The sequence below is a fragment of the Ovis aries genome, chromosome 1 (genome assembly GCF_016772045.2).
Source record: "Ovis aries strain OAR_USU_Benz2616 breed Rambouillet chromosome 1, ARS-UI_Ramb_v3.0, whole genome shotgun sequence".
In the NCBI taxonomy this organism is placed as follows: domain Eukaryota; kingdom Metazoa; phylum Chordata; class Mammalia; order Artiodactyla; family Bovidae; genus Ovis; species Ovis aries.
This window is the reverse complement of record NC_056054.1, coordinates 140221278-140365456: the sequence shown is the minus strand read 5'-3', so window position 1 is coordinate 140365456 and position 144179 is coordinate 140221278. Positions and strand designations below refer to the sequence as shown.

General features: G+C 41.1%; 3 protein-coding genes across 7 annotated transcripts; 2 read left to right on the top strand and 1 right to left on the bottom strand.

Moving 5' to 3' along the window:
- Nucleotides 1–43329: 43329 nt before the first annotated feature.
- CXADR (CXADR Ig-like cell adhesion molecule) lies at nt 43330–112774 on the top strand. 4 transcript variants are annotated; one of them, XM_042230085.2, is made up of 9 exons: nt 43330–43691; nt 66719–66885; nt 74134–74338; nt 83527–83682; nt 84583–84705; nt 85491–85629; nt 86690–86873; nt 105766–105793; nt 107610–112774. In XM_042230085.2, the coding sequence occupies exons 1-9, from the start codon at nt 43457–43459 to the stop codon at nt 107630–107632; spliced, it is 1260 nt and encodes a 419-aa protein (XP_042086019.1). In that variant the 5' UTR covers nt 43330–43456; the 3' UTR covers nt 107633–112774. The 4 variants fall into 4 exon arrangements, with proteins under 4 accessions (XP_042086019.1, XP_004002868.2, XP_012042521.2 ...); XM_004002819.6 differs by lacking the exon at nt 105766–105793; XM_012187131.5 differs by lacking the exons at nt 86690–86873; nt 105766–105793.
- BTG3 (BTG anti-proliferation factor 3) lies at nt 108127–128078 on the bottom strand. 2 transcript variants are annotated; one of them, XM_027964811.2, is made up of 5 exons: nt 127893–128078; nt 124368–124546; nt 119635–119772; nt 114238–114445; nt 108127–108789 (listed from the first exon to the last, which is right to left on the bottom strand). In XM_027964811.2, exons 2-5 carry the CDS (start codon nt 124538–124540, stop codon nt 108550–108552), a joined length of 759 nt encoding a protein of 252 aa, XP_027820612.1. In that variant the 5' UTR covers nt 124541–124546; nt 127893–128078; the 3' UTR covers nt 108127–108549.
- On the top strand, nt 125392–127971 carry LOC132657589 (basic salivary proline-rich protein 2-like). Its single transcript, XM_060397101.1, has 4 exons — nt 125392–125403; nt 126756–126870; nt 126996–127248; nt 127389–127971. The coding sequence occupies exons 1-4, from the start codon at nt 125392–125394 to the stop codon at nt 127969–127971; spliced, it is 963 nt and encodes a 320-aa protein (XP_060253084.1).
- Nucleotides 128079–144179: the final 16101 nt, after the last annotated feature.

The window sequence follows — 144179 nt, the reverse complement described above, 5'->3', positions numbered from 1 at the left end:
TATGGGGAGGGAGGTGGGAGGGGGGTTCATGTTTGGGAAAGCATGTAAGAATTAAAGATTTTAAAATTAAAAAAAAAGAATTTCAATAAAGTAATTAACCTCCAATTAAAATAAATAAATTTATAGTTTTAAAAAAATCTCTATGCTCTGATACAAAAAGATTTCTAATATCAATAAGTTTAAAAAGTAGGTACAAAAAACATCTGTAGCATGTCTTCATTTACTTTTATGTACAAACATTTTTATATATTTGGGCTTATATATATATAACAATTCTGGAAATACATTATAGAAAATTACCAATAGGAGAGTCAGTGGCAATAGCTATTTCAGATGTTTTGAAATACTTTGCCAACTTTGATTTCCATAAAACAGTGAATGGACAAAATAGACAAAGGACAAATCAGTTATATCTGCAAGCTTTAGGAATCAAAATGATACCCCATACTTCTTCATCCTGATGCTTTACTTATTTTAAACAATATTTAATATGGCAAAATTCCAATGAAAGAACTTGGATAATCTCTAGGAGTTTGTTATAAGAAGGATCAATGATTATACAATTTTAGGGAGAAAAGGTGCTAGACATTATGGTAAATTCTGTTTACTAAGCCTGAACTTAGGTTGTCTTCTCTGGGCTCTTACTAATAGCATGGAACTGATAGGGCCACACAGTTATTTAAGCATTATCCATTTCCTCATGTTCACAAGAGCTGAGAAATAAATTACTTGTTTGCAGTGCTTCAGACCTGAGAAAATTGAATGTTACAATGAGTTGTTTAATAGTATTTCTATATCCCCTCACTTTTGTTTGTCTGACCAAATCATATAGGGAGATATTTAGAACCTCAGAGTATAAATAAGGCTGTATATGGTCACCCTGCTTGTTTACCTTATATGCAGAGTACCTCATGAGAAATGCTGGGCTGGATGAAGCACAAGCTGGAATCAAGATTGCCGGGAGAAATATCAATAACCTCAGATATGCAGGTGACACCACCCTCATGGCAGAAACCAAAGAAGAACTAAAGACCCTCTTGATGAAAGTGAAAGAAGAGAGTGAAAAAGTTGGCTTAAAACTCGACATTCAGAAAACTAAGATCATGGCATCTGGTCCCATCACTTCACAGCAAACAGATGGGAAAACAGTGGAAACAGTGAGAGACTTTATTTTAGGGGGCTCCAAAACCACTGCTGATGGTGACTGCAGCCATGAAATTAGTCCTTGGAAGGAAAGTTATGACCAACCTAGATAGCATATTAAAAAGCAGAAACATTACTTTGCCAACAAAGGTCCTTCTAGTCAAAGCTGCAGTTTTTCCAGTGGTCATGTATGGATGTGAGAGTTGGACTATAAAGAAAACTGAGCACTGAAGAATTGATGCTTTTGAAATGTGGTGTTGGAGAAGACTCTTGAGAGTCCCTTAGATTGCAATGAGATCCAACCAGTCCATCCTAAAGGAGATCAGTCCTGAGTGTTCATTGCAAGGACTGATGCTAAAGCTGAAATTCCAATACGTTGGCCACCTGATGCAAAGAAGTGACTCATTTGAAAAGATCCTGAGGCTAGGAAAGATTGAAGGCAGGAGGAGAAGGGAACAACAGAGGATGAGATGGTTGGATTGCATCACTGACACAATGGACATGAGTTTGAGTAAACTCTGGGGGTTGGTGATGGACAGGGAGGCCTGATGTGCTACAATCCATGAGGTTGCGAAGAGTCGGACATGACTGAGTGACTGAACTGAACTGAACTGAACTGAAAATAAATAAGAAAATGTCTTACAATTAAATTATAAAATAGTTTAATTTAAATATAAAATGAATAAATTAAGAACCTCAGGTAATATAACAGGCCAAATAACAGAATGATATTTTGAAAAGAAAAAAAATATTGCAGTCCTAAAGGAAAAAAATTAGAACCAAAACAATATTAAGTTACAACTAATGAATTGATACTAAATGGCAAGGGGTAGGAAACATGGGTAAAAGTTACATTACTAAAAGAGATCATTACAGTGAAAGCCTAATGAAAAAGCCAAAGATAGAAGCAACCAGAGAGAGGCGAATAGATATGGAAGATAAAGTATAACTGATGTTCTTAAAGAAGAGAATCTACAAATGCAAGGAGCATTTTATTCAAATGTGTAATTCAAGAAATATCCCTGAAGTGAACCAGAAACTGAAACCACAGAGCAAAATATCACCTCCAAAGAAAATCTGACATGGAACATTCAACTCACAGACAAGTGAATTTTTCAGGCATCTAGGTTTTGAAAGTGAACGTGTTAGACTCTCAGTCGTGTTGGACTCTCTGCGACCCCGTGGGTTGTAGCCCACCAGGCTCCTCTGTCCATGGAATTCTCCAGGAAAGAATACTGGAGTGAGTTGCCATGCCCTCCTCCAGGGGATCTTCCCAACCCAGGGATCAAACCCAGGTCTCCAGCACTGCAGGCGGATTCTTTACTGAGTCCCCAACAAGCATTCTAGGTTTCATAGGTAAAGTACTAGCAAGGAAGAGAATTTATACTGTCTTCTGACTTCGCCATGATAACACTCAATGCCAGAAGGAAAATAGCAGTAGTAATGAGTCTCCAAGAAGACCTTTGACAGTCCCCATCTCCTGGTCTTCACACCTCTGTGTGGTCCACTCCCTCAGTTTAACAAAGTTGGTCATTGTGACCAATAGAACCTGGCGGATGTGGTGATGTGTCTCTTCCAAGGTTAGGTGACAAAAGGCACTTCAGCTGCGCCCTAGTTTCACTCACACTCTCTCTCAGATGACTCATTCTGGGGTAAGCCAGCTGGTATGCAAAGGCCAAGGCAATGAGGAACCACCCAGAAAGGAAGTCTCCTGATAACAAACACCTGAGAGCCATCTTGGACAGAGATCCTGTAGGTCCAGCGAACCCTTGAAATGCCTGCTGCTGTGACCCACAGCTTGAATGCATCCTGAGTGATCCTGCACCAGAACCTTACCTCTCAGTCTCCCCCAGGCTCCTGATCCTCAGAAATGATGTCTAATAATAAGACTTGTTATAAATGGCTCACATTTCAAGTAATTTGTTGCACAGCTGCTGCTGCTGCTAAGTCGCTTCAGTCGTGTCCGACTCTGTGTGACCCCATAGACGACAGCCCACCAGGCTCCCCTGTCCCTGGGATTCTCCAGGCAAGAATACTGGAGTAGGTTGCCATTTCCTTCTCCAATGTATGAAAGTGAAAAGTGAAAGGGAAGTCGCTCAGTCGTGCCTGACTCTTCGCGACCACATGGACTGCAGCCTACCAGGCTCCTCCGCCCATGGGATTTTTCCAGGCAAGAGTACTGGAGTGGGGTGTCACTGCCTTCAGCGGATAATTAAAATAATCCTCAAAAATGGAAACAGTATGACCCAAGGATAATACACAGGGTAACCTAAGAACAACCTACTCTGACAAGATGTTATTCAAGAATAAAAGTAACAAGCGGATATTTTCATGAGAGAAAACCACAAGGCAATGCAAGATCTATTAAAAGAACTTGGTTAAAAAAAAAAAAAATTCAGCCGGTTACGGGATTAAAACAAAATATTCAGAAACAAAAATCATGGTGAAAAAAACTGACAGTGGATATTAACTGTGAAAATGGAGGCATGACACTACAGACATTTTGCTACAAACTGGAAAAATAAATGTTAAAAGTCATACAATGTATAAACTATAATAACAACAAAAATAATAACAGTGTAAATAACAAAATTGGGACAAATTGCAGGAGTGGTAAGGTCCTTGATCTTTCTCAGCAGTATGAAAATAAATAAAGGAAACCTCATTTAAAATGAAGTTGAGTGGTTTCCCTGGTAGTCCAGTGGTTAAGAATCTGCCTGCCAATGTTGAGGACACAGGTTCGATTCCTGGTGCGGGAAGATCCCACGTGCTGTGGAGCAACTAAGCCCGTGTGCCACAATGGCTAAGCCTATGCTCTAGCGTCCATGCTCCACAACAAGAGAAGCCACAGCCTTGAGAAGCCCGGAGACCACAACCGGAGAGCAGCCCCCGCTTGCCACAACTAGAGAAAGCCAGTGCACAGCAGTGAATACCCAGCACCGTCATAAATAAATACATATCTTTTTAAAATAAAAAATAAAATGAAGTTGGGAAACCCTGAAGGGGGTGCTGTCATGCATATCAGTCACCCCAGATTAGAGATCCCAACAGGAAAAAAACACTTTCTGACCCAGCAACAGTAAGCTGCTCCTCACCTGCAGCCAGGAAATAACTACCACAGTCTCCCCAGGTTCCTCTGTTCCTCTGTGAAAGCAAGCCCCGCTCCTCTGTTCTCCAGACCTGCCTATGGTTTGCCACAGTTTGCTTGTCCCAGAATGATATTACTCTGTTCTTGAAAAAATTCATTTTTCTGACTCTCTTTTTTTTTTCTTAAGGCCAATAGCAGGATATTAAATACTATCAGCTACGATGCAAAGGCTTTCCTGGTGGATCAGAGGGTAAAGCCTCTGCCTGCAATGTGGGAGATCCAGGTTTGATCCCTGCGTTGGGAAGATCCTCTGGAGAAGGAAATGGCAACCCACTCCAGTATTCTTGCCTGGAGAATCCCATGGACAGAGGAGCCTGGTAAGCTCCAGTCCACGGGGTCTCAAAGAGTCGGACACGACTGAGCAACTTCACTTTCACTTTTCAAGATGCAAAGGGATTTCCTAGGTGTCATTAGTGGTAAAGAACCCACCTGCCAATGGAGGAGACTTAAGAGATGTGGGTTTGATCCCTGGATTGGAAAGATCCCCTGGAGAAGAAAATGGCAACCCACTCCAATATTCTTGCCTGGAAAATCCCATGGAGAGAGGAGCCTGGCAGGCTACCATCCACACAGTCACAAAGAGTTGGGCCCAACTGAAGCCATTGAGCACACGTGCAAAATGTAAAGCTTTTATTACAAAATAAACAAGACTCCAACTTCTTTGGATTTTTCAGTGATTCCTTGTTAACCTAAAGAGAACTTTTTAGAAAACATTCTCTCTTGTAGTGAAGAACTATGTTTTTAAGCAACAACTTAGAGGGTTCATTGAAATAAAAAGATATTTATTGGGGATTTGTTAGGACTGCAGCCCAGGAGAAACAAATTTAAGAAGCACTGTTTTCAGCCTGACTCCAAAATGGAGGAGACTTATAAAGGCAAAAGTCCCAAGGTTATAGCTCATTACATGAGTTGTTTATCAAGAATTATAATTGAAGCTGGCAAAAAGAAAAGATGGTTTTAAGTAAAGATTGGTTGGGGTCTAAACAGTTGCATAGTTACAAGGGGAGACCTTGAAACCATGAAGTTGCAGCTGACAGATGTTCGGAATATGCCTGGCGGTGTCCTTGGGTCTGGTACGGTTCAAAGAAAGTTCAAGTTTTCAGTGGTGCAGAGACATGCCCCAGACCAGGTCCTCAGTGGCGGCCCAACTCCAGTTTTGTATGACTGAACTGTGATTACTGCTTTATAATTTTAACTTGTCAACAACATCCTGATTTTGAATCTCAACAATTCCTTTAGTTTCACTTTTCTTATATTGTATATTTGAATTAAATTGTATTTAGAAATAGGATTATGTAATCTCATTTGGAGAGAAGTTTATATTTTAGTCTTCCTTCTTACTTTAACTGTAAAATTTTAAGTGAGCTTTGTTGTTGTTTAATCACTAAGTTATGTACAACTCTCTACAACCCCATTGTAGCCTGCCAGGTTCCTCTGTCCATGGGATTTCCCAGGCATACTGGAGTGGGTTGCCATTTCCTTCTCCATAAGTGAGATTTACTACTGTGATATTTCTTAATGCCAGAATTTGATGATTTTTTTTCACTTTCATACTTTTCTGCATTACATAAATTCTTTGTAATATGTATATGTTGATTTTATAATAATAATTGAGTAGTTTTTAACAGTAACATAAAATACTAGAAGCATATATAATGTGTTTAGTGATTTATTATAAATGGGAATATTTGTGTTTGTGATTTTCCTCTTTGTGTTTTTCAATATCTCAAAATGTGAATGAATAAAGAGTGATTTTTCAAAAAGCAACAAGTATTCAAAAGATTTTCCATAACATGCATGTAATTACTGAAATTTTTTGTTACATCCATTTTATTGCCATATTGACTATAAAAGCAACACATGGTTTGTCCTTAAAAAATGTATACAGTGTAAAAATGTAAACATATAGAAATGCTTTTAAATGTAAGAAAAAGATGTAAACAATCATGACAGTTTATATTCCAATACATAGTGGTAGGCCCTATAAATAAGCATTTTCTTCTGGTTTCTTGTTGTGTATATAATGAACCACTATGAATGTCTTCCTGGAGATAGAAAGTGACAATCTGCTCACTGCTGTATCTCCTGTGCCCAGAACAGTGCCCACACATACGTGGCACTCAATTAATACTTCCTACTTCAAGTTACCGTGTGAGCTAGCAATCCCCCTCCTGGGCATATATCCAGAGAAAACTGTAATTCAAAATGATACATGTGTCCAGCATTTACGGAAGCATTATTTACAATAGCCAAGAAGTGAAAGAAAGTTAAATGTCCGTCAACAGCTGAATGGATAAAATAAGATGTGGTTTACATACACAATGCAATACTACTCAGCCATGAAAAAGAATGAAATAATGCCATTTGCAGCAACATGGATGGACTTAGAGATTATCATATCAGAGAAAGACAAATACCATATCACTTATACGTGGAATCAAAAATATGATACAAACAAACTTACTTAGAGAATAGAAATAGACTTACCGACAAAGAAACCAAATTATAGTTACCAAGGGGGAGACAGAGAGGGATAAATTAGGAGTTTGGGATTAGTAGATACAAACTACTATATATAAAATAAATAAACAACAAAGGCTTACTGTATCACACAAGGAATTATATTCAATGTTGTAATAAACTATATAGGAAAAGAATATGAAAAAGAATATATATGTACAAATGAATCACTTTGCTGTACATCAGAAACACACATTGCAAATTAACTGTACTTCCATTTAAAAAACAAATAGAACACTTCCTACTTTAATTAACAGATGGTTTTAAAGTGAGATAATGCAGTATCTATGGGTTTGCATTTCCCTTTATTCATCTATTTCATATATCTAATAAACTATACTCCATGTGACTAAACATTTTCCTGAAACATTTTTATGTCTGCTAATTGCCAAGCATACACAATTCATTTATTTCATGATTTCCCTCCTGTTACACAGTTAAACTTTTTCTAAAATCTGATTCTTAACAGACGTTCAAGAAACAGCCTAGGACACAAATTTGTCTGCGTATCTATTGCTGATTATTTCTCAGAAAAGATTCTAAACATCTAGAATTACTAAATCAATGAACATAAGCATTTTTTAGGTACCATGATTTATTAGTTCATGATACAGTTAAAACTAATATTTGAGAGCTTACATTTTACCAGACATTTTACCAAGACCGTCAGTTATATTGTCTCTCTTAGCTATTACAGTGATACTACAATGTTAATACTATTACTATTCCTATTCTGCAGACAAGAAAACTGAAGTTGAGAGAGACTTTCCTATACGTCACACAATTCATAAGTCGTGGACGCAGGACTGGAAACAAAGCAAGGCGACCCCAGGGCCTAACTTTGTCTTCAAAAGTGAAAGTTTGGGAATGTCTGCCTGGGTTTGTCTCTCACATCCACAATTGACTAGCTGTGGGATCTATGCAAGTTACTATCTCTTTGGCTTTGGTTTTCTATGGAATTGGAGTTTGTAATAGTACTGTCCATGGTGAGAATTAAATGAGACGATGTACGTGAAAATCTTACTATTGCTGATACATAAGAGGAGTTCTTTTTTTTCCCAAGAGGGCCAGAACAGAACTATAATCTTTATAAAAAGTTGATTGTTTACATAAATGACATCCAAGAAAAGCATTTTATAACAAGTACATTAGGGGATCTTTTAGCAACAGACTAAAAGTCTGTCTTGCAGCGAACCATGAAAAGCCTGACCAAAACTTGACGTTAGTTAGTTACCCAACTGCTATCTTGTTATCTATAAAGTTTTGAATATACCTTGCACATTTTCTATCAAAGCCTTACACATTACATTTCCACCAGAAATGTTGTCAACAGATTTATGCAGCTGCGGATTATACTGGGTTCCAAGAGTGCCAAGAAAAATAATACACAAAGAGATGACCAATGTATAACAGAACATACTTCCTTTTGCTTGCACAACATAAATGCATCCTAAAGGTGTTATTTGAATTTCCCACACTAAGCTTCCTTTCTATGCCACAGTATTCATTTTGGAAAGAAGAATGTAAATAAGTAAAGAGGAGAACCGACAGAGTAACTGTGGTAAATCAAACACGTAAAATCAACGTGATATGAAACCTCTGGTTAATGAAGGGCAAAACTGAACTTGTGTGAAATTACTGATAATTTCATCCTTATCCTGTTTTTTTCTATGTATACAAGAAGCCAGGGCAAGAGGAGAAATAATGGTATTCCTAAGACTCTGCTCAGTGTCTGAACCACTAAGAAAATAGAGGCATATTTAATTTATACATTACTACTTATGTCATTCAATTTTCTCATTCTTATTGCAGTCAAATCAAATATTTTGATGTTATAATTAAGATATTCTCATAATTTATAGACAACTGGCAATAATGATCTCAAAACTTTTTAAAATGTAACTATATTCAAAGTGTTCAAAATTTGATGATGAAAGTACAAAATGTAGAAGATTGGATAAGTACATCCATCAAAATATGGAAATTAAATTAAAGGTAAAAAAATCAAATGATAAAAATTTCTATATTTTTAAAGTATTCAAATATGAAAAAAATATTCAAAGATGTGTTGAAGTTAAAGGTAAAATACAAACTAGAATTAATATCACAATTTTAAATTAAAATGATTTTTAAATATGGGATTTTTATTTACTGTTTGGCAATTTAATTACATCGTATTCATTGTTTTAAACTAACCATTTTAAACTAATTCACTGTTTTAAACTATGGACCTAACAGAAGCAGAAGATATTTAGAAGAGGTGGCAAGAATACACAGAAGAACTATACAAAAAAGACCTTCATGACCCAAATAATCACAATGGTGTGATCACCCACCTAGAGCCAGACATCCTGGAATGCAAAGCCAAATGAGCCTGAGGAAGCATCACCACAAACAAAGCTAGTGGAGGTGATGGAATTCTAGCTTTTTCAAATCCTAAATGATGATGATGCTTAAAGTGCTGCACTCAATGTGCCAGCAAATTTGGAAAACTCAGCAGTGGCCACAGGACTAGAAAAGGTCAGTTTCCATTCCAATCCCAAAGAAAGGAAATACCAAAGAATGTTCAAACTACCTCACAATTGCACTCATCTAGCCAGCAAAATAATGCTCAAAATTCTCCAGCCAGGCTTCAACAGTACTTGAACCGTGAACTTCCAGATGTTCAAGCTGGATTTAGAAAAGGCAGAGGAACCAGAGATCAAATTGCCAACATCTGCTGGATCATGGAAAAAGCAAGAGAGTTCCTGAAAAACATTTACTTCTGTTTTATTGACTATGCTAAAGCCTTTGACTGCGTGGATCACAACAGACTGTGGAAAATTTTCAAGAGATGGGAATACCAGACCACCCTACCTGCCTCCTGATAAATCTGTATGCAGGTCAAGAAGCAACAGTTAGAGCTGGACATGGAACAACAGACTAGTTTCAAATTGGAAAAGGAGTACGTCAAGGCTGTATATTGTCATCCTGCTTATTCAACTTATATGCAGAGTACATCATGTGAAGTGCTGGGCTGGATGAAGCACAAGCTGGAATCAAGATTGCTGGGAGAAATATCAATTACCTCAAATACACAGATGGCACCACCCTTAGAAGAACTAAAGAGCCTCTTGATGAAAGTGAAAGAGGAGAGTGAAAAAGTTGGCTTAAAACTCAACATTCAGAAAACTAAGATCATGTCATCCTGTCCCATCACTTCACAGCAAATAGATGGGGAAACAATGGACAGAGACAGACTTTATTTTGGGGGCTCCAAAATCATTGCTGATGGTGACTGTAGTCATGAAATTAAAAGACACTCGCTCCTTGGGAGAAAAGTTATGAAGCATATTAAAAAGCAGAGACATTACTTTGCCAACAAAGGTCCATCTAGTCAAAGCTATGGTTTTTCCAGTAGTCATGTATGGATGTGAGAGTTAGACTATAAAGGAAGCTGAGCACTGAAGCATCAATTGCTTTTGAACTATGGTGTTGGAGAAGACTCCCTTGGACTGTAAGGAGATCCAACCAGTAAATCCTAAAGGAAATCACTACTGAATATTCACTGGAAGGACTCATGCTGAGGCTGAAACTCCAATACTTTGGCTACCTGATGCGAAGAACTGACTCATTTGACAAGACCCTGATGCTGGGAGGGATTGAGGGCAGGAGCAGAAGGGGACGACAGAGGATGAGATGGTTGGGTGGCATCACTGACTCAATGGACATGAGTTTGCACAAGCTCCAGGAGTTGTGATGGACAGGGAGGCCTGGCGTGCTGCAGTCCATGGGGTCGCAAAGAGTCGGACACGACTGAGCGACTGAGCTGAGCTGAAACTAAGCCTAATTCTAGCATTCACTGTCTGTCAAGTTACCAACATAAAGAATCGTTATCCCATGTCAGTATGTCCAGACATACGTATGCACTTGTATGAGTAACACAAATTCTTCAGCCTCACTTGTCACTCTTCCAAATACCATGTGAACACCAAATGGGAACATGAACAGAAGAGAGAAAGCAGAAGCTCCCCAGTAACTGGAAAATGACACGTGCATTTAGCAAGGATCTACTGCATTCACACAATCTGAAGGGAAGGACCTGAGAATCTGTCTTGTCTCTTACCGGGTTTTCCTGCTCTGCGACTCCTCCTCACACCATAAGGCAGGGTGTTTTCCCAACACTGACAGCAGCAGTCCTCAAGGCTTCAGTTTGATCACAGGTGGTCTTCAGTTTCAAGAAAAGAAGGCAGGAGAAGCATCTCTCTGGAGCCTGAGTGATGTCAGCCACCGGAGTGACTTTAGGAACCTCATGACTTTCACGGACCTCATGGAACCTCATGCCCATGATACTGATAAAGATGCTGTCTTGGGCAGTTCAGGCTGCTACACCAGCGTACCTCAAATTGGGCAGGCATGAACAACAGACGTGTATTTCTCCCAGTTCTCGAGGCTGAGAAATCTGAGCTGAGGGTGCCAGCACATTTACGTCCTCACCAATTCTTCCATGGTGCATGCACAGACATTAATTTCTCCTCTTGTTTTTATAAGGACATTCATCCCATTGCCATTTCCCCTGCCTTTATTCATCAAGGTCATTTTGAGACTTGCACATCCTCCAAGAGTCAGGTAGGGGAAACAATATGATGCTTGCCTGAGTTATTTTCCAGGCACCTGAAGTTGGCTGTGCCTAGTTGGAACTGAGCTGGTTAAGACTGGATAGGACCACTGACCCTCCAACTGGGCACGTGCAAGTATCTGTTCAGTGACCTCATGACAACAGGGAACCAGAGATGATGATCAGGGGACCACCCACAGATGATGCTGAATGCCTCCGTTTTTTAATGTGCTCAGGCCTGTAGCTTAGTTACATCTGCACAGAATAACAATTGCCACATCTTTTCCAATCACCTTTCTCCATGTCCCCATGCTCCCGAGGCCTCAGATAGCCCTGCTTCACTATTTTTCTAAATCTGATCATTTTATTTTATTTATTTATCTATTTGGCTGTATCGAGTCTTTGTTGCAGCACGTGGGATCAAACTTCAGCCCACTGCATCAAGAATGTGGCGTCTTAGCCACTGGACCACCAGGGAAGGCCCCTGCCTCATTATTTTTTACCCCAAAAATACCTCAAGCTCCTTGCCTTGAAGGAAGTGGATCTGAGACTTGCTCTCCTATCTCCTCATTTGGGTTTGGCTGCCTTGAGTATAAATCCTCTTTTGGTTGCAAATATTGGCATCTCTGGTTGTTCAGACAGTAAAGAATCTGCCTGCAGTCTAGGAGACTGGGGTTTGATCCCTGGATCTGGAAGATCCCCTGGAGAAGGGAATGGCTACCTACTCCAGTCTTCTTGCGGGGAGAATTTCATGGACAGAAGAGCCTGGTGTTCTACAGTCCATGCGATCGCAAAGAGCTGGACACCACTAAGCAACTAACAGTTTCACTTCACTTTTGGCATCTCAGTGTTTTGGCTTGCTGCATGTCAGAAATGAACCTAGTTTCGTAGGTTCAGTAGGCAGTTCACCCTAGTTCAGGAGGCAGTGCCCTCAGGACCTAATTTAACCCCAATGCTTCCCAAAGTGCATGAGTGTGTGCTGAGTCACTTCAGTGGTGTCTGATATTTTGTGGCCCCATGGACTGTAGCCTGCCAGGATCCTCCATCCATGGGGCTCTCCAGGGAAGAATACTGGAGTGGGTTGCCATTTCCTCCTCCAGGGGATCTTCCTGACCCAAGGATCAAACCCAAGGCTCCTACGGCTTCTGCACTAGCAGGTGGCTTCTTTACCACTGAGCCACCTGGGAAGTCTCATAAAGATCTGATGCTCCATACCATCACACTGGGGGCTAGGGTTTCAGCATATGAATTTGGGAGGACACAAGCCGTCCATAGCAGGTACCCATGTGTTCTTTAAAAATAATTTGTGGATATTTTTGTGACATGTGCGGCCCTCTCCAGTGCGGGACTCAGGGCAGCAGTGACTCTTGACCAGTTCTGAGAGTTTATTACTGCAAGGGAGTGAGGATTGCTCCCATCATGAGAGTTTCTGTACGGAATACCCAAGTTGAGATTCCTAGAGTTAGAGCTGCTAGCACAGAGCCCTTTGACATTCTCAGTAGGTTCTCTAGGGCAGGCATTCCTTCAGAGGCCAGAATCTCCAGTGAGAGTTCAAGGGGTCAGCTCTTCCGTTCACAATAACAGCAACTCAAAGAGCAGGAGGCCCAGAAGAGCCAGCTCAGGACAGACAGAAGGGCGAGCCCCTCCGATGCCCTGCTTCTCCTGTTTAGTGTCCGAGTCAGCTCCTTGCTCCCACGTCTTATTTCAGAGGCCCTGCTGCATTATTTGCACCCGGGCCTTGGTTGGGACCACCCTCATCCAAATCTGTGAATCTACCTGAAATCAAACCTCAGGGAGAAAACTCGGGGTGGGGAGGGGGAAGGATTGAAGTATTTCTCTCTCCCTTTAAGATCCTTGGGCTACTGATGGAAATGGTTTCCCTCAGAAGCTGGCATTAAACAAAATCCTTCTTTTTACCTTTCTTCTGGGCATAACTCATGTCCTCCCAGTATTCAGAAGGCACAATGAACTACCACCATCTCTACTGGTACAAGGAGGGAGTGGTAACATTTTTGCATAAGAAAAGGAAGAAAATATTTATATAATATCTTCCAGGGTATAAATTTGGCAGATAATCCTATTTGGCAAGTCAGTAAAAGCTTGATATTTATATTTTTTTAATTGAGGGAAGGACTTCCTAGGCGGCTCTGGGGTAATGAATTTGCCTAGAATGAGGGAGACCTAGGTTCGATCCCTAGGTCAGGAAGAGCCCCTAGAGAAGGAAATGGCTACCCACCGCAGTAGTCTTGCCTGGAGAATTCCCATGGACAAAGGAGCCTGGTGAGGTATGGTCCATGGGGTTGCAAAAGAGTTGGACATACTTAGTGACTAAACAACAGATTTAGGGAAACCCTTCAAACAATTCTGAGATATTATCATGGTAATTGGATATATGTGGTAATTCAATGTTTTATCTAGTTAGTGTTCTTGGAGAGTCTCTTTATGGTTTGTCAAAACTAATACCTTGGTTGTTTATTAGTGGTTATTGTTGATTAATCCCAATGTTGAATGCTTGTCAGGATCCTGGATTTCACCACAGAGAGGCAATCATAACATGTACGTCTTCAAACATGAGTAGGAAATTTCTTAACACTTAGACAAAAATAAAAATGAGTCAGTATTTTTATTTCTTCTTATGTGCACCTCTCACATAAATGGAAATCTTTACTGCCTAGGATATGGATGTTATGCAATCACACTATAAAACACTTTAAAATTATTTTTATTACCTACATTTTTTCTGATTACAAAATTAATGCTCTCTACTGAAAATCTGGAAAATATAGAGAAGCACAGAGAAAAATGAAAGTCATCCACATTTTAAAATTCAGATATAAACCTCTCCACATTTTGATGTAATACCTACTAGTATTTTTTCAGCATATATGTGTGTACATAAAATTTATTTTAAAAACTGAGTTCTGAGTATACATTCAGTTTTACAGTTTGATGTCTTTACTTACTATATTGCAAATTTTTCATGTTATTCAATATCTTTTTGTGATATTTTATAGTTACTTATTTATTTATTGGCCACTCTGTGCAGCTTGTGAGGATATTCATTCCCTGACCAGAGGTAGAACCCAGGCCCTTGGCAGTGAAAGCACAGAGCCCTAACCATTGAACCACCAGGCAATTCCCTGTGGTTTTTTTTTTTTTAATGGTTGAAGAAGATCATATCATATATCTCTGCTGTTTAACCAATCCCTATTTTGAGACATTTTAAATTATTACTTGTTTTACTATTATTAAGTCCAAGCAAATTTCTAGAAGTAGAATTTTTGAGCTTAAGTATCTATACATGTTGGGGTTCCAGATATGTACTGAAAATTACACACAGCTAACCACCAGTACCTTTCACTACACATTTACCTGAAAGTCCTTGTATACTCTTATAAGAAATGCATATTTCCAGCACCTTCCATCATGGAGTGTTATACGTTTTTCAGTACTGCCCATTTCTTTAGTTATTAAAGAGGGGTCTCTCTTTTTTTCTTTTTTATATATTTAATTGCTTTTGTGTATACCATTTTATTTGAGGTATTTAAGTTTCTTAATGATAGTTTTACTATGAAAAAATAAACGTTAATTATCCTTGTCATATATTTGCAAACTTTTTCCCAGTTTACCATTTTCTCTGAAAATTTTGACATTTTTTTGACATACAGATGTTTTAAATTATTTGTGCTGTCAACCTTATCAATATTCCCCTTATGTTTCCTTCCTTTGGTTTTATGTCATTACACAGAACTGCTTACTCAGTGCAAATTTATCCAGCACACTTATGATCTGTGCACTTTTCCATATTGATATTTCAAAAAAAGTTACCACAGATGTAGAGAGCTTCTCTAGTCTATAACATGCATGTGTACACACACCCAATCACACAAATATATATATACATACAATATATATATTACTTTAAAAAATATGTATTTATTTTATTTGGGGCTGTGCTGTGTCACTGCTGCCAGCAGGCTTTTCTTGAGCTGTGGCAAGCAGGGCCTACTCTTTGTTGCCGTGCACCGGCTTCTCTTTGAGGTGGCCACTTTTGTTGCAGAGCATGAGTTCTGGGTGCTCGGACTTCAGTAGTTGCAGCTCGTAGGCTCTGGAGCACGTGCTCAGTAGATGTGGTTCACGGGCTTAGCTCTTCCTCGGCGTGAGGGATCCTCTCGGACCAAGTATTGAACTGGTGTCTCTTGAACTGCAAGGTGGATTCTTAACCACTGGACTGCCAGGGAAAATCGGATTTTTTGTCTACTTCTTTAATCCATTTGAGTATATTACTGTAAAGGGAATTAACTAAATACATTTTTCTAAATTGTGAATTAATTTTAGCAAAATAATTTTCCTTTGAACAGGAATAAGTTAATACCTATTTCTCGCCAAACCTAAGCATCAGTATAAGCAAAATGAGTAAGATGGATGGATCTCTTGGCTTTTCTCTGATATAGTAACATGATGTTGGAGAATAACCTATGGTGATTTAAAATCATAAGTGGAGGAAACACTGAAATTAAATATATTTCATCTAACAAGTCCAGATAGACATGAATAACCAACCTAACAGTGATTATGTTCAATTAGCAAAGTCTATGATATTAAAAAAAAAAAAAAAGATGCAGCTGAAGGTAGAAAAACTGTTTCTTCCAGGCTTGTAAGGGAAGTGGTCCAGGGAAGAAATTACCAGAAGAAGCCAATCTAGCCACATAGCAGCTGAGCAGTCAGTCCTTTATTTGATGGGCCAGCATGACGGCACCTTCTCTTCCTTTTGGTAATGGAATTTTCGTCTGGTCCTGTGGTTCCTGCACATCCATATATGCCCCCATCAGCTTCTGACATTGATTTTGGTAGCACGGCAGATTTTGACCTTTATGTTGTTTGTTGTTGTTTAATCGCTAAGTCATATCTGACTCTTTGCTACCCTGTGGACTGTAGGGTAGGACCCTCTGTCCATGGAATTCTGCAGGCAAGAATCCTGGAATAGGTAGCCATTTCCTTCTCCAGAGCAGTAAGGAGGGACCCTACAAGTTCATGGAAGCAGCTATGCTCCCAGGTAGCTAGAGAATCACCTTCCACCATGGTAACCTGAGGTCCCCTTAACTCTTCGGTCCCTAGAACACGACGCTTCGTGAAATTGGTATACTGCCTGTTTGACCTAACACTCAGTGTTACTTGCTCAGTTCTGTGCAACTCTTTGCAACCTCACTGTAGCCCACTAGGCACCTCTGTCCATGGAATTCTCCAGGCAAGAATACTGGAGTAGGTTGCTATTTCCTTCTCCAGGGGATCTTCCTGACCCAGGGATCAAACCTGGGTCTCCTGCATTGCAGGCAGATTTCTTTATTGTCTCAGCCAGCAGGGAAGCCTCAATACCCAGCTGCTCCAGGAATTCTAGATACCAATGTTTATTAAAGACTCATGCAGCCTTTAATATTATTGACAAAACAACCCATATTCATTGCTCAGGGCAGGGGTCAATAAAGAAATCTACTTTCTGTTTACTACTTGGGTCAGACTGCCATTATCAACTATCAACTAACACTGGTTTTCTGCTAGTTTCTTTAATCTCAGGCATCTTTTATAAAAACTCTAGTATCCCTGGGTGTATACTTCTGCATGGGTCTCATTTTGGGTAAAAGAAGTTAGGAGTAAAGAAATGAAAACTGAAGTGTAAGACATAACCATGCTGTTTTGACTATTTTACACTCAAGGGATCTTATAATGAGTTGCGTTTTCTACCAAATCAAGACCTGGTATCTACTCCAGGAGCACAGAAAACTTGTCTGTCCAGCTCCCTAATTTATTACTAATGTATATAATAATATCCATTACATACTTATTGAGGGGAATAAAGGGTATTTTTAAAGTTTATTTTCTTAATAGATAATGTATACACACAGTTCAAAATTCAAAAGATACTACACAATACACAATGAAAACTTAGTTTTTCTCCCATGGTCTCCCAGCCACCCAACTACCCTCCTCAGAAGCAATACCTATCATCAGTGTTTTTCTATAATTTTTCAGAAATAATGATCATAGGCATATACACACTCATTATACATAATGGTATATGACAGACAGTTTTGTACCTTGCTTTCTTCAGTTAACAAAAAGATCATTGATACATCATTATTGTACAAAGAGAGAAATATTATTGCATAAAAAGCTGCCTCAATGAAAGATATTTCGGTTTTCTCTCTTAGTAAATATATGAAGTTAGTTAAAACTGGTTTTGCCTTTCAGTGAGAACAATTTTGTAAACTAAAAATATGATTTTAAAAAAAGATTTGAATTTCCAAGAAGGCAATAACAGTCCAGAAATTAAATGACTTCCCCGATTGGAGTATATTCTACAATTCAAAATTCTTCCAGAATGTGCTAGGTTTCAGATGGATTCAAGTAGAGTCCTCCCAAAGATCTAACAGGATACCTCTCCCTCTGAACTTATGAGTGCTAAAAACCACAAGCAGAAAGTGCCTACCTAAAATAAAGCCAAACTGAGAAAAAGCAGAGCCAAATGATATAGCTAAGTCAAGATGTGTTCATTTGAACCCCTGGATTCAGCCATGCCTGAATCAGGTAGCAACTAGGGTGAGGCAAGTGAGGCATTCATCTCTGGAGCAAAAGTTGAAGAGGATGTGAACAAAACTTAGTAATCAAAACACCAGAATTTTATGCAAATCAAAACTACAATAAGGTATCACCTCACACTGGTGAGAATGGCCATCATCAAAAAAATCTACAAACAATAAATGCTGAAGAGGGTGTGGAGAAAAGGGAACCCTCTTGTATTCTTGGTGGGAATGTTAATTGCTATAGCCACTACACGGAGGACAATATGGAGATTCCTTAAAATGCTAGGAATAAAACTATCATATAACCCAGTAACCTGACTACTGGGAATATACCCTGAGAAAACCATAACTGAAAAAGACACATGTACCCCAGTGTTCACTGCAGCACTTCTCACAACAGCTAGGACGTGAAAGCAACCTAGATGTCCATCGACAGATGAATGGATAAAGAAGCTATTATACATATATACAATGGGATGGTACTCAACCATAAAGAGAAACACATTTGAGTCAGTTCGAAAATGAGGTGGATGAAACTAGAGCTTATTATACAGAGAGAAGTAAGTCAGAAATAGAAAAATAAATATTATACATTTATGCATACATATGGAATCTAGAAAGATGATACTGACAAACACATTTGCAGGGCATCAGTGGAGATGCAGACATAGCGAAGAGACTTGTGGATACGGTAGGAGAAAGGAGAGGGTAGGACAAATGGAGAGAGCAGCATGGAAACATATACATTACCACATGTAAAACAGACAGCCAGTGGGAATTTGCTGTATGACACAGGGTGCTCAAACCAGTGGTGGTCTGTGACAACCTAGAGGAGGGGGATGGGATGGGCGGTTGGGAGCGAGGTTCAAGAGTGAGGGGACATGTGTTTACCTATGGCTGACTCATTGTGATGTCAAACCAATGTGATAGCAAAACCAACACAATATTGTAGAGCAATTATCCTTCAATTAAAAATGAATGTTAAAAACCAGTATTTTAAATAATATTTTTAAGAATCAAAATTAATATAAAAAATTCCTGATGGAAAAGAATATTGACTTTTCAATAAAAACAGGATCCTACTCTCTTTTTACACCTACTGCACTTTCCTCCCTCTAGTCTCAGATCTGAGACAACCTGCTTAAGTGAGCAGGTAAATTTTTAGAAGTTCTTTTTTTTTTTTTTCACCCAAGTTAATTTTAGTTCCATCATGTCCAACTGGAACAGTCCTGTCTAAACAGCACTTCATGATGTCATGGCAAATATTGCATGATCTGATGCACGCATAGAGCTTAACAAGTATCTGGTGCATATATATACGTGTGTTAGTCACTTGGTTGTGTCCGACTCTGTGCAACCCCATGGACTCTAGCCATCCAGGCTTCGCTATCCATGGGATTTTTCAGGCAAGAATACTGGAGTGGGTTGCCATTTCCTTCTCCAAGGGATCTTTCTGATCCAGAGATCGAACCCAGGTCTCTGGCATTGCAGGCAGATTCTTTACCATCTGAGCCACCAGGGAAGCTGTCAGTATAGCTGTCAGTTGTTTGGGCTGAAGTTATTCCCTGATGAGTCACCTCTTCTCCCCCACCATCCTGAAATACTCCAAACTCTACACAAACTTACTACATATATTTTCAAAATTGTAAAACCAGCCCTGTCTACATGGTATCTAAGGGACATTCCCAGGTTCTGAGAGCTGAATTCAACACCATGTGAGTTCCAAAGTCAGGCTGCCCATGAGCTGCTCCCAGCCAATGGCCCCATGTGGGAGGGAAATAAGGTAGGCTCCTTCCTCACCTGGTGACTTTCTCTTGAGGACTCCCCACTGGCTTGGCCAAAAGTGTTTGAACCCCACTGCAGTCCAAGACTCTTTCCGCCCACCCTTCCTTCTGTTAGGTAGGTAGAATAGGGAAAAGGAATCCAAAATGGCGGTGGCTGAAAGACAAGGAAGGGAAAAGCCCGCAAAGATAGAACAAAAGAAGGTCCAAGGACCAGAGTGAGGACCTCAGGTAAAACAAACAACACTCCTGGCTGGCCCAATTTACATAGGACAGGCCCAGGGAGAAATAAACATATAAATAGAGGAGCCAAAGCTAGCTCTCTCTTTCTCCTGCGTGCTGGGGCGCTCTTCTCCTCGTGTCTTTGGATCGACGTGCCCTCATGCCTCGAAGATGGATTTTCCTGCTATCTTCTAAATAAAATAGAGCTGTAACACTGAGCTATAACACTGATTTGTCTAAGAGCTATAACATGGTCCTTTCGAGACCTGAGAGCCATAATACGGTCTATCCAAGACCTGAGAGCTGTGACATGCCGAGGGGGCTTTAATGTCCTTCACTCCAAATCTTTGTTGTGACGAGACAAAGAACCGAGGAACATACACTCGCGTGACACTTCCTTCCCTCTCTCCTTCACAGGAATCAGATCAGTGTAGTTATCTGAGGCCTCTCTCAGCTTCCTCTGCTCCATTTCTCTTCATTCTCCTTCACAGGTATTTTCTCCAAGAAATTCCATGTGCTTCTAACCCTGATTTGACACCTGATTCTTGAAGGACCTGAATTAACACAGGTCATAATCTGTCTTTTCATTCCTGGGTGCATATTTCTCCCTAAATGATTCAGGCCCACACACACATACACACTCAGAATCAAAGGCCAGGGAATTCCCTGGCAGCCCAGTGGTTAGGACTTGATGTTTTCACTGCTGAGGACACAGGTTCAGGGTTCAATCGCTGGTCAGGGAACTAAGATCATGTAAGCTGTGAAGTGTGGCCAAAACTAGAGGCCAAAACTCCTTGGCCATCAGGTCAGCCTTAGAGACTTGGAGGCGTTATATAGGGGAAATTGGGCTGTGTTTAAATCAGATCCTCAGGAACCATGAGTACAGAAGAATTATTAAGAAACTGAATCATGGGCAATTGTTCCTCCACCTCTGTCTTCTGCTTTTGGCCATAATTTATCTACTTAAATTAGTTAAGAAATAGGAATAACCACAGGGTATTCTAGTTTAATTTTCTAAAACATCTATATTCGTGAAAGTGTTAGTCACTCAGTTGTGTCCAATTCTTTGTGACCCATGGACTGTAACCCACCAGGTTCCTCTGTCCATGGAATTCTCTGGGCAAGAATACTCAAGCAGGTTCCCATTCCTTTCTCCAGGGGATCTTTCTGACCCATGGATCAAACCCAGGTCTCCTGAATTGCAGGCAGATCCCTTACCATTTGAGGCGCCAGGGAAGCACTGCTTATATTCTTGGCAGCCCCAAACTGGAGCTTCTGACCCATAAACCAGAGTTCCCATTCCCCACCACTCATCTCCAGTTACTAAGGCACTGCATGGAAACCACAGGTCAGGGATCCCCAGTCTCGGGGATCTCATACCTGAAGATATAATGTGGAGCTGACACAATAATAATAGAAATAAAATACTCAATTAGTGTAATGTGTTTGAATCATCCCCAAACCATCACCCCTGCCAGTCTATGGAAAAAATGTCTTCTGTGAAACCAATCTTGGTGCCAAAAAGGTTGGGACCACTGATGTAGGTCCAACATGTTTCCACCTTTTACTTTCCTCTGGATCCACAGATCCTCTTGGAAAACAAAGACACAGAATTCTTATACCTTCAAGAGTTGTTTTACGATGTCTACACTGACCAGCATCTGTTTAAGAGGAAGCCTGTGTCTCAGCAGTGAACCAGATTGCTGCTGGTCTAGTCCCACAGGGTGTATCAGAACCACTGAACTGTGTGCTACGTCCTTACCAGGAGCTCTCCACACATTCCTCAAGACATAACCCAGCAACAAGAGATATCCAGTGACCCCTGATCCACCACAGCGAGGGAAAGCATGCATACATGTGCCAGATCTCTGCCATGCCCTAACCCTCACCAGTAAACCCAAAAGCCTTCTTCTTAACCTACAGGGCTATATTTACTGGTTTTGTGGTATGGCCTTTGCTTCAAAGTCTTGATGACACCCTGGCAACTGTGGATATTCTTTCAATAATGGTTCATTTTTCCTAGGTACTGAGAAACTACCAACGCTATCACGCTTGAAACTGATAATGGTTACTACTTCCGGAGAAATTAGAGATGATTAGCAGTCAGGGCATAAGTCATGATTTTTATTTCTGTAACCTCTTATAGTAGACTGGAGCGATTTAGTGTGCATGCATAGTTACTGACAACCCCTGTAGCTCAAACAGGAAAGAATCTGTCTGCAATGCAGGAGACCCGTGTTCAGTCCCTGGGTCGGGAAGATCCTCTGGAGAAGGGAATGGCAACCCACTCCAGTATTCTTGGCTGGAGAATCGCATGGAGAGAGAAGCCTGGAAGGCTACGTGAGGTCGCAAAGAGCTGGACACGACTGAGTGACTAACACACACACACACTCACACACATATACACAGTTACTGAAGTTGGGGCTATATAGTTGCATTATCCACTCAACAAACAAACTGTAAAATAAGTGATTGTGCTGTTCCTATAGGAATTTCAGATGGTCTTACTAAAATCAAACCAAGACTCAAAATTCACCCGCTAGGGAAGAGACTCATCTTGGTCTGTTTGGTCTGCACTCACAGAAAAGGCTTAAACAACAAATATTTATATCTTACAGCTCTGGAGGCTGGGAAGTCCAAGTTCAAGGTACCAGAAAATTCAGTGTCTGGAGAGGACCCGTTTCCTAGTTCAGTGATGCCTTCTAGCTGTGTCCTCACACAGTAGAAGGAGTAACGTAGAGCTCCGTGGTCTTTCATTACAAGGACTTTAATTCCATTCATGAGGGCTTAACCCCCATGACCTAACTGTCTCCCAAAGGCTGCACCTTCAAATACTAACATATTAGGGGTTGGAGTCTCAACAAGTGGCTTTGCGGGCAACACAAACATTCGCTCTATAGCTACGTTACTCTTCAGTCACTAGGTATCTCTCTGGCACCACACTTTTACAGTGTCTTATTTGTGCCTCCTGCTACAAGAACACATGGGTCTTCCCACTCCACATCTCTGAAGCCCTCTAATAATGGCCTCCATTCACCCATCTAGAACATGGAGTCTCAAGAAAACTATGCTTTCTCCCAGAAGACTTCCCAAGATAGATAGTTCCCTAGCTGGCCCCAGGCACTCTGTACTCACCTTTCAGCAGACTGAGACAAGGTGAAATTTTTCTATAGATCAGCACAGATCCCCAAAGACAGAGCTTCTTTGGCACTTGAAGTGGAACTTTATAATCCCAATAAATTGAAAAATGCACTGATTACTTTTTTTCTAGTGCAAGGATCTATGACTTTGAATCAAATTCTCCAAGTGATTGACAATTGTCAAAAAAATCTTAAGAGCCAGGTAACAGATACTGTAGGTGCCTGGTCTATATATATCCTACATTTACTGTCCCCATCTTTCCTAGCTCAGTTGGTAAAGAATCCACCTGCAACGCAGGAGACCTCAGTTCGATTCCTGGGTCAGGAAGATCCTCTGGAGAAGGGACAGGCTACCCACTCCAGTATTCTTGGGCTTCCCTTGTGGCTCAGCTGGTAAAGAATCCACCTGCAATGAGGGAGACCTGGGTTCGAACCCTGGTTTGTGAAGATCCCTGGAGAAGGGAAAGGCTATCCACTCCAGTATTCTGGCCTGGAGAATTCCATGGACTGCATAGTCCATGGGGGTTGCAAAGAGTCAGACATGACTGAGTAACTTTCACTTTCACTTTCTATTTCCTATAGGTAAGAACCAATGGCTGACTGACTGCCTAAGGGCTTCTCCAGGTATGGAGTGTGCTAGGCCCCGAAAGGGCAGATGGGGAATGCTGGGGAGTTACTGTCTCCAGGAACAGCCTTGAGCCATTGACAGACGAGAACTTGTGAATAAGCGCCCTGGCTCCTCACTCATCATATAGGACAACTCTAAGACCTACTTTCTGTATCTTCTAAGATCTTCCATTAAGATTGACTCATTACTCACAGAGCCAATCTTCTCATCAACATACCTTCTATTGGCTTTTTCCCATGGTTGTCTCACTTCTCCATTTCCCCTCTTGTGTGTCCTGTGACCTACTGAATAAAAACCTATACTCAAATCTGTACCTCAGGGTCAATCTAAGTCAAACCACTACCCTTTTGGTTCCCATATAGCTAATCCATTATGGCTGTCATTTGGGTCATCTATACTCCAGCCAATCAATACTAAAATCAGAAGGCCTGTTAATGGGCCCAGTCCTATATCCATCTTAGGAAGCCTACCCGCGTCTCCCTCATCCTTCCTGAAGTGGTTACATTAGACCCTGCTTCCTATTCATCCTCACCACGTTCCACACCACACAAGGTGACTTATGGGAAAATACATTACTCTTCCTCTTATTTTAGGCTTCTGTGCATTGTATCACTACTTTAAAAAATCTCAGCAATCCTTTGGGGCCTGAGGATAAAAATGAAAGGAGTGTAAAGGGAGCTGACCTAGGGTATTAGGAGGCTAAGTGTTTATTCCCTCATTCCTTTGAAGATTACAGCCTACTTTGGTTTATTTGTTTCTTTGACTTGAGACTCCTCCTTCTTGCTGCTGTTACTTGGCTCTCACGCTTCCTAAGAAATTAATAGGAGTCTTAGTAGCATTCTAAGAAGTTGGCCCCTGGAATCTGCAGGCGTGTCTTCTGGCAGATGGTTTTTTGCAGTTCTGCAGACCAAACCTAATTATCCTCTTTGAGTCGTCATCTGAGTTTCCATGTGAGTTGCCAATGTTTGTCCATTTGATTCTTCTCCTGTCCATTAAGCAATTTTAGTGCATGAGAGAGCATCTGAAGAAAAAGAATGTCAGGAAACCAACAGCTATGTATTGAGAGCCACATGGGATACACTGAGACATTCACCAGAAATCCATTTATTTTCTTAATCAAGCAAGTAGGAAACACATAATAATGGAGTAAAGAACTCAACAAAGGTATTACTTAGCACACCTACAGTTCAGTTTGGAAAAATCCTATCATGTTTAACAGAGTCCAATGTATGCGCCAAATGCATTTCTACTTGGTCAAGCAGAGTGTACATAATCTCTATTGAAAATAGCACTGCATTATAAGCTATAAATTGGAGCTACCTAAATACTTTGAAATAAGTGCATATTAAATATCTCTAAATGTCCTTTTCTCAGTTTTATGTTTCAACAAAGGGTCAACTCCCACCCCGCTCCCTACCCAGCATCTCTTGTTTGTCTGACTCACAACAAAAATTAATCTTCTTTCACTGATTCTCTCTATATTCCTTCCTTGCTTTAGCAACAGCAGCAGCAGGAAAATAGAAAACAAACAAGCAAAAAAACACCCTAAAATCAGCCAGTTTATTTTTATATACAATAAGGTTTACCTGGCAGTACAGTGGATAAGAATCTGCCTGTCAACGGACACAGGTTTGACCCCTGGTGTGGGAAGATTCCACATGCCTTGGAGCAATGGAGCCTGTGTGCCACAACTACTGAGCCCATGTGCTGCAACTACAGAAGCCCAAAGACCCGAGAGCCCACTTTTCACAACAAAAGAAGCCTCCACCATAAGAAGCCTGCACACCACCACCAGAGAAAGTGCATGTTCAGCAACGAAGACCCAGAGCAGCCCAAAGAGAAAAGAAGTGAATCACAATTGTCAGAGATGACAAGAATACTTTAAAAAAATAAATAAAAGTGTTAGTCACTTGGTAGTTTCCAAGTCTTTGCAACCCCATGGACTGTAGCCCACCAGGCTCCTCTATCCATCGAATTTCCCAGGCAAGATTACTGGAGTGGGTAGCCATTCCCTTCTCCAGGAGATCTTCCTGACCCAAGGATCAAACCTGGGTCTCCTGCATTATAGGCAGATTCTTTCCCATCTGAGCCATTCGGGAAACCCATGAAATAAATAATAAGGACTTCTTAAATCTTTCAAGTGCTTTTGAATCAAGGATGCCTAGCTAATTTTTAAGCTCATAAAAGTAGGGACAGGTGAGATCACCTTGACAGCAGGCTCATCTTCACAAGAGTAAAGTTCCTCCTAGGACACATTTCCTAGGTCTTCAGAGCTTGAGTTGTAAGTTGAGATAATTTGTTCTCAATACTAGCAATCCCAAACTAGAAATATCCAATATACCTATGAATGGCTGTCCTAGATAGGGAGTCACCTGGTTATCCAAAGAACAGACTTTTCCTGTCCATCCCCACTGTCCCTGGGCCCTCTCCACATCACCTTTCTTCTCTTCTTCACTACTGATTAGCAGAACCGGTGGCTGATAAAGGTTCTGTTCCCCAACTCCAATGTGCTTTTGTGTGTATGGATGCTCAGCCACTCAGCCTTGTCCAACTCTTTGTAACCCCATGGACAGTGCCCAGTCAGGCTCCTCTGTCCATGGGACTATCCAGGCAAGAACACTGGAGTGGGTGGTCATTTCCTTCTCCAGAGGATCTTCCTGACCCAGGGAGTGAACCCAAGTATCTAGTGTCTCTGCTACCAGGCAATTCTCTGATACCATTTGGGTGTCCTACAATTCAACTCAATTCTGACCCTGTTTACCTGGATAGTGCATCAGGTTCCACAGGTTAAGAGCTCAGTCCTTCAAGGAGTGCCCCTCCTTCCTCCAACACACACGCGTGCGTGCGCGTGCACACACACACACACACACACACACACACACACACCCTTCAGAGGCTAGTTGAAAGCTCTTATCACCTGTGCGTCTCATTAACTGGCTATAACCACTTCCATAATAGGTTTAATTAATTTGCTGGAGTCGACTGCAGATGCCAGTCACAAACCCATGCTGTCACCTATACTTCTGACCATCTGACTATAAAGCAGAGGTTCCCATACCACCCTCCTTAGGTTTGCTAGTGTGGCTCCCAGAACTCAGGAAACCCACTAGATTATCAGTTTATTACAAAAGGATATTAAAGGATACAAGTCAACAGACAGATGAAGAGATACAGAGAGTGAAGTCCTAAACAAAGGAGCTTCTGTCCACAGAGTTTCGGGCCTGGCACAATGGCACAGGAAAGAGTTTTGTTTCACCAAGAATTCTTTTGGATTTTTATGGAGACTTTATCACATGAGGAATGATTACATCACTGGCCATTGGTGACTGATTCTACCTACAACTCCTCTCCTCACCCCAGAAATCAGGGGATGGGATTGAAAGTTCCAACCCTCTATTCATGGTTAGTTCACCTGGCAACCAGCCCTCATCTTTAGGGGATTTCCATAAGTCACCTCATTAACATAAACCTAAAGGTGGCACAAAGTTGCTTGCTATGAAAATCAAGACACTCATTCCACATTTATGCCTTTGAAGCATTGTCAGGAACTGAGAACAAGAAATCAAATTTTGTAACAAAAGATTCTCCCATTGCTCTTATTGCTAAGGAAAATTCCAAGAGTGTTGGAAGCTGTTTAAGTCAGGTACTGTGGACAAAGAGCAAATCTATAGGAGTTATATATTCTGATCATCTGAAAGATATATACTAAGTTGATTCAGTCGTGTTTAACTCTTTGCGACCCCATGAACTGTAGCCCTCCAGACTCCTCTGTCCATGGGATTCTCCAGGCAGGAATACCGGACTTGGTTGCCATGCCCTCCTCCAGGGGATCTTCCCTGACCCAGGGACTGAAACCCGGTCTCTTGTGTCTTCTGCATTGGCAGGCGGGCTCTTTACCACTAGCGCCACCTGGGAAACCCCATATACATGTAAATGCATATCACAATATTGCAACTGTTATTGTCTCAAACTCATCAACAAAGTCTCCAAAGCTGCCTGGGACCTGTGGTCCCGGGCTTTCTCTTTCTCCTGATTCACCACTCCTGCTAGACACTTAACTGTAACCAGGGTCCTTCACTCCAACTTTCCACAGCATCCCCACGAGCATCTAGCCATGTTAGATCACTTATCCCCACCTGAATCATCTACCAATTCTCTCCCTCACATCTTTAAATGCAAATATAGTCCTCTCTCCCTAAAACTACAAGCAGTACTAGTCTACATCATAAAAATGTGACTTGCCCTTAAACACTGTATGCTCTATTATCCCTGGGAAAGAGAATAAGGTTTGGTCTAGAAATCTTCTCTTCCCTGATGGCTCAGATGGTAAAGAATCCACCTGCAATGCAGGAGACCCAGGTTCAATCCATGGGTCAGGAAGATCCCCTGGAGAAGTAAACAGCCATCCACTCCAATATTCTTGCTTAAAGAATTCCATGGATAGAGGAGCCTGGTCAGCTATATTCCATTGGCTCACAAAGAGTTGGATTCAGCTGAGCTACTAACAAACAGAATTCTCGCTCCCAATTCTATAATCTGAGCTAGAGATGTTGCTCTACAGGGGTCCTGCGTTGGCCTTATAAATTCAAGTCCCCATAGAAGCATTCTGATGAATGACATTTCATCTGCTCTATCAGGAACAAAAAAGTCTAAATGGGTGTTTGTGGGCTTTCTGGGGAAATGAGCACGGCTGCTACGGGATTTACAAACACTATAAAAAAAGAAACTAATTCCTCAAAGGAGTGTAATCTAGGTTCCAAAATCTGGATCTCCAGCCAGGTCGTCTCTCTTTCTGGCACTTCCATTTAGAAGTCCACGAGGTGCCAAAAAGCTAACATTTACACTGTACCGTACCTGCCTGTCCTCTATTCCCTGCTTAGTTAATAGCACTGTATCCACTGATTGTCCAAACTTAGAAACCTGAGATGGCTGTCTGGTTTCCCGTTCCTCACAGGCTCACATCCTGCTAGGCCTTTCCCTGAAATGTGGCCCAAACCTCGATCACCACCACAGCTTGAGTGCAGACTCCAGCAGCCTTTCTGTGACTATGACAATAATTTCAACAATTTCCTTCCTTTGTCTCTCCCTACTTTCTTCAGATCTACCCTTGGTACAGCCTCTTCCGAAAATACAGGATTATGACACGCCTTGTTGAAAACAAAAGGCAATAGAAACACTAACACCACCACCACCACCACACACACACACACACACACACACACACACACACACACACACCACCTGCTTTCAGAAGATTATTTTTTTTAAGGTATATGACAGTGAAAGTCGTTCAATCGTGTCCGACTCTCTGCGACCCCAGAGACAATATGGTCCATGGAATTCTCCAGGCCAGAATACTGGAGTGGATCGCTGTTCCCTTCACCAGGGGATCTTCCCAACCCAGGAATCGAACCCAGGTCTCCCACATTGCAGGTGGATTCTTTACCAGCTGAGCCACAAGGGAAGCCCAAGAATATTAGAGAGGGTAGCCTATCCCTTCTCCAGCAGATCTTCCTGACCCAGGAATCGAACTGGGGTCTCCTGCAGGCAGATTCTTTACCAACTGAGCTATCAGGGAAGCCCCTTTTAGGTATATAATCAATTTCTTAAATTTATTTTCATTTTATTTTGGGGGCTCACTGGGTCTTCATTGCTGTGTATGTGATTTCTCTAGCTGTGGTGTGAGGGCTCCTCATTGCAGTGGCTTCTCTTGTGGAGCACAGGCTCTCAGATGTGAGAGCTCAGTAGTTACGGCATGTGGGCTTCGTTGCCCCACGGTGTGTGGAATCTTCCCAGAACAAAGGTGGAACCCATGTCCCCTGCAGTAGCACTTCACCACTGGACCACCAGGGAAGTCCTAAAATAATTTTTTTCACTGAAGTATAATTGACCTGTGGGCTTCCCAGGTGGTGCCGTGGTAGAGAATTTGCCTGCCAGTGCAGGAGATGCAAGAGATGTGGGTTCGATCCCTGGGTCAGGAAGATCCTATGGAGAAGGGCATGGCAGCGCAGTCCAGTACATTGCCTGGAAATTTTCATGGATAGAGGAGCCTGGTGGGTTACAGTCCATGGGGTTGCAAAGAGTCAGACGCAACTGAGCGACTGAGCACACACCTATAATTGACCTAAAATACTAAGTAAGTTTCAGGTGCACAGTGTAGTGATTCGCTATTTCCATATGTTACCAAATGGTCACCATGTAGACAGATTACTGCCCACACTGTGTCACTCAGCTGGTTAGTACCTCTGCAGCTTTTGCTGGCAAAAAAACCCCAAGCTCTGACGTGAGTCCTACAATAAGGCCAGGGAACAGATGGCTTGAATGCTTCTAGTCTCTCAGTCTTGCTCTATAGTGAGCCCCTCTTGACAGATCAAATAAAAATGACCAGGTGACTGGAGGCCACAGAGACAAAAGGAAATACAGAGAAGAGACCAGTTCTTGGGTTCAAGTGGGGACTCCTGCTACAGAAACAATCTCCTGGCTTTTTCGTCTAATCACAGATTTCCAAAGACCAGAGAGAAATGTTGTGTTGTTGTGACAGCTCCTCTTAATCAGTTTTTATGCATTCCCCCCTTTCACCACTTTCCTGATTTGTCTCTGGTCGTATTATTAGAATTTAAATGGCTTCAGTTTGAATTAAGTTATTAAAACAGTCTATATTTTCCTATTCAGATAAATTTAGAATAATGACTTAGAATACCACCATTTTCATTCTGCTCAAATTCTGAAAGAATTTTGTTCAAATTCCTAAAATTCAAATTAATTCAATAAACAAACATATGTTTATTGAGCCCATATTTAGCAGCAAGCACTAAAACTGGTTCTGGGGCTACAATAGTAAGGAAACCAGGCATGTTTCCTGCCCTCCTGGAGCCTACAGGAGGGAGAGTTGAATAGGCACTAACCAAACAATCACATAACACGTTCAAGCATAAAACTGCAAGAGCTCTGAAGGGGAGGTGCCTGGTATTTTGAAAAACTATAAAGCTGAAATTTGACTTAATCCACAGGTCTCCTAGGTAGGGACACCTGATCTGAAGCAGGAAGGATGACTAGGAGATATCTACTTGAGAAAGTCAAGTGTTCCAGGCAGAGAGAACAGCTTCTGCCAAGTGGGAGCATGAGATGAGCTTGGAGAGGTAGGTAATAGCTAATCCCATTCATAGGTAAAATGTATCTATCATTATCATCAACACAATGGAAGCCCTTCAAGAGCTAACCTTACTGAGAGGGACTGTGCGCAACCATGTGTGATTATGGTCTAATCAAAGGGAGGGGAAAGTGCAAGTGTTAGTCACTCAGTTGCCTCAGACTCTTTGAGACCCCATGGACTGTAGCCTGCCAAGCTCCTCTGTCCATGGAATTCTCCAGGCAAGAACACTGCAGAGTAGAATACTGGAGTAGCCATTCCCTTCTCCAGGGGATCTTCCCAACCCAAGGGCTGAATCTGGGTCTCCTGAGTTGTAGGCAGATTCTGAGCCACCAGGCAAGAGAGGGGAACTTCTGAATTCTATCTCTGGGATGCCTTGTTTACCCTATAATGCCTCCATGACTCAAGTGTCTTTACCTATAACTAGCTTACGTCAAGGAGTACAGTCTCAAGCGTTGTGAGAGATTTTAAGAAACAATGAGTCATAATTGCTGAGCTCTTTGAACTCCTTGGATGAAAGATGCCATACAGCCTATAAACGTAAAGCATTGTTATTACCTATGAGACAGAAAGCTGTCTCCAGTCAGAAAGAAACCAGCAAAACATAAAGTATTTGAGGCTTCAACTACTGCTATAACACATTCATAATCTGGGTATAAATTAAATGGGTTTAATGCTGGGTAAACTCAGCATCTTTGATCTAAAATGCCCAGAGCACTCTGCAAACATGAGGTCACCTCTTCTCAAAACACCAGCCACTGTAATTCATTCCTAAGAGTTATGACCCAGTTCACAAAGTTTACGTTTCTTTTTAAAGGTCACCACCCAAGGCAGATTAAAATCCCCAGAAGAGGATATAACCTCCTGGTTTATTCTCCCAGTCCTGTTGTTTGTTTGTTTTTCACTCAAGCAAACAAAAATACCTCAAAACGAAAATATAAACTATAGAGCACGGAGATGGGGACTTCCCTGGTTGCCAAAGGTTAAGACTTCACTTTCCAACACAGGGGGTGTGAGTTTTTGATCCCTGGTCGGGAAGCTAAGATCCCACATGCCTCATAGTCAAAAAAAATCAAATATTGTAACAACTTCAGTAAAGACTCCAAGAAAATAGTCCACATTTAAAAAACATTAAAAAAAAAAAGAAGAAGAAGAACATGGAGATGAAGGAAGAGGTTTTTGTTTTTGTTTTTTTTTTAAAAAAAGCAATAAACTTTCCCCCTAGGTAAATGTATTCTCTCAGTGGATTGCCATTTCCTTCTCCAGGGGATCTTCCTGACCCAGGGCTTGAACTCATGTATCCTATGTCTCTTGCACTGGCAGGCCGGTTCTTTACCACTAGTGCCTCCTGGTAAACCCCTATCTCTTTCTTCAGTACAGGGAAAATGAATACCTATGTATTGTTGTGGCATAAGAGAAAAAGTAGAGAAAAGGAACTGTAGATGAAAAAACGATGAGGATAGAGACTTTGGGCAAAAGAAGTAACATAAAGACAGAGATGAGAAGGAAGTCTGCAAGCTGACTCCCCTTCTTTCCTTTCAAAGAAAACCTTTAATATTATTGGTATCTTCAGAACAGCTTATCTTAGGGGTGAAGAAAGGGAGGGAGAGAGAACCAAGGCCCAAAGTAAACTTATCCCGAGCCTGTGAAAATCTTTTCAGTTCTTTTAAAATGATCTAGTCTGGATTAAATTTGTCTCTATATCAACACAGCCATAAAAGCTAATGTAAAAAAAATTTTTTTATTGGTGGGAGGGGTTCATGGAGGCAAAAATACCCAGGGCCTGTGAAAGGTAGCATGAGGCCTTAGAAATGCATTAACTTAGATATTTTAAAGAAAAATTGCTGAGAAAATCATTGACAAGGATTTATTTATTCTACTCAGGCACTAGAAAATCTCATGAAAACAACTGAATATAATGTTTTTCAAGTGATTCAACAAACCGAAAGGAGCCAGCTAAATGAAAACATCTGGAGGGCAATCAACAAAGGAAGACATGGTTTGATTTCTCTATATAGCTAATCTAGAGAGCACAGGATTGTTATTTTATCTAAAAGGGCTATTGAAGCGATGCAAGTGATAAGTCTCATTGAGAATTTATAAGTTCAAGCTCTTCCTCATGCTGGTTTCTGACCCTAATTTACATTAACTGTGCTCTCTGATAAAATCTATTGCAAAAAATTATTTTAAAAATTTTCCTAGATTGGTAGTGCCCCTAAGATCCCAAAAGAAGCTAATACAAATTCTCTCTCAAGGGAGGTATTTAAAAATCCCTCAGATGATTCACACAAAATTCCACAAATAAGAAGCCAACGATAAGAAATAATCATAGAACATGAAAAAAGAAGTCTAAAATAATCAAGAACCTGTATAAAAAACAAGGAAAAAGATGAGACACACAGATTTCAAATAAAGTAATTACTGTGCACCTAATCTATATTCAATATACTTAGAGAAATATGAGGGGTATTTGGAAGTATGAGTAAGGAATAAGAAACCAAACAAATAGGAAAAAAGATTAAATGTCTATAAATGAAAAATGTAGTTGAAATTAAAATCCATTCAGAGAACTGAATAGAAGACTCAACACAATTGAAGAGCAAAGTTGTTAACTCAAAGACAAAATTGAAAAAATTACCTGAGATTTAGCTCAGAATACCAAATACTTGAAAAATAAAAAAGAGTGAGATACGAAAGTTCGAATGAGGAGGTATAATATATATCTAACTGATATCTTAGAGGATGATAAAAGAATATGGGGAAAATAATACTCAACAAAATTGTGAATACTGAGATTTTTCCAGAATTGAAGCATGACAGTAATTCAGGTTCAGGAAATCCTTGGCTGGATAAATAAACAGAAACTCCGAACTCGACACATTGTAATGAAATTAACGAATTAAAGAGATCTTAAAAACAGCCAGATTAACTACAAAGATCATTAGATTAACTTCATTCCAGCAGCAAAGGAAGACAGAATACAGTGGAACAGAGTTTTGAAAGCATTGACGGAACAGACTGACAAGACCCAAACTCTATACCAAGAGCTCTACTTTTTAAGAAGGAAGGCAAAATAAAGATGTATTTTTAGACAAACAGAAATCACTTCTCAGTAAACAAAGTTTCCTCAGTAAAGGAATTTGTAAAGGACATACTTCTGGAAGAAGGAAAAGAAGTGGTTTGACATACAGGAAAAAATAAGGAAGACTGTGAGAATTATTGACTAAAGAAAAACGCAGAACCTGAAAGTTGTGAGTGAGGTTTTATTTGTGGACCATACTGAGGGCTATAGCCTGGGGAGCAGTCTCTCAGATGGTTACAGGTATCGGTTCCGAGGAAGTAAAGGGAAAGCTAGCATATACAATATACATCAATTTTCTGTTGAAAAAGAAAAAAAAAATACATGTGGTCAAACATCAAAATATTACTACTAGTAACAAAAAAACCAGACATCTCAAGTTAGTAATTTTAGTGCTTTGCTATATGTGGGAGAAATATCATTAACCTCAGATATGCAGATGGCACCACCCTTATGGCAGAAAGCAAAGAACTAAAGAGCCTCTTAATGAAAGTAAAAGAGGAGAGTGAAAAAGTTGGCTTAAAACTCAACATTCAGAAAACTAAGATCATGGCATCCAGTCCCATCACTTCATGTCAAATAGATGGGGAAACAGTGGAAACAGTGACAGACTTTATTTTGGGGGGCTCCAAAATCACTGCAGATAGTTACTGCAGCCATGAAATTAAAAGATGCTTGCCCCTTGGAAGAAAAGTTACGACCAATCTAGACAGCATATTAAAAAGCAGAGACACTAGTTTGCCAACAAAGGTCCATCTAGTCAAAGCTATGGTTTTCCCAGTAGTCATGTATGGATGTGAGAGTTGTACTATAAAGAAAGCTGAGCCGCTGAAGAATTGATGCTTTTGAACTGTGGTGTTGGAGAAGACTCTTGAGAGTCCCTTGGACTGCAAGGAGATCCAATCAGTCCATCCTAAAGGAAATCAGTCCTGAATATTCATTGGAAGGACTGATGCTGAAGCTGAAACTCCAATACTTTGGCCACCTGATGTGAAGAACTGACTTATTGGAAAAGACCCTGATGTTGGGAAAGATTGAAGTCAGGAGGAGAAGGGGATGACAGAGGATGAGATGGTTGGATAGAATCACTGACTCAATGGACATGAGTTTGAGTAAACTCCAGGAGTTGATGATGGACAGGGAGGCCTGGTGAACTGAAGTCCGTGGGGTTGCAAAGAGTCAGGCACGACTGAGTGGCTGAACTGAACTGATACATGAGAAGACGCAAGAGTCTGGCCTCACTGAAATTATTAGTTAGATATGCTTCTTTACTATCCAGGGCCTATAGCCAAAGCACAGAATGCTTCCTGTTTTTCTTCATCCTGAACTACCCTCCAGGTGTACATTGGCGGGGGCGGGCTGGGGGGTAGGGGAAGAGGGTAGTTGCAGTTGTTGACGGCTTGATCCTTGTAGAACTGGAATGGCAGGCAAAATTCTTTGTTTACTGGAATGGCAGGCAACATTCCCTTTCCACAAGACAAATCTAATTAAATAGTGCTATGTAACAACAACAAAAAAAAAATGGCAATATATAATTATGAGGTAGACAGAACAAAAACAATGGATTACAATAAATTAGGAGAGGGATTTGGAAGGAGTTAAACCAGTCTAAGATCCTCGTATTATTGGAGAAGAGTAGAGATGTCAATTCTCTTCAGGTCTTAAAATTGTCAATGTGCATGGAGACATTTAGCCCCAACTGAGGGCAGAGTTTTGAATAAAGGAGAATTAAACACATGCATTTGCCTCTACTCCTCCCAAAAGAAAATCTCAATAAATTATAGTAAATGGAACTTTTAAAAAGGCCTCCAGGCATAGGGACAAAGGTAAAAGGACAGAAGTTAACAATACCAACATTTTAGAAACTGAAAGCAGATGATGAAAGTTTACAGACAATGCACTCAACTAAGCCAGCAGTGGTCCAAGTGAAGCTTCAAATAGTTTTGAAACCAAACAGAACCCTGTGGCGTCCTCCTGGGTACAAATACTTTTTGGTCCTCCTGGGTACAAATGTGTCCCCATTCCCTATTTGTTGGAAATAGGCATTATTCGCTTTCCTTGACCTTCCCTGAAGTCCAAAAGGCGGATTCAAACAGTTGCCAATTAGAAAAGTGAGGGAGGGACTTCCCTGGATAGTCCAGGGGCTAAGACTCCAAGCTCCTAACACAGGGGGCATGGGGTCTAATCTCTGGTCTGGGAATTTGGACCCACATGCCATAACCAAGGAGTGTGCATGCTACAAGAGTTTTCCTGTAGACACCAGAAGACCCTATGTGCTGCAACTGAGATCCAGCCAAATAAATAAATAATCTTTGAAAGAAAGAAAAGTGAGTGCATGCAGAGACAAAGGAAGACCAATCAAGAAACAATAGTGTAGGCCTTCCCTGGTGGCTTAGTGGTACAGAATCCGCCTGCCAATGCAGGAGACATGAGTTCAACCCCTGTCTGGGAAGATTCCACATGCCTCCATCACCAACTCCCAGAGCTTACTCAAACTCATGTCCATTGAGTCAGTGAAGCCATCCAACCATCTCATCCTCTGTTGTCCCTTCTCCTCCCACCTTCAATCTTTCCCAGCATCAGGGTCTTTTCCAATGAGTCAGTTCTTCACATCAGGTGGCCAAAGTATTGGAGCTTCAGCTTCAGCTTCAGCATGAGTCCTTCCAATGAATATTCAGGACTGATTTCCTTTAGGATAGACTGGTTGGATCTCCTTGCAGTCCAAGGGATTCTCAAGAGTCTTCTCCAACACCCCAGATCAAAAGCAATTGATGCTTTGGAGCTCAGCTTTCTTCATGGTCCAACTCTCACATTCATACATGACAACTGGAAAAACCACAGCTTTGACTAGACAGACCTTTGTTGGCAAAGTAATGCCTCTGCTTTTTAATATGCTGTCTAGGTTGGTCATAGCATTTCTTCCAAGGAGAAAGCATCTTTTAATTTCATGTCTGCAGTCACTATCTGCAGTGATTTTGGAGCCCCCCAAAAATAAAGTCTGTCACTGTTTCTACTGTTTCATCATCTATTTGCCATGAAGTGATGGGACCAGATGCCATAATCTTAGTTTCTGAATGTTGAGTTTTAAGTCAACTTTTACACTCTCCTCTTTCAGTGTTATCAAGCGGTTCTTTAGTTCTTCTTTGCTTTCTGGCATAAGGGCAGAGATACCATAGGGGCAGAGATGCCAAGAGATACCTGGAGTAACAGGCAAATTTGGCCTTGGAGTACAAAATGAAGCAGGGCAAAGAGTTTTGCCAAGGGAATGCACTGGTCATAGCAAACACCCTCTTCCAACAACACACTAGAAGACTCTACACATGGACATCACCAGATGGTCAATCTCAAAATCAGATTGACTATATTCTTTGCAGCCAAACATGGAGAAGCTCTATATAGTCAGAAAAAAAAAAAAAAAAAGACCAGGAGCTGACTGTGGCTCAGATCATGAACTCCTTATTGCCAAATTCAGACTTAAATTGAAGAAAGTAGGGAAAACCACTAGATCATTCAGGTATGACCTAAATCAAATCCTTTACAATTCTACAGTGGAAGTAACAGATTCAAGAGATTAGATCTGATAAAGAGACTGCCTGAAGAACTATAGACGGAGGTTTGTGACATTGTATAAGAGACAGTGATCAAGACCATCCCCAAGACAAAGAAATGCAAAAAGGCGAAATGGTGTCTGAGGAGGCCTTAGAAATAGCTGAGAAAAGATGAGAAGCTAAAGGCAAAGGAGAAAAGGAAAGACATTCCTATCTGAATGCAGAGTTCCAAAGAAAAGCAAGGACAGATAAGAAAGTCTTCCTCAGAGATCAATGCAAAGAAATACAGGAAAACAATAGAATGGGAAAGACTAGACATCTCTTCAAGAAAATTAGATACCAAGGGAACTTTCCATGCAAAGATGGGCACAATAAAGGACAGAAATGGTATGGACCTAACAGAAGCCCAAGATATTATGAACAGGTGGCAAGAATACACAGAAGAACTATACAAAAAAGATCTTCATAACAACTATGGTGTGATCACCTACCTAGAGCTAGACAGCCTGGAATGTAAAGTCAAGTGGGCCTTAGAAAGCATCACTACGAACAAAGCTAGCGGAGGTGACAGAATTCCAGTTGAAATTCCAGTATTTCAAACCCCAAAAGATGATGCTGTGAAAGTGCTGCACTCAATATGTCAGCAAATCTGGAAAAGTCAGCAGTGGCCAAAGGACTGGAAAAGGTCAGTGCCTTTCTCTGGCATTGCAATTTTCATTGCAATGCCAAAGAATGCTCAAACTACCTCACAATTGCAGTCATCTCACACAGTAGCAAAGCAATGCTCAAAATTCTGTAAGCCAGGCTTCAACAGTACGTCAACTGTGAACTTTCAGATGTTCAAGCTGGATTTAGAAAAGGCAGAGGAACCAGAGATCAAATTGCCAACATCCGCTGGATCATTGAAAAAGCACGAGAGTTCTAGAAAAACATCTATTTCTGTTTTATTGACTATGCCAAAGCCTTTGACTATGTGGATCACAACAAACTGTGGAAAATTCTTAGAGAGATGGGCATACCACACCACCTAACCTGCCTCCTGAGAAATCTATATGCAGGTTAAGAAGCAACAGATAGAACTGACGAACAACAGACTGGTTTCAAATTGGGAAAGGAGTATGTCAAGGCTGTATATATTGTCACTCTGCTAATTTAACTTATATGCGTCATGCAAAATGCCAGGCTGGATGAAGCATATGCTGGAATCAAGATTGCCGGGAGAAATACACATATGAAACAATAGTGCAGCCACAGGGCAGGGTCCTGGGGCCTCCTCAAAGGATATATATAACAATATCTTTGAGTTCTTCTTCAGGATAAGGCGTCCATGCAGGTGGAGGATGGTAACAAGTCTGAGAACAAGATTTCTAGATTATCAACCTGTTACTGTTGTTAAGTCACTAAGCTGTGTCCGACTCTTTTCAACCCCAAGGACTGTAGCCCACCAGGCTCCGCTGTCTATGCAAGTCTCCAAGCTAGAATACTGCAGTGGGTTGCCATTTCCTTCTCCAGGGATCTTCCCGATCCAGGGATCGAATCTGGGTCTCCTGCACTGCAGGCTGATTCTTTACTGTCTGAGCCACCAGGGAAGCCCAATAAAGACTCATCTCCTCCCCAAATGACTAACTACAGTTAGCTTCCTTTTTCTCCCTTTAAAAGTTTCCTTGGTTGAGCAGAATCTTGGGAGTTGGATACAAGTCTGCCTTCTCCCCAGGTTGCTGGTCTCCTGAATAAAGCAACCTTTCCTTTCTAACCAACACTTGTCTGTGAGTGCTGGGTCCCTTACTAAGAAAGGGCAATTCATTTAACAGCTGTGAGTTATCTGTAAGCTTGGTTTGCAGATACCAAACAATCCATAATTTGCACATTCCAGAACTAATGAGATTATCTCACTGCCCATTCTAGGAACATAATTTCCAAGCAGACAGTAACAACAAAGGTTTTTAAGGTGTCAGATTATTTAATAAGTTTCAGATTATTGCATAATTTCAGCTACTGTTTATATGAAATAATGCACTAGTAAACCAAAGTCTAAAGAGGACTTCAAATAATTTTTTTCCCTTTTCCCCCAGTTTTAATGTAATTTCTAAAAGAAAAATACTTCACTAAATAGGATAAACAGCTCATTTTAAAGTTATTTAATTCTTAGATATACTCAAGTGTGTATGCTCAGTTGTGTCTGATTCTTTGTGGCCCCATGGACTATAGCTTGCCAGGCTCCTCTGTCCATGGAATTTTCCGGGCAAGAATACAGGAGTGGGAAGCCATTCCCCAATCCAGGGTATCTTCCTGACCCAGGGATCTAACCCTCATCTCTCTCTTACATCTCCTGCATTAGAAGGTGGGTTCTTCACCATGAATGCCACCTGGGAAGCCCTCTTTACCAGTGCTACCTGGTAAGCCCTTTAGAGATGATTCATTTGGAAAAATCTATATTCAGTAATCTAAAGAAGAAAACATTAATTCAGTGAAATTTACCTTTTAGAAGTACACTCTAAAAGCTATATTAAGACATAATGATTTGTGAGTTACTGTATGGATATTTACATACTCTATTAATATAGTCAATATATTAATATATGAATCAATTCAACAAATCCTGGGCAACCTACTATGGGCTATGCTCCCCAGAGTAAAAAAGATGAGTAATTTGGCCTTCTAGAAATATTCGGGAAAGAGAAGTGATTGATAGGAATGAAAATGCCTACCACAGAAGGAAGAAAAAGCAAGAATTGTATGACAAAGTATCAGAATAAAAGAGATTAAGATAAAAATAATTTGGGGTAATTTCAAAAGATTTCCTTTAGTAAGTGACTGAGATGACCCCGGAGGGTGCATTTGATTTCTACGGAAGGAGACACTCAAGATATTAGCAGCAACTTTATAACAAATGTGTGCTGCTTGGAAGTGATTCACTAGAAGAGTCCTCATAAACAGTCTGAAACTTTAATACGTCCCTGGTGGCTCAAATCATAAAGAATCTGCCTGCAATGTGGGAGACCCAGCTTCCATCCCTGGGGCTGCCCAGTTGGCTTCCTCCGTCCAGGTGGTGATAGAAGTAAAGAACCTGTCTGCCAATGCAGGAGACATAAGAGAGGTGGGTTCGAACCCTGGGTCAGGAAGATCCCCTGGGGGAGCGCATTGCAACCCACTACAGAATTCTTGCCTGGAGAATCCCATGGACAGAGGAGACTGACGGTCTAAAGCCCATGGGGTTGCAAAGTCAGACATGACTGAGGGATTAACAGGTCACATTTTTTCTCATTTCATAAAGTATAATGTGAAGTGAAGTGCCAGTTGCTGGTGTGGGTTGCTGTTTCCTTCTCCAGCAGATCTAGCCATCCCAGGGATGGAACCGGGGCTTCCCATATTGCAGGCAGATTCTTTACCTTCTGTGCCACCAGGGTGCATGCTAAAGTATAATTTGGTGCATAAAAATTCAACTTCCAAACATTTTATACCATACTTTCAACTATGGGCTTCCCTAGTGGGTCAGTGGTAAAGAATCCTGCGATGTAGGAGACAAGGGTTCAATCCCTAGGTCAGGACGATCCCCTGGAGAAGGAAACGGCAACCCACTCCAGTCTTTTTGCCTGGGAAATGCCATGGACAGAGGGGCCTGGAAGGCTACAGTTCATGAGGTCGCAAGAGTGGGAAACGACTTAGAGACTAACCCATCACCATCACCTTCAGTTATATCCAGTAGAATTCTTGTTTCCTCAACTAACAGGAAGTCCTTAGCAGTTACTCTGAACTCTTCTTAAATCAGCCAAGATTCCACCGGAGACAAGTTAAGCCAGGATTGCCGGACTTGGTGTTCAGGTATTTGTATTTCATAAAAGTTCTCCAATAATTTTAATGTGCAGCCAGGGTTGCAAACCACCTACCTAAATTGCAGGGGGGCAAGCTTGGCCTTCCTGATAACTGTTTCACTTTCTTTGCTGGTTTGATAAACATCAAGACTTTCCCATCACTTCTTACTAGCTTCCACTTTGACGAGCACTTACTATGTATCAGGCAACGTGCCAAGCATTCTTTCGCGAATTATCTCATTTAATTTTCATAGCTACCTGTGAAAGTGTTAGTCACTCTGTGGCGTCTGACTCTTTACGACCCCATGGACTGTAGCCCACCATGCTCCTCTGTCCATGGAATTCTCCAGGCAAGAACACTGGAGTGGGTTGCCATTCCCTTCTCCAGGGGAATCTTCCAGATCCAGGGATTGAACCTGGGTCTCCCAACTTGCAGGCAGATTCTTTACCAACCCAGCCACCAGGAAAGGCTCCATGAGGTAGGTGCTATTTCCAAGTTACTTGCCCAGTTATTGCCCCATTCTGGAGAACTCACCCACTGCTTTTCTCCTCTAATTCATTCCTGATAAGGAACTCTTGGGAACACCGAAGTCTCTCAGTAGTTTACTGTCAGAGATAGTAAAACTCTGCCTGCCGTGCAGAAGACTCAGGTTCGATCCCTGGGATGCGAAGATCCCCTGGAGAAGAGAATGGCAATCCACTCCAATATACTTTCCTGGAGAATTCCTGGGACCGAGAAGCCATGGTGGCTACAGTCTATGGGATCACACAGTCAGACACGACTGAGTGACTAACATTTTCACTTTCAGTTATAAATAAACATTATCTGCAAAGACCAACCAAGGAGAAGTAGCAAAATGACAGAAGAACAAGTATGGCCAGCCCCTGGAGGCAGAAGCGACATCGCAGGGCTGACAGGGAGAGTCTGGAGATTCAAGATCTCATTCCCAGGTCTCCCGATCACCGCCCTCTTCCCCACCCCCAAGCCTTTAGCTGTCCCTACTTATCCCCACTTTTCAAACTCATTGATCCTTGGCCAATCTCAGGGCTGGAATAACCTTCAAATACAAGGGAGGAAACCCAATCTGGGTATTTCCCAAATTAGCTCCATCATTATTGAAGACTCGGAAAAGCCTCTAGCCTTCTAGTACAACAGCCCAAAGGACCCTACCTTATGGGAGCAAATGCCCAGGGGCTGCCCAGTTGGCTTCCTCCTTCGAGGTGGCGCTAGTGGTAAAGCTTCCCTGGTGGCTCAGACTGTAAAGAGTCTGCCTGCGGTGCGGGAGACAGGGGTTCGATCCCTGTGTCGGGAAGATCCCCTGGAGAAGGAAATGGCAACTCAGTCCAGTATTCTTGCCTGGAAAATCCCATGGATGGAGGAGCCTGGTGGGCTACAGTTCACAGGGTCGCAAAGAATTGGACACAACGGAGCGACTTCACTTCACTAGTGGTAAAGAACCCGCCTGCCAACGCAGGAAACATAGGAGAGGCAGGTTCGATCCCTGAGTTGGGAAGATCCCCTGGGGGTGGGCATGGTAACCCACTCCAGAATTCTTGCCTGGAGAATCCCATGGACAGAGGAGCCTGGCGGGCTACAGTCCACAGGGTCGCAAAGAGTCGGACAGTTCAGTTCAGTTCAGTCGCTCAGTCGTGTCCGACTCTTTGCGACCCATGAACCTCAGGACGCTAAGCATACAAGCCCACTCCGGGATCCTTAGGTGGGAAAGCCCGCCCCAGCAGCAAATCTCCAGAGGTAGGAGGCGTGGCTGGAGGCTCCTACCCCCGAGGGTGGGGTAAGTGCAGGCTGGACCAACTGCTTTAGCAGCCCTTTTGCGTCGGGGGTCAGGTGGGCGAGGGTTGTCTCGTACCTTGCCTTTAAGCCAGGGTACGACAGCAGTTTAAATCGTCTGGGGAGAAGAATAGCTGGTTCGACCCACGTGCACCAACCCGATTTAACTGAAGGCATGGAGGCGTGGATCCAGGCGCCGGCTTGGGGCGAGTGGCTGCTGGAGCACCTCAACTCCCGAGCTCCCCCGGGCAAGAGTGCTTTCCCGGGAGGGTTCCCCGGGCTCCGCGTTGCCGTAGCAACCCCACGCACCCGACGGGGATGGCGCGGGCCGCCTTGGCTTCGCTACTACCGGAAGTGACGTATTTCACCTGCCGAGCGAGGACGGGGTGGAACCAGGCTGCGAGGTGCGGCCGCCGCCAGCCAGTCGGGAGCGCGCGAGGAGACGGGAGGCTGAGACCCCTGGGTGAGGGCCGCCTACCTGCCGTCGTCTCCCACGGCCGGGCCGCCACCATGGCGCTTCTGCTGGGCTTCGTGCTCCTGTGCGGAGTGGCGGGTGAGTCGGGGGGGCGGTTCTGTCCCTCGGGTCCTCCTCGCCTGGCCAGCCCTCGGGCGCTCGCTGCCCGCGGCCACCCGGGAACAATGAGGCGTGGGGGAGGGGGCGGTTTGGGGGCGCTGCGGCCGGCGGTGGCGGTGCGCGCCGAATTGCGCCGGGGTGGTTCTGCAGCACCCGACGCGCGAGCCGCGTAGGTGGGGTCGCTGGGAGGGGAGCCAGGCGGGGACGTGGGGTGCCTGGTGGCGGGGGGCGGGCAATGTAGTGCGGGGGGTACCGAGCCCCGGGAAGAGGGGGCGGCGGCGGTGGAGGGGCGCTCCTGGCGCGAGCGGGTGGGCGCGGCGTACTGGGTGCGCCAGGCGCTTCTCCCGGACTATTCTTTGCTGCCGGTGCAGGCTTTGCTTTATTTGCTCTCGCCCTTTCCCTTGTTGGCTGCTGTGCCGTGTCCGTCCAGGGTTACCCGATTTCAAAAGCCTTGGGCATCAGCGGATTTTCAGGTGTCTAGCTGCCCAAGCCAGGAGACCGAATTACAAACGCCATGATTAAATGTTACACTGAGCTTCTCAGCGCCTTTGATCGTCCAGGCTACCTCCAGGAAAGAGGCGCAGAGCGATCTGTAGGCTGAGCATTCTCGGTCTCTGGGAAAAGGCGAGCTCGAGCTGTACAACTAGACGGTAACTCGGAGAAGTAAACCGTGGAAAATCGGAAGTAGGTTCCAGAAAAAAAATGCAGTATTGATTTCGGCAGTCGCCGGGCCGAATGCAAAGGAGAAATTAGTAACCTTGAGTTTATAATGTTTTGATTCATGTTGATGATAAGATAGGATGACTTGTACGGGGTAATTCCGAAAGGATCCGCCAAGTACATGTTCCACTGAGCCTTTATCAAGGGAGGGGGAAAAGGCTTTTAAAATAATGTGGACAAAAGACGTACTCATTTGATAGTTTTAAAAAACGGATTTGTTTCCATGTCCGGGCTTTAGCCTACTGATCTTGTTATGTCAAAGTAAGCACTTGTCGCATTGTTGAGCCAAAAGATTTCAGTAAACCACTCACAACAAAACATCCATCGGTGGGACCCTAGGACGCACACTTTGTGTAGCCCCGGAAGGATAATTTTAAGCATTCTGAAGCTGGATGGAGTGGCCCGTTGTGTTGGGATGGCTCTCTACTTCCTGTTGAAACGTTAATTCCATTGTTGGATGCCACAGCTGTGAGCATTACTCATGGGATCAACATTCTATTAACAAGTCTAATTTTCGATCTGAGTCTGTGTAGCATTACCTCCACCTTTTTAATGCTTGTCATTTCGACATGGCTGAAATATCCAAAGTAAAGCTTCCGGAAAAGATGAACGATCAGTTACCATTTTAGGTGATAGGTTTTCACCTTGTTTTAGTCTAGGACTAAACTGAAGAAGTTGAGAACATTGTGATCTCTGTGGAAAAAAAAGGAGAAAAATGTTTTAGGCTACATCTACAGCAGAGAAGTGGAGGAATATAAACTTTATAGAGGATTCTCCCTCCGCTCCCCCCAGCCATATCAGGATAATTTCATTTTTTCTGGATGCCTCACCTTGGTAGGCACAATCTAAACCCAGGATATTTTAATAGGTATAGAGTCCTGCTGCTTATAATCTACACACTATGGTACAGTGTGTAGGACTGTTGTCTTCAACTAAACTAGTTGTACTTCAGTTTTCCGGCTTAAGCAGCAACTCAAAAACTGTAATTGATATATGGCTTTGAGTATTTCTTCAGATACTTCTTGACACTTGAGAACTTTATTGCCATGAACTCAGTTTGAGTGGTAACACAATTGGAATCTGTTTTACAGTTGGCAGCATAAGGTGGAGGCTGTCGTTAAAAATGAGCCATTAGTAGATCGTCCTCTAGCGCTGTCTCTGTGTGGGTTGCAGAGTTTTGTGGTGTACTCTGGTTGCTGGTGGAACACTTTCATTGCCTTCCGAGTAGCAAGCCATGCCGCTAGTAGTTGCAGTAGTAATAGAGTAGTAGCAGTAATAGTAAAAGTAAGGCTTGATCTTGCAGTTATTAAATGCCAGGCACTGTTGTAAGGGCTTTACATACACTTATTTAATGTACCTTGCAGCCCTGGAGGATATGTATTGTAATGATCCCAGCTGCACAAATGGAGAAACTGAGGGACGACGTGGTTGTATAACTTTACTTGCCAAGATCATAGATTTCCTCCTGAATCCCTGCTTTTATCACTGTGCTATCACTTTGTTCTTTGATTACCTCTGATCGTCACCCTAAATTAACATCGCTGGTTATCTGTCATTTATTAAGAACTTGCTGTTGGTTTGACCACATGCCAGGTACTGAAGGCTTTTATTAGTAGCCTTTTATTAATAATTTTATAATCTTGGTCGAATATTTTCTGACATGAGGATCCAGGGCTTGGACTGGTGTTGCAAGCTTATGTGGCGCATGACCCAGCAGCACTGTTGTCTCCTAGGGATGGCAGTGTTAAACATTTGAGGTGCTGCTGCTTTTCACAGTATCAGTCTGAGTGAGAATAAAGCATTGGCCAATGAGTCTGGTCTCCAGACTACTTGTTAGCCATTCAGTGACAACAGGACCCTGTTCTCTGTGAGCCTCAGTTGGTTTATGTGTCAAGAATACTTATTGCTTTGCTTTACCGGGAGTATTTTCCTTTACTTAAAAAAAAAAAAATGAAGATTATTAGATGTGAACTTTATTCCCTCTATATGCCTGTCTCTTAAGTACATGCCTGTATTTATACCACAAAAGTCCCCATTATACCTGGGCAACAGTTGCTTTTCCTCCAAGGCAGGCCACCCAGCATTGGCTCCTTACCGTATCTGTTGTGGGGTTTCCATAAAATTACCCAATATATCTCACTGCACTGGGTCTTGGGCCTTATCTGTGTTGCTGTTCACTGTTACAGTCCCAGTGTTAGCTTGTGGTGCCTAGCAGATAGCAAGCGTTCAGCAAATGTTGACCGACCAGACGTTTTCAGCCTCTTTGCCACTAGGCTTAAGGATATGATACAGCTGTCATCAGTTACATCTCTCATTCTCTCCTGGTTTCACCCCCCTACTTCAATTGTCAAAGGTATCAATAATCACATGCCAAATCCATCCATTTCTTTGGAGCTCCATGACACCTGTTTTGGCTCCTTCCTTCCCACTCTGTTCTCCTGCCCTTCTCTGCCTTCTTCACTGTGTCCCTTAAATGTCAGCTACCCCCATGATTTGACCTGTAGCCATCTTCTCAGTCTCCATCTGAAACCTGGATGACTTAATCTATCCATCACTGCATTCTCAAAATAGTCACTAGGGACTTTAAAATGTTGCCAGCTCACCTCTCCTTTGATTTCTGGGCCACTGTTTCCAACTGCCTTCAACATTCAGCCTTCCACTTTGCATGCGCTTGAGTACCTGAGACTCTCCAGGTCCTCAGCTGAACTTAGCATTAGTTAGCTGATTGAATGGTCCAGTCATTCAGATATTTATGGCCTGCTGCATACTGTGGTTGTGCTGGATATCCCGACAATTATACAGGATTTTGCAAGATGCGCAAGATTTGATGGCGTATTCCCAGCAGATAGAGATCTGGAAGGAAACTCAACTTGCCTTGGGAGCTGAGACATTCAGGGCATATAAGGTATCTAACTAGCCCTTCTTTTGATGTTCAGCCGAGTCAGAGGGACGTGTGGGGTGGAGCTTAAAGTTTTGCACGCTAACAGGTTCCACGTGATGTCATTGATGACTGCACTTTGGGCAAAGGCCTGGAGACTGTGTGGAGAGCTTAGGGGAGGATCGCTGTCTGTCAAGTAAAGTGTTGTCTTGCCCCTTGCTGCCCAGGGGTGGCACTAAGAAGCTCATGGAGGTGTTAAAGAAGAGAGCCTGTACACTGAGAGTGATTCTCTTGAAGAGTGTAGAGCTCCACGGTAGATCTGGAGGCAGGGAGAACCATAGCTCCAAGGCAGGAATCCATCTAGGATGACCTGGACATGTGCAGTCCCTGGAAATACAGCAGGAGTGATGCTGGGCCCCCTCTTTCATCTGAAAAGTTGTTCTGAGGGCGGTGCAGTGGAGCCCAACCAGTATCTGGTTGAATGAGTGGGCAAGAAAAAGCTGGAGGGAAGGAGTAAGGCTTCTGGCTTGAGTGGCTGGTGATGTCACTAATCTACAGGGAATCAAGAAAAAAGAGGTAAATCTTAGATGACTGAGCTTTGGACCAGCCGTATTCGTGGTGGATGCCTGAGGGGAATGGAGGTGAAAGAAATCCAGTGGGAAGATTCCAACAAAGGACTGGATCTCAGGAGAGCAGCAGAGATGGGTGGTACAGAATTGAGAATCACTGCTGATAGTTTGGCATCTATGTCAGGTTAACCAGGAAAAGCAGGTAGGACTCGAAGAGAAGGTGAAACGTAAAGCTGTGGAACATCTGCGTCTTACTAGATGGTGGGAAGTGAGGAGCTGGGGACAGTAAGGAGTGATGGGAATGTCAGAGAACTAGAGGATGAGGGGGTCCCAGAAAGTGATGAAGAAATGAGACCAGTGGGTCTTACTTTAGGAAATTGTTGAGAACATTTGGGAAGTTACTGATTCCAGAGAGAGGACAGTTCCTATACTGAGAGTAAGGCTAGATTTTAGTACATTGAGGAGTGGACATCAGGTAAGTAGAGAATGTACTTAGAGATGTACTTTTCACTTGCCATTGGTTTGATAGTGTGTGTTGCTGGGACTTCGCTGGTGGTCCAGTGGTTAAGACTCCATGCTTCTATTGCCGAGTAGCAAGGGTTTGATCCCTGGTTGGGGAGCTAACATCCCGTATGCGTGTGTGCATGCTCAGTCATGTCCGACGCTTTGCGACCTCATGGACTGTAGCCCGCCAGGCTCCTCTGTCCATGGGCATTCTCCAGGCAAGAACACTGGAGTGGGTTGCCATTTCTTCCTTCAGGGGATCTTCCCAACCCAGGGATCAAACCAGCGTCTCCTGCATTGGCAGGCAGATTCTTTTACCACTGAACCACCTGGGAAGCCCTTTTAAGATCCCACGTGCCCAAACACAAAAAAGTAAAAACAAAACAAACAAAAAAAACCAGTGCATGTTGCACATGTGCCCTTAATTTCAGGGGACAGTAGCAGACTCCATGGGAGAATGTAGAAACCCGAAGATAAGAGCTCTAACTTGTAAGTGTATGTTTAATAAAGTGTGTGTTTACACACACACACATACACTTTCTCATGTTCTTTTCCATTCTAGGTTATTACAGGGTACTGAATATAGTTCCTTGTTCCATACAGTAGGTGTTTTTTGTTTATTTAGAACTCTCACTTCCAACCACCCCCACTTGGAATCTTGTTGACATGATTATTCTTCCCTTGAAACAGTGTATTCCTCTTTACACTCACTTCAGGACTCTGAACCCTTTCGCTTCCCATCTCATTTGTCTCTTATGTAGGGATTCCCGTCAACTTTAAGGAAGCTTGAATATCCTTCCTGACATGCCCTCAACCCTTATATCCGTTATATCCCTCCTTAAGCACTCCCCTGTCTCTCTTTTCTCCACCAGATCTCTTGAAGGAGTTTGCTGCATTTGCTGACTCCAGTGACTTCCTTCAGGTTCATTCCCGTAGAATCTCATTTTCAGCCCCCCCTGTGAAACTGCAGTGGCCGCCGTGGCTGCATCGCACAGTGGACATGTCGCACTGTCACCCTCTTAAAGCGAGAATGGCTCTGTTGACTAAGCTCTTTTCCCCTTGAGTCGTCCCTCGTCGTCCTTAGTGGATCCACTCTCCTCCCTCTGCCTAAATGTCCGTTTCTGGCTTCGGTGACCGTTTCTGTCCCTACAGCCTCCAGCTGGTCTCTGGTCTCACTCACCCGAAGCTTTGCCCATAATGTCAAACCACTCGCTCAACACCGCTGCTTACACTTTGCACGGGCACCACCGATCAGTCGAACCTGTCTCCACACCACTGTTCTCTCGCACATTAAATGGCATTTTCAGCCATCAGACTCCCCAGGCAGAAATCTAGGCACCTTACTTGACTTTTCCTATTCTCTCCTCAACTTACACCCGTGTTTCTAGGTCACTTGTATCCTTCCAGCCACCACTCGTAGTTCAAAGAGTACTGCCATCTCTTAAGATGGTTGAAATAGCTTTCTAAGTGGTTTCTCATTGAGTGAATAAATGGGGAAAGATGGACCAGGCAGGAATTTCTGCTTGTTGGCTTCAGAAGAGACCTGGAGCAGGGGCAAGAGCATTTGAAGATCAAGAATAGGTGTATCATTTGAAGAGGTGAGCAGGGCTGGGCCCCGTGTCCTGCACAGGCTTGCTTTGTGTGCCAGTTCTGCCACGTGCGCAGTGTTGGGGTGAATTTGTATTACTCCTCCAGTCTCATCGTAATCCTCTGCTTGCAGCCTGTTCTCCTCCTCCCTTCAGTTCCTCCTTTCCTCTATCATACTCAAGTGTAAGTAATGAAGTAAAGGCAAGAGTTGAGACTGGTAGCTTTTGTTTTTTTCAGACTTTTTATATCGTATTGGGGTGTAGTCAGTTAGCAACCGTGTGGTAGTTTCAGGTGAACAGCGAAGGGGCTCAGCCATACGTGTACATGTATCCCTTCTCCCCCAAACCCCCTCCCATCCAGGCTGGCATGGAGCTTTGAGTAGAGTTCCATGTGCTGTACAGTGGGTCCTTACTGGCAATCCATTTTGAATATAGCAGTGTGTACAGACCTTCCTGAACTCCCTAAGTATTCCTTTACCCTGCTTCATTTGGTGGCCAGCAAGTAAAGGATGTGAACTTTAATTTGATAATTATTAAAGTAGTTAACAGGCTTCCCTGGTGGCTCAGACGGTAAAGAAACTGCCTGCAATGCCAGAGACCGAAATTCAGTCCCTGGGTTGGGAGGATTCCTTGGAGGAGGGCAGGGCAACTTACTCCAGTATTCTTGCCTGGAGAATCCCCATGGACAGAGGAGCCTGGCGGGCTAAAGTCCGTGGGGTCACAAAGAGTCGGACACGACTGAGCGACTAAGCACACAGCACAAAGTAGTTAATTATTTAGGTAGCCTGAAAAATAATTAAAAGTCAACGAAAATGAGCTTATGGCTTTATCTTACTGTCTTTCATCCACCTTGCTTTTTAAATGATTTATTAAAATATTCATTTGTTGATTTATTTTGGCTTTGCCGGGTCTCATTTGTGTCTCCAGAGCTCTTCACTGTGGCATGCACACTGATCAAGTTCCCCAGCCAGGGATCAAACCCAGGCCCCCTGCATTGGGAGCACAGAGTCCTACCCACTGCACCACCACGGAAGTACCTTGCATTTCTAAAGAAAATAATGTTGTAGAATAATTTAGATTGATTTTGAAATTAGATTGTTAAGAGTGTGATGCTAAGTGGAAGTAAAGAGCAGTCACCTTCTCTAGCTCTGGCTCCTTTATCTTCTACCTAATTTCTTCAGTGGGGCTGAAAGTACAAATGGCAGAGAGTGAGAGGGTGGGGCACTCATCCTGGCACAGTGATCTGTGCAGGCAGGACGCTGGTAGTTCCTGGTTTGGGGATCTCTTGGGAGCCTGTTATCAGTGTTCTTTGTAATGTGTTCAGTATGTTGACTCCATTGCTGTCTCCACACGGAAGAACATGGGCAGGAAGTTGAACATGTTTCTGCATTGAGCGGCGAGATGGTGACTTAAAGGGACATTTTATCTCTTTAGTCCTTTTCCACTGGTTGTAGGCTTTCCCTCCCCTCGTGGACTCACCCTTTCTGGTTTCTAATAATGAGTTAGCCAGTTGAAGTTTAAGCCTTAAAGGCCTTTGCTTGACTCAGCAGTATTTGCAGTTCATTTTAATTGGCAGGATTCCGGGAGAAGAAAAATGATTGCCTGCTCTGTTGAACAAGAGGAGGTAGGATAAGGGACAGTAACAGCCTATTTTTAGAGTGGGTGTGAGATCGGGGACATAGTTCAGTTTGTCCTGTGATAGTTGGTGAGAAAAAGGATTAATAGTCACATTAACCCGTGTTTACATACTGAGACAATGCACTTTTCTTTAGAGACTATTAAATCACTTCCATTCTTTCAAAGGTACTTTACAGATTCGAGTGGGAATAACTTTGTTTCATTTATTCCTAAAAAATATCAATAAAACTGTGTTTAGATTTCGAGAAGCAACAACAGAGCTCATCACGGTTCCCTTTTCACGTCTCCATAGTGTCACTGTATGTTCTGTGTGAGTTTTATAGGTTTCTCCAAAGGAGGAAACACCGATCAAAATGCTCTCAAGGAATCTCAAGGAATAATATGCAGATGCAGTGAAATCAAATGTGCTGCACCACATCTTTGTTGAATTGTTAGAGTGACTCGAGTTGACCCTCCTCAGCTCTCAGACTCCCCAGTGAAGAGTGCTTTGAACTCTTGAATACCAGGCGATTCCCAGGGGGGTTTTCTTTAATGAACCAGACAAAAACTTTCAAGTGTTTGTGCCCTGGATAGTTCTACAGTAAGAATTGAGAAGACTCTTTGACCTACTTGGTTGTACAACGTGAAATCTGAGACTTATAGAAGGAACTGGTGACTCGGGGCTAGAAGAGTATCTTACTGTGTTTTTAAAGACAATTTCACACGCATCTCATTTGAATCCAGTCTCCTGACAGCCTATGAGTAGAAGGGACACTGTTTTTTTTTTCTATTTTTTTTTTTCCTAACAGGAATCAAGTCATAAAGCCAAGGCCTGAGTCCAATAAATTATGGCATTGGTCCAGACAGTGCCGTCCTAGTAGAAACATAATGCGAGCCACACATGTCATTTAAAATGTTCTGGTAGTCACATTTAAAAGTGAAAAGGAAAAGGTTGAAATTAATTTAAATATAATTTTGTTTAACCCAGTATATATAAAATATTAATTCTATATGTGGTCAAACTGAATATCAATAACTTTTTTTTTCATACTAAGTCTTCAAAATCTGGTCTGTATTTTTCCTGCAGCACATCTCAGTTTGCACTAGCCACATTTCATATGCTCAGTAGTCGGATGTGGCTATCACACTGGTTAGCACAGGTCTAGAACCTGGAGCTTTAATTCCAGTCACCTTCCACTATTATTTAGTTTCAGAACATGCTACTGATTAAAACAGCATGGGTGTGGTGTGCCATCAGAACAGCTTTCTCAGTGGGAAGTGCCTTTGGAATTGCTGTCATGAGATTTTATCTAAAATATTTGTGTCACATAATATTCCTGTTGGCAACAAGTTAAATAAAAGTCTCACTTCATATTTAGTTTCTTCAAATCATTAGAGAATTATATAAACTGTCTTTATTTGATAGCTATATACATTTGTATTTTAGATATAAGGCCAAAACCCAAATATAGGGGAAAAATAATATTTTTAGCTTGCCCATGAAGAAAATAAATGCATTTATGGAAATATCAAAAGTAAGGATAGAGTGGTCCCTGGTGATGGTTGCTAGGGAAATTTGAATTCATTTTGGGATATTAGAAAGGAAATCATGCCAAGATTAAGGCAGTCAAGTTAAATATACTTACAACAGGAATTTTTTTTTGTTTTGGTAACCTTTTCCTTACTAACTTCACGGTTTTTCACAAGATCAGTTTATTTTCTTGTTTTGCTATAATCTCTTTGCTTTTTTATTTTCTGTGATCTCTCTAAGACACTTCACTGGAGTTTTTTGTTGTTGTTGTTTTCGCCATGTACTCACTTTTTCCTCTTTCATGTTAATTAAAGGAAGAAAAGAGAGCCTGAGGGTTTTTTGAACAAGAAGGCAAAGGCAGATTTCTTAAAATGGAGCGATACATACTATTCTCTGAAGGTGATGAAAATATTCACCATGGCAACGGATCTGCTTAACCCATAATGCAAAATACCCAATTTGCATTTGTTTTGCCAGAGAATTCTGAAATTAGCATCTCTGTATTAAAGAACATGAGGAAAGTAGTATACTACATAGATTGAAAAAGGCTGACACTTAATTTTAATCAAGAAATGAAATTTGAGTTCTTTCCTTAGATGAGTCTGTTTGTGTGCCCTTGAGGAGAGGAGGAAGGAGTGGGTCGCAGTCCAGTTCCACAGATACAGTCTGTGTGCTCACATTCCTAACCCCCCCGTTTGGCTTTACATTGTAATTTGTGCTTTAACTGCTCCTGATTTATAAGTTCCATATTCAGTTTCTCATACAGGACTGCAATCGCCATAGAAGAAGTTTGGGGGAATAAATAATATGTACATGTGGGTTAGGTCTGGCAGTAGATTCTTTTGGAGACAGGAGGAAGATGTCATTCCAATACTGTGGGCAAGCTTCAGTCTGGAGGAGGGTGACTGGCATTTAATCCTGAATAAAATAAATAAAACCATAAATGAGTAGATAAGTAAATGAATAAATAAAGAAAAACAGGTACAGATTAGGGCAGATGTGCTGTGTGATGTAAAAGCCATATGGTTTTCTGATTATTCTCTCGAGGACCCACTGCTTCTCCAAACCATTTCCCCCTTCACCTTGTATGCCAGCCCTTCAGCCCACTGTTCTTACTGTCCACTTGGCTACAGTTTTGTTTTTTTTTTAATGTACATTTTTATAAAGCATCAGAAATATAAAGGGTGGAGCCCACAGCGAGGCTTATTGGATCTTAGTTCCCTGACCAGGAGTGGTAGCAAGCTCGCCAAGTCCTAACCACTAGACCACCAGGGAATTACCAGAACATCATGTTTTTTTAACAAAGACAAAATAAAGACAAGTTTTCTGCTTTAATTCCTTCACCTTTTAAAATTCGTTTTAAAATAAACCTTTGATTTCCCTGCTGGCTCAGACAGTAAAGCGTCTGCCTGCAATGTGGGAGACTCGGGTTCGATCCCTGGGTTGGGAAGATCCCCTGGAGAAGGGCAGTGGCAACCACTCCAGTATTCTTGCCTGGAAAATCCCATGGACAGAGAACCCTGGTAGGCTACAGTTCATGGGGTCGCAAAGAGTCGGATACGACTGAACAACTTCACTTTCTCTCTTTTCTTTCGCTTGTAGAAAAGCGTGCTGTGCTGTGCTTAGTCACTCAGTCATGTCCAACTCTTTGTGACCCCATGCACTATAGCTCACCAGTCTCCTCTGTCCATGGGGCTTCTGCAGGCAAGAATATTGGAGTGGGTTGCCATTGAACTCGGGTCTCCCACATTGCTGGCGGATTCTTTACTGTCTGAGCCACCAGGGGAGCCGGAAAAGCGTGCAGTTTAGAGCATTATTTACCAGTGAGAGAGCATAATCACAAAGCAGACACATCTATACAATTATCATCCAGGTCAAGAGACAGAACAAAACCCACCATCAAAAGTCCCCTTGTGCGCCCTGCAGTCATTTCCGCCCCTGTCTTCTGCTTTCTAACAGCATAGATTGGCGGCGACACTGTATACACAGAATTATACAGTGCATGCTTTTCTGCCTGAGCTTGGCTTCCTGTCACGTTGGTACAATTGCTTCTGTTGGATAGCTCTGGTTTATTCATTCGCTTTGCCATATGGCATTCTGTCATGTGACTACCACAGTTGATTTGCCCATTCTACTGTTGATAGACATGTTTCTCCTCTGGTTTTCTGTTCTCATGAAAAATGTGGCTATGCCGTCCCCAGCCACGTGTTTCAGTGCACACGGTAACTATGAATGGCATTTCTGGGGTCTTGATTACACACCTGTTTAGCTTTAGGTGATGCTCCCAAATGTTTTCCAAAATTAATTGTACCAGTTAACACTCCCTTCTATAGAGATGAGACTTGCTCCAAATCACTGCCTTTTTTCAGTTTGTTCTGCTGAGTGTACAGTGCCACATCATTGCAGTTTTCTTTTTTAAATGCTATTATGGCAAATTTCAAATATATATAAACTAGAAAAAAATGACATGATGTTATGATATAAAATTAGAAAAAACATATGATAAATGTTATTTATCATACCAAGAAACAGTGGGATAAATGTCTTTGCTCCTCTTCATCAGCCATCAGCTCGTCGCCGTTGGACTCATGGTACCATTCTGCTGTCTTTCCACTCTTCTCCCATTCCTTTTCATATATTAAAGATTTGAACCAGTCTCCAAAAGCCTCTCTCAATTCAGTCACTCAGTTGTGTCTAGCTCTTTGGGACCCCATGGACTGTAGCACACCAGGCCTCCCTGTCCGTCCCCAGTTCCCAGATCTTGCTCAAACTCATGTCTGTCCAGTCAGTGATGGCATCCAACCAGCTCATCCTCCTCTCTTGTCCCCTTCTCCTCCTGCCTTCAATCTTTCCTAGCATCAGGATCTTTTCAAATGAGTCACTTCTTCCTATCAGGTGGCCAAAGTATTGGAGCTTCAGCGTCAGTCCTTCCAATGAATATTCAGGACTGATTTCCTTTAGGATTGACTGGTTTGATCTCCTTGCAGTTCAGGGGACTCTCAAGCGTCTTCTCCAATACCACAGTTCAAAAGCATCAATTCTTTGGTGCTCAGCTTTATGGTCCAGTTCTCAAATCCATACATGACTACTGGAAAAACCATAGCCTTGACTATGGACCTTTATTGGCAAAGTAATGTCTCTGCTTTTTAATATGCTGTCTAGGTTTGTCATAACTTTTCTTCCAAGGAGCAAGCATCTTTTAGTTTCATGGCTGCAGTCGCATCTGCAGTGATTTTGGAGCCCAAGAAAATAGTCTGTAACTGTTTCCATTGTTTCCCCATTTATTTGCCATGAAGTGATGGGACCAGGTGCCATGATCTTAGTTTTCTGAATGTTGAGCTTTAAGCCAACTTTTTGACTCTCCTCTTTCACTTTCATCAAGAGGCTCTTTAGTTCTTTTTCACTTTCTGCCAAAAGGGTGGTGTCATCCGCGTTTCTGAGATTATTGATGTTTTTCCCAGCAATCTTGATTCCAGCTTGTGTTTCATCCAGCCCAGTGTTTCTCATAATGTACTCTGCATGTAAGTTAAATAATCAGGATAACAATATACAGCCTTGAGGTACTCCTTTCCCAATTTGGAACCAGTCCGTTGTTCCATGTCTGGTTCTAACTGTTGCTTTTTGACCTACATACAGGTTTCTCAAGAGGCAGGTTAGGTAGTCTGGTATTGTCATCTCTTTAAGAATTTTCCACAGTATGTTGTGATCCACACAGTCAAAGGCTCTAGCATAGTCAATAAAGCAGAAGTAGCTGTTTTTCTGGAATTCTCTATCCACATTTTTTTGTGCCTCTTATATTCTAGGTAAATACTCCATGTCTCTCCTTTGTTACAGCAGAAGAAATGTCCTTCCCTCGAATCTCATTTAAAATTATCTTATCCCTTTTTTCTAGGTCTCATTGTTTCCTTCAGTCTCTGCGTGTTCTGTGTATTTAACCTCCCATTCCCCTTTCCTTCTGACTTTATAAACATGCTCTATATTTCTCACTTCAAAACAACCTTTCCTTGATGACATATCACAGTGCTATTTTTCTCCTACTCTTAAGAGCCACGTTCCTCAAAATAGCAGTCGTTTCTGTCTCTGCTCACATACTCAACTTCTGTAGTTAGGAATATCCCTCCCCAACCTGAAGGCTTTAATTAAAAAAAAAAAAAATCATATTTGTTCTAGGTTGCCAGTGAGGTTCTGATTGCCAGATCTAGTATATACAAGGCTGTGTCCTTTATTTACATAACAGATTTTGAGTTCTGTATCTAAGGTGCTGCTCAGTGTGAGGGATAAAAGATACTTTCCCAACACTACATGAGTTCATTTCCTAGTAGGAATGATGGGTTTTGGAAGACAACAGTAAGTTTTCATACTGGATACTGTTTATCGAAGGGATGATACCTAAGAGCTTTACATGCATTATTGTATTTAATCTCTATGTGGAAGTAAGCGTTCTTACTGCTAATGCTCACTTTATAGTAGAAAACATCAGTACTTAAAAGACTAGAAACTTGCCCTGCCTAAGCATTTGGTAGGGCTTCCTAGATGGTGCAGTGCTGAAGAATCCGCCTGCCGACGCAGGAGACCTGGGTTTGATCCCTGGGTCAGGAAGATGTCCTGGAGTAGGAAATGGCAACCTGCTCTAGTATTCTTGCCTGGAACATCCCATGAACAGAGGAGTCTGGTGGGCTACAGTCCATGGGGTCACAAAGAGTTGGACACAGCTGAGTGACTAAGTACGCACGCACGCAAGCATTGGTAACCTCGGTTTGAATTATAGCACAGCTCGGACTTCAGAGCCCATGCTGCTTGTAGGCAGAACTGCTTGCACAGTTTAGCCTGCTCGTATTTCAGAAATGGCTCACTTGCCGTGAGGTAAGCCCAGACAGCTGTCAATACTGGCATTGAGTTGTGCGGGGAAGGGAGGGGATGGGTGTTGGGGGAAGGCTTCTTGTTGGTTGGTTGCTTAATTGATGGTCTAAACTTCGGACATATTTAGATCTGAAAAAGATAATGCAGTTTAACACCCTTAATTTATGTTTGAGCCCCAGAGAAACAACATGTCCAAAGTGATAGAGGTTTTTTGTGTGACAAACTTGACAACAGATCCTAGTCTGGTATATCTCTTGTTTTAAAAACAGGGCAGCCCATACGCCTGAACTTTGTGCTACCTAAAATGCTGTCTTCTTGGAAATCTAGTATAGGAGAGGAATAGCGAAAATTCCAAACCTTCTTCCACCACAGTGACTGGAAGGGGGTCTAATAATGTACTCACTGTATTATTTTGTGGTGATTTTTTTTAAAAAAGGAAATCTCTTAATGTCCAGGGCTGTTGGCTCATGGACTTCTGCTTGCAGGGTGAGTGTGGCTTGGGAGCCAGTCTGCCTTGATTTGTATCTTGCTCACTTAGTAGCTTAGGTACCTCTTACCGTCTCTGTTTCGTCACTGTAAAATTGAGATAATAGTAGTAACGCCCTCAGATTTGTTATGAGACTTGAAGGAGTTAATGTGTATAAAATATTTTGAGAAGTGCCTGGCACATAATCTAACACCCATGGTGGCTCAGACAGTAAAGAATCTGCCAGCATTGCAGGAGACCTGGGTTCAATCCCTGGGTCAGGAAGATCCCCTGGAGAGGGGAATGGCTACACACTCCAGTATTCTTGCCTGGAAAATTCCACAGACAAAGGAGTTTGGTGGGCTACAGTCCATGGGGTTGCTAAGAGTGAGAAACGACTGAGCAGCTCACCCTGGCACTTAATAGGTACTCAGTCACTGCTCATTACTATTTATGGTTAAGGTGATGGTTTCCCTATTTCCATCTCAGTTTATTTTCTGGGCACTTGCTTTATGATTACTCGCTGGGGTTGGGGAGCTGAGAGTTGATTTTTAAAAAATAGCATAGAAAAGCAAATAAGTATACCTAATGTTGTTTCTCATTGTTATTAACTTATCTGACTCTGTTTTATTTTCTTAGCTCAATGGTACATATTAACACATTGTACTGAGTAACACATGGGAATTAACTATAATTCCAAGGACAGAGGAGCCTGGTGGACTAAAGTCCATGGGATCACAGAGAGTTGGACACGACTGAATAACTAACACTCACATACATACTAGGCAGCAAAGAGGGTAATTTCTACCTTCCAGTGTTTTTCTTTTTTTCCTCTTCCTGAACAATGTTTGTTTAAAGGCCTAGTTGGAGTAGTTAACTACCCTTAACATATAGTAAGTTTTTCTTTTTCTTTCCTAGAAACAAACGCTTAGTATTTAGGTGACTTTTAACATTGCTAATCCCAAAGCAGCTCCCTGGTGAGAAGGAAATTGGCAGATTAGATTTAGGGTCAAGGAAAGGGTCTAAATAGCTTCGCAGTTGCATTTTTGCAATATTTAAGACAGGATTTAAAGCGTCCCAGTGAGTTGCTTGCTAACCCAGACATCTGATTTGTAGTATTTGTTAATCAGACATACACAAAAAAATTATACTTGTCCCAATCAACTTCTTAAACATACCACTTCCTGATTTCCCCAGTTTATTTTTTAACATTGCCCTAATGAATCGTTTTTCAGTGTTTCTGTGTTTTTATATGTAAGGTTCCTGAACTCCATATTCTGAACTAAGCAATACAACTGAATGTGTTCTCTATTTAACATAGTAACCTTTATGACATTCTTTAATATTTCTCACAAAAGGCAATATCAAATAAATTCTTTATAAAAATTGACACTAAGATCATTATAACATATCCCTTTTCAAGCAACCAAAGAATTATGCCAGACCTTTGGAAAATGAAGTTAAATTACTCTTATTTTTATTCCTAGTTTCTCTTTTCTGTTCGTATCTTTGGAATGACTCCAGATATTTTGAGAAAACATGCATAAGTATATAACATTTTTCTCATTTTGCTTCATGTTGTTCTGGAGGGAGTTGCAAGATAGACAAGCAACTTTTTCTTCATCCCTAGTTGTGATTTTAGTGAAGTGAAAGTCACTCAGTCGTGTCTGACTCTTTGTGACCCCGTGGACTATACAGTCCATGAAATTCTCTAAGCCAGAATACTGGAGTGGGTAGCCTTTCACTTCTCCAGGGGATCGTCCCAACCCAATGATGGAACCCAGATCTCCCGCATTGCAGGTGGACTCTTTACTGGCTGAGCCACAAGGGTTGTGATTTTAGAATATTCACAAATTAAAGTTTTAATGTCATACTTCTTTCATGTTAACATAAATTTGCAGGCTTCCCAAGTGGTGTGAGTGGTAAAGAACCCACCTGTCAATGAGGGAGATGCAAGAGATCCCTGGATGGGGTCGATCCCCTGCAGGAGAACATGGCAGCCCACGCCAGTATTCTTAGCTGGAGAATCCTGTGGACAGAGGAGCCTGGCAGGCTACAGTCCGTGGGGTCGCAGCGTCAGACACGACTGAAGTGACTTACACGCAACATAACTATACAGTTGAATCCATATTAATTTCTTATCACATCCGCTAATATTTCTTGTGATGTGAATATTAAAGCAATAGGCATCGGTCTTTGCTCCTGTTAGCATACAGCCAGGCTTGCTCAGCTCCCTCTGAGCTCCATGCATCCCCAGTGGCTTTGCTCTTCCTTTACTCTGCTAGATACACAGTCTGCCCATGGCCCTCCTTCCCAGGACTTTCCCATAAGGTGTCATGATCTTTTCTCCCATCAGCATTCCTCTTGCAAACAGCCCCATCACCTTCACTCTGCCGGGAACTCCTGCTCTGCGCTTAAACTAAGCAGTTTCTTCTGAGGCAGGTCCAGGGTGTGTCGAATAAGGCTTGGAACATGCCCTCCAGAGATGAAACCCTGGGACCCTGTTAAGCAACTAAAAGTGTGTGCTTAAAGGGTGTGCGTGCGTGCTCAGTCATGTCCGAGCCTGCCAGGCCCCTCTGTCCGTGGGATTTCCCAGGCAAGAATACTGAAGTGGGGAGTCACTTCCTCCTCCAAGCTATCTTCCCGACCCAGGGGTGGAAGCTGTGCCTCGAGAGTCTCCTGGATTGGCAGATGGATTCTTTATACCCCTGAGGCTTCGAAGAAGCCCTCAGTTAAGTGTGGGAACTTGGTTTGTGCCTGCAGTAGAGAAGCAGGTTGTGTAATTGCGAGCAGGAAGCAATTAGCACTGCCTGTGGGGATGGGGGGAGGGGGAGGAGGCCACAGGTGAGAGGCGTGGAATGGCTGCCAGGTGCTTCCAGTGGGAGAAGGTGGGCCTTGCAGACAAGGGGAATGTGTGCAAACGCAGATGCTCCACAGAGTGTATGCACTTAATTCTGTCTTCCCCCTTCCGTGCTTCCTCCGATGTCTTTGATTTCCTTTGATGATTGGCCCTTGACCAGAATGCCTTCACTGTTGTGATTCCATCTTTGATAGAAAAAGACCTTAACTTATTTTCACCGACTTTTAGCCGCACCTTGTTAATTTTTCTTCACTACTTTGAAATGGAATGTCTTTCATTTGGGTAGATTCTGTTTCCTTCCTCTTACACAAAGGAGCTACATACTTGTGCCGTAGCTTTTCTTTTCCTTATTTTTAACCCAAGCACTAGAAATTTTGCTCCGCTAAAGGAAATCAATGATAATCAAGAAGCTTTGGCTTCTAAGTCAAATGTGAACTATTCACCTAGGGTGTAGGGTGGGAAGTTACCAAGTCCAAGTTTGCTCTGTTCACCGCATAACAGGCCAATGAATCCAAGACAGGAGGAGTTGAGGCAAAGAAGAGACTTCATTCAGGGAGCTGGCTGACAGAGGATGGCAGGCTAGCTCCTCAAAATATCCATTTTATCGGGGTGTGGATACCAGGTTCTTTTATAGATCAGAGATGGGGAGAGATGAGGAAGCAAAGTAAAAATGCCATTAATCTTGGAAACACCTCCTAGAATAGTAAGCCTCAGGCAGGGCATGTGTTAATTTCTTCCTTCTTGTCATGCGCAGGTGGACAGGGTTCTGAACAAAGGCACTCTAGTTTAACAGGCAGTTAGAGGGGCGGGAGTCTTAGGGGCAGGCCCTTCTGTATGATTAATAACAAAAGCAAGTAAAGAAACAGTTCCAACATGGAGTCAGAATTGGCTTATTCTCTGCAAAAGAGCACTTCCTGAGTGTCACTAGTGGAAAAGAACCCACTTCCAGTGCAGGAGTCATAAGAGACTCGGGTTTGATCCCTGGGTCTGGAAGATCCCTTGGAGGAGGGCATGGCAACCCACTGTAGTATTCTTGCCTGGACAGAAGAGCCCGAGGGGCTACGGTCCTTCTGGTCGCACAGGGTCGGACACAACTGACTGAAGCGCCTTAGCATGCAGGCACTGCAGCAGGAGGACGCACAGTAAAGAAGCTGCTGCTGCTGCTAAGTCGCTTCAGCTGTGTCTGACTCTGTGCAACCCCCTAGACCGCAGCCCACTAGGCCCTGCCATCCCTGGGATTCTCCAGGCAAGAACACCAGAGTGGGGACAGTGAAGAAGCAGCCTTGGTAAAACAGGGTACGTGCTTGTGATGGAGGCCTTATCCAGTCAGTCAGTCAACCGATAAGCCCCCCACCACGAGCACGTACCCTGTTTTACTGAGGCTGCTGCTTTACTGTGTGTCTTCTGAGGCAGTGCGTGCATGCCGAGGAGCTTTGGCCATGTATGACTCTGCATTGGGTTGTCAGTTGCTGGACTGCTGTTTTTGGATTCAGTCTCTTGTTGTTTAGTTGCTCAGTCATGTTTGACTTTGGGATCACAAGGTCCTTCTCTGTCCATGGAATTCTCCAGGCAAGAAGACTGTAGGTTGCCATCCCCTTTTCCAGGGAATCTTCCCAACCCAGGGGTCGAACCTGTGTCACCTGCATCGCAGGCAGATTCTTTATCACTGAGTCGCCAGGGAACCCCTTAATTGGGTACAAAGAATGCTTTCTGGGGAAGGGTCTGGCCTGAGACCAAACTAACATGATTGCCCTAAAAGGTGGGCTTAAGCAGGGAAGGCAGTGTTGTAAAGTGTGTGGGTGCTCAGAGTGGGGGTACGCAGCAGCTAAAGGTGGGGAGGTGCCTGGATATAAAGGGTGCTGAGGAGAATAAAGGCATCTGAGCTAGCGTGGACCCACCAGAGGTTTTCAGACCAGGCAGTGATACAGTTTAAAAAGCAATGTGTAGTGAACACTCTGGGTGAAGCATGGAGATGGTTAGAATGAAGTAGAGTGGGTGCAGGGAAGACCTCAGGCTTAGCCTATGGGAGAAATAACAGAGGCCTGAACGCGTTAAGGAATCCGAGCTCAGCCTGCTCACTGCACGGCAGGAATTCGGAATTTGGAGATTAGAAAAAGCAAGCAGAAAACCGGGAGATGTTATTTCAGTCACTGCCAAAAAGGGACATGACTCAGCCAGTTTATTTACATAATCTAGTACTGAGCTCTTACTAACAAGACTCTGCAAACACTTAGGGTTGATCATGTGCTACATATTTCATCACATTCTGAATATAAGGTTGAGTAAAATTGTTAAGAAGGTTTGTTACATGATTTAGTTTAGAGATCATGTTTGAACTTGAAAGTAGTTTACGAGTTAAACTATCCCTCATGTGCTGCATAAATAGAATTGGGCAGTATTAGGAATATCCAGAGACGCAACATGAGACCAAGTGTCTGCCTTTGTCTTCTACGGTTTTTGACTGATGCATGCATCAATATTGAAAAACTATGCCTCCATGCCGAGAGGCCCCTACAGAGTTGCTAGGAAACCCAATAACTGTTTTGTACCATCCTGAGATTTTAATTCCTTTCTAGTGCAACACAATGAAGAGTAGTTGAATGTTTTAAACATTTTTGGAAAACAAAGTACTGCAAGTCTTTAAAAGTCTGTTTAAAATTTCTTATAGCAATATACATATTAAGGAAATCTCATTATAAAATTCACCTTTCTTAAATCTCTGTTGTGAAAAATAACTGCTAACAATTTGTCTATCCAGATCACTTTTATATACATGTAACTGTTTTCTAAGATACTCTTTGAAAGAGAAGTAATTTTATGTATCAAACAGGAAAGAATGGATGATACTATCATGAAAACAAAGTTACATTTCATTCTAATGATGGTAGTGTCAGTGCTGAAAACATGAATTAGGAGGATTGGAACTTTTACTCAGTTTAGATGTCTCAGTGATGCCTTCTTGACTTTTCAATTTGATTTTTATAAAATAAAAACTTGAAGCACAGAGTAACTAGGAGGTTTTAATTATTTTTTCTATAGCAGATTTCATTCTTGCCTCCATATTTTTGAGCTGTCTTGATTCATTTGAAATGGAATTCTCTATCTTAGATCATTTGTATGGTATTCATTTCCAGACCAATTAGATGCAGGCAACAGTTATAGTAGCTGTAGATAGGAGATCTTCAAATAGCAGGACCTTCTGACAAATTAATGCTCTTTTTCAACATTCCTAAAATTGATCAAACTTACAATCCAGTCACCAGTTATTTTCTGGTGTGCAAGGAACCCAGCAAGAGATAAAAGCCACAATTTCCACAAACCCTGATGGAGCTAATGAATCAGGGTATACATTTTAAAAATTTTCTTAAAAATACAAGGTGGTATGGGAAGATAAGTTCACTGATGTCTGGAAGATGAGGCAAAAACCATGGAGCCTGAGTCAATTTCACAGTAAAGTTTATAAAAGGGAAAATAAAAAAATAGTATACATTGAGTGCTGAACGAGTGATAATACAGATAGCAGCAAGTAAAGTACTGTGAGCATTCCAGGAAGACAGAAAGAAAAATCACTGTAGTCTGAAAAGGTAGCAGAATGCCTTAAGTGAATGAAGCAGGACTGGAACTGAGTTCTTAGAAGTGATAGAAAGTATTCATTCAGAGAATTGAATATTAATCAGGAGAATTAGTTGTAATTATACATATAAGTATCAAATCATACCATCTAAACTAGAAATATGTACATGAAATGGAGATTGGGGTAGTATGGACTTTGGGGGATGGTAAGTAGTTCATTTGGGCTGAATCAGAGATTTTGGCGGAGAAGGCAATGGCAACCCATTCCGGTCCGTGCCTGGCAAATCCCATGGACAGAGGAGCCTGGTAGCCTACAGTCCATGGGGTCACTAAGAGTCGGACACAACTGAGCGACTTCACTTTCACGCTTTGGAGAAGGAAATGGCAACCCACTCCAGTGTTCTTGCCTGGAGAATCCCAGGGACGGGGGAGCCTGGTGGGCTGCCGTCTATGGGGTCACACAGAGTTGGACACGACTGAAGCGACTTAGTAGCAGTAGCAGCAGCAGCAGCAGCAGCAGCAGAGATTTTGGATGGCGTATCATTAATATTTGCTGTTTAACAAACCAACCCAAACTTGAGAGGCTGTAAAACAACGATCGTGTGTTAGTTCACGGTCCTGTCGGGGCTCAGTCCTGGGGCTGCAGGTGGCAGGTGTGGGGCTGGGCCTGTGTTCCAGGGTGGCCGTGTGTTGGGCACTGGTAGCTGTTGTGCTCACACCTCAGCCCTCTCTTATGTCATGCACATGGTGACGGGTGGCAGGGGTCCTAGTGGGCCAGAGTGGGAGCAGCAACACCTCCCGAAGCCTGGCTGCGGGAGGCTCAGCAGGACTCAGGCCACAGGCTGTTGGCCAGAAGCAAGGCCAGCTTCTCGTTTAGGAGAAGTTGTGCAGAGAGTCTGTGTCCAGTTTTTGTTGTTGTTTTTTTAAAATTATTTTTGGATGTGCTGGATCTCTGTTGCTTCCTGGTGTTTTTCTAGTTGCAGCAAGCAGGGGGCGATCCTCTCTAGTTGCAGTACGCTGGCCTCTTGAGGTGGTTTCTCCTGTTGCGGAGCACAGGTTCTAGGGCACATGAGCTCAGCAATCTAAGTGGAAGTTTCATAGGCTACAAATTTGAAAATAAGTTATAGAATTTTAAGATGTCTTCTTAAAATTATGTAATAACTTTGACTTTTTCAGAAGGGAAATAAGCAGAGATAAAGTAAGAAGTGTGTTAAAGATAATATTGAGGTCAACATTTTGGTATGTTTAAAACTATATAAATTGACAGTATTTTTTCCCCTTTTGAATTGTCATCAAAATTTATTGCTTAGAAATATTTTTAAGATTTCAATAAAAGTCACAAAATCAAATTTAATAAAAATTTGGAATTATAGAAGCCTGGACACAAAATGTGTCAGAATTCATCAGCATGTGCCCAGTAATAGGAATTCCAAGTGTGTTTCTGACACCATGGGAAGCATGAATTAATGTGGCCTTGAATTAGACTGATGTAACTGACCTTTCAGAGACTCTAGCCAGGTTCAGTTTTAAACATCTGCCTGGATAATAAAAATCCTCTTAGGTTCTTCCAACTCATGTGAGAATACTGTTATTCCAAATAATACTGAGAAGCTTCCAGTGCTCTGAAATGAAATTGTATTGAATAGGATGTGTATTAGTATTTCTATTTCTACAGAGGCGCACACACACAAACTGGGACCACTGAGTTGGAGTTTCATTACCCTGGTCCCCAGTAAAGTCCTGTTTCCCCCACACCTGTGGTCCCTCTGAACAGCTGAGGTGTCCTGAGGGTGCTGCCAGCCTTGGAGCAGATGCTCAGTCCATTTGTGTTTCATTTTCTAGATTTCACCAGAGGTTTGAGTATCACTACTCCTGAACAGATGATTGAAAAGGCCAAAGGGGAAACTGCTTATTTGCCATGCAAATTTACCCTCGGTCCAGAAGACCAGGGCCCACTGGACATCGAGTGGCTGCTGTCACCAGCCGATAATCAGAAGGTGGATCAAGTGGTAAGTGCTGCTCACTCGGCAGATGTCGGGGGAACCTGTGTTTGGTGTCTGTCACTGTGTTGATACCATAGGTGGGGGGACATGGGGAGCTGTGAAGGAAGCCTGAGACTTCCTCGGCTTGCAGTGTAGGGGAGAAAGGCAGATGCTTGGAAAGTAAGCACCCTGAGGTAATGGAGTGAGATGGATAAGTGACTTCAGATTTCAGAGGAAGGAGAGGTTACCAGACTTCTTACAGAGGACTGCAGGGAAGAAGGGGAGCTTGAGCATGTTCTGAAAATCTGGCCTTGGAAATACGTGTGGCCCAGGGGCCTGGGAGGTGTGTACAGAGCAGGCTTGTTAGTCTGCAGGGAAGTGTGTGACATCTCAGGGGCACCAGGGTAAACTGGATGTTGTGAAAGGTTAGATAGAATTGAATTTCCAAGTTTCACACGGGGATTCCATCACCAGTATAAGGGTCAAATCTAACAGAGGTGTGAAGGTACATATTATTACAGTCTATTTCCCATATTTTTGCAACTTAAATATCCTGTATGTTGAATGCCTTAAAAAACAAAATAGCAGTTGGCCCTCCAGATCTGTGAGTTCTGCGTTGGTGGATTATACCAATCATGGATTGAAAACATTCAGGAAAAAAAAAAATTCCAGAATGTTCCAGACAGCAAAACTTGAACTTCCCACATGCCAGCAGTAATTTACATAGCACTTACACTGTATTAAGTATTCTAGATAAAGGTAATCTGGATAAAGTATATGGGATAATGGATAAGTGACCTCAGATTTCTGAGGAAGGAAAAGGTCATCAGACTTCTTACAGAGGGCTGCAAGGAAAAAGGGGAGCTTGAGAATGTTCTGAAAATCTGGCCTTGGAAGTGTGTGTGGCCCGGGGCCATGGGAAACGTGTAAGGAGCAGGCATGAGAGTTCGCAGGGATATGCGTGACATGTTGGGGATGCCATCCTAGGCCATCTAGATAAAGATACGGGAGGATGCATATGCTTTACCATCTTATAAGTACGTCAGACTTCCCTGGTGGCTCAGTGGTAAAGAATCCACTTGCTAATAATGCAGGAGACACAGGTTCGATTCCTGGTTCAGGAAGATCCCCTGGAGAAATGGCAACACCTGCTCCAGTATTCTTGCCTGGGAAATCCCATGGACAGAGGAGCCTGGTGAGCGATAGTCCTTGGGGTCACAGAAGGGTTAAATATGACTTTAGCGACTAAACAACAACATATGTATGCCATCTTATTTGAGGGAGCTGAGTACCTGTGGATTTTGGCATCTGAGGAAGGGAAGGGGAAAAGAGAGGAGGTCCTAGAACCAACCCCCAACCCCATGGTTACTGAGGGATGACTGTATTGTTACAGAATTTTTTCTAGTTACACTTTAACAGGGACCTAATATAGAAAACCCCGTTGTTCTGTGACCCATAATCAGAGGCATTTTTATAAAGGTGATAAGGAGTTAAAAAAATAATTAAGGCACGCTTGGCCAGTGAAGGCAGGGTACAAGTGGAAGGGTTTTTATTAGCTGTTCTCTTGTATGCTATTCTGTAAGACAAGCTCACGACTTCCTGTTAGTCACCAGTTTCCATTAACCGTTTGGGGCTCGATTTCAGCCCCATCTGCAAATACATGTATCACACTTTGCCTTTTAATGGTAACATAATATTTCACTTCATTTAGAATGCTTCATATTAGCTTTGTCTGACATACTTAAATGTCAATGTTAACAAATACTATTAAACCAGGGAGAGAAAAAGAAGTTCAAATGTTTGGAGTAATGTACCAAATTCAGACTCAAATTGAAGAAAGTTAGGGAAAACCACTAGACCATTCAGGTATGACCTAAATCAAATCCCTTATGATTATACAGTGGAAGTGAGAAATAGATTTAAGGGCCTAGATCTGATAGATAGAGTGCCTGATGAACTGTGGAATGAGGTTCATGACATTGTATAGGAGACAGGGATCAAGACCATCCCCATGGAAAAGAAATGCAAAAAAGCAAAATGGCTGTCTGGGAGGCCTTACAAATAGCTGTGAAAAGAAGAGGGGCGAAAAGCAAAGGAGAAAAGATATAAGCATCTGAATGCAGAGTTCCAAAGAATAGCAAGAAGAGATAAGAAAGCCTTCTTCAGTGATCAGTGCAAAGAAATAGAGGAAAAGAACAGAATGGGAAAGACTAGAGATCACTTCAAGAAAATTAGAGATACCAAGGGAACACTTCATGCAAAGATGGGCTCAATAAAGGACAGGAATGGTCTGGACCTAACAGAAGCAGAAGATATTAAGAAGAGGTGGCAAGAATACACGGAAAAACTGTACAAAAAAGATCTTCACGACCCAGATAATCATGATGATGTGAGCACTAATCTAGAGCCAGACATCTTGGAATGTGAAGTCAAGTAGGCCTTAGAAAGCATCACTACGAACAAAGCTAGTGGAGGTGATGGAATTCCAGTTGAGCTGTTTCAAATCCTGAAAGATAATGCTGTGAAAGTGCTGCACTCAATATCCCAACAAATTTGGAAAACTCAGCAGTGGCCACAGGACTGGAAAAAGTCAGTTTTCATTCTAATTCCAAAGAAAGGCAATGCCAAAGAATGCTCAAACTGCCGTACAATTGCACTCATCTCACATGCTAGTAAAGTAATGCTCAAAATTCTCCAAGCCAGGCTTCAGCAATACGTGAACCATGAACTCCGTGATGTTCAAGCTGATTTTGGAAAAGGCAGAGGAACCAGAGATCAAATTGCCCACATCCGCTAGATCATGGAAAAATCAAGAGCGTTCCAGAAAAACATCTATTTCTGCTTTATTGACTATGCCAAAGCCTTTGACTTTGTGGATCACAATAAACTGGAAAATTCTGAAAGAGATGGGAATACAGACCACCTGACCTGCCTCTTGAGAAATCTGTATGCAGGTCAGGAAGCAACAGTTAGAACTGGACATGGAACAACAGACTGGTTCCAAATAGGAAAAGGAGTACGTCAAGGTTGTATATTGTCACCCTGCTTATTTAACTTCTATGCAGAGTACATCATGAGAAACAATGGACTGGAAGAAACACAAGCTGGAATCAAGATTGCCGGGAGAAATATCAATAACCTCAGATATGCAGATGACACCATCCTTATGGCAGAAAGTGAAGAGGAGCTAAAAGCCTCTTGATGAAAGTGAAAAAGGAAAGCGAAAAAGTTGGCTTAAAGCTCAACATTCAGAAAATGAAGATCATGGCATCCGGTCACATCACTCCATGGGAAATAGATGGGGAAACAGTAGAAACAGACTTTATTTTGGGGGGCTCCAAAATCACTGCAGATGGTGACTGCAGCCATGAAATTAAAAGACGCTTACTCCTTGGAAGAAAAGTTATGACCAACCTAGATAGTATATTCAAAAGCAGAGACATTACTTTGCCAACAAATGTCTGTCTAGTCAAGGCTATGGGTTTTCCTGTGGTCATGTATGGATATGAGAGTTGGACTGTGAAGAAGGCTGAGTGCCGAAGAATTGATGGTTTTGAACTGTGGTGTTGGAGAAGACTCTTGAGAATCCCTTGGACTGCAAGGAGATCCAACCAGTCCATTCTGAAGGAGTTCAGCCCTAGGATTTTTTTGGAAGGACTGATGCTGAAGCTGAAGCTCCAGTACTTTGGTCACCTGATGTGAAGAGTTGACTCATTGGAAAAGACTCTGATGCTGGGAGGGATTGGGGACAGGAGGAGAAGGGGACGACCGAGGATGAGATGGCTGGATGGCATCACTGACTCGATGGATGTGAGTCTCAGTGAACTCCGGGAGATGGTGATGGACAGGGAGGCCTGGGGTGCTGCGATTCATGGGGTCGCAGAGTCGGACACGACTGAGTGACTGAACTGAACAGTTCTCTCTCTCTCTCTCTCTCTCTCTCTCTTTATATATATATATATATATATATATTTGGAAGGGAAATTTTTACTTGTGGTTCATCTCAAAAAAAGGGATTATCCAGGCAGCAGTTAGTGGCTGAATCAGTGCAGTTAGGTAATTAATTGTTTTTGGCAAATACAAGTAGTGTGCCCATGTTGTTTTTGTGAAGGAAAAAATTAAGGTGCTTTCCTGAGTTGTAAGTGGCTGGGGCCACTCCCTCCAAGGATATATCTCTACCCTGATTCTGATATGAGAACTTCCTTCTCTCCCTGAAGGAAAAGAAATTGAGCCCAACTCCTCCTGTCTACTCAGCCCGGATACCCTGTCCCCCTCCCATCTTGCTCTTCATCCCTCCCCTCTTCCCATGGCAGTGCCAATACCCTGAACTCAGGCTTCTGCCTGAGCCCTGCACGCCCCTCATTCCTTTGCCAGTGAAGTGCCTACCTCCTTTAGAATCCAGGACTCTGGTTCCATGGTTGAGATGCGAGAATGGAGAGCACAGATCCTGGCTTAAGGCTCAGGGGTGAAGCCCTGTGACAAGGTGCCTCTTGAGATCAAAAAGGCCAGTGTGTCCTGGAGCCTTGTGTTTCCATTCAGGGAAGGAGAATCCAAGGACTTCTTTGTTAAGTGGGAGCCACTTAGTCACAAGCCACACAGTCCACAGGACTGAGAGACAAATGTGATAGTGGGTGCTGGGCTGAAGTGTCCATTTCTGGGTTAAGACACCTAGCCTCTAACCTAAAGCACAGTAAATAAGGCCAAAAGAAAGAAGAGTTAGGGAGAGATTGATGCATAGGAGGATGTGTGCATAGAATTACAACTGTATTATAATGCTTGCTAAATCCTTCTTGTAATATTTTTAAGCTAGCAGGTAGTGTGATGGGGGCCTGGGCTGGAGAAATTTCCCTCCTCATTCCCTGCATGATCTCTTTAATCAGCAGTTATGATGTACTCATTCACTTACCGTGTGCTGAGCTTTATATGCTTTATAAACCCTGGACAGGGTTTTATATACTTTAATTATATATACTTACTTAAGTTTTAAAACAACACCCCAGAATGAAGATCATTATACATTCGAGGAGGAGGAAAAGGAGGGCCCAGGAATTTGAAGGAACATGCCCAGGGTCACGTAGCTGGCAACAAACACAGCAGGGGTTTTGAGCCCAGATCTTTCCCGACTACTCCTCCCACCCCCCGTGGGAGGTGTTGACCCGTCTGGATTATCTTATACAGTATCATGTACTGCCTCCCATATTTCATAAGCCTCTGTTTCCTCATATGTAAACTAAGAGCAGGTACACTTGCTTCTCAGGGTTGTGATAAGAATTTTCTGAAAATACTGTATGGTTTAGTGTTTTCTGAGTCTACAAGTCATACAGAAATGTTCATGTAGGCAGCCTGCAATGCCAGACCGGATGGATGTGGTTTCCATCGCAGCGGTATTGAGAGAGTTGGTCTGTGGCAGCCACTGCCTTCCGCACGGTTAAAACGTTAAATGTGGATCGTGCCTCCATCCCCATTGGGCTGTAAAGAGGAATCAAAATTGCCTGGTACATGTTACTTCTCCATTTCTTAGCTACTGTTTGTAAAATTGTTTTCATGAGAACATGACCACGTTAGTTTACAAAAATGACTGACCGTGAAGACATATTTGTCAGGCCCTCCTTGAAAGGCTGGGCTTCCACGTGGCTCAGTGGTAAAGAATCCGCCTGCCAATGCAGGAGACTCCAGTTCGATCCCTGGATCAGAAAGATCCCCTGGAGAAGGAGATGGCAATCCGCTCCAATATTCTTGACTGAGAAATCCCACGGACAGAGGATGCTGGCAGGCTGTGGTTCACGGGTTCACAAAGAGTCAGACACGACTTAGGGACTGACGACTAGGGCCTCCTAGAAAGGCGTGTGTGTATGTGTAAAAATGAGGGGTTCAAAGTATCATGGGTTGAACTTCCTGGCTTTTCACAACAAGAGAGTCCATGGGATAATACAGAGGAAGATACATTTAAGGAGCTCTCAGTACTGCTGTTGACAGGTGGATGTGGGCAGAGATGGAGCAAATAAAGTGATGGCTTATGTTTACAGAGCAAGTCAGCTGTGGACCCTTCAACTGCTTTTATTTACTTAGCAAGCTGATATTGAGTGCTTCCTCAGTGCTGACTCTTAATATGTAAGCAAAAGATCTTTAGTGAATTAGGAGCGGGGGCAACATGGTAGAGGAGGAGATGAAAGAAAACCCAAGTCTGTGCTCTGGAGAAATTCCTACACATAGTGCCGATTCCGATCTTACTGAACGTACCAGATGAATGGTCTGCAGGATGTATGCTGTAGTTTTCTGATTATTATTTAAGTTTGGTACTATTGCTCTTTGGCCCTTGGGTCTCAGATGGGCCAGAATGAAGGACTTCATGAGTGAATAAAATGTATGAAGTATTTAAATTAATTTTCAGTTCAGTTCAGTCGTGAAGGGTCTTTGCTTTTAGTCTCTGAAAATTTATTGGAAGGTCCTGTTAACCAGGTTGGGCAGACACATCTTAACAGGTTTATGATTTTATCTGTTGTAGTCTGGAACCTTCAAGTGCCCCTAGCTTAGTATATTAAGATAAAAAAATGTCTTTGTTGTTGTTACTGTTCTTAAGTTCCACAGGTAAATTATCATAAGCCCTCTTTGGGGAGTAGTGGTGGTGGTTGATAACCTGATTGTATACAGTTGATTGGCATACTTCTTTCTCTGAGGCAGCTGAAAAACAGAGTGCATAAGAATTCACAAATCCACGCTCTTGTGGGTCTCACCGTATGGCTCGCATAGAGGACTGTATTATTTAATCATGTCGGGTCTTGGTTTCCCCATCTGTAATGACCGTGTGTTAAAATACTTAAGGATCATATTGGCCTCTTTCTGTTTTCTTGAGAGCTCGTTTGGAGATTCTAGTAGGAGAGCACAGCTACTCGTTAAACCCTTGACTGAAGACCGATCCTCCTCTATCGGGGATGGTCTTCATCTCCCACCGTGTGTGCAGCTTCAGGAGGGGCGCTCCTGGAGGGGCGCTCCTGGAGTGGTGAGGGAGGGAGGGGCTAATCTAGCCAGCCAGATCAGCTGAATCAGCCCCGGTGATCAGTGGGCTGACAGATGTTGCAAACAGGTCGCCCTCACATCCTCCTTCCATTTTCTTAACCTGTGGTTTGAATAGTTGTAGATTCCTCAGAATATTGTGTTCTTTTTTTGTTTTTTTGGATCCTTACAGTACTGTGGTGTATCTAGAACTCCTTTAACAAGACAGGGAGTTCACTTGCTTGCTTGTTTTCTCATTGTCTTATTTTGGCTTTCTATCAGATTATTTTATATTCCGGAGACAAAATTTATGATGACTACTATCAAGATCTGAAAGGACGAGTACATTTTACAAGTAATGATCTCAAATCTGGTGACGCTTCAATAAATGTGACAAATTTACAGTTGTCCGATATTGGCACATATCAGTGCAAAGTGAAAAAAGCTCCTGGTGTTGGAAATAAGAAGATTCAGCTGACAGTTCTTGGTAAGTTACTTATTAACAGGGTAAGGGATCACAGTACTGTAGTAGCAGCATTTACGTGAGACAAAACTTAGAATTTTAGAGTAGTAAGTTTAAATATTTGACATACTGTCCTCAAATAGCATAAAACATAAAGCTGGCAATTTTTTTTAATAGAAAAAATAAGTGAACAGCTTCTTCGTGAAGTTCATGAAAGTATTTGATAGTAAATGAAGGAGGTCTGTGATATGGGAGATGAACCATAAGGCAGGGGTAGGGGATCCAGACTTTTTGCCTTGTTCTCAGGTTTGCCCTGGGAATTAAATAGAACATTTCCTGGGCCTCAGCCTACATTTTTGAAACATAAAAATAATAATCATTAAATCTCTATGCAGTCTCATTCAGCTCAAAATTGTGACGTGTGCTTTAAGCTTTATCAAACCGCATGTCCCAAGGAATAAATGAGATTTCTATGACAGCTAATTGGAGTATTTAGAGTAGAGCAGATGGAATATGGTAGCTGGAATATTGAATTGGGGTAAGGCTATTAGACCTCGGACAGTCCTTTAACTTCTCTGAGCATTATGATCTTTTCATCCTTAAAAGTAAGGAGGCTAGACAGATGGCCGCTAGGATGTAGCTCTCCAGGACAGTTAAGAAGGAGAATAAGTACAAACTGCTTTGTGAACATCATAGACTGAAAAGTTTACTATCCTTCTCTAGATTCTGTGGTCATGCACAAGCACCCTTAAGCCCTGCAAACTGAGAAACTCTGAAAGGTATTGCTCAGAAATATACTTCTAAAATCTTGCTGTGGTAGCTTTGCCCAAAAGTACAATAGCTGCCATGTATAGAATCTCAATAGTCTGGCACTATTATATGACAGAAAATTCTCGTGTGACCTAAGGTGTCAGGTTTGGGGGATACTTGGGGACCCACTTTACAAAGGAGATGCTGACTGCTGAAATTGCCTTCCATATCCCTGGAAATAACTCATCTGCACAGTCTCCCTCACATCAACTTCTACCTTTTGTTCCTTTTAATTTAGAGAACTGAGCAGGGGTTAAGTGTCAGATTCCAGACTTATTTAGAGCAGGTTAGTTCAGTTCAGTCCAGTCGCTCAGTCATGGCCAACTCTGCGACACCATGAACCACAGCACGCCAGGCCTCCCTGTCCATCACCAACTCCTGGAGTCCACCCAAACTCATGTCCATTGAGTCGGTGATGCCATCCAACCATCTTATCCTCTGTCGCCTCCTTCTCCTCCTGCCCTCAGTCTTTCCCAGCATCAGGGTCTTTTCAAATGAGTCAGCTCTTCATATCAGGTGGCCAAAGTATTTGAGTTTCAGCTTCAACATCAGTCCTTCCAATGAATATTCAGGACTGATTTCCTTTAAGATGGACTGGCTTGATCTCCTTGCTGTCCAAGGGACTCTCAAGGGTCTTCTCCAGCACCACAGTTCAAAAGCATCAATTCTTCAGCACTCAGCTTTCTTTATAGTCCAGCTCTCACATCCATACATGACTACTAGAAAAACCATAGCCTTGACTATATGGACCTTTGTTGGCAAAGTAATGTCTCTGCTTTTGAATATGCTATCTAGGTTGGTCATAACTTTCCTTCCAAGGGGTAAACGTCTTTTAATTTCATGGCTGCAGTCACCATCTGCAGTGATTTTGGAGCCCAGAAAAATAGCCGGTAGAGACTAATTTTTGTGCATCCCAGCAACAACTCCCAGGGTTGTTGTGGTTGATAAGGCAGTCTTCTGGCAACATCATCGAGGGCGTCCTGGTAAGAGGCACTCTATGCTGAGTGGAACTCATTCAGAATATGTCTGTGATATGAAAGCAAGTGAACCTAAAGAGGAACCGGGAAAGGCAATATGGTAACATTGGAAATTCTAGCCTTTTGTGTCTCCATTCAGCAAACGTGGAGTTGTCTTTCTTTTTTATAAATGTGGAAGCTGGTAAAAGTTTAATAACTTGTCTGAACTCATCCCAGACCGTGGCATACCTGAAATTATAACCCTGAGTGTATCTTCTTTCTGGCTTCCCTGGTGATTTCAGACAGTAAAGAATCTGCCTGCAGTGCAGGAGACATGGGTTGGATCCCTGGGTTGAGAAGATCCTTTGGAGGAGGGAATGGCAACCCACTCCAGTATTCTTGCCTGGAGAATTCCATGGACAGAGGAGCCTGGCGGGCTACAGTCACTGCTTTCCAGGAAGTGTTGAGTTAGGATATATATGGAATTTTAACTGGTTCCTGATATACCAAGCAGATTATACATGTTTGTCAGAATTATTTACTGTGGAGTCCCTCTTTGATGGGGGCAGGTACACTGGGAGGGATGTGATTGGCACATGTTCCCAAAAGAGATGTGGACAGATACTCTGTGTATCTGTGTGTGTGTGTGTATGTGTGAGAGAGAGAAAGATCTCGTAGCGGCTGTCATAGACTCTGGCCAGGCACACCCGAGGCAGCAGCCATGACTGTCGAGCAGGAGGGATGGCCTTTTACTTTAAACCTCACACCTCTGACATCTTCTTCCTCAGCCTGGATGGGTGGGAAGCGCTGACACTGTAACTCCTTTTGTTAGCTCTGTCTGGGATCACCATGGCAAGCAAGCTCTGGTGTCAAACCAAGGGGGGAGGGAGAGACTGAATGGGAGGTGAGGGGAGAGGGGACAGTGATGGCTGAAGGGGGAAGCAGGAATGACCTCTGACTGTGAGGATGACCTCTGACCTGGTGAGACTGTCTCAGAGCCAGAGGAGAATTTCTTCATCTCTCCTCCATGTTTTCAGATGAGTCAGGACCACTGTGGTAGAAAACACTAGAGGTTTCTCTCGAAAGTGAGAGCTGGATAGAAACTTAATTTGTTTGCTTTTTTCCTGCAAATACTGCTTAGGCAGTCTGGAGGAAAGATGAACAGGATGCCTTATAGAGACCAGACTGTCCAGTGGAGCTTTTGATTGCTTCACTCTCAGAGGCTCAGCCTGATACTTCACTTCAATTTGCTTGTCTGAAATCTGTAGATGCCACCATGGTGTCCCCATAGTAATGAAAGCTTGTTCAGGGACTTCCCTGGTGGTCTAGTGATTAGGACGCTGAGCTCCCAATGCAAGGGTTGCAGCTTCCATCTCTGGTTGGGGAAGTAAGAGCCACGTGGCACAGCCAAAAAGCAATTAAGAAAAAAAGAAAGCTTGTTCAGAGCCCTGGTTGCTGTACAGACATAAACGGGGATGACTGTTAGCTGCCGGGGTGTGAGGGGTAGCGTGTTGCTATCCCATGCTCTGTTGCTAGGGCCCGCCCTGCTCTTTCAGATACACCAACTGTACATGTGGATGCAACTCAATAAAGAAGCTGGCCATGGGTGATGATGACAAGGGTTAGTATGGTGGCTGCTCACTGCCAGCACCTTCCCTGGGAACTCCAGAAAAACCTGTTCCTGGGCCCTTTTGGTGTAAATAGACTTGGCTATTTTGGTGTATATAGTGTACTCAGACTGCACCCGCACCACAAGAAGGACATGTGCAGGGATTCAGTCAACACTGGGATTTATTTGTTTTTTTTTTCACTTTTTATTCTGAAATAAATTTTAGTTTTACACACAAGTTGCAAAACTAGCAGAAAGTTCATGAGAATGTACCCGTTACCTAATTTTTCCTAAGGATAACATTTTTCAAAATCATAATACAACTACTAAAACCAAGAAATTAGTATTGAAGCTATACCGTTAACTGTGGGCCTAATTTGAACTTTACAGCTTCCCATTAATGCCCTTTTGTTCCTGGGTCAAGTCCAAGGTCCATGCTGAATTGATGTCCCCTCTAGTCTCCTCAAGTTAATGTCAAGGGGCATGTGTTGTTCTGTCTTATTGTTAACCATGATCACTTGGTCTAAATTTTATCTGATAGATTTTTCCATTATAAAATTACTAATTTTCCCTCTGGGATTGAAAAATACCTCCCCCCACCAAATCCCCAATACCAGCTCTTTGTATATAAAATAAAAGTTTGAAAACCTCAAAAAAAAATGCTAGCCCTTTGCATATATAAAAGTTTGAAAACTTCAATAATAATAACAAAAATAGTAGCTCTTTGTATATAAAATAAAAGTTTGAAAACTTAAAAAAAATCCCAGTGGGGGAGCCACTTTGAGACTTTGCAAATATCCTTTCTCCTCAAACTTTTTGCCTATTGATTTTTACCATCTATGCATGGATTTCACCAGAAGTAGAGGTATTTTGAACCAAGCAAAAATACTATTCCTGGGTGGATGACATGGTGATAAAAGTATATTCTGTCCCAAATAGAGATTTAGAGTATTTTCTGTAGTCTGAAGTAGTGGCCCCTAGCTTGGAGGGATGATGATATAACACACAGATGGAACACAGCATTACTAAATTGGTGGGATGCCAACCAAGTGCAAGTTGAAAGTCATAGATCTTCAACTGAGAAGGATTATTTATTGGTTTTGTCACTGAACATGGTGACGGATGTTCTGAGGACAATGGCTGGGTATCCTGGAGCCCCAGACCAAAGAAATATTAGATGATAAAACTTGATATTTGTTCCCTTTCTGGTTTTATCTTTCAGTCCAGCAAGGTGTCACGGATTAAGAGTTAGTCTTCCCTATATTAGGATGGGTAAAATTATTATGGTTAGTGGTTGGGGTTGCCATGTAAAAGACTTGCACTTTCTCCTCCCTTTGGAAAGCAGGTAGCCACCTCTAGGCAGGGTTTCCCAGGTGTCACTAGTGGTAAAAAGCCCGCCTGCCAACACAGGAGACATCAGAGGCTCGAGTTCAGTCCTTGGGTTGGGAAGATCCCCTGGAGAGGATATGGGAACTCATTACAATATTCCTGCCTGGAGAATCCCATGGACAGAGGAGCCTGGTGGGCTACAGTCCATGGGGTTGCACAGAGTTGGACATGACTGAAGCAACTTAGCACACCTGCACTCCTAAGCAACACTCAGAACTAGCGTTGGTAAAATCTTGTTCTGTTGTGGATGGAGTATCTTGAAATCTCAAACTCAGTGGAACCCTGACTTCCTGAGCAGCCACTGTAAATAACTGCCCTTTATTGGATATATTTGGGAGGGGGACATTTTCAGTAGAAAAAAAGTTTAGGGTTAGAATGCTATATTACCAGTAGATGCTTGATGTCCAAAGCATTGCTTCAGTATCTCACTTACTGCTCGTCTGTGTAATAAAGTATTTATTGGTAGTTTGAAAAAACAGGGACCAAGACTCATTTTGTTGAAGACTCAGGATGAAATCAGAGAAGGCAATGGCACCCCACTCCAGCACTCTTGCCTGGCAAATTGCATGAATGGAGGAGCCTGGTAGGCTGCAGTCCATGGGGTCGCTAAGAGTCGGATACGACTGAGCGACTTCACTTTCACTTTTCACTTTCATGCATTGGAGAAGGAAATGGCAACCCGCTCCAGTGTTCTTGCCTGGAGAATCCCAGGGACAGGGGAGCCTGGTGGACTGCCATCTGTGGGGTCTCACAGAGTCGGACACGACTGAAGCGGCTTAGCAGCAGCAACAGCAGGATGAAATAATTGTGCAAAGCTGATTCAAAAGTCCAAATGATATAGTGTCCAGGGAGACTGATAGATGTGAAAAAGAAACAGACTTGCTTAGGAAAATCAACAACACAGTTAAATGCATCTGTTGATCCTTATTAAAAAAAGTGTGCATTGCAACAGAATAACAGACAAAGGGGAGAAATCCAATTAAATTTTAGAATTATCAAGAAATGTGTGAAGTGAGACCATGATCAACACCCTTAGTTAAAGAGGCCCCACTGGGTATGACAGACCCTGTCAGCCAGATTTGGAAAAACAGTTTGACATTTTCTTATAGAGTTAAACATTCACTAACCTGATTTGAAAAAGGAAAACATATACCAGCACTTACAAGCAGCGTTGTTGTTTATAACGGTGCAAAACTGTTTAAAACCCATTCACATTTATTTTTAGTAGTGAAAAAATAAAAGCCCAACCGGAACTTGAAAGACTCAACAAAGAAAAAGCAGTCCTGCTATCTATCAGACTGGGAGGATGGCTGCAGACAGTCAGGTCGAGGGTCTATGGGAAGGTTGCTCTCCCAAGGGTGTGGAGCGTTGGTAAACTCTGGCCTATGGCTGTCTCCTCACTGTTGCCCCCAGAGACACCTGCACTACTCCTCCTGTCCTGGGGGCTCAGGTTGCTGGACTGTGCTCGTCTCCAGTTTAATCCCTGCTTCTCCTAATCCTGCCGCAGAAATGGCATCAGATTCAGAACTGGTCTCTGCTCTTGCAGACTGTTGCCTGAACCTTCAGACTCTCTCGCTGCCTTGTCCAGTGGCATGCCACCGCTTCTCATAGTGCCTGCTCACCAGTCCATCTGGTTCCCGTTGACTTCATACCTGCTCCTGGTCTAACTGGACTTTGGTAGTAACCCCTAGACAAAACCAGTGTTCATCAGTATCTGAATGAAAAAGCAAATTTATGTTACAGTCAATGGGATCCAACTCAGCAATAAGAAAGAACAAATAACTGATATGTATACAACAACATGGATCAATTGGATCAATCTCAAAATGAAGAGGAATTAAAGAGCCTCTTGATGAGGATGAAAGGAGAATGAAAAAGCTAGTTTAAAACTCAGCATGCCAAAAAACTAAGGTCATGGCATCCATTCCCATCACTTCATTTCAAATAGAAAGGGCAAATGGAAGCAGTGGCAGATTTTATTTTCTTGGGCTCCAAAATCACTGCAGACAGTGACTGCAGCCAGGAAATTAAGATACTTGCTCCCTGGAAGGAAAGTTATGACAAACCTAGACAGCATATTCAAAAGTAGAGACATTATTTTGCCAACAAAGGTCCATCTGGTCAAAGCTATAGTTTTTCCAGTAGTCATGTATGGATGTGAGAGTTGGACCATGAAGAAGCCTGAGCACCAAAGAATTGATGCTTTCAAATTGTGGTGCTGGAGAAGATTCTTTGAGAGTCCCTTGGACTGCAAGGGGATCAAACCGGTCAGTCCTAAAAGAAGTCAACCCTGACTCCATTGGAAGGACTGATGCTGAAGCTGAAGCTCTAATACTTTGGCCACTGATGGAAAGAGCTGACTCAATGGAAAAGACTGATGCTAAGAAAGATTGAGGGCAGGAGGAAAAGGGGGCGACATAGTCTAAGATGGTTAGGTAGCATCACCAGCTCAATGGACATGAAATTGAGCAAACTCCGGAGATAGTGAACAACAGAGGAACCTGGCGTGCTGCAGTCCATGGGCTCACAAAGATTTGGACATGACTAAGCAACTGAGAAGCAACAACAGAAGTGTTACGACAAATAAAAGAAGCAAAAGTACATACTGTGTATTCCATTTATGTGACTCACAGAGAAGCAGAACCAACCTATGGCGATTATGCAGTTGAGCAAGAGGGTATGACCTGCCAAGGTGTTAACTAGTACTGAGGTGGGTTCCATGTAATGGAACTGTTAGCAGCCTCTCTAAACAGTACCCCAGAGAGACCTGGAGTATAACCTTACAACTGCCTTTTTATAACACTGCTCTCTGAGGGGCTTGGATTGCTTTAACCATGGAATGTAATTGGCCTTTGCTGCTCTTATGTGAGTTGTCCCTTTTATCAGCTTACCTTATCATAAACCCCCTGATTGTGGGCCAACAGAAGATTTAACAGTGCACACACACTCCAAGGGGACTACATACTCCTGGAAAACTATGCTACATGTCAAGCTCCAAGTGGAATAGGTTTAGGACTGGAGGGGAAGCATCCTTGGGTCTGAAGCAGCCCAGCCCGCATCATTCTTGCTTCTTTCGGATGTGCCCCAGGGAGGGGCACAGACCCGCATCTGAGCTGCTGCCTGGCCTCTTACGCAATGGCTGCTTGCCTAAGCTCATTCTCGCCTGTTCTAAGCTGGATGCAGCTAAGGAAACTGGCATTGGCTACCCGTTTTAGTCTTTCAGTCTTGTCTACTCCAAACCCAGGACCGCTGCTCTTGATATAGCAGTTTGCAACATGCTGTGTTTGTTTAAATCAACATTAGAAGACAGCCTTCTGAATGGGAGAAAATAATAGCAAATGAAACAACTGACAACTAATCTCAAAAATATACAAGCAACTTATGCAGCTCAAGTCCAGAAAAATAAACGACCCAATCAAAAAATGGGCCAAAGAACTAAATAGACATTTCTCCAAAGACATACAGATGGCTAACAAACACATGAAAAGATGCTCAACATCACTCATTATTAGAGAAATGCAAATCAAAACCACAATGAGGTACCATTTCACACCAGTCAGAATGGCTGTGATCCAAAAGTCTACAAGCAATAAATGCTGGAGAGGGTGTAGAGAAAAGGGAACCCTCTTACACTGTTGGTGGGAATGCAAACTAGTACAGCCACTATGGAGAACAGTGTGGAGATTCCTTAAAAAATTGCAAATAGAACTGCCTTATGACCCAGCAATCCCACTGCTGGGCATACACACCGAGGAAACCAGAATTGAAAGAGACACATGTACCCCAATGTTCATCGCAGCACTGTTTATAATAGCCAGGACATGGAAACAACCTAGATGTCCATCAGCAGATGAATGGATAAGAAAGCTGTGGTACATATACACAATGGAGTATTACTCAGCCATTAAAAAGAAAACATTTGTATCAGTTCTAATGAGGTGGATGGAACTGGAGCCTATTATATAGAGTGAAGTAAGCCAGAAAGAAAAATACCAATACAGTATACTAACACATATATATGGAATTTAGAAAGATGGTAATGATAACCCTGTATGCAAGGCAGCAAAAGAGACACAGATGTTTAGAACGGACTTTTGGACTCTGAGGGAGAGGGAGAGGGTGGGATGATTTGGGAGAATGGCATTGAAACATGTATACCATCATGTAAGAAACAAATCGCCAGTCTGTGTTTGATACAGGATACAGGATGCTTGGGGCTGGTGCACGGGGATGATCCAGAGAGAGGATATGGGGTGGGAGGTAGGAGGGGTGTTCAGGATTGGGAACTCATGTACACCCATGGTTGATTCATGTCAATGTATGGCAAAACCAATACAGTATTGTAAAGCAAAATAAAGTAAAAATAAAAATTAAAAAAAAATAAATCAACATTAGAAACATACATTCCATTTTCCTGTATGAACTTATAACTTAATGTCTTTTCTTAGTTAAGCCTTCAGGTACACGATGTTACATTGATGGATCAGAAGAAATTGGAAATGACTTTAAACTCAAATGTGAACCAAAAGAAGGTTCACTCCCACTACAGTATGAATGGCAGAAGTTGTCCAACTCACAGAAACTGCCCACCTCGTGGTTACCAGGTACTGCTGATTATACACCTTGATTCTGTGCCATCGATTTGAACTTAAGCCTGGTAGGATTTGTACATGTATGTATAGATGTTTTAATCCCCAAAGCCTTCACTTTCCTAGACAGAGCAATCAGGATTCTAAGGGAATTAGTGTTTTATAATGACAACTTGGTGTCATGTATAAATGAAGAGACATTTTATAACTGTTTAGGGTATTATAATTGATTTCTTTGGTGTGTGTTTTTAATTACCGGTAATATTGATGGAAACTTCATTATCATAAGTTAGTGGCTAAGCTACAAGGAGAGATGGATCTTGAGTGTTTTGGCTCGATTCAGGTTGAAGATATGGTTATTTACACATGGCATGTCTATAAAACAAAAACAATAGCTGTGTGACTCTAACCACAGTGGTTCAAATTGTTTAAATCTGATCGCTCATCTGTGTGTTATAATTAATCTATTCAAACTGATTAACCCCCTCCACGCCCTGTCCTCTCTCCACCTCTGTCTTTTTCAGACTAAGAGGCTGAACAGTGGGACCCGTTTACTTTTCTGTTTCTTCTGTCTGGGGGGATGAGATACATTTTGCAGATCTTGCTGCTGCACCTAAGAGCTTTCATGTCACGGAGTATTCTTTTATAATCGGTGTGGCTCTGTTTCAACAGAGACTCTGTGCCTGACCGAAGCATTCATGATTACTTTGGCTCTGACATGAATGAACCAGAGGCGCGATGGTTTGCATTTGGGAGACATGCACGTGTCTTGCTGCGTTTGTTCTGCGTCTCGCTTCATTTTTTCTCACTTTTACCTGGATTGTCAACCAAGTAGGGTTTGCCTTTACTAGAAACTCAGCAGTCTGTTATCATAAGAATGGGTTTTGCTCCCTCACCCCCTCTTTCTCCACACAGAAATGACGTCATCTGTTATATCTGTGAAAAATGCCAGTGCCGAATACTCCGGGACATACAGCTGTACGGTCAGAAACAGAGTGGGCTCTGATCAGTGCCTGCTGAGCCTGGATGTGGTTCCTCGTAAGTATCTTCCCTGTGCTCTGATAAGGTGGTTTCGTGATGTTTATGCAGCCGCCTTTGGTTCCATCAGCAAGTGTGGGTGATGGGCAGTGGGATGCTGCCTTTGATCACAGCACTCTGGCTTGGTTACTCACTTTTTTAAGACATGGAAGGGAAAGACGTACTACATTTTATTACTAAAACCTTCATTATTGTAGCACCATCATGGAGGCAAGAGCTGTCAAGTTAATTCTTGTACCATATTTAGCCAATGTAAGTAAGGCTTCCCTGGTGGCTCTAGTGGTAAAAAAATCTGCCTGCCAGTGCAGGAGATGTAAGAGATGCAGGTTCCATCCGTGGGCCAAGAAGATCCCCTGGAGGAGGGCATGGCAACCCACTCCAGTATTCTTGCCTGGAGAATCCCATGGACAGAGGAGCCTGGCAGTCCATAGTCCGTGGGGTCGCAAAGAGGTGGACCCGACTGAAGTGATTTAGCATGTGTGTGACTAAGGACAAATTATTTAGAACATTCTTATGCCAACCTAGATAGCTGTGAATGGTAAAATCTTTCAGAGTGATGTTATTGTTTTTATCCTTGAAATAGCTTATACAGTTCAGAAGAAAGTTCGTTTAGTAGATTTTCCCTTGACCAGAAAAAGCTAGCTAATTTGTCTCTTAAAGTTAATCTATGCAATGAAATCAATCTGTTATTGTGTATCATTGCCTTCAGTACGACTAGGTAAAAAGCATTTTTGTTTTGTGTTGTTTTTACTGTTATTTATTTTCTTGTTAACATTTTATTCCAGCTTCAAACAGAGCTGGGACAGTTGCAGGAGCTGTTATAGGAACTTTGCTTGCGCTCGTGCTCGTTGCTCTTACTGTCTTTTGCTGTCATAAAAAGCGCAGAGAAGAAAAATATGAAAAGGAAGTTCACCATGATATCAGGTAATTAAGCACACAGGAGTTGACTGATACACTGAGTTTATTACATCCGTAAAGCATTAGTTCTCTTAACCATCTGAAGCATTTGGCCGCAAGAGAACTGGATGAAAGCTGTAGCTTTTCCCCTTAACACATTTGAAAGCATTTTAATACTTATTTCAAGTGTGTGGAGCCAACTAACCTCTCCCCTACTTGGGGCCCTACTTTAAGAACCACTGCCGAATGGTTATCTCAAGGCTGTTTGCCTTCTCCCAATAAAGTACAGGCGTGAAGTTTTCAAGAAATGAAGATGTTAAGGTCGGTTAGTTTGTTTTTTAAAGGTCTGATTGTATCTAGTAGCTAGTTAATAGATCTATTGGTAATGTGATTTAATTTCTTAAAAATATTCTAAACCAGTAGATCTTAACTAGAAGTGCATTATAACATTGAATTATAGAACTTGTAAAAATAACAACATATGACCAAAGTAACACCCAGAAAATTGACATTTGCTGAGTCTGGGGTGGGGTCTGGCACTTTTCTTTTTGAAGTGTACCAGAAGTGACTCGAATATATATTCTATGTCAGTGCTTATTATGAAAATTCTTATGCCTGCTTCTCAGTTTTTCCAAACTTAAATCTACTAAGTTTTCAGCTAAAGTCTTAGATGAGTAGCTTTCATAATAAAAAGGATATTTTATCTTGTTCTTTTCTTTTGGTTGAAATATCTGTCGGTTTATTGACTATGAAGTATTACACGACTATAACCAGATTATCTAGATCAGTGATACTAGAATAGGGAAATATTTGAAGTTTGTTCTTTGTGAGACAACGTTACAGAGTCATGCATTTTTTAAAAACCCACATTTCATTGTGTGTGAAGGTGGAAACTCTGTACTGATGAGCTTGGGCCAAACACACAGTTGATGACACTATGCCTTCCTGTGCTTGTTCTCTGTGTGTCGCTTGCACTTTTGCACACTTGATGCTTAAATAGCGGCTCTTCCCTCATCCCTACCCATGATTCACAGCTCGCATAGTCTAAGATTTTTTAGAAACGTTCTTTGGGATCTTCGCTTTCTAGAGAAGACGTGCCTCCTCCCAAGAGCCGTACGTCAACTGCCAGAAGCTACATCGGCAGCAATCACTCATCCCTGGGATCCATGTCCCCGTCCAACATGGAAGGATATTCCAAGACTCAGTACAACCAAGTGCCAAGCGAAGACATGGAACGCGATGCTCAGAGTCCGACACTCCCACCCGCTAAGGTAGCTGCCCCTAATCTCAGTAGGATGGGGGCGGTGCCTGTGATGATCCCAGCGCAGAGCAAGGACGGGTCCATAGTGTAGAGCCTCTGTGCCCGTCACCCATGCTCTCCTCTGGAAATATGAACACCTGTACATTTTGCTACCAGCCTCAAAATACATGAGAAAAAAAAGCTAACCAAAAACTGTAAGAATAATACATCAAAAAGTTTTGTTTGGATATATTGAAATAGTAAAGGCATTGAAGTTGTGAGGATAGATTCATTATCTAAATAATATTTCCTTTAAGAGCTTGACTTTATAGATTTCTGAATATCAATACTTAAGTCAGATGTGGCACTTTGAGTATGAAATCAGAGGTGAAGAAGGAAATTGGTGAACTTTTGTGCATACCAAGTTGATACTTGAATCATCTGAAATTTCTGCCGTTGTCTTTAGATTGCTTTTTTCCCACTTAATTTATGTGACCCGATAGTGTTCCCCTAACCCCCTCAAAATTGGTAAAGAACGATTCATGGCAAAAATACTTACATGCATTTATGTTTGTTCTTGTTTTCACTTCTTTGAAAGCTTTGTGTTTGAAATATCTCTAATAACTAGAAAACACTACAGTGTTCTAGAAATCACCTAGTTCCGTGTAATTCATAAGCCTTGGTTATGAAATGATTTCTCAAGTATTTAATGGATAGATTGTTGTGGGTGGCAGGGACATAGGCTCTTTGGTATGCTAAATTAAAGGAGCATTTATCTGATTCGTTTGAAAAATTTGCTGTTACCTGTGTACGGTGATGACACTAGTGGTGCAATAGTGAGGATGGATTTTGCTGATTAATGTTCCAGTGGCCTGAGGTCTGCAGAACAGTGGCCTGCTGTCAAAGATGTAGAGTATTTTGCAGTTTCCAAGTAAATGCTGGCCCTGTGCTTTAGGTGATATTTTCCTAATAAGAAAAAAAATTATAACTCATTTATTGTTTGGCAGTTACAGATTGTCATTCTCTGAATTGGTTCTAAATTGAAGAATTTTTTGTTTTCCTGGTTCGGTTTTTTTGTGTTTGTGATGGTGTTGCGTAGTATATGTTCTAGAAAGGTAATCTGAAATTTACCCTCTTGAATGCAGTTCCTGGAGGATATTTTCTTCATAGACTTAGAATGATGAACTACGTTTTAAACTAGTAAGTGTCCTCTGTCAATTCTGTATTTCAGATTTGGGAGGATGTACAGTTGCTATTGTATGGCCAACATGTCTTGTGTAGTTTCAGAAAATCAAGTTGAGCTTGGAAAAGTTTGTCTTACTTAGTTTTGTGGAAGTGACTTAATCTTTAAAAAAAAAAAAGAGAGAGGAGAAATGAAAAGGAATTAGAAAAATACTCCTACTGCCAAATGTGTTAAATACTGTTTTAGTAGATGAAAGTGAATTTATTGTACTTCCCTTAAGACTGTGAGGGAGTGTAGATTTAGTAGAATGAGCCAACAATTTCTTTATAGTAATAAGCTCTGCAATAAATTATTTCACTAGCTCTAAAACCTTTTCCCTAGATTTTAGTAGGGAGTTGGTTTCTGTTCATCTCTTTGGGTGCTGTGGTGGTAAACGCTACATTATACAGTAATGTTGGCATGTATTTATGATTAGGCAGAGTATTGTATACATTTTTTAATGGCAAATTAAAGCTGAATGTGTAATGGATTCGTGTATAGTTTTACATATTTGGAAGCATTTTTAACATAGGTTTTTAACGTTACATAATGTTGCTTTTATACTTATGTTAACATTTTCATCTGTGCCTTTTGGGTAATTTAGTTTTATTATGAATTTCTGGTGCCTATGAGCTAGCTATCACCTGAAAGGTGCTTAGAGGTGAAGGTACTGTTCCTGAAAGTGCATCACTGTGATACCTATCTGTCCTCATACCTTCAGTCTTGCCTCTTCCTGTTCTTTTTGGATACAAGGTAACTGATTGTGTTACTCATATAAAGTTTTTAAAATGTCAACATCCCCTACACTCTTTGACTACTGTGTTTCTGATTTTATAGTAATAACTATTTTTGAATATCAGATCTCTGATCTGTTTTATATGAATAAAATGTATAAGGTATTATAGAAGTAAATAACTGAGCACAGACATTACTAATAAGAATTTTGGTCCTCCCTAGTCCCAGTTTTGTAATGAAAAGTATGCTATCAGTATAAGTAGAAATCCCTACAACAAGTGGGCATATGTAAGACTTTCCTTACCTTAGACTTCGTAGTTAATCTGGGATTTGGCTGTAGAATCTCTTCCGAAAGTGCTTTTCAGGCAAGAATCCTGGAGTGGTTGCCATTTCCTAGTCCAGGGGGTCTTCCCTACCCAGGGATTGAATCCGTGTCTCTTGCGTGTCTCCTGCATTGGCAGGTGGATTCTTTACCGCTAGTACCATCTGGGAAGCCCCCCATTGTTTTCTCTTCCCTTAGACTTCGCAGTTAATCTAGGATTTGGCTGTAGAGTCTCTTCCAGAATGCTTCCTTCCAATCCAGGTCCATTACCACCTACAGCCTGAGAAACAAGCTGAGGAAAAAAGGCCACTGTCATGACCTCAAGAGACCTGTGAGATGTGGTTGAGTTTAGAGGACAGAACTCAGTTTTCAGTTTATATCTCCAGCTACTCATAAATTTCAGTGAATCCAAAAGTCAGATAGTACTGATAACTTCCTAAATAATTCTGACTGATAGTTTCCACTGAATTAGAGAGCAAATATTTGTTCTGTTGAATTACTGTTGGTAATCATCAAGCAAGTCAACAAAAGATTATTATTCAAGCATTTCGAAACGTCAGTCAAGGACAGTACTGAACCATCAGAGCAAAGCTGTTCCATTCCACTTTGTACCTAAGAGAGTGACACCATCTTTTTGAGTTAGTTGGGGTACCTTTAAAGGAAATATAGAGGTTATAATTCTGTGTTTTGAATATGTAGGTTATAGGTGCTTGTTTTCATATGGCAACCTTACTAATATTTCCCTGTTTGGAGATCAAAAACAATATTGATTAAACTGGCCAGTTATTCCAGGCAGATAACCTTTAAATTTGGGCTGTCATGGAGTTGTTACAATGGAAACACAGACTGAGTGTGTCTTATGGGGAGGTTAATTCAAGAAACACAATTGGATTATTGGTATGAAGACCTGGTTCTTATTAAAAAGATGATTTTTAGGATTGAGTTCTGGAAATTTGTAGCAGGTGAAGGGGCAGATAAGATAGTTTGGTTAAATATGAAAAGAATTCATTGCATGAAGTTGGATATCCAGTCCTGTAATGTATGACTTCTTAACTATTCTCTGTCTTTCTGTGTATGTGCAGCATGTAAATTTGAAGTTATATAAACGTTTAAAGTTTTTTTTCTAATCTTTTTTCATCTCCATAGTGTTTAAGGCTTTCAGATGGCCTTATTCCAGTGTGCAAAGAAAACAAATTCATATTTTTGGTGGTTAATGCTTTGATGTGTCATGTAAGGAGTAGTTTGTAGAAAATGTTGGCACAATTTTAACTTTTTAGTGGCTTGTGACATATATTATATATATGTGTGTATATATATATATATATCTTTATAATATTTCTGTGTTTAGTAGTATAAATGTTCTGGGCAAGTTTTACTATTTCAAATGCCTTTGGATATTCTTGCAATAAAGGCGACATGTTCTGTAGTTAGACCTTTTTTACTCATTTGACACTAAAATGGTTCATAACTGAGCACAAATTCTACCTAATAGAAATAGGAATGAACAATATATATATTGGTGAATTGTGGTTCTGTTTGTCTTATGAAAGGTAACACCAATACACATTTGTTGTTTTGGCTTCTCACTGTTAATTAAAATCTAGTTTTGCAAAATATCCTAGTTTGTGATTTCAGAGTGTGGTAAATGTCAGTAGAGTTTGGTTTAGACCTCAAATACTAAAAGCTTCAAAGAACTCTGTTTTCTACTAACTTATTTTATGACACAAGTGTTGAGAGAGCCACAATTCACTGATTCTCCTATTCTCATCCCTAACTGTGAATTTTTGTGACAAATACACTTGTACTACTGAGGAGAAATATTTTGACACTTCACATATGCAAGTAGAGAACTGCGAGTGTCAGTTTCAAAAATGATTTTTTTGTATTTCAAGTTTCTGGCTTAAATATCCAATGGTGCAGATTTTGAAATTTGTAAGAACAAAGTTTGGTTTCAAAAAAGCCAAAAACTTGCTCTAGTTTTGTGACTTTGTGTACTTTGAAAATAAAATCAAGAAAGCAATTTTTTTGCCTCATGGTGTGGCTTCATTGTGCCTCTTATTTAAAAAGAAAACGTCTACTTTATAATGTTTCAATATACTGTTCTCCCTGCTTTCCTGAGCCAGGGTTTCTTCCCCTGCAACCCCCTTGCATCTTTTATTAAAGATCAGAACAATCACACAGCAATGAAAACTTATCCATGAAAATGTTTCCAGTCTTGTGCATCTATATGACAGTGTATAACAATGTTTTTGGGGTTGAAGCCTCCAAAATTCCATGGAGGATCATGTCACAATTACAGTCTAAACTCAAGAGTCTTCAGATACATTAAAAATGTGTGTACAGTGACTTCCCTGCTGACCCAGTGGTAAGACTCCATGCTTCCCATTCAGGGGGTTCGGGTTCAGTCCCTGGTTGGGGAACTAAAATTCCCCATGCCCCATGGTATGGCCAAAACGAAAAAATGTTCATCCATATATGTATTAAATACACATACATCTAGTTATGCTTTAAAGCTATTTTCATTGACTCTAAACAGTGATTTCAGAAAAAAAATGGGGTAGTAATGCTTTTGTAAGAAGATATTTTGAGAAATATTTTGTTTTTAGTATAGTTTCTCAACCTTGGCTCTTTTAACATTTGGGGATGGATGATTCTTGCTTGTGGAGGACTATCTGTGCATTGCCGATGTTTAGTGGCATTGCTGACCTTTACCTACAAAGTGCCCATAGCTCCTGCCCTCCCTGCCAAGAGGTGACAACCAAAAATGTCTTCAGTGTTGCCAAATAGTCACTGGGGTGGGACAAAGCCACCCCTGGTTGAGAGTCAGTGGTTTATACTAATGTGAAGCTTTCTACTCACGTTGAAGAGCATAGACTTTGGAGTCAGACATATCCGAGTACCATTTATTACTGGATGCCTTACTTTACTTCAGTTGCCTGGTGTTTAAAATGAGGATAAAAATACCTGCATCACAGGGGATGCTGGAAGATTTTAAAGAAATAAAATTGATATAATGATGAAAATTCTTTGCATTTGTCCCTGTTGGCTGGGATGCTGATAGTGAGGCACAGATTTTCAGAGCAGCAAGATTACGATAATATAGGCTTAGTGAAACTACTAAGTATAATTTAATGCTTTTCATTTAGATCATATTTTAAATATGCATGTCTGAAGGCCAGATCATACTTCTGGATAATTAAGTGCCAAATGGCAAAACTGTTGAAATTGAGACAGAATTTTTGTCTCAAATTTGAGCATGAAATAATATATTGTTAAATAAAAATGGTTCAACTCTAAGGTGTAAACAAATGTAATTTCTAAATGTGGCAAAGGCAGCCAAAAAAAGATCAGGAAGCCAGTGCTAGAAACTCAGCTGTTTTTCTTGCTGGTATTTCTGATGTACAAATCATATGGGATTTGTTGTTTTTCTACTTACATGATTTTTCTAAATTTTTAAACTATTTAGAGGGGAAAAAAGTCATCCTAAGATAACTGCAGAGAAAGTAGAATTTCCAGAGTTAATGAAGCACTGAGAAATAAATTTTAGTCCAGTTAACCAAGGACTAAGTTCTCGATCAGTATGCTTCTTGGGGTGTAGGACCCTCAACATTGCCAGTATGGGCCTTTATGGCACAGAACCTTTTGCATTCTAATTGTTCAGCATGCTCAGTATATCTTCTTGATGAGTTTGACCTTTATCCCCAGTTCTTAACTCTAATTTTCATATTGCATAGTAAATGCTGAATAAATTTTTGGAAGGGACGTTACGGGCGTGTGTCATGTGTTTCGTAAGACGATTAGCCTGATTTCTTCCAAGAAGACAATATCAAGAGAAAAAGGGTGAGTGAGTACATGCGGTGATGGAAAATTGTGCATAGGGCTTAAAAAGATAACTTGTGCAAATAAAGACTAGGTGAACTGACTCAATAAGAGCCAACACAGAAACAACCTAGTTATTATACGAGCCCAGAGCAGTGGAGAAGCATTGGAGAAATACATTTGTAAAGCCCTCCTCAGAGATTCCGAGTAGATTCAGGTAAGGTCAGTGGGTCTGTGTCTCTCCCAGGTTATTTTCAATAATCACCCAAACTTGGGAACTTCTGAATTGTTTGGAAAACTCTGTGCAGATGACTGGTGTCCATGCTCCGTCACTTGTAGAATGTTTCTTCTTGAGCTTCACGAACTTTTGAGTCCACCTTCAATGAGACCAAACTTGTATATCTTGGCCTAATTTGAATATCAAAATAATGTTTCAGAATTTAGGGAAACCTACTTAGGTAAATAAAGCAGCATATCTTAGAAGATTTTATTTTTAATGAAAAAAATTGTTTTAGATGACATTAGGTCAGTTGTTTTCAAGTCTCTGAAAAAGATTAGTCTCCCGAACAGACCTGGTCATTTATGATTAATTCTGTGTATAGTTGTATTAGTTTGCTGGGGCTGCCATAACAAAGTACCACAAATTGGGTGACTTAAAAAATAGAAAGTTACTGTCTCACAGTTCTGGAGGCTAAAGATCTGAGAGCAAGGTTATGGTAGGATTGGTTCCTTTGCCAAAAAAATTTGAAGTCTAGTTAGTGGATTTACAATATTGATTTCAGGCATACAGCACTGTGCTTCAATTTTTTTTTAATAGATTATACTCCATTCAAAGTTATTATAAAACAATGGCTGTATATACATGTGCTGGATGATAAATACTTGTAAGCTTATTTTATACATAATAGTTGGTATCTCTCAATCCCATACTCCTCTCCTCCCCCTCTCTGCTGATAACCACAAGTTCTATATTTATGAGTCTTTTTGTTTTGCATATATATTCACTTGTATTAGTTTTTTATTCCATGTGCAAGTGATATCATACAGTATTGATCTTTCTCTGACTTAATTCACCAAGTATAATATTCTCCAGGTCCACCCACATTGCTGCAAATGGCAGAATTTCATTCTTGTTAATGGATGAGCAGTATTCCATTTTATATATATATATATGTGAGATTATATATATATAAATTATGAAATTTTATATATATGGATATAGATATATATGGTGGTGGTTTAGTTATGTCCCACTCTTTGCGACCGCATAGACTGTAGCCCACCAGGCTCCTCTCTCCGTGGGATTTCCCAGACAAGAATACTGGAGCAGGTTGCCATTTCCTTCTCCACATCTTAATCAGTCATCTGTTGGTGGGCACTTGGGTTGCTTCCATGTCTTGGCTATTGTAGTAGTGCTGTTATGAACATTAGAGTACACTTATCTTTTCAAATTTGTGTTTTCATTTTGTTTGACTGTATACTCAGGGATGGAATTGTTGGATCACACAGCAATTCTATTTTTAGTTTTTGAAGAACTTCCATACTATTTTTCATAGTCAGTCAGTTCAGTCACTCTGTCGTGTATGATTCTTTGCAACCCCGTGGACTGCAGCATGCCAGGCTTCCCTGTCCATCACAAAGTCCCAGAGCTTGCTTAAACTCATGTCCATCAAGTCGGTGATGCCATCCAATCATCTCATCCTCTTTCGTCCCCTTCTCCTCCTGCCTTCAGTTTCCCAGCATCAGGGTCTTTTCCAATGGGTTGATTCTTTGCATCAGGTGGCCAAAGTATTGGAGCTGCAGCTTCAGCATCAGTCCTTGCAATGAATATTCAAGGTTGATTTCTTTTAGAATTGCCTGATCTCCTTGCAGTGCAAGGGACTGTCAAGAGTCTTCTCCAACACCACAATTCAAAAGCATCAATTCTTCAGAGCTCAGCTTTCTTTATAGTCCATCTCTCACTTCCATACACGACTACTGGAAAAACCATAGCTTTGCCTATACGGACCTTTGTTGGCAAAGTAAGGTCTTTACTTTTTAATATGCTGTCTAGGTTTGCCACAGCTTTTTCTTCCAAGGAGCAAGCGTTTTTAATTTCTTGGCTGCAGTCACCATCTGCAATGATTTTGTAGCCCAGGAAAATAAAGTCTGTCAGTGTTTCCATTGTTTCCCCATCTATTTGCCATGAAATGATGGGACCGGATGCCATGATCTTCATTTTTTGAATGTTGTGAGTTTTCAGCTAGCTTTTTCACTCCTCTTTCACTTTCATCAAGAGGCTCTTTAGTTCCTCTTTGCTTTCTGCCATATTGCATATCTGAGATTATTGATATTTCTCCCAGTAGTCTTAATTCCAGCTTGTGCTTCATCAAGCCTGGCATTTCATATGATGTACTCTGCATATAAGTTAAATAAGCAAGGTGACAATATACAGCCTTTTCCATGGTAGCTAAATATTTTCATTAGTAGCTGTATCAATTTACATTCCCATCAACAGTATACAAGGGTTCCGTCTTCTCCACATCCTCACCAACATTGATTTGTAAGACTTTTCAGTGATAGCCATTCTGACAGGTGTGAGGTAATGTGGTTTTGATTTGCATTTTTGATCATTAGTGATGACCATCATGTCGTGTACCTTTTGGCCATTCATATGTTTTTGAAAAAGTATCTCTTCAGGTTTTCTGCCCCTTTTTAAAAAAATTATTTTTAATTGAAAAATAATTATTTTACAAAATTTTTGTTGGCTTCTGCCAAACATCAACATGAATCAACCATAAGTATATGTATGTCCCCTCCCTCTTGAACCTCCTTCCCATCTCCCTCCCCACCCCTCCCCTCTAGGTTGTTAGCCCCTGTTTGGGTTCCCTTAGTCATGCACCAAATTCCCATTGCCTGCCCATTTTTTAATCAGTTTGTTTGTCTTTGATATTGAGTTGCATGAACATTTTATATATTTTGGATATTAAACCTTTACCCATCTTATTGTTTGCACATTTCTCTCTTTTAGTAAGATGCCTTTTTGTTTTGTCGACAGTTTCCTTTGCTGTGCAAGAGCTTTTCAATTTAATTAGGTCCCATTTGTTCGTTTCTGCTTTTGTTTCCTTTGTGTTAGGAGACAGACCCAACAAAATATTACAATTTGTTTCCAAGAGTATTCTCCCTGTGCTTTCTTTTAGGAGTTAAATGGTTTCTGGTCTATATTTAGGTCTCTAATTCATTTTTAGTTTAGTTTCTGTATGGTATGAGAATATGTTCTAATTTCATTCTTTTACATGTAGCAGTCCAGTTTTCCCGCTTACTGGAAGTCCGCTTACTGAAGAGACTGTCTTTTCTCCGTTGTGTGTTCTTGCTGCCTTTGTCATAGATTAATTGGCCATAGGTGTGTGGGCTTATTCTGGGCATTCTGTCCTGTTCCATTTATCTGTTTTTGTGCCAGTACCGTATTGTTTTGATTATCATAGCTTTGTAGTATAGTCTGAAGTCAGTGAGCATGCATGATTTCTTCAGCTTTGTTCTTTACTCTCAAGGTTGCTTTGGCTATTGGGGATCTTTTGTGGTTCCAAATAAGTCATAGGATTTTTGTTCTAGTTCTATAAAAAATGTCATGTGTGAAATTATCTTTCAATTGAAAACTATAAAAATTTTTTTAAATGTCATGGGTATTTTGATAGGAATTGCATTGCATTGATAGATTGCCTTGGGTAATATGGACATTTTAACAATATTTTTCCAATCCATGAACATGGAATTTCTTTTCATTTAGTTGTGTTTTCAGTTTCTTTCATCATTGTCTTATAGTTTCAGAGTGTAGGTCTTTCATCACCTTGATTAAGTTTATTTCCAGGTAATTTATTCTTTTTGATACAGTTGTAAATGGGATTCTTTTTCTTACATTCTCTTTGTGATAATTCATTGTTAGAGTATAGAAAAACAACACAATTCTGTACATTAATCTTGCATCCTAAAACTTTGGTGAGTTTATTTCTTAGTTCTAATAGCTTTCTTGGTGGAGGAGGTTGGTTCCTTCTGATTGTTGTGAGGGAAGTCCTCTCTCCATGGCTTGTAGATGGCTGTCTTCTCTCTGGGTCACTTCAGGTCACCGTCCCTCTGTGTGTCTATCACTGTGTCCTAGTTTTCCCTTTTTATAAGGACACCACTCCTATTGGATGAAGACCCAACCCTAATGACCTTATTTGAACTAATCGTATCTTCAACAACCCTATTTTCAAATAAGGTAACATTCTCAGGTACTGGAGATTAGAACTGCAGCATAGGAATTTAGGGGCACACAGTTCTATCCATAACAGCAATGATGATTGGAAATTGTGAAGCAGAACTAATGAAATAGTGAAAGTTGGACAGAATACATTCCCAGAAAGTTTTCCTTTTTTTCTTAGTTGTTAATGGTATGGTAAAAGAAATATCAGCACCTAAGTAACTATGCCAATATATTTTTTTTCATAGTTTTCAGTCTCCCCAGTTCTTAACCCAGGAGTATACTATCTTTATTTCAAAGATGGAATGACCATAACACACTATTCACCTCACATCTGCTTGTCAGGTGAAAGAGTCATTGATGAAATGATTATGGATTGTCTTCTTATGAATCTTTCTGACAAGGTGAAACTATTTTTCCAGGGAAATCGATTTTTAAAGTTCTGTATTTCAAGTTGCTAATACAGTTTTTTGTGAAGTGAACAGCTTTTTTTTTTAAATGTTTCAGATAGGTAGTGCACATGAGAGAGAGTGAAATGTAAATCACCTTCTCATTCATGTTTTTCAGTTTCTGTCCTCAGTTTCCTTCAAGAAACATAACAATTTTTTGTTAATTTTTTAAATAAGTAGTTCATTAATGGGGTATAAAATTTATAAGGTATAAGAGCATGTAGTGAGAAGTATGATCAGTTTCTTATTTATCCTTCTAGAAATACTTTACACTTACAGAGATACATGTCTGTATTTTTAATACTTATTTTAAAAAACTAATAGTAAATGGATTGGCCATAGGGGTATGAGGGGATATTGAGTGGGAAATGAAAACATTGAATCCTGTTTATATTAGAAATCATTGGAATCTATGCAGGATGATAGTAGGCAGGTGAATTCTGAACCTGGATCTAAATAGAAAACTCAGGGCCAGAGATATAATTGTGGCAGTCACAAGCATGAAGACAAGAATAGAGCATGACGGAGGAATAATAAAGGTGGGGATTGGAGCCCTGACTCTTTGCGTGTTTGAAAGTTAAGCTAAGGAGTTCAGTTTTGAACATGTTGAAAGTTTGAGAAGTTTGTTATGTGTATTAACGAAGTGTTGGATGGATACATGGATATGTGGATCTAGAGTGTGAGGGGTGGGCTGAAAATGGAAGTCATGTGTGTGAAAACTTTGGAGGTTACTCAGGAAGTGATGTAGGGGACGATGAGTGACCAAACCAGGCACTTCACTTATGGAACCAGTAAGAAAATGAAGGGGGGGGAAAGTGTATGTGTGTGAAAGGTTTGATATTGTGGGAGTCCAATGCTGTCAGCTAGTGGAGAGCTAGTATTCCTGGAAACTTTGGAAGAGCTGTTCCAAACCAACTTTCTGTTCCTGTTGAGAAGGTTTTTCTGGTATTTTGAAGAGTTTCTGTTCCTCAGTTTTGGATTTTTATTTTTTAGGGGATTGCTGCTTTAGTTGGAGAGAGAAGTACCCAGCAGGGATCCATTTATTGAACACATTTTATTTTGTTATTACAAGCAGTCAGTGTAGATGTGGGGTGGGGTGGGGCCTTCAGACAGGGTAACACTATAAAATGAGTTTGGAAGACAACTTGCCTGGTTCTATCTGGGTAACCTTAGACAAAACATTTTACCTGTATTCTCCTTTTCCTTAACACTACAATGAGAATCATAGGAGCAACTCTGTGGAATTTTTCTGAGAATGATTAGTGCATCTGAGGCACTTAGGCTAGCACATCGGTGCTCTGTAAGCATTGGTTGCTGTCATCATGATGATTACTGTGTTGTAATAGCAGTATTGGCCTCATATCTTATGGGATTGGGTGACTGTATCCCTTTCCCCAAGACCGTTCTGTCTTTGCCTGTTATCTCACTGTAAATACATACAGCAAAAGATGTTTTGCTCAAGAAAATGTCTCAGTTTGGACAGCAAGATCTGCCATTACCCTGCCTTTGACATGTATGAAGTCATGGTGATGTAGTACTTGGCATAAAGAAAGGAAATGTCTGTGTTCACTTTTTCTGACACTGTTCAATGAAAAGCAACACCAATATAATTACATATAATTAAATTTCCTTTATTTTTAGGTTATTCCTACAAGTCTAGAACATGCACCAGAACTACTATAACGCATGGCATTGTCCCATGTGTTACGTAGGAATATTTACCAGTATGGAAAGTAGTGAAGAAGCGTCAGTTCCAAAACAGGTTTAACTCATTACACCTTCTAAATTTGATTTCATCTGACTTGAATGGTGGAATATTTTGAAAAACTCTTTCCTTATTAAGATAGCATTGTAACAACAGTAAATGAGGTGAAAAATAATTTCACCTAAATGACGTCACTACCAAAGACCTTTCTGTTCTATTTCTCTTCTAGTACATTTAATATCCCTATTATTTTTAAAGTGAACGTCCTCTATTTGATTTCTTTCTCCTACGTGGTATTGTATCATATTTGTATATCTTACCTGTTGTTAAAAGTATTTATATATATTATATCCATTTTAATAGCTGCATGATGTTTAAGATGATCCTGTATAATTCATTTTTTTCCCCACTGTTGGCCCTAGAAGTTGCTTCTGATTTTTTGGTTATATGTAATTTGATTTGCATTCCTAGAGTCTCCCCCATCCTTTGAGGTATTTCAGAGCACAAGTATTAAAACAGTGGGTTGTTAGGGCAAGTTAAGTTGTGGGATATAAGTGAAAGTAATGTTTAGTTGTTTCTTATACAACTAAACTAGATTATTTCACAGGCTTCTTTTTGTGAATGCAAAGCACAATTTGAGGAACCTGGTAAGGGGAAAAAGTGAAGTTCTGGCCTTTTTAAGCCAAAGGCATATATATATATATATATATATATACATTAAATCTGAAGGAAAAAAAAAGGGAGGTGGGGTAAAATCACTCAGGAGAGAGTTGTGTGGGATGAGAAGAGGACCCGAGTCAGCCCTCTGGAGCACAACAGGCTGAAACAGAAACCATTCTGGGCATGAAGTCATTCATAATGATGGACCAGTTCTGATGGAATGGTTGTCCCAACCCTTAGTTCTGTGGGTTGAAGCATGGATGAGAGCTGAGGAGGATCTAGAAACACAGTTAACATTCAAAACACACCCCACTCAGATTAAATCCTACCAAGTCCAAACAGTTCTTGTTTGTCTTCCCATGATATCCCCACCAGCTCTTGAGATGTCTGATTCATAAGATGCAATTTGAAAGCTATATCAGACTATCCTTTCAATATTCTTGGCCATGAAGGGAAGCAGGAAGGCAGAGGAAACAGTAACTAGAGTGGGGTAAAGGTTAGTTACTTTGTGAGGCTGCGGAAAAGGAGTCTGGAAAGAGGAAGGGGTCAAAACGGAATGTGGGCAGGATTGAGTTGACGAAATCAAAGGGAGCATCTTCTGAGACTGAGGGGAAAAGTCAGTGAGGCTGGGAGCAGGTTTAATAGGATTGTGACTGTGGATGGAATATAATTAGATAGTCTCACTTTTCTCCAGGAAGTAAAGGTGAGGTCATACTCTGGGAGGGTTGGGGGTGGGTGGCTAGGTGGTAAGAGGACTGAGGAAAAAGATGAAATTAGAAAGTTTTGGTTGAAGAATGGAAGAGGGAGGAGGCTAACACACACAGAAAAGGGACCTCAGATCTGAGGGCGCAGATGTGGTTTCAGCCATGATGTGTTATGCCTAGCCTGTTTAGCATCTGGTACTAGAGCTGACTAAAATTAAGTATTCAGTGAAAGCGTGCTTGTATGATTTGTTTCAGCTCTGTTGCTTTTATAAAAAGAAATATCCTTTTCCATTCGTTTACTACTTGCTCAGAGAGAACTGGAAGCATCTAACCTCAGGAAGACCTGAAGACGTGATTGTTGCTCAGTCACTAAGTTGTGTCCGACTCTTTGCAACCCCATGGACTGCAGCACACCAGGCTTCCCTGCCCTTCACCAACTCCTGGAGGTTGCTCAAACTCATGTCCATCAAGTCAGTGATACCATCCAACCATCTCATCCTCTGTCTTCCCCCTGCTCTTGCCCTCAATCAGATTCCCAGCATCAGAGTCTTTTCTAATGAGTTGGCTCTTTGCATCAGGTGGCCAAAATATTGGAGCTTTCAGCATAAGTCCTTCCAGTGAATTTTGACTGCTTTAGATAGAAATAATCTATCCGATATTTGAAGTGAGTAGATGACTCAAGGTTAATCTTAAAACACTTCAGTGCATTCCCTTGCTCAAAAGTTTTCCTGGACAACAACTAAAAGTCCACACTCTGCCTACCTTTAAACTTTCACAGCTAGCTCTCCACTGCAGCATTTACTCTATGCTTATGCTTGCATATATGTACATGTATATTGTGTGTTCAGTCGCTCAGCTGTGTCCGACTCTTTCCGACCCCATGGACTGAAGCCTGCCAGGCTCCTCTGTCCCTGAAATTCTCCAGGCAAGAATACTGGAGTGTGTTGCCATTTCCTCCCCCAGGGGATCAAACCCAGGTCTCCTGCACTGCAGGCTGATCTTTACCACTGAGTCACCAAGGAAGCCCCAATGTGTGTTTTTTTTAAAATAATGTTTTATGCACACTTACTAATTTAACAAATCCTCTCAGACCATCCTACGTCTATTTATCTATCATTTATATGTCTATCTAAAATAATCTTATTTTCAAAACTCTATAATATTACTTCAGAGTGCTACACTGTAACTTACTTAACCAGTCTCCAATTGACCACTTAAGTTGATCCCTTTTTTTTTGATACAGTGAGTAAAATTATAAGTAGTATTTGTCTATATATCAGTTTTCTTATGTGCAAATATATCTTTAAACTTCTAGAAGAGAGAGGTATAAGTAAAGTCTCTTCTGATAAGCTGTTATTATAATATCTTCTTTAATTAGTATAGCAGCTTATGCTTGCAACGGATAAGAGTGCTTTACTTATCTCCTTCCAGTTCCTCAACAATACTCTTAGCCAACATTTTTTATCTTTCCTGATCTCTGAGAAGAAAATTTTGTCATGGCTTAAAATTCTATTTCTGTGTAGTTAATTGAGCATCTTTTCCTGTTTCAAAACCATTTGTGGTTTTGAGAACTTTGTTCATATGCTTTGCCCATGTTTCTTTTATATCACAATTCTGCTTATTTGGTATGTGTATGGTGTGTGTTAGCCACTCAGTCATGTCTGACTCTTTGCGACCCCATGGATTGTAGCCCACCAGGATCTTCTGTCCATGGGATTCTCCAGGCAAGAATACTGGAGTGGGTTGCCATTCCCTTCTCCAGGGGATCTTCCCAACCCAGGGATGGAACCCAGGTCTCCCACATTGCAGGCAGTTTCTTTACCGTCTGAGCCGGTGCTCTTAAATATTATAAAAAATAGCCCTTTGTGATATGAAATGCACTTTTTTCCCCTCTTACCAGGTTACGCTGCTTCTTCCATTCTGCATGTGGTCTTACCTTTTTCTGACCTTGTAATCCCAATCTTCCTTCCTGCTACTGCTAAGTCACTTCAGTCGTGTCTGACTCTGTGCGACCCCATAAACAGCAGCCCACCATGCTCCGCCGTCCCTGGGATTCTCCAGGCAAGAACACTGGAGTGGGTTGCCATTTCCTTCTCCAATGCATAAAAGTGAAAAGGGAAAGTGAAGCTGCTCAGTCGTGTCTGACTCTTAGCAGCCCCAAGGACTGCAGACTACCAGGCTCCTCCGTCCACGTGACCTTCCAGGCAAGAGTACTGGAGTGGGGTGCCATTGCCTTCTAATCTTCCTTCCTAAGCTCCCCTAATTTTTTCCTTCTTGAGATTGTACCTTCTGAGGAAACTGAGGGTCCCCCTTCTTCACCTGTCTCCTCTCTGTAAGCAGATGTCAACACTTCTCAAAGACAGATCATGTTTATATCTAAATGATCAATGCATAATAGATTCTCAGTTAAACTTTGTTGATGGAGTAGGAATGGCAATGCACTCCAGTATTCTTGCCTGGAAAATCCCAGGGAAGGAGGAACCTAGCGAGGTACAGACCATGGTATCACAGAGTTGGATACCACTGAGCAATTAAGCACATGCACTCAAACTTTGTTAATAATAATTGAAGCAGTTGTATGTTCATATCAATTCATTGCCACAAGTGTACCCATCATTGTGTACTTCTTCATCATTTATCCTTGGTTTCTTCAAGTTTCTGGAGTTTTTGCCCAGAGCAGTTTTATGGAATCAGCACAAACTACTAATGGTGAAAATGAGTTATCTTGCACTTGAAAAAGAAGATGTGTTGGTCGTGTGTTAGGTCAACTGTCACGTTGGCTACTGGCACTGTGTTCTTTTTATGTTGCTAAGTAGGACATTTTTCCTCATGGTGTCCCAGAACTGTCAACAGTGAGAACATTTCTGGAGAACAGTAGAGTGACCTTGCAATTCTGAGAGAAGACTCTGATGGTGAAGATCCAGTAGTCCCCCCTTACCCCTGGGGCATACAGTCGAAGACCTCCCTTGGACACCTGATCTGCAGATAATACTGAACCCTGTGTTTACTGTGTTTTTCCTACACATACATACCTGTTACTGTTTCATTTACAAATAGGCACAGTAAGATAAATAACTAATAATACAGAACAATTATAACAATATGCTATAATAAAATTTATGTGAATGTAATCCCTCAAAAATCTTATTGTACAAATTTAAAGCCTTTTCCATTTAATTAAATACCTGCCCCTCTCAGTGGCTATAACTTGGCAGTTTGAAGTGTGACAGGAAAACCACCACAGATTTTTTTTTTTTTCCTTTTCACAATTTACGGATGAAACATTTATTCTTCCTGTAGATGTTAGCAACATCAGCAGTTTTTTCTTATTGAGTAAAGTTTTACATTTCACTTAAAGGAAGCACTTTATGACTTTTCTTGGGCATATTACAATTACCAGCATCGCTACATTTGCTAGAGCTATCATTAAATAACAAAGGGTTACCGGGACACGAATGTTCATCTGATGACTGAGAGGGTCGCTAAGTGACTAGCAGGTGGGGTACACAGGACAAAAGGATGCTTCATGTCCCTGGCAGGATGAACAGCGTGGTGCAATATTTTGTCACACTGCCCGAACAGTGTGCAGTTTAAAACTTATGAATTGTTTATTCATAACAGTAATATTAAATGGAAAAGTGTTTGGACCATGGTTGACTGCAAGTAAGTGAAACCGTGGAAAGTGACACTATGCAGAGGACTACTGTGCCAATGATTTGAAACCTTTTGGACAATCAGCCCTCCATCATTCAGTCTCCACCAGCCTTTTGACCTCCCGATAAGGGGGAAGATGATTAATATGTTCACAGAAACAAGAGAACACAAAGCAAGATAATTACATGAAAGGAAATGTAATCTCTGCCTTGCCAACTTAAAGATACAGTCTGTTACATCCAAGACACTGGATAGTAGCCAACAGAACTTGATGAACACATGTTTTTTGTAGGTTTGATTTTTTGGTGTGTGATTTTGTGGCATTTTAATTTTCACATTATGGGCAAAAGATTTGTAATATAGTTAAGTGAAGAAAATTCACATAGCAGTTAAATTTGGTAAAAGCCAAACAACCCGCAAGATATCCTTGGGCTATGTTATCTAATTCAGTATCATTTTATGAGGGCTTCCCTGGTGGCTCAGTGGTAAAGAATCCACCTGACAATGCAGGAGACTCAGGTTTGATCTCTGGGTCAGGCAGATCCCCTGGAATAGGAAATGCCAACTCGCTCCAGTATTCTTGCCTGGAAAATTCCATGGACAGAGGAGCCTGGCGGGCTACAGTCCATGGGGTCACAAGGAATTGGATATGATTTAGCAACTAAGCACAAACATCATTTTATGAAAATATCAAGATTCAGAAAGGTCTGGATTTGCCAAAGCAAACAGAAATGAAATTCAGGTCTCCTGATTCTATTTTTTTGGCTGTGTGGGCTTCTCTAATTGTGCACTGGTTTAGTTGTGACATGCATATGACATCTTAGTTCCCCAACTAGGGATCAAATCCTCTTCCCCTGAATTGCAAGGCAGATTCTCAACCACTGGACCACCAGGGAAGTCCTGATATTAGATGACTGACTATATATTGATACATTTTAAATATTTAAAATGTTTATTGGATAGATCATTTGTAATGGTTTCCCACCTAAACTTTTTGATTGGTAGTCCTAATCATGCTAGGGAGGGTAATTTTACAGTAAATCTGCATGCCAAATCCCTGTCAAAGAGCTTGCATTTTAATTTTTTCTGTCCAGATTTCACAGTGACTATTGAGCATCCACAAGCGGTCTTTTCAGATTTATAAAATAATTTGATCTTACCAGCTATCAATATCTGATTTTAAATATGGTCTCTATTAGCAATATTAGGAAACATGAAAAAATCATATTTCAATTTAACTCAGGTGAAAAAATTTAAGTTTACATTTGTCATGTTCCAGTCACTTTAGACAGTTTATAAATTTTAAATATTTATTTTTAATCAGTAAATTTTTTCATGTCTTTATATGTGTTTGATGAATGATCAATAAGATTCAAAAATAATTTTTCATTAAATTTAGTGAAACAGTCCTATTTTTCTGTTGAAATTTTACAGCTTATTAACTCCGACTTGATGGACGTGAGTTAAGTCTGAGTGAACTCTGGGAGATGGTGATGGACAGGGAGGCCTGGCGTGCTGCGATTCATGGGGTCGCAAAGAGTCGGACACGACTGAGCGACTGAACTGAACTGAACTTGATTCTTACCAAATTTATCATCTGTAGACTTTCTGTATGTAAATTAAAGTGGCAGCTCTGAAACCAATTTGCTCATTTATTTCTGGACTTCAAAGGAATACCTCCCTCCCCTCAACCATCTCCAACAAAGGAGATATATATTTAAATAATGTGGCTAAGAAAAATTTCCTAAAGAGATCGGTAGCTTAATAGCTACTGATAAAGACTGGTTAAATCAATTAAGGTATATAAGTATGAATACCATGAAAATATTAAAGATCATGTTTTAGGAAAAAAACAATGATATAAAAAAATGTTCCACATTTTCAAATTGTGAGACCATAAAACGAGTATATTTCATAACAACAAAACAGAAGTTTATAAAGTAAAAGCTCCCTCTTTTAAATATCTCCATCCACTAAAATAGTAACTCAGCTACTAGATACAATAGTTTGCTAGATAAAATAGTTTGCTCAGATGGAAATAGTATAGTCATTTTAATTATAGTCATTTTAATCATCTCTTTCTTTGTGCTTTTAGGTACTTTTATTTTCCTAAAGGAACTATATATATATTTTTTAAATTAACAAAAATGATTCCAGTAAAGCAATGTATATAATAACTTTGGCATACTTAACATTATCCATTACAAGTAGCAATTTCTGTACGTAGATGTCTAGGAAAAACAGTGATTTAAACTATAACCACGAATACTTTTCCTTGGAGAAGGGAGATTATTTACAATTACAACCTTTAGTTTGGAAGTTGGAAAAAGAACATCTGATGCCCTCTTGTGGCCAATAATTTTGATAAAGTGATTTTTCTTTTTCACTGAAATCTAGTCTAAGCTAAGAATAATGCCATAGCTCAGTCAGTAAGGGGCTTCCCGGATAGCTCAGTTGGTAAACAATCCGCCTGCAATGCAGGAGACCCTGCCTGGTTCGATTCCTGGGTTGGGAAGATCCCTTGGAGAAGGGATAGGCTACCCACTCCAGTATTCCTGGGGTTCCCTTGTGGCTCAGCTGGTAAAGAAACTGCCTGGGTTAGAAAATGCCCTGGAGAAGGGAAAAGGCTACCCACTCCAGTATTCTGGCCTAGAGAATTCCAGGGACTGTTTAGTCCATGGGGTTGCAAGAGTCAGTCACAACTGAGCAACTTTCACTTCATTTCAGTCAGTAAAGAATCTGCCTGCAGTGCAGGAGACCTGGGTTCAGCCCCTGGATTGGGAAGATACCCTGGAGAAGGAAATGTCAACCCATTCCAGTAGTCTTGCCTGGAGTATTCCATGGACTGAGGAGCCTGGTGGGCTACAGTCCCCGGTGTTGCCAAAGTTGGACACATCTCCACAGTTAACTAGCACTACTGAAGAGCACAGGAACACTGAAACCAGAAGTCTCTGAGGTTTAAATTTTCTGTTGAGATTGCAGACATTTTGAATTCCACATACCCTGAGAGCTATGTATCTTTATGATTTGTGCACTTTTCTGGTAGTCTATACTCAATAAAATTTATCACCAGGCAACAGGAATATCTGGAACAGCCAAGGACATCCAGTGTTTATTAGCAAGTGGTGATTTTTCTGATTAAATAATTTAGGACTAGAAATTTAAAGATGTGGATAATGAGAAAGTGTAATGATCTTAGTTTTTTAAAATATACCTCTGGGGAAAAAAATCCAATTTTTTTTTTAATCCGAATTTTTTTTATCTTTTTGTTTTTGTAGTTCAAGTACACTTACAAGACTGATGACACTACAGCGGTATAAATTTGAAGGACCACTGAAGAATCTGAAGTACTGTACTATTTGACTTTATTTTAGACCACTAATAAAGACTTAAACATGCTGAAGAAAAAAAGCACAAGGCAGAGTTTAGAGCATCTACAAGAACATTTCTGCTTTATGCAATGGCACTAGGCCTATAAGCCAGATGTCTTATCAACATTTGTACAGGCCAAATTCTAGGCTAAGAAAATCCTATATATAGTGACTCTGATGACTGAAAGATGTTTCACTATATTTATATTTTCAATTAGCTACTAACATATTTTAGACTTTTTGTATGAATCACTTGCTACTATAGCCTTTGGAAAGTTATGGTTAATAAAAAATTAATTTTTTAAAGAAAAATAGAAATTGCTACATTGCTTTTTCTTTGCTAAATATTTAATTAAACACACTGCAGTGAGATATCCCTTTCACTCTTCTCTGCTTGTACACAGAACAGAAGCACACATTGGCATGCCTCAAACTACTTTTTATTTGCAACTACATGATTTTATGCAATTCTTCTAAACAACATAAAATAGATTTCCATGTGTATAAATAACTTACATACTTTCCATAAATGCTCAAAGGTGCTAGAACAGATCATCCACTCCTACAGTATCCTCATAAGCAACAGAGCTGATGCACAATATATAAATACTCAAGTTTAATATTAAAAACTCAGGCACTTGACTAACTTTTATAAAGTTTCTCAAACTATATCAATATATCTAAAGTGCATATATATTTTTAAGAAAAGATTATTCTTAATAACTTCTCTATAAAAATAAGTTTGATGGTTTAGCCCATCTAACTTTACTACTTTAAGTATGAACTTTTAATGCGTAGTCAGGCTTATTCTACCTTCTCTCAACATGACACCAACAGACAAAAGCAGCTAGTGAGGTGCTAACATGTGAGGATTAATCCAGTGATTGCGGTCACAATGCATTCCAGGAGGAGGTACCCATGTTACTGGAATTGGGCGATATGGTTTATTCTTCCGTCCCTGATTTGGATAACCAAATGGAATGGGAGGAGGGTAGTGACTTTGATTGCCATTCCCTCGATACATTATTGGCTTTTTTCTGGGCAACGGGTGCCACATTGGAAGAGGTGGGAATATCAATTCCGAAATCTGTAGGGAAAAGAAAATGGTAAATTAATAAAAACAAACTCACTCACCCACAACCCAAAGAGTAGCTCTAGGGGACATTCTCTACAGTCAAGTCTAAATATGTTAAAAACTTCAAATATAGTAAGTGATCAGTGTTTTTCAAATGAACGAAAATTAATAAACTCAAACACACCCCTCAAAAACCAGGTATTCTCTGGCTATATCAAGCAGAAAAGGTGAAAACACAGAATGAGTAGAGGCCTATAAGGACATATCATGTTTAAGACCGCTGGTGTCCAAAGCTGGCTAAAGAGTCACCTATGAAGCTTTTAAACACAAAAATATCATGCCCCAGTCCTGTTCTACTGAACAATCTTAACAAAATTTTAGGAAGAGAGGCCAGGTATTTTGATGACACTCTGCAGGTGATTCTAATGTAGCCCAGTTTAGCATTTTGGAACAACAGTCTTAGATTATCCTGTAAGTCAAGTGGGACATCAAGTTCACATTATGCAAAATGTTTTCAGCAGTTTTGGACCTCTATGCTCAGAATACTGTGCCCTGTGACTATGAGTTTCAGAGTTCTCTGATTTCTAATCTGCTCTTAGCATAGGGATTAAAAAATTTATATTCTGTATATCAGCACTACATTTAGGATAGAAAATTCAAAAGGCACGAAGTTGTATATAGTGGGAAAAAAAGTCTCTCTTTATCTGATTACCAGCTACCCTCTCAGAGGTAGCAAACACTGATCAATTTTTTGATTATCTTTAGAGATATTCTATGAATATACTTGTGTGTACATCTATATACACATTAAATATCCACAATTCTGCATACTGCTTCCACACTCAATAAATACATATCAGAGACATTCATATCAATATATAATGACTTTTTTCATAAATCTACAGCTAGACAGTAATGCAACGACTATGCCATAACTAAATTAAGTGGTATCTTGTTGATAGGACATTTCGGCTGCTTTCAGTCTTTTAAAAAAAAACGATGCACAAAAACAAACAAAACAATGCTGCAGTGAATAACCTTAGCATGCACAGTTAATTCTTGATTACCTACAATAATGGGGAAATGAAAAAATTTACTAAGAGTTCCAACTAATAATTGACCTATACTATACCTAAACCAACAGCGAAGTGGAATGTTTTCGTTCCTTTCTACATTGGGGTCCTGGTAAGCTTTTAAAACTCAGAAAGTAGACACAATTCTGGAATAATGATTCCCACAAGCAACCACTGTTCAAACTTCTATCACAGACTGAGTTTTCCCTGTTTGTGAACATCATATAAATGGAAGGTATATATTCTTTTGTGTCTAGCAATATTCTTTTTTGGGGGCTGTAACACATGACTTTTGGGATCTTAGTTTCCCAACCAGGAATCAAACTTGTGCCCTTGGCAGTGAAAACAATAGTCCTTAACCACTGGACCACCAAAGAATTCCCTGGCAAAATTCTTTTGCTCAACAGAATGTTTTTTAGGTCCTTCCGTACTGTGTCTATTATGAAATGTTTTATTGCTGTTATCCTACTGTATGAATGAATATATGACTATCTTCCCCCATTCACTTGTTAATGGATATTTGTTTTTTTTACTGTTCTATAAAAAAAGCTGTTATAAACATTCTAGTAAGAGGCTTTGTAGATATGGTTCATTTCTCTTGTTAAATACTTAGGAATGGAACTGTTGGGTTATACGGCAGATGCATATTTAAGTGCCAAGCAGTTTTCAAAGTGGTTGTACCATTTTTTACACTTCAATCAAGAGTTTATGAATCCAGCTTCTTCACATCCTTGTCAGCACTTGGTACTGTCAGATGTTTTAATTTTAGCCATTCTGAAAGTAGTGTTTCACTGTGGCTCAAATTTACAATTACCTGATAACAAATAAGACTGAGCACCTTTTTCATTTGCTTACTGGCCATTTATATAACTTCTTTTGTACAAATGTTTTTTCACATCTTATACCCACTGTTGTTATTTGGATCATTTGTCTTTTATTGTTGATTTATAGGACTGATTTTTAAAGTATATTCTGAAAACAAGTCCTTTGACAAATATATGTATTGAGAATATTTTGTTCCAGCCTATACTTCTGCCCGTTCATTTTCTTTACGGCTTCTTTTGATGGGCAAAAAGTTTTAATTTTGATGAGGTCAAATTTATTAACATTTTTGGAAGAAATCTTTGCCTATCCTAAATAATAAAGGTATCTCCCTATGTTTTCTTCCAAGTGTCAGAGATTTAGCATTTATGTTTAGGCCTGTGACCCATTTAAAATTAGTTTGTTTTTTTTTTAATGTATGGTATAAGGTAGCAGTTAGGGTCACTTTTTAAAAAACAAACGGATTATCCAATCGTTTCAGTACCAGTTCTTATAGATATTTTTCCCCACTGAATTCCTTTGGCACTTATTAAAAAAATTTTTGTACATAAGGAGTCTACTGTCTGTTCCAATAATATATTTGTGTATTTTTAAACCATTATCACAGGGATTCCCTAGTGGTTCAGTGGTAAAGAATTCGCCTGCCAGTGTAGGAAAGACGGGTTGATTCTTGGGTAGGGAAGATGCCCTGGAGAAGGAAATCATAACCCACTCCACTATTCTTGCCTGGGAAATCCCATGGACAGTGGAGCCTGGTGGACTACAGTCCATGGGGTCACAAAAGAGTCAGACATGACTTGGTGACTAAACAACAAACTATTAACACACTGTCTTGATAAACATAACGACTTGATATTAATGTGAGATCTCTGACTTGATTCTCCTTTCTTTGAATTTTATCTAGAAAAAAGCCTTTTGGGATTTTGATAGCAAGGTGAATCTGTAGACCAATTTGGGGAGAAATTATATAATCTTCATTCTTAGTGGAGAATTATCTTTGGAGGTTCCTTTCAGAAAACACAGACCCCTATCAGAGAACAAAAACCCCCAAGCTAGAAATTATTTTGTGTATATTTTGATAACCTCTTTTTTTAAGGTTCTTCTTGGTAAAGCCAGATTCAAGATGAAAAAAAATAGGTAAAAAAGATCTTAAAGTGGACCATCTGCTCCAACTTTCTACACAATGACTGTTAAGAGCTGAACTATGCTTCTTCATTATGAAATATTTTATAAGTGAATGTAATGTCAAAAAGAACTGTTATATTTTAAAAGCACATAAAAGATACTTCCATTTCTATGCTTTTCTGTTAGAATTTTATCCCAGTAGTCTTTCAACAAGGGGGAAAACAAGTACAATTTAATTTTAAAAGAAAATCTAAAAATTAACTTGTCAATTTACTTGTAAAAATTAGTAGCAATAAGTTCAATTTGGGATTCATATTCTTGCTTTACTGAGTAACAACAAATAAAATTCTGAGATAAAATTACCACACATCTCAATGAATTGCAGGTAATTTAACAATGGTAATTTGTAGCCAGGACATGGAAGCAACCTAGATGGCCATCAGCAGATGAATGGATAAGAAAGCTGTGGTACATATACACAATGGAGTATTCCTCAGCCATTAAAAAGAATACATTTGAATCAGTTCAAATGAGGTGGATGGAACTGGAGCCAATTATACAGAGTGAAGCCAGCCAGAAAGAAAAATACCAATACAGTATACTAACACATATATATGGAATTTAGAAAGATGGTAATGATAACCCTGTATTCGAGACAGCAAAAGAGACACAGATGTATAGAACAGACTTTTGGATTCTGTGGGAGAGGGAGAGGGTGGGATGATTTGGGAGAATGGCACTGAAACATGTATACTATCCTGTAAGAAACGAATCGCCAGTCTAGGTTCGATACACGATACAGGATGCTTGGGGCTGGTGCACTGGGATGACCCAGAGGGATGATATGGGGAGGGTGGTGGGAGGGGGGTTCAGGATTGGGAACTCATGTACACCCGTGGCAGATTCATGTCAATGTATGGCAAAACCAATACAGTATTGTAAAGTTAAATAAATAAATAAATAAAAGTTAAAAAAAACAATGGTAATTTGTAGTACATAATGCATCACACAGAGGGGAAAAAAGTCCAAAAAATTTATGTCAGTGGTCTTAAAATGATCCCCGAAATACAAATATTATGTTTACTTATCTATATAGGGACTCGCTTGGAAAGGATACAAAAATAACTGGTAATGAACAACTTCATGCAAGGGCACAAGACTGGTGGTTGGGGAAGAGGAGGACGTGTCACTGTTGTACTCTGGCTTTCCAGGTGACGCTACTGGTAAAGAATCTGTCTGCCAGTGTAGGAGACGTTAAGAGATGTAGGTACAATCCCTGGATTGGGAAGAGTCCCTGAAAAAGGGCATGGCAACCTCTCCAATATTCTTGCCTGGAGAATCCCATGGACAGAGGAGCCTGGTGGGCTACTGTTCATAGAGTTGCAGAGTTGGACACACTGAAGTGACTCAGCATGGACGCACATACTGTTTCAAGTTAATTTTTTTTAAAGGTTCAGTCTCTAATACTCGTGATACTCTTGATTTCTTACTCATTAAAGACTAAATTCTCATTTTAGGCCAAATCAAACCCTACCAGAAACCTGTTATGTTTAATTATATCTAATTAAGGCCAACTTAATAAAAATAGGTATATTTAAAAATAGACTCAAAATCAGAAAAAGTACACGTACAAAAGAAGGCTCAACTCAAAAGATTTTTCTTTTTTTACTTGAAAATATTTCCTGTTGAAAAGTACTGTTGTTAAGAATTTTTCAAACTATAATACATTAACTGTATGTGGGGTATAATAAATAAGTGAACAAAGTACACACATGACTGCTGTGTGTTAGTTGCTCAGTTGTGTCCCACTCTTTGTGACCACACAGACCACACCCTGCCAGGCTCCTCTGTCCATATAATTCTCTAGGCAAGAATACTGGAGTGGGTCGCCATTCCATTTTCCAGGGGATATTCCCAACCCAGGGATCGAATCTGGGTCTCCTGAATTGCAGGCAGATTCTTTACCAACTGAACCAGCAGGGAAGCTCTCATGCTTGCTATATAATTCTTTACATGTTAAGGCAAAGAAAGATACTGTTTGGGCTTGAAAGAAAAATTAAAGAAAAATTTATTGAGGTTTCTCTTTAACCACAGAGAGGGAGGAACATGAAAGTTAAACCTGAAGTTACAAATTGGAAGTGTTATAGGCTACAAAAAAAGTGGCTGTTTCTCAAAGCACTAAGGATTTTAAAACATCAGGAATGTTTTATTTCCATGATTCTTCCTATTCTTTTTGAAATATATTTATCCTACTTATTGAATAGTAAAGCAGACCTTTGATAAATGACTTAAGATGCCTATTCTACTTCCCCTTAATGTGGAAAGGCAAGAACTGTGATCTAAAATCTCAACTCAGAAACCCTGGGCAATATGAAGACTACCCAGCATGACCTTGCAAGCCCTGCTTAGGACCTTCAGTATAGAGCCACTTCATGGTTACCTGGTACACAGGGCTGGGGGTCGCAGCCACAGAATTCGGTTTCACTTCCACTTCCTTACATGTTTCTTCATCTGAAGAAGAGGATCCTGAATGATAATCAGAGGTAACCTTATCAAGGGCCCTGGTAACTTTCTTGGAAATCTCATCCTTGTTCTCATCCTCATTTTCAAAGCTGGCAACAATGAATGCATTATTTTTCTCTCCATACCTAAGAATAAAAAAATCCAAAAACTTAGAAACCCTGAAGTTATATCAACAAAGCAACAATGTCCATAAAAACAACTGAACAGGTCTGGACATGCCACCAGTCCTGGGCCATGAAGGAACCCTCCCAGAACTTGATTCTACATATATAGTATGTTAACCCAGCTCCATGCCAACAGGCAGGCCACACTTTTCCAGTCTATTAACGTACCAAAAAAGTGACCTCATTCATTCTTTTTTCCGATTTTCTTTTCTACTGCCCCAAGAGAAATTCATGGATTACATTTTTGTATGCACCACTGAAATTGGCCATACATTAATGTATTGGCCATTTACATTAATACAGTAAAACTTTCTAATGAATTTTTAATTGACCTCTATATTAAGATCATAGTAATTCAAGTCAAAAATCAACTAGATATTTCTCATGGGATTTACTTTTATTGCAGTTAAATTAAAAAAGGGGCCTGTGTTTCCTGTATCTACACTGACAAAAATGAGAACTGAGGCAACTGTTGAGGTTAAAGAGAAAAAGAAAATATAGCTACTGTTGAGGAAAATAAAAGGATTTTTCTTGAATTACACTGCTGATTTCACAGAGATTCCTATGATAAATGTTCATTTCCTTTAAATTAAGCAGTGTTTTTTATTCTTCCAAAACATTCTTAAAGCCTTGATCTAAGAAAAACTGTCAGGATATCTAACTTTGGCTATTGGTTACTAGAAAAAAAAAATTCTGCGATCAGGGGAAAATAGCATAACACATAGTAAAACTAGGAGTTTTCATTGAGAGGACAGAGAAGAAACCCACAAATCTAATAAATTAGACATCATAAACACTATGAAACAATTTCTAGGAAGTGTTAGGACAAAGGAAATGAACTGTTAAGCAATCTTACACGGCATGTAATTAAAGTTAAACAAATGATTCTAAGCTTACAAAATATAAGAATGACTTCAATAGAAAAATAAGGTTAACTATGATGTCAATTAATTTCATTTCAAGATAACTCATCTCAAATTATTTATGAATCAGGATATTTACAGTTAAGTAAAAGGCCTAATTACAACAAAGTCTATGAAAGTTTAAATGGCAATCAAGTAGTCTCATAGGTGAGTTCTATTCCTTTCCGCTGTGCTATCTTCTATTCTCATGGGCTGAATGGGGCCATAAACACAATCTAAATACAGTATATAATTCCTTTTTCTATTCTTTTTCAGTCTATCTCATAAACCGCTATAGGATGGTGGAAAGAGCACAAGACATATTTTTGGTTCTGCTCTGCCATATACTAGCTGTACCCAGGTTCAAGTTATTCAGTCTCTCCAGGCCTTAGTTTCTTATCTGCAGGATGAGGAAGCTGGAAGTAGTTGGATAGTGGTTGTTCTTCAACTGGTGAGTCTTCTTAGAAAATGCCTGAACAACTGGGTGAGTTCTTTACAACACAGAATTCATGAACTACAATTTCAACTCAGGCAAAACAGAAAGGCAAGAAATCTGAGAAAAAACCCTACCTCAGTAGAAACAGAAACCTAAACCAAGGGCAGACATCTAAATGACTGAAGGATCAGCTTTATTAACTCAGATTTCTTTGGTACTTGAGCTCAGTTAGGTTTTGCCTTTTTCCCTTGGTAGTATTTTGGCATGAGGGCTCTCTTCAGGGTAAGTGAAGCAGCTTACTGTATTACCGTAATATTAGAACATACAATTAATTCCTCAGAATTAGTAAGGGACAAGTTTTAAACTTTACAATTTAAAATTTAAACACACTGCTGAAACATTAAGACCAACTGAGTTAATTTGAAAAATATCAATAGTATCTAATGCTCTTTATCTTCCAGGAAAAGAAAGGATTACAGAAATTACAAACAAGAAGTGTAGACTACTGAGTAGATAATAACATGCCAGCTATTTGCAGGATTTCTCCTTATAGGAAAGATCTGTTTTCTATTTAGTATAATCTGAAGTATTTCATGAAGTGATAACCTTTCTAACTATACAACGCTTTTGCATTCTTCCAATATCTATCCTGATGGAATAATTCTATGAAAAACGTTCTAAGTAGATTTCAAATGTTTTTTTAAAACCATAGTCTTTAGTATACAATGATTTATTATTTTTAATGACTCAGATTATTTATTCAACTATGTAACTGCTATATCAGTTTTAGTTTTCAGAATATTCCCAGTTTGGATTCAAAAGCACTAATAAATATCTCAATTTCCTTTATTAATTTATAGCAATCATCTCTACCCAATTACTAACACTTTGTTTCCCCTGGGATTTCTATCATCATTTAATTAACATTCTGAAGATAATTTCTAGTAACTGTGAAGAAACTCACATCATAGTCAATTTGAGGCAAAATTTTGATCATACAGAAGGCAATGCAAGGATTTTCTTATACTAGCAAGATGAGAAAGCTCAGTAATTTTCATTATCTGGTATTATCAAATAATGAAGTATTCACTTAAGTAAAACAGAATGTCCATGTAACTAAAGCTCTCATCTTCAGGTGTCAAGATATGGTTTAGGCATTTCAAATCAATATGTCCAAAATGTTCATGTAATTCGCCAACTTCTTAAACACCCTTGGATACAGAAACTTTCCCCTAATGATTTAAGACTGTTGTATTAAATATTTCTTATTTGACAGTGTGATAATATATTTGGTTCAACTCTTGCTTTTTTGTTCCCACTTCTATGTTAGACTATTACTTTTTTTTGTAGATTTATGACAACAGTATCCTGGGGGACTGATTGCAGGACCATCCCCTCCCCTTCCTCTCCCAATGCCAAAATCTATGGCTGCCCAAGTATTGTACCTTAAATAAAATGGCAAGGTATTTGCATACAACCTGCCCACAGGCTCCCATACACTTTAAATTATCTCTAGATTACTTATCATATCTGCTGCTGCTGCTAAGTCGCTTCAGTCGTGTCTGACTCTGTGCGATCCCATAGATGGCAGCCCACCAGGCTCCCCCATCCCTGGGATTCTCCAGGCCAGAATACTGGAGTGGGTTGCCATTTCCTTCTCCAATGCATGAAAGTGAAAAGTGAAAGTGAAGTCGCTCAGTCATGTCCGACTGTTAGCGACCCCATGGACTGCAGCCCACCAGGCTCCTCCATCCATGGGATTTTCCAGGCAAGAGTACTGGAGTGGGGTGCCATTGCCTTCTCTGCTTATCATATCTAATACAATGTAAATATTATACAAATACTTTGAATATTATGTAAATAGTTGCATAGCATGGCAAATTCAAGTTTTGCTTTTTAGAACTTATCTAATTTTTTGCCCTCAAATATTTTTGAACTAAAGTTGGTTGAATGCATGGATATGGAATCGTCAGATATGGAAAGTCAACTGTATTTTAAACAATCCTCCTTCAAATGTCATGTAAGTCTTTATGGGCTTAAAAAACTACACAACTAACTTAAAGAACTGTGCATGAAGTAAGAGTAAATCAGGATCAAAGTGTAGGCCTTTAAAAGTAAGCATTTCAATATAGTCAACTTTGTGATAGCTATTTCTTGTATACTGAAAAGTCTTCTGCAGGCATTCAGTGGACCAAGTCTACAAAACAAAGTCTGACCCTGGCCGGAGGTAAGTCCTTCCTTAGTCCCAGACTCTAAAAACTGTCTGACCTTCTAAGTACAAAAATCACTGCTATTCCTTTTTATGAGAAACAAGTACTAGAGAATCTACGTGCCCCCAGCTTCCCAAAGCAATAAGCTTACGTAAGACACCAGTTTATATCAAGCAGCTCCAGGGTGGTCCAGAAAATTGTTGCAGAACAACCATGTATTTATCCAGCATGTCCTCATCACCACTTTCATTGATGAAGATCAAGTCACAGCCTATGACCACCTTTAGAACATATTAGGGTTACATCAAAAGCACCTCTACTACAATCAATGGGTGAACTGTGCCTCTAAACCAAAGAGAAAACCCTAAAGAAACAGCTGTAGGAAATCACTCGCAGGGAGTTCCATCTGCTCATTCTGTTCCTCCTGCCTGGAAACACCCACTTTGTCATCTAGTCAACTACAACTCCTTCCCCACTCAGCTCAAGTACCACCTACTCAATAAAATCAGTCCTCTGTATCCATGGGTTCTGTATCTGCGCATTCAGCCAACCACAGACCAAAAATATTTGGGGGGAAAAAATATCACAAAGTTTGTAAAAGAAAAACTTGAACTTTTTCAATTTAAGGCAACTATTTACATAGCATTTACATTATATTAGGTATTACAAGTAATCTAGAGATGGTTTAAAGTAAATGGGAGGTTATACATAGGTTATATGCAAATACTGCACTATTTTATATAAGGGACTTGGGCATCCGAGGATCTTAGTTCTGGCTGTGCATGTGCGTGTGTGTGCGTGTGTGTGGTGAGGAGTGTCCTGGAACTAATCCTTCACTGATATACCAAGGGGTGACTACAGTCTTCCGTGAGGCAGTAACTTTCTCTTTTGTGCCACCAACCAGTGCATCTTGTACATATTTCTATTATAGCATAAATCTCACTCTGTTGTTATCTGCTTATTCTTTCTTCTCCCTTATTAAACTACCTGAAAGAATAATGTCACTTTCATTTCCACAACTAAGAATGCCTGGTCCACAATGAATGCTTTTAGAGTAAATGAAGTTCAATTTCATACCTAACACACCTACCTTTTACAATTCTGCTCATTAGGAGACAAGAAATAATTTCCATTATGAAAATAAAACCATGAAAATTGCACTCAGCCACTTAAAAGCCAAAAAGCGAGGAGAGAGGCAACAGTGAAAACAAACAGCAACAGAGACCAACCAAAAGTAATTATCCAGTATTATTTGGGATTAACAACTTTCCTAGTTTGAAGACGGGAAAGACAAGGGCACCATCAATGGGAGATGGTAATAATTGACCTACAGGGAATCAAGGTATCTAAATTCTACAATAAATGTGGTAAATCTCTTCAAAAAAAAACTCTGCTCTATTATTTCTTAAGTTTCTTTAGTTGTAAAACAGGAGTGTAACCAGTCTTTTACTATCACCTCCAAGAAGAATAGTTTACAAAATTCACTTCTGAGAAAGCCAAACAACCAGCTCCTGGCCATTAAGATACGTGTACAGGCGGTACCTGAGAGAATTTCATAAAAATCAGTTCCAACATGGTAATCAGTTCAGTTGCCAAACTCACCTACAGCACACCTCACATGGGTCCACCCATAGAGTGAGTTCCTTTGGCAAGCCCAGGTCACTGTACAAGATGCAGCTGTTCTCACAGGCTTTCAGGACATCAGGATCAACTCTCTGAAACTTATTGACACGAATGCATCTACAAAAAAGTGGAGTAATGTTAATAGCTTTAAATAAAATTTAAATCAGAAACCTAGTTATATCTACGAGTATTTGCCAACATGAACTTAAAAAAAAATAAAACCCTGGTAAAGAACTCAGGAATACCTATCCTAAATAGATAACAAATCTGAACTAAAGGCAAAGAGGTAGCAGCAGCATCGCTATCCAGCCTGGTAGAAAGAAAAGGGCATCTGCATGAGTACAGGGAAATGAGTAGGACTGGCTCTACCTCATTTCAGATAGTAACTACTCAACCTCACATGTACTTCAATAAGCAAGGAGTATGTAAGTGCATGAAATTACTTAGAACTTTGAATGCAAAAAATTAGCCAAATTCCTATATAACAAAATCTCCAGCTAACAAAAAGACCTCAACTAATGTTTTAAACAATATTTATAAATTTTTGTCATAAGTTTTGCTCTGTCACTACTTTGCTTAAGAAGGGTATCCTTTGCCTTATCCTTTGCCTGTTCTCTAAATACCAAATTAATCAAGGACACAGAACCATTTATATCATGTATTAAGAGTAAAATATAATCCAAAAGTGTTACTGGCTTATTTAAGTTGTGTTACTCGAGGGTTTTCTTATTTAGTTAGCAAAAAGGTGAAAAAATTCTAAACCAATAAAGACTGTTCTAGCACAGAGTTTATAGGATCTTAGTTCCCTGACCAGGGACCAAACCTGGGCCCACAGCAGTAAAAGCACAGAGTCCTAACCACTGGACTACCAGGGAATTCTCATCTGTCCCATTTTTTCTTTTAACCTAAGAAGTACCAACCACAGCTACCTAACAGAATGCTCAAAGATGGCTCTCAGTATGAATGCAAAAATACCTGTTAAAGTAAGTATCCTGCTTGCATAGAGAAATTTTTAGTTACAATGAAAGTATTTACTGCCTACAGCTAAGAAATGAACCAAGAGAATCCAGGTTTTTGTACTAATCCTGATTTATAGGGTGAAAGTGTGAAACTAAGAGTGTTAAATCTCTCAGTCATGTCCAACTCTTTGTGATCCCCATGGACTGTAGCCCCCAGGTTCCTCTGTTCAAGAGATTCTTCAGGCAAAAATACTGGAGTGGGTAGCCATTCCCTTCTCCAGGGGGTCTTCCCATCCCAGGGATTGAACCTGGGTATCCTGCATTGCAGGCAGATTCTTTACCATCCGAGCCACCAGAGAAGCCCACGATTTACAGGGTGACTTTAGATTAAATCATTTTACTTCTTTTTCAGACCCAAAGCTTTAAAATATAGAAAAAATATAAGTTAATTGACAAATATTGATAATACTACTAACTATAATACTGTAACATCAAGAGAATAATGTGTTTCTATTTAGTCAATTTCCATTTTCATTTAAAACAGTGAAAAAGTTCTCATTAGATAATAGCTAATATATATTTCTAAGTAATAATAATAATAACCCTTTTTGAAGGTTTACCATGCAATGAAGAGTTTTCTAAATACTTTGTATGTATGGCCATACCTCGGACATTGTGGATTGGTTAAAGACCAGGGCAATAAAGCGAGTATCACGATAAAGCCAGTCACAAATTTTTGATTTCTCAGTGTATATAAAAGTTATATTTACACTACACTGTAGTCTATTAAGTAATGCAACAGCATTACATCTAAAACACAATATACATAGCTTTATGCTAAAAAATGCTAACCATTACCTGAGCCTTCATCAAGTCTCTGTAATAGTAACATCAAAGATCCCTTATTACAGATCACCAAAACAAATATAATAACGAGAAAGTATGAAATACTGTAAAGAATTACCAATATGTGACAGAGACACAAAGTGAGCAAATGCAATTGCAAATGTGGCGCTGATAGACTTGCTCAATGCATGCTTGCACAAACCTTCAATTTATAAAAACCACAACATCTGTGATATGAAATAAAGCAAAGTACAATAAAACAAAGTATGTCTATATTAACTCTTTTAATTTTCACACTGATCCTGTGAGTTACATACTGTTTTCTCCATTGCAAGAAAGAAAGGAGGCAGAGAGAGTTTGAGTAACTTGCCCAACATTACCTGGCAAGAAAGCGGTGAATGGAGAGTTCAGATCCAGACCAGATGCCAAAGTTCATCTTATTAAACAACCCAATTAGGCCTATATTTATCATAACATCACCATTAACAATTTGGCAAATTCAGAGTAAAAATTAAAAACTAGTTTAAAACATGTAAAAAAATCTTTGTTCCTTTCTGTGAGATGGTCTTATGTTATAGATTCTAATGTTGTGTAGGTTGATTGAAAAGTCCCATGTGCTCAGGATCAAAATCAGTTAAGGGTAAGGAGATAGATCTTACATGTATATATGTATGTGTTTTTTAACATACAGTGAAGATACAGGCTCTAAGCTTAAAAAAATATATGTAAATATAAAGGCTTAGAGACTCTGCTTCAACAAAATCTGCATACCATACATATTTCTACGATGTTTTTTTTTCACTCTAGATACTGTGACTACTCACCCATTAGCCACTCTTCAAAAACAAGATTTTAAAAGTTGCATAAAAATAGTCTATCATTTACTTGACAGTGTAGTGCTTTCCAATTTTTTGCAATTATAAAGTGCAAGAAATATCCATATTCATACGTATTTGTCTGCATTTCTGATTATGCTTCTAGAATAGATTTTAGGAGACTCAGTTTTCAAAGACTATGAATATTTTTACAGATCTCCGTAATGTTGCCAAATTGCCCTTATTTGTATATGTTGCAGAGAAACATACTAATTTATAAAAACTTTAGAAGAAAAAGAACACCTCCAACCTACTCTATGAAGAGTCTAATAACTTAGGTTAATTCTATAGTCTACTCATTTTTATAAAAGAAACAACCCACTATTAACTCTAATAGTTTTCTACTTCAAAGATGGCTTCAAAATGACTCAATAATGATAGTTCTGATTACATGCCAATTTAATCCTGTTTGGCTAACTTTTTTCCTCAAGTTTTTGAAATTAATGGAAATGAAATTGTACACTGTCTGATCTTTAAGCATTTACTTGACAGTGTCTCCTTTTTCAGTAACAGTACAGTGGCTTGGCACTACCAAAAGCCTTAATCCAATGTCAATTACATCAGTGTAAAAAGCCTCAAGAGCTCTAATTCACAAAAGCTGTTCACTTTATCAGAAATGAAGATGTGCAGGAAAAAATTAAGAGAATCCAGTGAGAGGATAAAAAACAATAACTTGAATTACATCCACATTTCTACTTTCACTCACCATATCTTCCAGTATACTAGGAAACCTCTTTGGATAAAAATGAGAGAGAAATATATCAATTACTTGATTCTTTTCAACAGATCACATGCTTACCTTGCTTTTCACAAATGAGAACTAAACAAGTCATATTTTCACCTCCTTTGCACACTCTGTGAATAGTCATACACTTGACAAGAGCTCAGCGACTGAAAGAAAATTCTTTTTACTGTCAAGCGCTGATTTGTGGAGGAATCTTTAGGGGCAGCAATATGCAAAAATAAAAGAATTTGTATTCATGACAGTCACAACTGTTCCACTTTTATTTTTTTGGTCACATCCACAAATGGGACACAGTTTGACAGCTGAGTTTAGTAGAACATTCTCAACTTAGGTTCCCAAATACTCACATAAATACTAAAGACAGAACATGCCAGGACATGTTTTACAGGAGTCTGCTCTTCTTTAAACTGTATATGGAACTTATAAACTGGAGTACAAAAGACAGCTGGGAGTGAGAATTGCCTTCACTCTCAGAGACAAGGCAGTGGTCAGACTGTGGTGTAACAGAAAGCTCCTAAGAATTTAGACTGAGTTAGACCTGAATTTAAATTCCAGAGCTAGTATTTACCATTTGCGAATCACAGGTTAAGTTACCTTCATCTATAAAATGGTTACACTGGCTTCTACTACAACGAATTATGCACACTACAAATGAAATCATTCCTGTGTCAAGAACATGAGTGAGTGAAGTCGCTCAGTTGTATCCTACTCTTTGCAACCCCATGGACTGTAGCCTACCAGGCTTCTCCGTCCATGGGATTCTCCAGGCAAGAGTATTGGAGTGGGTTGCCATTTCCTTCTCCAGTGTCAAGAACGTATCAGGTGTCTAATAATCTTATTTCTCATTTGCCAGAAAACTTTTAATATGTCACATGTGATTTACTTTTAGATACAAAGAACTCATTTCTCTTAACTCTTTCCATGCCCTTTTCTAAGTGATAGTTTTAGGGGTCCTCTACAATTGTGAAAATCCTCAACTACCTGTGACACACAAAGGAAAACACTCAGGAGTCACACTACGACCACAAGACTAATTCCCAGGAGTCTACAGATTGGCCTCTCAAGTCCTGGCAGTAGGAGTCCCAACAACAAATGCTTGTATTTTAAAGTGAACAAGGAAAAAATAATTGAGCCACCCCTGAGCTGGGTATGATGCAGCTAAACAGTGAAAGACATGGACAGGACACCATCACTCCTCTGGCCTGGCACTTATTTGAGGAGCTGATGATCATCCTCTTCACTCAGTTCAATTCAAATGTCCAGTTCAATTCTAATGTCCAAGCCTACCTGTAGGCTTGTCCTTTTGATGGTTTTTCTGGATACCAGTGATTTTTATATTTTTCTTGAAGTATCAGGGTCAACTTCTCAGCAAACCTCTCGACTGCTTCTTTTTTCAATTTATCATGTTTTCGAACTAGTCTTGTGAAAAAGAAGACTACAGCAGCGATTTCGTTCTTCATTTTCTCCTGCAAAGATAAAATAGTTTTTCTCAAAAAACTGAAACATCAAAATTTGAAGATAAAGCTCTATGAAACATACCTCCTTTACAGCCCCCTTTCCTCCTCCCAATTTTATCTCGTGTTTCATTGGCTGATATCTGGAGCAGGAACAGTCACTAATTTATGCCATAAAGACCTTATTATTAAATACTGCTTAAGAATTTTATCACCTTTGTATGGAGTTCACTAAAGAGAGCACACCAAATTGTTCCTGTCAGCTAAAATAAAAATCAGAGATATCACTCAAAGAGAAGCACTACAATGATACCACTATATAGTTTTTATTACATGCATAAATATTTAAGTACAATAACTCAACTTTAAAATTCTAAGAAATAACTTGTACTTTAAACATTAAAAAAATTCCACTTTAAAATCCAGTATTGTAGAGCCAATATAGAAAACAGTTTAGCAGTTCCTAAAAAGGTCATATATATATGGCTACCATATGACCCAGCAATTCTACTCCTAGCTCTATACCCAAGAAAAATGAAGCCATATGTTCACACAAAAGCTTGTCCACAAATGTCCACAGCAACATTATTCATGATAACCAAAAAGCAGAAACAAACTAAATGTGGAGCAACTGATATATGCATAAATAAAATGTGGAATATTATTCAGCAAGAGAAAAGACAAACTGATAGGTGCTACAACATGTATGAACCTTGAATACATTATGCTAAGGGAAAGATGCCAAAAGACCAAATACTGTATAACACTAATTATATGAAATGTCCAGAATAAGCAAATCTATATAAACAGGAAATAGGTTAGTGGCCTAGGGGTAGGAGAAAGGGGGAGAAGGAGTGATGTCAGTGAGTGTAAGATTGCCTTTTGAAATGATGAAAATGTCCCAAAATTGACTGTGGTGATGGCTGTACAACTTAGTGAATATACTAATACCAATGAACTGTACATATTAAATGTGCGGATTATACAGTGTGTGAACTATATTTCAACAAACCTGTCATACACGAAGAAAAAGATCCACCATCGAGCTTCTATAAGCATTCTTTCAGGACCAGAGACATATTTACCTTTAGGTAAATATGACCAAAAAAACCAGCTCTATCAAAGCATATTTAAGAAAGTGGAAATCTGGGGTCATTCATGGAAAATCAAACTAAAAGGAATAATTAGAGATTCAGCTGCATTTTGGAACGGCCTCAAGAAGGATTCTTTATAAATGTCAGATCTGATTTATCATTGATTAATCCATAAAAGCAAAAACCTTGTACTGGATATCTTGTACTGGGATTGTTTCAATGTATATTCTGTCTTTACCCGATGAGCTCATTCATTTGGCTGCTGTAACTTGGAGTTATCAGATGCTGCATTTACTAAGCAACACCACCTTTTCAGAACCAATTATTAAAGACATTCAGCCCCTGCTATGTTTGGTGTAAAAACTGACTAACCTACCTATAGTTCTTTCAGATTTAAAAAGTAAAGCTGATTCTGTTAGCTTCCTTTTTCTTTTACCAAACTTCCTCTTAAAGTCTGTCTTCATGATTCCTTTCCTCCTTGTGCAAACTCAAACAAGGGATGTCAGTGTGAAATAAATTCTGTATGGTATTTGAGAAGTATGCTGGCAGCCATAGCTACCCTGATCCTAGATGGGAAGACACGCAAACCTCCCTCCTGGAACCCTAGAATGAGTTTCTTCTATGGCCAGCAGCACATAACCCCAGCCCTCTCCAACTGCTGTGCAGCCTCCTGTTGAAAAAAAACGTCAGCCATTTCCACGTATAAAGCTATATTTATACTCCACCACGTTATGATAGAAAAGAAAACCCACTGAAATTTAATATATGCTTTGGGATGAAACTTGCTGATGGAACTACATCAGCCTCCACCCCACCAAAAAAAATAAGGAATCACGCTAAAGAAATACACTCCATCCCCAACTAACTCATTTTCTTCATTCAATTTGCCAACTCTGCTCTACATATCTGAGTGTAGGGTTTTGTTTTCCTTTCCCGCTCCCCTCCCCCCTACCCCCGCCCGCTCGGCCCTGTTTCACATCAGAAAATAAAAGGAAGAAAGGAAGGAAAGAACCACTTAGTGGTGGCTTTGGGTTGTAACACAAGATGAGTCATATGGAATTTTTTTTTTTTTTCCACTTTTGAAGGAATAGTGCCTGAATTGCTGACAATTTAACCCACCCTCACAGGTCAGTATTCCAGGAGGATCCAAAGGGTACACCCCCGGGGGGAGAGTTATAAAGTCAGGAAGCAGAACCCAGCAGGGCCCAGAAGACCCGAGGTACGCAAGGGAAGTTGTCTCGAGTAAGGGGCCGCAAACCCTCCACCCACACTCGGGGCGAAAAGCTCCCATTTTAAATCTCGCACGGTGACGTCATCCGGGGACGTAGTCACCGCGGCTGCTCCTCAAGTTCTACTTTGTTCCACAGTCTCCTCGGCTCCGGCGGCGGGCCGAGAACCCCAAGGAAAACCCAGCCCTGCCTGCCAGGAGTTTATAACTTTGTACTTTTCTCTCCCTTGTAACGAGAGGCGAGTGGCGCCCGTTTCTGGAAACAAGTATTTTTCCGGACAGACTTTCCCAAGGTTGAGGGAATCCCAGCGGCGGGGGGTGGGTGACGAGCCCCGCGGCGCCACAAAGCGGGCTCCGGACCCCGAGAGGCAGGATTCCCGCGGCGCTGGGAGGTGGGCTTATCAAGCCCGGCACTGGCACGGGGCTCTTGAGGAGCGCTAGGTGAGGGGGCACCCCACGTATCCACCCACTCCTGGAAGAACCGCCCGCGAGCGCGTCCAACTTCTGCAATCGCGGTTTTTCCCGAGTTAAGGGGGCAGGGCCCAGAGCCCCGTTCCCTTCCTCCCCCGCGAACAGTCCCGCAGGGTCGGCCGCCCCCGAGCAGGTTCCAGCCTTCGGAGGCCCGGGTTCGAGAACTCGACTGCCCTCAGGCGCGACCTCCCTCCATCCCCGAGACAGCAAGCCGGGTCTCCGGCTCCAAAAAACCCACGGCCGCGCGAGGAAGGCTGTCGCCCACCCCGAGCGGAAGGCAACGCGCTGTGGAAACGTGGCAGGAGCCTCTAGGCGGCGTCTCCGCCGTCGCGATGCCCCTGAGGGTCTCGCGGAAACCCTCGAGGACCGCCCCCTTCAGTCCCCAGCCCTTCCTTCGCGCCGGGCCGGAGCCGATGCAAGCCTGTTCGACCCCGCACTCCTCGCGGTCCCCCCACGCACTGCCCGCCCGCGAGCCTTCGACGTGGCCTCCAGAGCGCCCGGACCACCCTCCTCCCGCTGCCCTCAGCCCCGCCATGTCCGCCTCCTCCTGGCCCAGTCCCCTCACCGCCGCCGCCTCCGCTGTGGGGCCACAGATTCGGCGACCCCGACAGTCCCCGGGCCGGGAACCGAACGTACCGCCTTAGCGGACCGGCGCTCGGTGGTAATGAGCGCAGCAAGCCTCGTCAGGCTTGTGAGGCTCCCGCGTCGTCGGGCTGCCAAGCGCGCGCGGAGAGGGCGGGCTGGCTAGCGCGCGAGAGCTAGCGAACGCGGCCCAGAAGCGACGCGCGGGGGGCTCGCGGGCCGGAAGAGGGGCGGGGCGATGACCCGGGAAAGGGATGGCGCCGCTCAGGACTGGCTCGCGCTCCTAGGGGGAGGAGTCTGAGGCGGGGCCTCGCCTAGGCCACGCCCCCGGGGTCCCTGCCTCACGGTGCGGGCGGCGAAGCACCCTCAGTCGTATCACGCGCGCGGCAGACCCTCCAGTCCGAAGACAAGGGCAACAACGCCATCGGCTTTTCCCTTGCGGAAAGAACGGCACTGAGGGTCTAGCGCCAGCCCGACCCACCTGCTGCAGCCCCTTCGGGGGTCGCGTGGGCCACTTCCCCTCTGCTGCTGGGGCCTCTGCTTCTCCCTCTCGTGTCCTTGTCGCTCTGCGCCCTGACACCCCGTGGCAGGGAGGGCGAGTTTTAGACCCTGCTCTGTAGAGGCCCAGCTCTCTAGTCCGCGGGCTTGGGGGGCGGTGGTGGGGGGTGCGAGTAGGGGGCGTTTACACAGATCAGACGAAAGGCAGACGTTGCTTTGATGGACAGAACCTCTTCATTGGTTTGATAATTAGGGGCACGTCAGCTGTGCAGCCTCCTGGTGACATTTCAGTTTGTTTCAAAGTCCTAGTTGCGCCCCTCCCTGAGCGGCGGGTAGCTCCCTGAGAGCAGGGACTGCCGCCTGCTGACCTTTGTGTCCCAACCGGACACAAAAGAGGGTCTCCTGCACAAAAGAGGGTCTCCAGGGATATTAGCTGAATGAAACCTTGAGAGTCCAAGCTTTCTATTTCCCAGACACGTCTAGTCAAGGACTTCCACATGCAAAGTTTAATCTTTGAGCAAATACACATGTGAAAAATGTATATTAACTTTCTAGGGAAAAAAAAAAGAAACATCTTTCTAACGTTTCTTATTGGCGTCATGGTATTCGTTTTTTGAAAGCACTTTAATACATTAAACAGGCCAGAAAAATACAAGATATTTCTACTTTTTTTCTTTTAACTGAAAGCTAGCTTTCACTGTTTCTAGAAAAAGCACAATGCAAATTACTCAAGAACTTATTGTTTAAGTTATATGTTGACCAGATATTTCACTGCCTACTAGGCCTGGGATCATGTTCTCAGCCCAGTTCTATGAATATTTTAAGTTTGCATTACTGATGGTGAGTGTAGCCTATTTGCAATTCAAAATGCTAATTTTTAGCAGTAAAAAAAATGTGCAATTCCCAAACCAGTACAATAAAACTGTGTGTGTGTGTGTTTGTATAAAGTATACTGTTCTAACTGAAGCTACTCACCGGTCAATTTAAAGAGGATACTTAAATTCACACCCTAGTCTATTCTAGGAGGTATGAAGGTGTTTTCATTCTAATCTCTCAACTATCTGATTGAGATTATTTTACTGTTGAATACTTTTCTCTCTACAATTTAATAAAATAGCTAGGCAGTGACAAACACTACTCAGAACTTGTCCAGAAATTTATATAGCTCAAGATTAGTATGTTGATGTTTTTTAATAAATCTGTGACTCATATGGTCCAGTCTTAGAGCACTGCCGCTGCTGCTGCTGCTGCTGCTGCTGCTAAGTCACTTCAGTCGTGTCCGACTCTATATTCAAAACACACAGGAATACCTGAAACCCAATTTCAAAATCCAAAAAATTATCATAGCCTTGAAACTGGGAAGCAGGTAGTTAACAAACTATCTTAAACACTTCTCTCTCATCAACTGTTCTCACACAAAGTAACTGATTGTGTGCCTCTTTTTTAAAACGCCCTACTCTTCTTCAGTCCTGGCTGTGTGTTTTAGATCTTTCTCCCTCAGCTCTTAATTCAGAGTCACACAAGCCCAAAAGAATTGGTCTCAATGCAGGTCCCTACTCTAGGAGGCTGGAACAGGGGAGCAGAGCTGATACAAACAATTAGCCATTCATATGGGTTTTTTCCTTTCACAGTTGATTTCTTTTCTCAGTTCACTCTAAATGTTCACTAAATCATGTATTCATAGATGTAGTTTTCTTTTAGCACAAGCTGTTTCCTTTGAGAATGAGCCACCTAAATGAGCCTAGGGCAGGGGCTCTATAATCACACATATAAAGTCACAGAGATCATGACTCAACAATCACCAGAATTTCAAATCTGTTATTCCTTTGAGCTCGGAGAAATTCAGCATTTAAAGCACAACAGTCTCAGGTACCATCTTCTCAATCCACATTTCAAGTTTGGATCTGAATACAAAACTGTCCACTTTTTAAAGTGGACAGAGAGAGTTCTGTTATATAACATTAGGGGAAAGTGTGCAGCCTTTGAGGGCCTTTGGAGGTCTACCAAGTGGGATTTAAGACTTTTTAATTCTAAAAACACTTCAACATATTACTTCAAAAATTTCCAGGACCTAACCACTTGGATGAATTAAAAGAAACTAAATCTGCTTTCTTTGCTTCAACTTCTTAAATATCCATAAACTGGCAGTAGTTTAAAACAACATAAGCATAAAGAAAATTTGTAATCTTCATTATTTTCCCCATTACATCATGCAATAAAACTGACTTCCAAGAGTCACAACACAAACTCTCTTGATGAATGAAGCAATGGAAACTGGGCAAACCAACATCTTATTTTAAGTTGCATTAACTCTTAAAACCCTCCTCTCTGTCCCAAATATGGCCTATCTTGTTTGGAAAAACAGGTTTTTGATCAAGCTTCTCAGTTTATTAGAAGTTGGTTGTTGTGTTATTGTTTAGTTGCTTAATTTGTGTCCCACTCTTTTGAGAGCCCATGGACTGCAGCCCACCAGGCTCCTCTGTCCATGGGATATCCCAAGCAAGAATCCTGGATTCCTGCCATTTCCTTCTCCAGGGAATTTTCCCAACTCTGGGATCCAATGGATTGAACCTGTCTCCTGCATTGCAGGTGGATTCTTTACCACTGAGCCACCAGGGAAACCCATGGAAACTGCTTAGGATTTGTCAGTTCCTATGAATTGGCTTAAGAAAATCTGTGTGCTTAGTCATTCAGTCGTGTCCGACTCTCTGTGACCCCATGAACAGTAGCCCACCAGGTTTCTCTGTTCATGGGATTCTCCAGGCAAGAATACTGGAGTGGGTTGCCATTTCCTTCTCCATAAGAAAATCTCTAGGACATAATATTTAGGTAGGCTGCATACTCTGGACTCAAATAGAGGTTCATACTGGAAACTTCTGGTATAGGATTTCCCTGCTTGCCAGGAGAGGTGCCAGTGTTGTTGGATTCCTTGCACAATACTCTCTTGTTCTTCACACCAGCAGAATTTACTATTAGTAAGTGGTATATAAACTCCTGCTGCTGCTGCTGCTGCTAAGTCGCTTCAGTCATGTCCGACTCTGTGCGACCCCATGGACTGCAGCCCACCAGGCTCCGCCGTCCCTGGGATTCTCCAGGCAAGAACACTGGAGTGGGTTGCCATTTCCTTCTCCAGTGCATGAAAGTGAAAAGTGAAAGTGAAGTCACTCAGTCGTGTCCGACTCTTAGCGACCCCATGGACTGCAGCCCACCAGGCTACTCCGTCCATGGGATTTTCAGGCAAGAGTACTTGAGTGGGGTGCCATTGCCTTCTCCATATAAATTCCTACCCCTATTCAATATAACAAAAATAAGAATATAGATGTATTCATTAAGCAAAACATTCAGAAATACTGTGAAAGAAAGAACTGTTTAGAAACACAATTGTATTAGCCAGGGTTCTCCAGAGAAACAGAACCAAGAGGATGCGTATATGGTGAAAGAGATTACTTTAAAGGAATTGGCTCATGTGATTGTGGGAGCTGGCAAGTCTGAAATCTGTAGGCCAGGCCAGCAGGAAACACAAAAGAGTCAGAGCTGCTGGCTTGCGTCCAGAGTCCATAGAAGGGATTTTTATGTTAACCTGTTGAGGAAGGAGTAATAGTCCTTCTACTCTGGTGAAAGTGAAAGTGAAGTCGCTCAGTTGTGTCTGACTGTTTGCGACCCCATGGACTGTAGTGTACCAGGCTTCTCCCTCCATGGGATTTTCCAGGCAAGAGTACTGGCGTTGGTTGCCATTTCCTTCTCCAGGGGATCTTCCCGACCCAGGGATCGAACCCTGGTCTCCTGCATTCCAGGCAGACGCTTTAACCTCTGAGCCACCAGGGAAGCCTAGATCTCATTTATTTGCTCTTAAGGCCTTCAAATAATTGAGGCCCACCCATGTTATTGAGGGTAATCTTTTCTTGAACTCCTAATTATAAATGTTAACTAACATCTATAAAATACCATTAAAAGCAATATCTAGGCTAGTGTTTGAGCAAACAACTGGGCACCACAGTCTGACCAAGTTGACACATAAAATTAACTATCACAGCTACCTTCATTCAATAGTATTTCCTCACTAGCTATAAAAATATAAATTCCCTTAGTGAACATTGTAAAGCTTGCTTTTAATAAGAAAACGAATCCCAAAGCTTTTGTTTTTCTTTGCTCTTTTCAGTCAGTTGTGTGGTGATGGGGATGGGTGGGGGTGAGGGAGAGAGGATTGGATGTTTGTCTTCAGGTGCTCGAGTCTGCTTAGTGATGTCACATATCTATGCTAGAGTATTGGGGACAGGACCATGTGTCCATTCAAGATCTAAAGATGAGCAAATGAGTTGCTCACAATCTAGTGGAAGAGAGAGATGTAAACAATCCACCTGACATGTTAACATATGCAGAGTATATCATGAGAAAAGCTGGGCTGGAGGAAGCACAAGCTGGAACCAAGATTGCTGGGAGAAATATCAATAACCTCAGATATGCAGATGACACCACCCTTATGGCAGAAAGTGAAGAGGAACTAAAAGGCCTCTTGATGAAAGTGAAAGAGGAGAGTAAAAAAGTTGGCTTAAAGCTCAACATTCAGAAAACAAAGATCATGGCATCTGGTCCCATCACTTCATGGCAAATGGATGGGGAAACAGTGGAAACAGTGGCTGACTTTATTTCTGCGGGCTCTAAAATCACTGCAGATGGTGAATGCAGCCATGAAATTAAAAGATATTTACTCCTTGGAAGGAAAGTTATGACCAACCTAGACAGCATATTAAAAAGCAGAGACATTGCCAACTAAGGTCCATCTAGTCAAGGCTATGGTTTTTCTAGTAGTCATGTATGGATGTGAGAGTTGGACTGTGAAGAAAGCTGAGCACCGAAGAGTTGATGCTTTTGAACTGTGGTGTTGGAGAAGACTCTTGAGAGTTCCTTGGACTGCAAGGAGATCCAACCAGTCCATCCTAAAGGAGATCAGTCCTGGGTGTTCATTGGAAGGCCTGATGTTGAAGCTGAAACTCCAGTACTTTGGCAACCTGATGTGAAGAGCTGACTCATTTGAGAAGACCCTGATGCTGGAAAAGATTGAGGGCATGAGGAGAAGGGGGTGACAGAGGATGAGATGGCTGGATGGCATCACTGACTCAGTGGACATGGGTTTGGGTGGACTCCGGGAGCTGGTGATGGACAGGGAGGCCTGGCGTGCTGCAGTTCATGGGGTCGCAAAGAGTTGGACACGACTGAGTGACTGAACTGGAACTGGACATGTTACAAGTTGTATTATGCTGCTGCTGCTGCTAAGTCGCTTCAGTCGTGTCTGACTCTGTGCGACCCCATAGACGGCAGCCCACCAGGCTCCCCCATCCCTGGGATTCTCCAGACAAGAACACTGGAGCGGGTTGCCGTTTCCCTCTCCAGTACATAAAAGTGAAAAGTTGAAAGTGAAGTCGCTCAGTCGTGTCTGACTCTCAGTGACCCCATGGACTGCAGCCCACCAGGCTCCTCTGTCCATGGGATTTGCCAGGCAAGAGTACTGGAGTGGGTTGCCATTGCCTTCTCCGACAAGTTGTATTATAAAGTCCCACAAAAAGTATATAGGCAATAGTGATGTAGGTATATAAAAGGATATGGATGTGATTGGGACCCTATCTGAAAGGAAGTTTCACAGACTTGGAAGGCAGCATTGCAAACCTTCCTTGCTACTTTTTCAGTTCAGGTGGGTGGAGGGGGAGAGACCATAAGCATAAAGAAATTGCTCCCAAGGCAGAGTCACTCCTCTGATGCAGCAACATCAGTTGCACCACAAAGATAGCTAGAATTAGTCAAATTCACGCAGCATGTCCTGACACTTGATGGCTTAATTAGGATGATTATGGGTGAACTTTTAAAATCTGCTTTGTCAGCAGATGATTCCATGAGATGTTACCATAAGGAGCATGTTCCCATCCCTCACCCAGCCCAGGAGAAGCTCCAAACATGGGGCTAAAGTTAGCACATTAATAGTTTGTGATGTGGTTGATGAAAATATTTTGTAATTGTGTTTATAGGAGTACTTTAGGTATTTTAGTACTTTAGATAATTGCAACAGGTCAGGTTTTTTTTTCTGTTCAGTTCAGTTCAGTTCAGTCGCTCAGTCGTGTCCGACTCTTTGCGACCCCATGAATCGCAGCACACCAGCCCTCCCTGTTCATCACCAACTCCCGGAGTTCACTCAGACTCACGTCCATCGAGTCCGTGATGCCATCCAGCCATCTCATCCTCTGTCGTCCCCTTCTCTTCCTGCCCCCAATCCCTCCCAGCTTCTGAGTCTTTTCCAATGAGGCAACTCTTCGCATGAGGTGGCCAAAGTACTGGAGTTTCAGCTTTAGCATCATTCCTTCCAAAGAAATCCCAGGGCTGATCTCCTTCAGAAGAGACTGGCTGGATCTCCTTGCAGTCCAAGGGACTCTCAAGAGTCTTCTCCAACACCACAGTTCAAAAGCATCAATTCTTCAGCGCTCAGCCTTCTTCACAGTCCAACTCTCACATCCATACATGACCACAGGAAAAACCATAGCCTTGACTAGACGGACCTTAGTTGGCAAAGTAATGTCTCTGCTTTTTAATATACTATCTAGGTTGGTCATAACTTTTCTTCCAAGGAGTAAGCGTCATTTAATTTCATGGCTGCAGTCACCATCTGCAGTGATTTTGGAGCCCCCAAAAATAAAGTCTGACACTGTTTCCACTCTTTCCCTATCTATTTTCCATGAAGTGATGGGACCGGATGCTATGATCTTAGTTTTCTGAATGTTGAGCTTTAAGCCAACTTTTTCACTCTCCTCTTTCACTTTCATCAAGAGGCCTTTTAGTTCCTCTTCACTTTCTGCCATAAGGGTGGTGTCATCTGCATATCTGAGGTTATTGATATTTCTCCTGGCAGTCTTGATTCCAGCTTGTGTTTCTTCCAGTCCTGCGTTTCTCATGATGTACTCTGCATATAAGTTTTTTTCTGTTAGGTTGTTGCAAAAGTAACTGCAGTATGCATTGTTGAACTTTGCCATTTGATATTGGAATATATTCTTAAATGTGGTTATGTTTTATATCATTTTAATGCTCATTTCTCACTTTATTTTTTTTTTGCTAATGACATTACTTGATGCTTATTTTATATTTATTTTAGACTATAGAAATGATGTTATACAAAAAGCAAATTCAAGTGATTTATTTTATTCAGGTTCAAAATGTGTCATAAAATAGCAGAGACAACTTGCAACATAAACAGCCATTTGGCCCAGGAACTGCTAATGAATGAACAGTGCAGTGGGGTTCAAGAAGTTTGTAAAGGAGATCAGAGCCTTGAAGATGTGGAATGCAATGGCTGGCCACAGGAATTTGACAACTATGAATTGAGAGGGATCCTCTTACAACTACCTAAAAAGTTGCTGAAGAACTCAGTGTCGACCATTCTATGGTCATTTGGTTTTTGAAGCAAATTGAAAAGGTGAAAAAGCTCGGTAAGTGGGAATCTCATGAGCTGACTCCAAATTTTTTAAAAAATTGTCCATTTGAAGTGTTATCTTCTCTTGTTCTCTGCAACAACAATGAACCATTTCTGAATTGAATTGTGATACGTGATGGAAAGTGGGTTGTATATGACAACTGGCGATGACCAGCTCAATGGTTGGACAGAGAAGAAGCTCCAAAGCACTTCCCAAAACCAAACTTGTCCCCAAAAAAAGGTCATGGTCACTGTTCGGTGGTCTGCTGCCTGGGCAATCCACTCTAACTTTCTGAATCCCAGCAAAACCATTACATCTGAGAAGTATCCTCAGCAAAGCGATGAGTTGCACCAAAAACTGGAGCTGGCATTGGTCAAGAAAAGGCCCAGTTCTCCACAACAATGCCTGATCGCACGTGGCACAACCAATGCTTCAGAAGCTGAATGAGTTGGGCTATGAAGTGTTGCCTCATCCACCATATTCACCTGACCTTGTGCCAACAACTACCACTTCTTCAAGCATCTTGACAACCTTTTGCAGGGAAAGTGCTTCCACAACCAGCAGGAGGCAGAAAATGCTTTCCAAGAATTCATTGAATCCCGAAGCATGAATTTTTATGCTACAGGAATGAACAAACTTATTTCTCATTGGCAAAAATGTGTTGATTGTAATGGTTCTATTTTGAGACTAGTTATAAAGATTTAAAATTCATGGTCCGAAACCACAATTACTTTTTCCCCAAACTAATATCTTGTAGGAAGATTGCAACAACTCTTTGTGATACAAAAAGTTTTATGTGTAGGACATACACATATGTATTTACACACAGATATGTATTTGTATATTTGTAATACGTAGATATCTATATAACATATATATATAAATAAAAGCTTTATCTCTGAGAGAGAGAATAAGACAGAAAATGAGAAGTCATGATACAAAAAGAAAGATTTATGACAGAGTTGAGGGTTTTTTTTTTTTAAAGTGTTTTTATACTAGCCTAGTATGAAGGCTAGCCTAGCTGAAGCTGAAGCTCCAATACTTTGGCCACCTGGTGCAAAAAGTCAACTCATTAGAAAAGACACCGATGCTGGGAAAGACTGAAAGCAGGAGGAAAAGCGGACAACAGAGGACAAGATGGTCGTATAGCATCACCGACTCAATGGACATGAGTCTGGGCAAACTCAGGGAGATGGTGAAGGACAGGGAAGGCTGGTGTGTTACAGTTCATGAGATTGCAAACAGTTGGACATGACTGAGCAACTGGACAACAAAATACTAGCCTAAGGGCTTTCCAGGGGGCTCAATGATAAAGAATCTGTCTGCCAAGCAAAAGATGCAGGTTTGATCCCTGTGTCAAAAAGATCCCCCGGAGAAGGAAATGGCAACACACTCTAGTATTCTTGCCTGGAAAATCCAATGGACAGAGGAGCCTGGCAGGCTACTGTCCATGGAGTTGCAAAGGGTCAGATATGATTTAGTGACTGCTGCTGCTGCTGCTAAGTCGCTTCAGTCATGTCCGACTCTGCGTGACCCCATAGACGGCAGCCTACCAGGCTCCCCGGTCCCTGGGATTCTCCAGGCAAGACTTAGTGACTAAACAACAACAAATACCAGCCTAAAGTGCTCACAAATACTTTTTTTTCTTTTTTCAGAAGGAAAGTTGGTGAGAGTAAACTAGCTATGACCCATATCGTGACTAACAACTGACACACAATGGTGGCAGTATGTGTGGAAGAAAACAAAGAGTAGAACAAAGGTGCTGGGTTGGTAATTTTCTGTTTTTGTTTTTTGCAGACATGTAAGCACTGACTTCTCATAGTGCTGAGGTACCAAAAATGAATTGAAAAACAATACCCCTCACCAGATGTTTAGCATGTTATATAAAAACGGACTTAATTCTAGGATGTTAAAATGCCTCAGAGCAATGGGGTAATATAATTTACTAGGTTTTTGATATGGATGTGTAGCTTATGCTGATTTCACTGGGCTTTTTCAACTCTTTGTTCTGTCTGCCAAGCAAAAGATGCAGGTTTGATCCCTGTGTCAAAAAGATCCCCCGGAGAAGGAAATGGCAACGCACTCTAGTATTCTTGCCTGGAAAATCCAATGGACAGAGGAGCCTGGCAGGCCCCAGTCTATGGGGTCACAAAGAGTCAGATACATGACTGAGCGACTTTCACTTTGACTTTCTTTAAGTGATGACTGTGTATTTGGGGTTTTCTGTGATAGTATGGGTTTTATTCAATTTTCCTATTTTTTAAGACGGAATTTGTAAAACATGTAACTAAATATTTTAAAAATATTTTAGTTTCTGGGGTTATTCTTATATTTGTATTTATAAATTAAAAAAAAAATAGCATCTAGGAGAGAGTTTTAAAAAGGGGGCTTCCCTGGTGGCTCAGATGGTAAAGGATCTGCCTGCAATGCTGGAGACCTGGGTTCAGTCCCAGGTCTCCTGGAGAAGGGAATGGCAATCCACTCCAGTATTCTGGCCTGGAGAATCCCATGGACAGAGGAGCCTGGCAGGTCCCAGTCTGTGGGGTCACAAAGAGTCAGATACATGACTGAGGGACTTTCACTTTGACTTTCTCAGCCAGGAAATACCATTCTTCTCTCTTTGTACTCTTTTCCATGGCATTTGAACTCAGCATCTTAAGACTTTGGACACTGTTGATGAGAGAGAACTCCCTAATGAATAGTTCCAGCTCCAGATAGTCCTCTGAACTCTAGACTTTTGCATCTAACAGTTCAATGAACATCTCCACTTGGAGTCTGATTGGCCTTTCATATATATGTTCCCGGATGAACTCTTCTCTGCCCCTGGTCCCCAGTCCCCCTTAGACTCCCTCCTCCTGCATTGTTAGTCATCTCAGTACTACACTTCTACCCTTGCCTCAGGCCGGTGGTTTTGGAATCAACAATGACTCCTCTCTCGAAAACATGCCGTAGGCCACGTGTGCGTGCAGGCATGCTTGGTCATGTCTGACTCTTTGTGACCCTTTGGACTGTAGCCCACCAGACTCCTCTGTCCATGGGATTTTTCAGACTAGAATACTAGAGTGGGTTGCCATTTCTATGAGCCAATCTTCTTGACTCATCCTTTGATTTTCTACTCTTTTTGAGCCCACTCAGATGGCAATTATATATACTTCAGTGTAAGGTACCCAGACTCTGAAGTCTTCTCTCTCTTACAGTTTCCCCAGGTTTATATGGTTGTGTCAACTACTACAGCATCCATCTAACTGGATTCTTATACAGGATAGTTCAAAGTGATCCTTTCACAACATAAGTTTGATTATGTTATGCCTGCCCCAGTCCCCCTTTGATTTCTCATTTCACCCACAGTGAAAGACAAAGGGCTTACTACAATGGTCTACAAGGCCTGCAGGAGCTACCCTCATGTTTACCTTCTTCTAATCCACGCTTTCTAATGCTTGTTTCATCTCCTATTATGTTCCCCCTCATTTCTTTTTCTTTTTTTTTTGAACTACGTAATTCTTCTTTTAAAAAAATTATTTATTTTGGTTTGCTTGGTCTTTTGTTGTGTTTGGGCTTTCTCTGGTTGCAGTGAGCGAGGACTCCTCACTGTTCTCATTTTGGTGGCTTCTCTTGTTGTGGAGCACAAACTTAGGTGCACCGGCTTCAGTAGTTGCAGCACAGGGGCTCATTAGCTGTGACCTGAGGATCGTAGAGTGTGTGGGCTCAGGTAGTCATGGCGCAGGGCCTTAGCAGCTCCACAGCATGTGGAATCTCCCTGGACCAGGGATTGATCCTGTGTGCTCTGCATTAGCAGGTGGATTCCCATCCACTATACCACCAGGGAATTCTTCCCTCATCATTTTAATCCATTGTTGTGGTCTATGAGTTTTCAATTGCTGCTTATGGCCGCAAAGTGGGGTGGGGGGGGGGGGGGGGGGGGGGGGGGGGGGGGGGGGGGGGGGGGAGCATGCTTCCCAGGTGGCTCAGTGGTAAAATACATAATTATGTGGGACTCACCTGGATAAACCAGGATAATCTATTTTAGGATCTCAAACTTTAATTCCATCTGCAATGTTCCTTTGCCATATAATATAGCAAATTCACCCCAGGGGCTCAGTAGTAAAGAATCTGCCTGCAGTGCAGCAGATGCAGTTTCGATCCCTGGGTCAGGAAGATCCCCTGGAGAAGGAAGGGCAACCCATTCCAGTATTATTGCTTGGGAAATTCCATGGACAGAGGAACCTGGCAGGTGACAGTCCATAGGGTCACAAAGAATGGGACACAACTTAGCGAGTGAACAACAACATAGCAGATTTACAGGTTCTGGGAGTTACGACATGGACCTCTTTGGGGAACTATCATTCTGTTTACAGAGGGCCTCTTGGATAAGCATGCTTCCATCTCATGGCTCATATACGTGCTGTCCTGTTACCTGGAACAGTCCTCCTCAGATAATTACACAACACATTCTATCACTTTGTCCAGGTCTCTCAGTGAAAGATCTGTTATCACCATATCCTATCAGCTTCTCTGATCAGCCTTTAAAAGAAACCTCTCCTTACTCGTTTTTTCTCTTTAACCTGCTTTTTTTATTTTTTCCTTTCTCTCACCAGTACCTGACAAAAGACTATAACCATTAACTTCTCTGTTTTCTCCCTCACTCGGCCACATCCTTTGAGATCAGGGACTTTGATTTATTTACCATTGGATTCCCACTTCCTACAGCAGTTCCTGGCATATGGTAAAATGTTCAATACGTATTTGTTGTATTAATGAAAATCACTAAACAGACCCAGAGACCACTCCATTAATCATCTCTGAGAAAAATTAGTCAAGTAACTCTGAATTGGCCTACTAATAGAATAATGTAAAAAAAAATCTTATTCATGAGAATATCATTAGTTTGTCAAATGCCTTGCTGAAATCATTAATGGCGACTTCCCTAGTATCTCCCCATCTATCATAAAAGGAAACAAGGAGCTTGGTATTTGTGTTCTTGGTGTACCTGAACTAGCTCAAAAATTTTATTCTCTTCCATTTCTAAGAGCTGACAAGCTTTTTAATAATCTGTTCTAAAATCTTGAAAGAGCTCAAGTCTGTAGTTTTCAGAATTCCTTCTTTTTCCTTCTTTCAAAATCAGAATATCTCTCATTTGAAAATGTTTTAAAAAATGTTTTTATTTTATTTATTTTTGGCTGCACTGTGTCTTCATTGTGGCACAAGGGGCTCTTTGTTGCCGTGTGCAGACTATTTCTTGTGGTACACTGGCTTCTCGTTGTGGTAGCTTCTCTTGTTGTGGAGCACAGACTCTAGGCCTGTGCTCAGTAAGTCACAACTAAGTTGCAGACTCAGTTGCCTCGTGCAAATAGGATCCTAATTCCTGGGCCAGGGATCGAACCTGTGCCCTGTGCATTATCAGGCAGATTCTTAAGCGCTGAATCACCAGGGAAGTCCCTCATTTGCAAATTCTTGATACTTGTCTTAAATATTCCCTCAAGATGATTGACAGTGCACTCTCAGTCTATCAATGACTCTATAATTAGAGATATGAATCCCTTTAACATTACCATTTCTTTTGCTTAACCTCCAACCATCCCACCCCCCTCCTCTGTTATGTTTCTTTTGTTTATTCTTATTAAGGTTGCTTTGCTTGGAGCAAAGAATCAGCACAAAATGAAACTTTAAGGTTTTGCTGTCTGTCACCAGCTGCAGCTGAGCAAAGATCTGAACATTTTCTCTGGACTTAGCTAAACAGCTGCTTGAGAAGTTCTGACACATTCTGACAGTTAACCTTCCCCTCACCACTGTTGAGGGTTGCAGTGACTATCTTTTTTACTTGTAGCTGATCCATCAGACAGCACCTGGTGCAATCTCTTTGGTTTCCTATGGATTTTCTTCTTTCCTTTCCTCTTGGGTAATATTTTTAATAATATGGGCATAATATTTTGGTTTCCCCTTCTTCCTGAGCCATTTCCTGGTTTAGATCTGTGTCACCACAAGTATACCTACACTTCTGAATTAAAACAGATTTAAAAAAAAATTTTTTTTTGAAACCAAGCACAAGCAAAATGTGCTGTATGCAATGGAGCAATTATTTTGTCAAGGTGTGCTCCCTGGACTACCTGCATTAGGATCATGGGATAGGGAGTGGGGCTGCTTATTACAATATAGATTATCAATTGTGTGTGCGCTCAGTCATGTCTGACTCTTTGTGACCCTACGAACTATAACCCAGGCTCCTGGGCTCCTCTGTCCAAGGGACTTTCCAGGCAGGAATACTGGAGTGGGTTGCCATTCCCTCCTCCAGGGGATCTTCCCAACCCAGGAACTGGACCTGAATCTCCTACACTGGCAGGCAGATTCTTTATCCCCAAGCCACCTGGGAAGCCAGAATTGGAAAGAGATGGATGGCAGGCTTGGTAATCAGCATTTTAAACAAGTTTCTGAGATTATATTCTTCAGAGTTTGAGAACTTTATTTGTCAAAGATATGCAGGGGCATAAATTCTTGCTATTAAGGAGGTAATGCTATATTTAAGATGAGGTGTAAAAATAATATATGTCAAATGAATGGCCTAGAGAGTAAGTGCATTCACTTGAGTCAGCAAATCCAGCTGTCAAGGATGGGGTGGGGGTGGTCAGGTTGGCTTCATGAAAGAGGCATTTATTACTCATAAGAGATACTCAAGAATTGTTTGTTGAATTAATGACCGATCTGTCCTGAAAGGTGAAGAAACCATAACTTTTCTTTAATGGTGAACGAATTCAGGATCCTCTTGTTGTATATCATTTTTATGCAGATAAGGAAACTGAGTTCCAGAGAAGTTATTTGACAATCGCTCCATGTCACACAACATGGTAGTATTGAAAAAGACTGAAATGGAGGTTTTCTAATTCCAGAATTTGGACTGGGATAAGAGTAAGGGGAAGGCATTCTGAGAGCTGGAGTAAATTTAGTTCAGTGTGTAGAGAGGAAGGGCAGAGGCTTTGATTGAGAGTTTAAGAATGACAGACAAGCCTGAAAAGGTAGATTGGAACCAGATGGTGAGCAACTTTGAATACTAAAATAATGGATGTATCAATAGATACTGGATACCTGCTGAAAATTTTAGGATGAGGTAAAAGCAGTTTATTAGGAAGATTTACCTATAATTGCTACAAAGATGAGAAGGATGAAAGGCCAGAGTGACGCAGTGAGAAGGAGCCAGATTCATGGTCCGTGATGAGAAAATTCAGACCCAGTTTGATAGAAAATGGACGTGACCAAATTTAAAGAATGAATCAATAAGACATGGAAACTAGTTAAAATCTGGTCTTCTTCAGTAGTTTCCTTCTTTTTCTAGTTGACTAACTTTTCAGTTGCAGTTTCTAAGACGCTAGGGATTCACTTTTTGTCATTCCAATATAGGGCCCAACTTTTTTATTTTTTCCCAAAAATAAATAAATAGTCAAATCTAAGTCTTACACTTAGGAGACAATAAAAGCACTGTTTTGAAATACCAATTCAGGGAATTCCCTGGCTGTCCAGTGGTTGGGATTCCATGCTTTCCCTGATGAGGGTCCAGGTTCAGTCCCTGGTGGGAGAACCAGGATCCTGCAGGTAGCATGGCATGGCCAAAAAAAGAAAGAAAAAGGAAAAACCATGCCAGGTCATTCAGCAAACCTTTAAAAGAAGCATCTCTTTCTTCGGCACTGTACCAGTTCTGGGAGCTTAGAAATACATGATTTATGGTCTCTGTATTAGTCAGAGTTCTCCACAGGATCAGAACCAATAGGGTGTGTGTGTGTGTGTGTGTGTGTGTGTGTGTGTGTGTGTGTGTGTGTGTAAATAAAGATTTATTTTAAGGAACTGGCTCATGCAATCATGGAGACAGAGAGGTCCCAAGATCTTTGGAATGAGTCAGCAAGCTGGAGCCCCAACTGTATTTCTAGTTCCATGGTTAGCAGACTGGAGACCCAATAAGTCTCCAAATATTCAATTTGAGTCTAAAGGCAGAAAAAAGCTGACGTTGTTGTTTAAAAGCAGGAATCCTCTGTAACTTAAGGGAGGGTCAAAATTTTTGTTCCATTCTGGTCTTGAACTGATTGAATAAACCTCACCCACATTATGGAAGACTATCTGGTTTGCTCAGTCTACTGATTTAAATGTTAATCTCATTCAAAAACACCCTCACAGAAATACCCAGAATAACATTTAATCAAATCATCCGTCATTTGGTGGCCCAGTCACGAGACCACATAAAATTAACCATCACGACTGCTGTCTTCAAGGAGGTTACACTCTTTTGGGGAGAAGACAGACAAGTAAATAATAACACACCGTTTTAATGCTCCAAT

Bases quoted from the DNA above. Each gene is read 5' to 3' on its own strand.
- CXADR (XM_012187117.4), top strand. From the start codon at position 43,457: ATGGCGCGGGCCGCCTTGGCTTCGCTACTACCGGAAGTGACGTATTTC. The intron at 74,339-83,526 runs GTAAGTTACTTA...GTCTTTTCTTAG, and splicing joins GATTCAGCTGACAGTTCTTG to TTAAGCCTTCAGGTACACGA. The intron at 84,706-85,490 runs GTAAGTATCTTC...ATTTTATTCCAG, and splicing joins GAGCCTGGATGTGGTTCCTC to CTTCAAACAGAGCTGGGACA.
- BTG3 (XM_027964811.2), bottom strand. From the start codon at position 124,540: ATGAAGAACGAAATCGCTGCTGTAGTCTTCTTTTTCACAAGACTAGTT. The intron at 119,773-124,367 runs GTAGGCTTGGAC...ACTTTTTTGTAG, and splicing joins TCAAAAGGACAAGCCTACAG to ATGCATTCGTGTCAATAAGT. The intron at 108,790-114,237 runs GTAACCATGAAG...TTTTCCCTACAG, and splicing joins CCCCCAGCCCTGTGTACCAG to ATTTCGGAATTGATATTCCC.
- LOC132657589 (XM_060397101.1), top strand. The intron at 126,871-126,995 runs GTAAGGGGCCGC...TTTGTTCCACAG, and splicing joins CGCAAGGGAAGTTGTCTCGA to TCTCCTCGGCTCCGGCGGCG. The intron at 127,249-127,388 runs GTGGGCTTATCA...TCCCGAGTTAAG, and splicing joins GATTCCCGCGGCGCTGGGAG to GGGGCAGGGCCCAGAGCCCC.